This window comes from Crinia signifera, chromosome 3 (genome assembly GCF_055691185.1).
Source record: "Crinia signifera chromosome 3, ASM5569118v1, whole genome shotgun sequence".
NCBI lineage: Eukaryota > Metazoa > Chordata > Amphibia > Anura > Myobatrachidae > Crinia > Crinia signifera.
Genome location: NC_139219.1, coordinates 152,539,542 through 152,683,720, shown reverse-complemented (window position 1 = coordinate 152,683,720; position 144,179 = coordinate 152,539,542). Strand labels below are relative to the sequence as shown.

The 144,179-nt window shown below is 45.5% G+C and overlaps 1 protein-coding gene across 1 annotated transcript; it reads right to left on the bottom strand.

The window, feature by feature from the left end:
- Positions 1-84,843: 84,843 nt before the first annotated feature.
- Positions 84,844-133,211, bottom strand: MTCL3 (MTCL family member 3). The gene is made up of 8 exons (XM_083176771.1): positions 132,426-133,211; positions 131,893-132,117; positions 130,342-130,500; positions 121,404-121,475; positions 108,792-109,967; positions 102,026-102,303; positions 93,180-93,304; positions 84,844-85,005 (listed from the first exon to the last, which is right to left on the bottom strand). The coding sequence occupies exons 1-6, from the start codon at positions 133,194-133,196 to the stop codon at positions 102,193-102,195; spliced, it is 2,514 nt and encodes an 837-aa protein (XP_083032897.1). The 5' UTR covers positions 133,197-133,211; the 3' UTR covers positions 84,844-85,005; positions 93,180-93,304; positions 102,026-102,192.
- Positions 133,212-144,179: the final 10,968 nt, after the last annotated feature.

The following is a 144,179-nucleotide window of genomic DNA, read 5'->3' as shown; positions in this document are numbered from 1 at the left end:
TGTAATGGGTACTATGGTGTGCGGCATCATGTGTAATGGGTACTATGGTGTGTGGCATCATGTGTAATCGGTACTATGGTGTGCGGCATCATGTGTAATGGGTACTATGGTGCCATCAAGCAAGAACCCCCTAGCAATGCGCACGTAGGTAAGCAGCACTTATGTGGCAAATATGTAATGGGCATTACGGTTTGTTATATAGTATGTAATGGGCATCATGATGTGTGGCACAATGTGTAATGGGCATTATGGTGTGTGGCCTTATGTGTAATTGGCATGTGGCTTTATGTGTAATGGGTATTACGGAGTTTGCTAAAATGTGTAATGGGCATTACTGTGTATGGTCTAAAGTGTAATACCACACCCCTTTTTGTAATGCCACGCCTCCTTCCCATGAAGCCACGCCCCCATTTTGGCGCGCGGCTACGCCGCGCAAAGGTCTCCCTCCTATTATGTCTAGGTCTGGGACCACCCATTACCATAATTCTAGATTCGCCTATGGTCATGGAGTAGCACGCACGGCAGGCAAACTCTCCAGCTTCACTCTCCAATACTACTATCCTCCCTGCTGACCTACTTTGGCTGCTGTTGCCAGTTTGTGTATGATTGTGCACTACCTATGCAATATTGTGCAATGCAATATAAATGGTTATAAACGGAGGGACATTTTGCCATTACAGCATGCACTTTGTGGGATTGCCAGAGAATGAGGAGAATGTTTTCATCCCAAAGATTTATTGGATTAAGGACTAACTGACACTTACTGTACAACCATGATGCCTGCAAATTCTTTGGTCGAGAAGGCATGTATTCCTACCAGAGCATTAACACCTGAAAACCTTCCTTGTACCTTTATAGCTAAATTTCTACACTACCAAGAAATGCAGTTCTACGTACACATATATACATATACCCAGCAGCGGCTCTTACCTTTGCAGAGGAGCTGGGCTGCCGCTATGTGGGCCCCCCTCCGCTGCGGCCACGCTCGTGGTCCCCTCCAGTTGCCACCGCACCCGTGGTCCTCTCCAGCTGGCGCCACATATCCTAGCCACTGGTCCCGGGGCCGGCAAATGTGCAGTAGATTCTTCGGTACTGCACATGCACTGGCCTCCAGCCTCTATGGGCTGCTTTTGTAGTAGCCCCCAGAGGCATATTCAGGGTCCCGGGTTCATCACATGCACAGTATTGTCCTCATACTGTGCATGCCTGAACCCTTTTTTTTTGGCTGCCACTCAGCAGCCCATATAGAGGCATTCTAGAGGGAAGCAACACCTCCCAATGGGACTGCCATGGATGACTGCCAGTCACAGTGAAGCCAGAGCAGTCTCACAGACTGCATCTGGCTTCACTTAGGGGTAGATTTATGAAGCAGTGATAAGGGAGGAGAAGTAATAAAGTGCCTGGTACTTTATCACCGGCCAATCAGCTCCAGACTGTTACAGGCTGGGTTTAAATAGGAGCTGATTGGCCAGTGATAAATTACCAGGGACTGTATCACTTCTCCTCCCTTATCACTGCTTCATAAATCTACCCCTGTGTCAGAGAACAGTGGCAAGTTTTACCTGGGGGGGCTGCAGCCCTGCAGCCCATAGGTAAAAACCACCACTGCATATATCAGGGGCCCACTTGGATATAATGACAGGTACATTTTTCTATGTCCAGATTGCACCATTGATGTGCAGAAGGAGAGAACCAAGAGATGCTTACATGTAAATCTCCAATATGCTTTCCTCTTATTCTCATTTCCGATGGTAAACCAAATTCTTCCTGCCTCTGAAAGAAGCTTCTATGTCTAGAGGCTGGGGGGTGAAGGTAAGGTATGTTCTGGAGGTCGGGGTAGGACAAATTACAGGTGTTTCCTGGAGGCAGAGGGTGTTGGTTAGAGTGATCTTTCTGGAATAAATTGATCCCCAACCATTAATTCTCCAACTCTGAATCTGCCAGCCATTACAAAAACCTGGATTCCCCCCCCCCCCCCCCCGACACCACTTCTTCCACTGCTCTCCCTGCTGGAGGCCTCACAATCCCCCCCCCCCCCTCGCATGGCACTCAATGGGGTGGTGTTATTGTGGCTCTACTGTTCTCCAGTTACACCTATCAAAACCATACACCCAAAACAGTCCCTTACTTTTGCTATATTTGAGGTCCATGCAGGGCCGGCGCCACCACTAGGCAGCTTTAGGCATTTGCCTAGGGCGCCGGCCACTGGAGGGCGGTACTGAGCCGCCAGGTGCCATAGAAATCAGAAGCTGCCAAGGACCGGAACTCATCACAGCAGGGTGGGTGGGGGGGGAGCGGGCGCCGGGGGGGATCTGCCTGGGGCGCAGACGGGACTTGCACTGGCCCTGGGTCCATGCCATGCTCCTGTTCACCTTCAAGTAGCTGTTCTTTACTGTCCCCCCAGCATTCACATCAAACTCCTCGCTAACTTTGCTTACTGGCTCACACACTTCCTCACTTCAGACAAACCCTCTATTATCTTAGGTAATGTCAACATCCAACTTGATATCCCCACAGAATCCTCTGCCTCTAGAGTCCTTAACCTCACATCATCACTTTATCGTTCTCAGTGAACCTCCCCACCATCCAATGTAAATGGGAACTCACTTGATCAAGCGCCACTGTGCTATTTATGACTTCTCTAACTCCCCCTTTCCTCTCGCTGGCCATAACCTGCTTTCCTTTAACTTCTCCCTCTCTCCTTCTCTCTCCTTCTCCATCTCTACCTCCTAAGGCTTCAATCACTAAGCGTATCATTGAGGTAACTGACACAGCTTATCCCCTCTGCTTGACACACTTCTGTTTCCTCTTCTCTCTTTCTCTCTCTTCTCCTGAACAAGCCACTTCCCTATACAATACCAATTCTTCTAATCTTGACTCTGTAGCTATAGCAACCACCATTCATTCTCCCATATCATCACCTCAACCCTAGCACACAAAATTCACCAGATATTTTCAAAAATGTTCACGTGCATGTTCATGTACTCCATTTCAAATTTATGTTCTTATCATACAGTGCTACCCTTTCCATCTCCAAACAGTCATACTTGAAGAACCTTATCTCATACCCATCTTTTAACCCCTGGCCTTCTACCTTCATGCTGCCAAATCTATGGACCACTACACTCTGCTTATTCTTCTTGACCTCTCTGGTGCTCTTGACCATCCTCTCCTTCTCCATCCAATCCTTTGCTCCCTTAGTCTACATGGCACTATTCTCTTTTGACTATCTTCCTGCATCTCATTCTCAGTCTCCTCTCATTACTCTACCTCCCCTGCACTTCCACTTATAGTAGGTGCCCCCCAAGGCTCTGATCTTTGTCCTCTTTTCTCTCTCTATACATGCTCTTCCTCTAGGTGAACTCATTCAACTTCCAATATCACCTCTATACAGATGATACTTAAAACTACCTCTCCTCTCTTGATCTCTCTCCCCCTATGATCACTTGTATTTCCAACTGTCTCTCTGCTATTACTTCTTAGATGTCCCAATGCTTTCTTAAACGTAACATGTCTAAGACTAAGCTGATCATCTTCCCACCCTCCAGCACTACCTCACCTCCACAATTTCACAATCTATTGATGGAACAGCTATAACCACCAACTACGCTGCCTTGGCGTTATTCTTGATTCCGCCCTCTCCTTTAAACCACACATTCAACACCTCTCACACACCTGTCATTTTCACCTAAAAATTTTTTCCTGGAACAGACCCTATCTCACCCATGATGCTACCTTCATCCACTCACTAGTCATATCCAGAATGGACTACTGTAATCTCCTCCTTTCTGGCCTTCCTAACAAACACCTCTCTCCACCCCAATCTAACCTCAATGCTTCCTCTCCAATTGTACTTTTTCCACCTCCCCTCTCTTACAAGCCCTACACTGGCTCTCTTTTCCTTTCATAATATAATGCAAGCTCCTTACATTCATTTATATAGCCCTCGCCCATTCCACTCACTGTACATATCTGACATTATCTCTCTTTACAATCCTTTCTGCTGTCTTTGCTCCACAAATTCACGCCGCCTCTCCTGCCAACTGGATACTTCCTCCTTCTTGCCTCCAAGATTTTAGCCATTGTGCTCCTTATCTCTGAAATCTACATGGACAAGTGGAAAGAACACTCCAGGGACAAATTGAGTATGCGTGTGTCCTGTGGTTATTTATTTTTATTTATTTTCCAAGGGAATGCGGGTACCAGCAGGCCCTTCTGATGTGCTTCTCCAAGTACCAGCATTCAGGGGAATCTTGCTGTGATATGTAGTCCTCCTGCAAAAGGAAATATTATTCAAACTTAAACTGACTACTATCAGATTGGCATCCACAGCCCAGAGGTACTGGGGATAGCCCAGGGCATCAGCCTAGGCCTTGGGTGCCCGGGAGAGGGCTGGGGGGCTTTACTAAGGGAGGGGGTTAATTTCCCCAGGAATCCCCAGCCTAGGCTGGCTAAATAGGGGGGCTGAATGCTTGCGCTGGGAGACACTTAAGTATGTTTCTTTGGCTGTGGCATTACCCCACTGCTATGAAGCCGATGCTGGTTACAAATATATGGGGACCCCTACTAATTTTTTCCCCATATTTTTAGAAGTCAGAATGGTCTAAGAGCATGGCCTCATTCTTAAAGGGGATAGATACAGATGACTAGAGGTCAGGATGTTGTCAATTAGAGGAAATCCTGACAGGGGGTCACATAAGTATACTCCCCCCTAACCCTCCCTTCCCACAGCCTGACCCTATGCCTCATTACTAGTGCCAAACCCTATCCCCCACACTGCAGTCTATCCGTAACCCCCCTCCCCTTGTAGGAGCCTAAACCTGCCTAAACATAACCACCCCCCTTCCAGCAGCCTAAGACCCCCCCCCCCCCACTAGTGCCTAAACCTAGCCCCACATCCCCAGCTGTCCTGGACTGGGTGTTGAATGTTGAACTTGTAGTTCAATTTGTTGTACACTTACCTGAACCCAGGGGTTCACAACATCTTTGAACTAGACATTTTCACAACCATGCAAATTCGCAAGCTGAGCGATAATCAATAGACTGCCCATGCGCATTGTGTATTGATCATAGTAGACATGTGTAAGGCCTTCCTGTGATAAAATCCTGCTACTTTTTGATTGCTGTCTGTACACCGGTTGATTGACAGGAAGCCAACATTTGGAGGTGGTAACTGCACGTTTTCTGGGAGTTTCAGGGAAAATGCAGGTGTGCCCAAACATTTGAGGGGAAGTCGCATGACATCAGCTCTGGCCCCAATCCAACTGCTTCTATAACAGCTCATTCGGGGGTGAGCGGCTTGAGTATGGATTTGCAGCGAATCGCGGATCAAGCTAATTTTTGCAAGCAGTACAAAGCAATTCATAGCCTTGCATGGGGCTAAATTTCACTCTGTCTAGGTGGCGGATAACTGATTGCGGGACTCTGTACATTAGCAGCCCAGCCAGGGGCGTAACTATAGCACCGCAGCCCCCGCGACCGCGGGGGGGGGGCGCTGTGCATGTGCGGGCGCCGGGAGCTGCAGCGCTATAGTTACACCCCGCTGCCCCGCCGCCATCCCCCACAGTCTTACCTGTCAGTCTTCAGTACGCGCTGGTCCCGGCTTCCTTCTTCTGCTATGGGGACCACAACAAAATGTCCGCCCCCATGTAGCAGATAGTTCTCTGAAACTGTCTGCTGCATGGGGGCAGACATTTTGTGGTGGTCCTCATAGCAGAAGAAGGGAGCCGGGACCAGCGCGTACTGAGTGTAGCCAGGTAAGACTGGGGGGGATTGAATGGGCGGCGAAGCGGGGGTTGCTGCGGCGGGGCGGGCGAGGGTTGGTGCGGCGGGGCGGGCGGGGGTTGGTGCGGCGGGGTGCGTGGGTTGGTGGTGCGGCGGGGTGCGTGGGTGGGCGCCCTCCCTTTAACGGCGGGGTGGGCGCCCTCCCTTTAACGGCGGGGGGGGCGCCCAAAAGCTAGTTACGCCACTGAGCCCAGCGATCAGGTCTGAATAACCCTCAATGTCTGCTGCATCATTTTCTCCTGCAATAGACCCACAGATGCTGTTGAGTAAATGCAGTGCCCATGAGAGAAACATTATGGCATCTGTTCAGGTTTAAAAGAAATGCACACATTGAGCCTAATGCAGAAAGCCACCACCCAGACAGAAATAAAAGCTGGCCTATTGCAAATGCATTACAAATATGGATATTTTCACAGACGCATTTGCAAAATCCAAACATCTAATTTTTTTTTATCTGCGCGTGTAGGACTTCCACTAATCTGCTCAAGAATCAGGATGGAAGTGGTCATTGCTGACATCATAGACCCGGGGTAGCCAACTCCAGTCCTCGAGAGCTAGTGTTTTCTAGATCTCCTCACAAAGGGCCTTATTCTAGTTCACTCTTTCTGACAAAATCCTTCTTAGATGGACAAAATTATGCGCACTGCAGGGGGGCAGATGTAAAATGGGCAGAGAGAATTAGATTTGGGTGAGTTATTTTGTTTCTGTGCAGGGTAAATACGGACTGCTTTATTGTTACACTGCAATATAGATCTCACTTTCAAGTAAAACCCCACCCAAATCTAATTCTCTCTGCACATGTTACATCTGCCCCCCTGCAGTGCACATGGTTTTGTCCAGCTAAGAAGGATTTGAAGTGAAGTAATGAGTGCACCTGTGCAGCAGCTAGGTTGTCTGAAAAATGTGAACTGTTGGTAGCACTCGAGGACTGGAGTTGGCTACCACTGTCATAGACCAATCTGAAAAAACGCCTGGGCTGCCAACACTGAAAGATCCTGGCATGACATGGAATGCGAAGGGTTATGGTATAGGGCAGACATGTCCATCCAGCTGTTTTGATACTACACATCCCAACATGCCCTGCCATTCCCTAATAGAAAAAATGTGGCAAAGCATGATGGGACTTGTACTTTCACAACAGCTGGAAAGCCATAGTTTGGACATGCCTGGTATAGGGGGTCAACAATGTCTAGGTCAGTGGTTCTCAATCCTTAAGTACCCCTTACAGTTCATGTTTTCCAGGTCACTTAGCAGGTGCGCAGGTGTACTCATTACCCATGGCGTAATAAAAAGTCAGTTCAGACTTGTATTTCCGAAGGCGAGATAAATGATTCCATGGTCGGCAATCATCAAATTAATTATCTGCCCTTCAGCCACATGCAAGGGGATATGTTCTTGGACACATGACCTCGCATGTTACCGAAAGATCAATGCTTAGCGAGCAGGTCTGAATTAGGGCCTTTGCCCACTATTGGTGAAACAATATGGAAAAAGTTACTAAGATCCATGATTACAGACGATCCTGTGTGGGTTCAAGCGCTTGGATTGTGTGTCGATATAGATTATAGTGTTTTAAAAATATTTTAATATTTAGTCAAGCACCGCTGGTGTACACTCCCTCCTGAGAACTCAATCTTCAGCAACAGTGCACATACCATCCCCGCACCGGTACCACGTGTTGCCAGCCACCACTCGCAGAACGGAGCCACTTTTCCATGCAGAGCCGGCCCTAGCCTAAATGACACCCTAGGCAAGATTTTGGCTGGCGTCCCTTAGCACCGCCACTAGTTTCGCCTCTGACCCTGCTCCCCTTTCCCAGCACCATCAACCCTCATCATAGCAGTCATCATTTTGGTGCTCCTACCCGCAATATTTTAAATATAAACAGTGCACACATTCTGTGCACAGCCCAAACAGGGGTGTGTTCTTGCTGGGAAGGGGAATGGCCTCACTCACACACAGAATATAGGCATGCTGCATATCATTTGAATCAGCAGAAGCTGCTGATGCCCCTAGGCATTTCAAATGCCCTAGGCAATTGCCTAGTTGGCCTATGCCTAAGGCCGGCCCTGTTTCCATGCTCCAAACGGAGCTGAAAACATTATCCCCAATGGGAATATACCTTTTATTATTATTATTATTGCGGCATGTACCTTTCTTTATACATGTTTAATATATTTTAATATATAAAAAATAAAAATATTTTTAACACACTATAAAATATATAGACACATAATCCAAGCCCTTGAACCACACTATTTTAAGATGTTCGTAATCGAGCTGATAGGACGAACTGAGAATTCAGCTAATTTACTAAGCTGCCGTATTCTCAGGATTCATATTTTCTGATGCACACAACACACTCTGGCTCCTGATGAAGACGTGTGAACACGTTGAAACGCGTTGAGCAGTGGCATTCATCCACAAGACCAAGCACTGGCACTTTACCCACCAAGACCCCTTATTCCATTGTTTTGCACTCCAGTATTGGACCTCTTGCACCATTGGACCTCCTGCACCATCTGCACCGACTCCGGACCGGTATATTCCAGGATAAACCCTCAGCAGCTCCAACCAGTGTCATCAGGTCTGTCCTCTCAAAAGGACTGCCTGCAACACCTTTGCTCTGCTACACCTGGACAATGGGCAATTTTCTGGAACTCATCCCATTTTTCATTGTGCGGCCTACCCCCTAGTAGACCCATACCATCATCTGGTCCCACATTTGCGGTCTTTACCACAATATCCATTATCTGGACACAAAGGGCCACATCAAGGATCTAATTGGAATCTATGCAAAAATCCCTTTATAAGGAGAGCTATACCGTCACCTTGTCTACAATTGGTAACTATGATGTGCTGATATAGTGCTTATACAACATTTTGACATCTTGTGGATATAATATACCAGACAGAGTTTTTTCAAATCCATGAATTGATTTTTTCAAATCCATGAATTGCTTTTTAACTGTTATTTTTAATTTGTGAAAAATACGCATATATAATTAATTGTATAATAAATGTTATAATTTTTTAATAGTGGTAGTGTGCATTTTTTCAGTATAAACCCCAGCGCTGTACACTCGCCTATTCTGTTGCATATTTGTATTTGGGAGATTTACACACTTCCAGTACAGAAGCTTCTGGCCGCACCTGTGGTTCTTCCTTTTTTTTTTTCAGTGTACCTTTCTTTATACATGTTTAATATATTTTAATATATAAAAAATAAAAATATTTTGAACACACTATAAAATATATAGACACATAATCCAAGCCCTTGAAAGACACTATTTTAAGATGTCCGTAATTAGGCTGACAGTACGAACTGAGAATTCAGCTAATGTACTAAGCTGCCGTATTCTCAGGATTCATATTATCTGATGGTAAAGAGATTTGTGGACCATCGAATGATGCGATGAGTACACACAAAACTAAGACACTCTCAGGTGTCTTAGCTTTGCGTGTGTCCTGTACGAGGACGGGGTGGGCAGCTGACATCGGTGATGTCAGCTGCCCACCCCCGGCACCCGCATCATCAGAGCATTACAATAAGAACGCCAAGCATTTTCATGGGGACGCCTATAAAACGTTGGGTGTTCCCAGGGCCATGGGCGCATCCCCCAGCTCGCTGCCCCACACCCCCTGCCCACACTATGTTGTGTGCAAGCACCCGGCGAACACTCTATTCACAGTGCAGAAATGCGCATGCACAAAAGAAAAACATTGCGCTTCTATGCGATTTCGCATGGGAGCGTATAAATCAGAATCACCCCCCAAATTTGGCTGCTGAGTTTTCCCAGCAGCCGAATACAAATGAACATGAAATCTGTAGATTTGTGTAAAAGCATAAAATAAATAAATCTTTTTAAAAATCCCTAGGCTTTTTAAACAGGTGCTGGTTGCAGAAATTGCAGTAAAAAGACTGGGGTAGATTTATTAAGCTCGGTGAAGTGATAAACTGTCTGGTTTTTATCACCGGACAATCAGCTCCTACCTGTGAAGTTACAGGCTTGGTTTGAAAAATTACAGGAAGGAACCGATTGGCTGGTGATAAAAACCAGACACTTTGGGTGACATTCTATGGATTGAGATAGTCAGACTTTTGCGAGTTTTTTCGCAAAAACGTCCGAAATCGCATTTTTGCCATTTTCGCATATTTAATGAGCTGCGAAAATGTGAAAAAAGTGCGATTTTGGCCAACAAGTTGGACACACTGGAAATGCGATGGCTGCTTTTCGCAGCACATCGCATCCAGATGTTTTCACATGAAAAAGTATACAAATCGCATATTTAATGGTATGCGATTTGTATAAAGTGTGTCTATAATTCGCCCAAAAATCAGATCAGGTTCTGATGGGCGAATTAGCCAGAACCCTGCACAGATCGCAATGATCTGTGCAGGGTTCTGGTGTAAAAAAAAGTTTAAACAGTTGAAATAAAAAAAAAACCAGCGCGAGGTCCCCCGCCAGAGCATAACCAGCCCCGGGCTCATTGAGCTGGTGCTGGTGACATAACATCACGGTTCCCGACAAATAGGAGTCCCCTTGATTTAATGAAATCAGCACCAGGCTCAAGGTCCGGCGCTGGTTCCCAAAATACGGGGGACAAAATGACTAGGGGTCCCCCGTATTTTAAAAACCAGCACCAGACCCAACCAGCCAGCAGGGTAATGCCACAGCCGGGGGACACTTATTATGTAAGGTCCCGCGGCCAAAGCATTATCCCCGTGGCTGGTCAGCATGGGCAGGGGTCCTGGGGAAGTGGGGACCCCCCCAATGAAGGGGTCCCCCCCTCCAGGACTTACCAGCCCATGCTGAAAGCCCGGGGCTGTCCCCGATGCCCCTGGGTGGTGGGCATCGGGCTGATGGAAAGTGTAAAAAATAGAATCGAAACTATTGTTTTCTACTGTGGAACTATGAGTCCCAGCAAGCCTACCCCGCATGCTGGGACTTGGAGAACCACAAGTCCCAGCATGCGGGGCATTAAAGGGCCCGCTTGCACTTGTAGTTCTACAGTACAAAAAATAGTTAAATAAAACACACTGACACCCTGAAAAATAAAAGTTTAATACACACATAACACACACACTGATCCGGGGTCCGGGGCTCCTGGACAAAAGAGTCCGGTTCCGGGGCCTTGGTCCTGGTTCCGGGGCTGGTCCGGGGTCCTGGGCTCCAGGGCTGATGTCTCCGGGGTCCAGGATCCGAAGTAGTCCAAAAGGGGTTCCTAAGGAAGGAAATCCTACTCACCTGGTCCCCGGCGACGACCTCGGCATCCTCTCCGGCAGACGTGCTGCTCCCGGCTGGTACCCGCTCACGGACTGGAGAGGCGCAGAGATGTTCATCTTCCGCGCCTTTCCTCCGGATGTTTCTATTGGCCGCCTAGCGGCCAATCAGGAGCCGACTTTCTCGGCTCCTGCTTTGCCGCTAGGCGGCCAATAGAATCATTCGGAGGAAAGGCGCGGAAGATGAACATCTCTGCGCCTCTCCAGTCCGTGAGCGGGTACCAGCCGGGAGCAGCGCGTCTGCCGGAGAGGATGCCGGGAGCAGCGCGGCTCCTGCTTGGCCGCTAGGCGGCCAATAGAATCATTCGGAGGAAAGGCGCGGAAGATGAACATCTCTGCGCCTCTCCAGTCCGTGAGCGGGTACCAGCCGGGAGCAGCGCGTCTGCCGGAGAGGATGCCGAGGTCGTCGCCGGGGACCAGGTGAGTAGGATTTCCTTCCTTAGGAACCCTTTTTGGACTACTTCGGATCCTGGACCCCAGAGACATCAGCCCTGGAGCCCAGGACCCCGGACCAGCCCTGGAACCAGGACCAAGGCCCCGGAACCGGACTCTTCTGTCCAGGAACCCCGGACCCAGGATCCAGGGACCGACCTACGGGCTCAAGGTAGGTAAGTATCAGTGTGTGTGTTATGTGTGTATTAAACTTTTATTTTTCAGGGTGTCAGTGTGTTTTATTTAACTATTTTTTGTACTGTAGAACTACAAGTGCCAGCGGGCCCTTTAATGCCCCGCATGCTGGGACTTGTGGTTCTCCAAGTCCCAGCATGCGGGGTAGGCTTGCTGGGACTCATAGTTCTACAGTAGAAAACAATAGTTTTGATTCTATTTTTTACACTTTCCATCATCCCGATGCCCACCGCCCAGGGGTATCGGTGACAGCCCCGGACTTTCAGCATGGGCTGGTAAGTCCTGGAGGGGGGGGACCCCTTCATTGGGGGGTCCCCAGGACCCCTGCCCATGCTGACCAGCCACGGGGATAATGCTTTGGCCGCGGGACCTTATATAATAAGTGTCCCCCGGCTGTGGCATTACCCTGCTGGCTGGTTGGGTCTGGTGCTGGTTCTTAAAATACGGGGGACCCCTAGTCATTTTGTCCCCCGTATTTTGGGAACCAGCGCCTGACCTTGAGCCTGGTGCTGGTTTCATTAAATCAAGGGGACCCCTATTTGTCGGGGTCCCTGATTTTATGTCACCAGCACCGGCTCAATGAGCCCGGGGCTGGTTATGCTCTGGCGGGGGACCCCGCGCTGGTTTTTTTTTTATTTAAAATGCGATTTCCTGCAAACGTGCGATTTTCAGACATGAAAATCGCACATTTTCAGGACTAAAGAAATCAGTACTTATGTACTATCTGGGCGCCCGATTTTTTGATTGTATGCCTTAACTTAAGGCATACAATCAACGCGATGCGACGCGATAATCACATCGCATGCGACCAAATCGGATGCGATGCGATGCGATGGACCCGATTTTTCCATAGGATTCAATGTTAAAATGGTCTGAGTCCATTTTAACATAGAATTCAATGGGAAAAAGGGGTCCTGTTCCTTGCCCCACTATCCAAGTGGGCATGGAGTTAGATATAAACCTGTGGCGAGCGTAGCGAGCCACCGAGCCCAAAGCGTGGCGAGCGAAGCGAGCCCCGCAAGGGGACACAGATTTTTAAAAAAGTATTCTGTGTCCCCTCGCGGGGCTCGCTACGCTCGCCACGCTTCGGGCTCGGTGGCTCGCTACGCTCGCCACAGGTTTAGATCCAACTCCATGCCCACTTGGATAGTGGGGCAAGGAACAGGACCCCTTTTTCCCATTGAATTCTATGTTAAAATGGACTCAGACCATTTTAACATTGAATACTATGGAAAAATCGGGTCCATCGCATCGCATTCGATTTGGTCGCATGCGATGCGATGCGATGTGCCCGATCCGACCCGATTTCTAAATCGGGCGCCCAGATACTACATAAGTACCAAGAAATCGCACCAACTCGCACCTATTCGCACTATTTGGCCCGTTTTTCGCATCTCATTAAATATGCGAAAAACGGGCCAATCTTGCGATTTTCAAAAGTGCGAAGTGGTGCGATATGAAAACATGCGCATTTATCTCAATCCATAGAATGTCACCCGTCATCACTTCACCGAGCTTAATAAATCTACCCCTCTGTTCTCTCTGAATTTCTATAACCAGCACCCGTCTCTTGGCCTGGTCCTGGTTCCCAAAATACGGGATCTGCAGAGGCGGATTGGCCCACCGGGAAACCGGGCCGTTTCCCGGTGGGCCGGACCAGATTTCAAGCTGGCTGGGCCGCTTACCTTGGTTAGAAGCGGCCGCAGCCCAGCCTGGTCATAAACGGCTGCATTGCCCAAAACAAATATGGCTGCCGCATATATGCATATATTAAATGCACATATGTGGCGGCCATATTTCTTTTGGGCTATGCTGCGCTGTGTGAGAAGCCGAGGTAAGCGCGGCGAGTAGTGTCCGCACGCCCCGCCCCCCACCGGAGGGGGGCGGGTACAATTTACCTGGGCGCACAGCGCACACACAGCAGCAGGCGTGGTGTAGCGGTGGCGGCGGCCGGGCGCCGGGTATACGGAGGTGTGGGAGAGCTGAGCGGGTCAGCTGTCACTGTGTGGTGCAGTGACAGCTACAGCAGTCTTCCACCACTGCGGAGCTCAGCACAGACACACTCGTGAGATGTCATCATCTCATGAGTCTGTGTGTCTGCAGCAGAATGGGGCTGGGACTGGATGCTGCAGCCTGGCTAGCCAAGGTGCAGTGGAGGAGCTCGGGACAGGAGGCATAACAGTGTGAACACGCTGTTTAAGCTGAGTAAAAAAGTCTGCTCTTTAAGTAAATGTTTCTGCCCTGCCTGGCTTAATACACATACAGATATTATCATGTGGGGTGCACCCGGGCATGTGCCCCCCCCCGCCTGTTGTTTATTACTTTTTTTTTACTTTTTTTTTTTTTTTTGTGGCTGCCATGGACACTGTAAATAACATAAGGGCTGTGCTCTGCTGTGCTGGACAGCCTGTTAGCCCTCCCTTTATGGTCGGGATCTGTCAGGGTCTGCTCCCCTGCACATGTGATCTGTGCAATTCAGAGGAGCCACTGCGTGGACGTCACCCGTCCGCCTTTAAATTATGCCCCACACTGCCATCACTCACCAATGAACAGCACAGCCTGGAATCGGACTCCAGGAGTCACTGCCAGTAGGACACAGTCGTATGCCGGTCAGCTCTGTCATGACATCAGCGGAGCAGCTGAGGCGGCTGCTGCAGCGTGGGTGCCCATCGGAGGGGTCTGGATGCCGCCTTCCTGGTGGTTCTTCTACTGGACTGGTCTGATGAATCACCTATGGTGAGTTTAAGTTATAAATAGTAGCTTAGGCAGCTCAGCTGCACTTGACAGTGCTGCGGTGTGGAGAGAGGGGCATGAGCTGGCATGTTGGAGGGAGCCCCCTGGGCAACGAGCATGTAATCTCCCCTTAGTCAAGCATGTAAACCCTTCCCATCACCTGGCAACAAGCATGGAACCCCCCATGGCAACAAGCACTTAATCTTCCCATGGCCAAAAGCATGAAACCTCCTTTGCCAACAAGCACAAAACTCCTGGCATCAAGCTCGTAGCTTCTGGCAACTAGCATGTAGGTAAGCGGCACTTATGTGACATAACATGTAATAGGCCTTACGGTGTGTGACATAATATGTAATGGGCCTTGCGGTGTGTGACATAATATGTAATTGGCATTATGGCATGTGATATAATAATTAATGGGCGTTATGGTGTGGGGCATAATGTGTAATGGGCATTAACGTATGTGGCATAATGTGGCCATGCCGCTATTGTCATGTAGTCTTGTATAGTTTCATATGACCATGCCCCATCATGAAACATGTCCCACTTTTGGCACTTATGGTACCACTAAGAAAAAATTCTACTTGCACCACTGAGTACAACATTCCCTTTTGAGGCCACAACCATGTTTTATTAGGCCATACACCCTTTTCTAGAGACCTGCTCACACAACGGCACTCCCTTTTATTAATTATGGTGTTGTCCCCCCCCCTGTAATTTTTTCCTGGACCCGCCCCTGGATACTATCTATGATTGTATCTATGTTACCCCGTTGTCAGGACCAAACGACGGGGTAACACCCGAAACGGCGTTGACCGCCTCACAATAAATACTTCTTTCACCTAAGACCTGGAGTGACGCCTCACCTATTCTTCTGTTATATATGGTGGGCATCCCACCTTGGATGGCACCCAGGCAGTATCTTTTCTGAATGCAGGGAGTGCCGGACATCAGCGCTATATATATAAGACGCTCTCCATAGGAGTTAAAGGAAATGCACTGATCAGTTCACAGTTCTGGGCAATGGCGGCTTCATCGGTGGGTAAACTGATGTGGCTGTTTGGGAGCTGCCTCTGCTTCGGTGCATTTTTTTTATGTTGCTGGACCCTTTTGTAGTGTGGGTAATAACTTGGTAAAAAGTGGTGTCTTTATTGTGTGTGTGTGTGTGTGTGTGTGTGTAACATCATTTGTATAGTTTTTTTTCTTACATGTGTCAGTGAACCGTTGATGTCAGAGCATGCTGGCACTTTGACCAATAGTCTACCTGCAAAAATGTTTTTGTCCATTTAACTATTACATTTACCTCCACAACCAAAACCCTGGGATTGTGGAGAAGAGCTATGTGCTCTCAACCCAGGGCTGGTTGTCCTCAGGGAGGAGTGACCCTATTATTAAGCACATTAGTAAGGGCCGTATACACATAAGGCCACACAGTAATTACCCTCACACATTAAGCATCACACCTCACTACATTAGTAATGTCCTTATACACAAAGCAAAGTGATGTAATTAAACATAAATCCAAAATGTATTTCTATTTAACTGGATTAGTCCTGACTATTGACTTAACCCCCCCCCCCCACCCACCGGCTTTGTGGCATTTTGTGAATTTTGGATCATTTCATGTGTCCTAATGTGAATATTGGCTCATACTGTGTGGCATATGGTGTACAGGTTTTTTGATAGAACAAAGGGCCCTCTTGTTATGGTGCATAATGTTGTCAAGGGAGGTGGCCCATACTCAGTGTCCCATGGCGCACGGGGGGGGGACAGTTGGTAGACCCCCTGTTACCCCCCCCCCCCCTTGTCTCTATCTCCCCAGCCCAACAGGCTGCAGAATAGACTCTGTACGGATGCGCCTATTCTGCAGCCAGAGAGCCACTAGCCATGCCCCCACAGCGGCAAAAAATGGGAGTGGCCTTGTCAACATAGGCCACACCCCCATATTGATAGGCCACACACCCCAAAATGGGCGCGCAACTACACCCCCCCACCCCCCACCCCCTTTTGGAGCTGCTTCAAGATATTTCGCGGGCTGGTTTTAATTCCCAATCCGCCCCTGGGGATCTGTATGTTTCATGTTCAGATTTGGCTGATACAAATACAAATCACTTCACCATTGGAAAATACAAATCCTGAGAATACGGCAGCTTAGTAAAATTAGCCGTATTCTCAATTCATATTTTCACAACCACACCTCCTTTAAAAATATATATATTATTTATTTACTTTTCTATTTTTACACAGAGAAGCAGTGAAATCCGTGTTTTATCCATGTTTTATATGTAATGAAGGCAATATATGAAGGGTCATCATTTCAAATATTTATATAGGCACAGATTTTGTCTGAGTACTATAAAATCCTGTACTAATTTGCTATATCTATCTTTGACCACTAGAGGGAATCCCACCCTAGAAGTAGTAGAATACATTATTTGAAGGACAGGAAAAATTACATATCTGAAGGAATTGTAAATCATTGACAGTTTTATAGATAATGGAAATGCGCTTGTAATTAACAGCATCAACATTACTGGCTTAAGACTTACTAGAACCATTCCAGGAGGGAAAATAAAAAGCTCTCTATCTGTACTTCCCCTGATTGGCGTCACCTCTGTTGTGTCACATGCCAGAATAGAAGCAGCATTTGTAGTACTTATACACTAGGGCTGAAATCAGTACTCTGCATCCACCATTAACATGTGTTCATATTTCAATGAAAACATTTAAAGTTTGAAAACTGCAAAAACAAAAATAACACCTCTCTCTTTGCCTCATTAGCACATAAGGGGCCGATTCAGGATCGCTCGTAGTGGTCTTAATTAGGCCACAGTCCCGATGGTCGGGTTTTGCGCATGTGCAAACCCCAGCACTGAGCGGCTTCAGAGAGTTACATACTCGGTGGGCCGTTTACTGCGGGGAGGGAGGGTTGATGAGGGGTGGGCCACTGACATCACATGACCCAGTCATGCCGCCCCTTCTTCGTCAGTCTCCGACAGAAATAAAAGTCAATTTAGACTGAATTTTATTTACGAAAGGGAGAGAAATCATTCAATGGTCAGGAAACATCAAATGATTTCCCTTTCCTTTCGGCTACATGCAGGGGATGTGTTCACGTACATCCTCTTGCACGTTAATGAGGGGGTTTGGCCAGGCAACTGGTGGCGTTAAGCCTCTGCTAATCGGCAAACAACGGCTGCTCAGCGAACGGCACTGATTGAGCTCAAAGTAACATATAGCAAAGCGTACCTTAAATGTGCCAGTCACCCAGTTCTTCAAACCAGCAGAATTTCAGGATGCAGTACCACTCACCCAACCAGTCATGCCACACAAGCGACATCATCAACCTAGTCACATGACAGTTCTGAAGTGCACAGCAAATCCATCACTGTAGAGACACAGCAGGCTATATAAAAACAAACCTAAAAGAAGAAGTAAAGCACACAAAAAGAACAGATTCAGGGCGAAGGGTGCAAATTAGGGTTAATTTGGGTGCCATTTTCACGCTGAAAACGCTGAATGGCAACTCACACCCTTCAGGGTTAATAGGATTGACCCCACAGTATATAAACCATCAATAACTATAGATACATTGATTACTTATTATGTAATATCTACCAAGCAATGAACATTTTCATGAGGTAAGTTATTATTATTATTATTATTATTATTATTATTATTTTATTTTTTACATAAATTACATAAAGAATAAGCCATCAAAGAGGGTTTAAGTAAGAGAAGGAAAAGCAAGGGAAGAAAGCCCAGCTAAAGAGAGCTTACATTCTAAAGGGGAGGGGCAAACAAACAGGGGTGACTTTGAACAAGGAACAGAGAGTAAATTTGAGATTTGGCTGGGTTTGGTAAAGAAGATAGCTTGTTTAAAGTTTTGTTGGAAGGTGGAGAATCTAAGGGAGAGAGCAGAGGCGTAACTAGAACTTTGTGGGCACCATAGCAAAATTTATAATGGGGCCCCCCTAACTCTGATCTCTACCAGTGCACATCGCACCATGTGTGGCCACCATTAGTGTGAAAAGTAAAAATTTGCAACTCCAATAGATATTTTAAAAATAAACACATTCTAAAAAAAAAAAAAAGTGTGGCCTTGGTTCAAAGGGTAATGCCCCATACACATTATGTGACACACCGCGATGCCCATTACACATTATGTGACACACCCTGATGCCCATTACACATTATGCGACACACCGCAATGCCCATTACACATTATGCAACACACCGCGATGCCCATTACACATTATGCGACACACCGCAATGCCCATTACACATTATGCGACACACCGCGATGCCCATTACACATTATGCGACACACCGCAAAGCCCATTACACATTATGTGACACACCGCAATGCCCATTACACATTATGCGACACACCGCAAAGCCCATTACACATTATCGGACACACCGCAAAGCCCATTACACATTATCAGACACAACGCAAAGCCCATTACACATTATCGGACACACCGCAAAGCCCATTACACATTATCGGACACACCGCAAAGCCCATTACACATTATGCGACAATTACAAACTTACCAACATTCTTTCTTCTGTCCAATGCTGCTCCTCAGGCACTGCGGCTCCTCTCATGTGCCTGTGCACCTGACTGCTGGAGTGGGGGGCAGGCAGGCATGATGCTGCAGAGCCACCATCAGGAGGTGGACAAATAGGACTAGTGCCTCAGGTCCAAAGACAGGGGGCACGGCAGGAGATTGTGCACCCAAATATAAAGCTACTCAGCTGCAGGAGACCACTGCTACTGCAGCTCCTAGGACTGAGACACTCGAGCAGATCGGGGACTGGCAGCCACATTTGTAGAGACAGCGCAGCGGCATTTTGAAGGTGCCGCTCTCCTGAAGCAAATCACAACTCACAGGCCGGCAGCCAATAAGGAGCGACTGCCGATCTGCGAGCAGTGATTAGTTAACAGGCAGTCCTAGGGAGCGGAAGTAGCAGCGGCCTGGTGGTCTCATTCAGCTTAGGAGCTTCCAATCATTGTCCACGCCGGATTCCTGCTCCTGTCACTAGTGGGGAGCATGAGGAGGGTTGGATGGCAGCGGCGACCACAGTGGGTCTAGGCGGCGGGGAGGGTATTGGCGGCAGCTCCTCCCTCGCAGTCCCCCTTGCTTATGTGCCCTCCCGGAACAGCGCGATCCCGTCCGCCCGCCCAGCTCCTTACTCTCTCCATTCAGTTCAGCCTCATACAGGCCGCAGCGCCAGCGGCTCTCTTGAGAGGGTGCAGGGGAGTGCTAGCTGTCCATCGGGCCCCCCCAGCCGCCGGGCCCCATAGCAACTGCACCTCCTGCACCCTCCGCAGTTCCGCCACTGGGAGAGAGGTAGAGAATTACAGAGGTAGGGAACTGAACTTTTGGAGGTAGGAGTGGGAAGAAATAATCAGTTGGCAGGAGAGGCAGTGTGCATTAGCAGAGAGGTGAGTATCGGTGAGAGTATAAAGGCAGATAAGATCAGACATGACAGGGTATTGTCTAATCGCTGTGCCCAATTAATCCCCCCAAAAATGACATAACTCTCTTGTTGGATAAAATTGGCCACAGCAGCCATCTTTATTAAAACAATACAAGTTTAACAATAATCAAAAACATTTCCCACGGAAGGTGGTCCCCGAGGCCCTCAATAAATCTATCCACACCTCTAAGCACTTCCAGGAGTTGTTACCCCCAGCCGATAGCGATTGGCTCGAGGGCACCAATTGTCAACACCCAGTGCTCATTAATTAAACCTCACCCAGGGGAGTCCAGCCCCCTCATGGGGCCCTCCCCGCCGCATAATTAAGCCTCAATGCCACTAACCTCGAGGACCCCCCTCCGCACAGGCCACTGTGACAAAAGACAACCTAACAAATAAGTCTACCTAAAAACTATAAAATTAGGGAGGGTGGGTGGGAGCTGTTAAGAAAAATCTCCCAGTGACCCCTATTTCCTGTCCGCACCCTGCTTATATACCCTTACAACACCCCGTTAAGCCCCTCCCCCTTATGACCCTCTCCTTAGACACCCCTTCTATGACTGTCCAGCTAGTCAGCTCCCTACAAACCCTGTCAGGGGAGCCTACCCCCAGGCTTTGCCTCCAGTCCAGCTCCTACATGACAGGGTATTGTCTAATCGCTGTGCCCAATTAATCCCCCCAAAAATGACATAACTCTCTTGTTGGATAAAATTGGCCACAGCAGCCATCTTTATTAAAACAATACAAGTTTAACAATAATCAAAAACATTTCCCACGGAAGGTGGTCCCCGAGGCCCTCAATAAATCTATCCACACCTCTAAGCACTTCCAGGAGTTGTTACCCCCAGCCGATAGCGATTGGCTCGAGGGCACCAATTGTCAACACCCAGTGCTCATTAATTAAACCTCACCCAGGGGAGTCCAGCCCCCTCATGGGGCCCTCCCCGCCGCATAATTAAGCCTCAATGCCACTAACCTCGAGGACCCCCCTCCGCCACCAAGCACGGGGTTAAACCCTTGACCCCGAGCGACCCCCCCACATCCGGAACGCTGTTTCTATCCCCTCTTGTAGTCCCAAAGACCACACATCTATCCCTACAGCGTTCAAGTGCACACCGTCACCTCTCCAAAAAGCACCGGCACCAGACTCGAGTTCCCTGTGCCTCACCACTACCGCGCCGTTTCTAGCCATAAAACGCCCAATTGCCCTGTTAACTTTTATCCTTGCCTTATTGATCTTGTCAGCCGACCTTGCATCCCTCCAATAACGGCGCGGCACAATATCCGACCAAACCGTGATTACCTCCGGAAACATTGCCCATAAACGTAGGAGATCAAACTTGATATCCCGTATCAACTCCCTAAATGGTCTGCTCCCGAGGTCATTCCCTCCCACATGCAACACTAATATGTCGGGAGCCCTATCGAGCCGAACAAAACGGTGAAATTCCTGTAACACTCCACTCCATACCATACCGCGCTTCCCCAGCCAGCGAACCAATGCCTCTTCTCTATCCAAACCTAGCTGGCGGCCGTTTGGTCTGACATCAGCCTGCAAAGCTCCCCAAAAGACATATGAATGTCCTAAAATCCAAATCAGGCACGGGGACTGCCCTAAAATAGAAAGAACACAGTCAGCCTCAAAATTCCCCTAAACGAACATAGGAGCGAAAACGAGACGATTCCCACCGCCCAATACGCTTAATTAACTCATCTCCAAATCCCATCCTAGCAGCCTCAGTTGCGGCCCCAATGCGGAAAGAGTGACCCGCGTATTCCTCCCCCTTGAGGCCCAACGTCCGCAGGACTGCTCTAAACACACTTGTGAACTGGAACCGTGATAAAAAGTATCCATTCGCATGCATCAGCAACGGATCCCTTTCCCTGCCCACTCTGACCTCCTTAAATATCCTTAGCCGTGCTACCGGGCACATATCCGAGCCAGGTACGGAGAAGAGAACTACCTTCTTCCCCCTCCCTAATTGATCCGTCTTCGACCTCCTCACCACTAGCTCCACCCTATCTGAGTATAAATCCACATCCTCTCCTAACAAACCTCCCGGCCTGGAGACGCTTGGACTTACAAGCTCGCCAATCCGCAGTGCCCCGAAGAAGGCAAGCGAAAAAGCTACCCCGAACAACTTCTCCTCGAAATTGGAACTACAGACCTCCCCTAACTTTCTACCCATATTCTGCAACAGCTGGAAGGACACTGGCCTTCTCTGATCCTGTACTTCATGTCCTCTCTTCCAACCTTTCAAAGCTTGCGCAATCAGGAAATTCTTGGTGACGTCAGGCCTCCCACCTGCACGAAACCCAAAAGCCAAGCCCGCCATGCAGCGCGTGATTTTTGCCACTGACCAACCAATCTCCTTACAATGGCCTATATATAGCAAGACAGCCAACTCGTCATCATCCTCCTTCAAACCTACTACCTCACGCCATTCTAGCCAGCTCCGCCATTCCTGATTGTATGCCGACCATGTATTCGGGGCCAAGGATTCCCTGATGAGCTGATCGACTACCCGTCCAGCAGAGCCCAGAGCCGACTCGGGAACCCGGTCCCCTCCCTGTCCGCCTCTGGTGCCAACTCCCGGAAACGTTCCCACTGTGAACGAGATAAAGAATCCGCAATGCCGTTAGAGACACCGGGGACGTGCCTAGCCACAACCCACAAATTCAAAGCCAGACATTCCAATACCAACTGCTGCAAAATGATGACCACTGGCGGTGAAGATGCCGACAATTGGTTAATAGCCATGACAACCCCCAGATTATCGCAGTGAAAACAAATCTTCCTGTCGCGGAATAGCTCACCCCAAACAACCACTGCAACCAAAATAGGAAATAATTCCAACAATGCTAAGTTTTTTACCAAGCCTCTCTGCACCCAAGACTCCGGCCACCTGCCCACACACCAATGTCCCTGGCAATAAGCCCCAAAACCGCCACTCCCAGCCGCGTCTGTGAAAAGGTCTAGCTCTGTAGCCACGCACGTGTCTGACATCCACAACGCCCTGCCGTTGAAAGTTCCGAGAAAAGTTGCCCACACCCGCAAGTCCCCTTTCAACTCACTACCTAATCTGACAAAATGATGAGGAAGAACCACCCCTGCTGTCGCTGCTGCCAGCCTCCTGCTGAAAATGCGGCCCATTGGCATAATGCGACACGCAAAATTCAACTTACCCAGCAAAGACTGTAATTCCCGCAATCTAATTTTTTTTCAACTGCAACGCCCTCCCCACCTCGGCCTTCAAACCCAGCAATTTTTCCTCGGGCAAACGGCACTCCATATTCACAGTATCAATGACAATACCCAAAAAACTGATCACAGTCGCAGGGCCCTCCGTCTTACCTGGAGCAAGCGGGACTCCAAAATCTGCCGACACCCTTTCAACAGTCCTCAACAATAAGTCACATACACCGGTCCCCCCAGGACCAATACATAAGAAGTCATCTAGGTAATGAATAACTGAATTGCACAAAGAGACATCCTTAACCACCCACTCCAAAAAAGAACTAAAGGCCTCAAAATAAGCACACGACCAGGAGCAACCCATCGGTAAACATCGATCAACAAAAAACTCCCCATCCCAATAACAACCCAACAAACGCAAACTGGTTGGGTGAACTGGCAGCAATCGAAATGCCGATTCAATATCAGTCTTTGCCAACATGGCCCCATTCCCAAACCGCTTTACCCACTGAACAGCCGCGTCGAACGATGTATAAACCACCGAGCAGATGTCGGGGTCAATGCCATCATTGACCGACGCCCCTTTTGGAAAGGACAAATGGTGTATAAGCCGAAACTTGTTCGCCTCCTTTTTTGGCACCACCCCCAAAGGAGAGACTATCAAATCTGGCCATGGTGCCGCCCTAAAAGGTCCAGCCATACGACCCAGTTGCACCTCCTTAACCAGTTTTTCCTGCACCACTTCTGGATGCTCTCTAGCAGACTTCAAATTCCTCCTAAAACTCCCTGACACCTGCACGTCAGAAGGTATCTTAAAACCTTCCTTAAACCCCTCCTCCAACAAGGCGGCTGTCTGCTGATCAGGATACCTACGCAGATAGCCCAGCATCCTTTCCAGCCGAACTGGTGTCACCCCCTTTTGAACTACCGTCTCGTGACTTCCCTCTGAAGCATTTATTTGCACCGTGGTTCCCTCCACATGAGGAACATTCATGCTTGAATTTGCATTTTGCCCCAAACCGGCATGACCCGTCATTAAAGGCAAAGCAGAGTCCCTTCTGCATGGCCGTCCCGCTTGTGGCCTCCCTCGGCCCCCCCCCCGTCCCCACGAAAGGGCTGCCCACTTTTTATGGGGGCCGTCACCTTTAACCATAAAGCAATATCTTTATGGTCCCAACGAATGTTGGGGCGCACCGCCTTCCTCTGTCTAAATTGCTCGTCGTACCGGAGCCAAGCCAAACCCCCATACACCCGGTACGCCTCTCCTATCGCATCCATGTAACAAAATAAGCCTGAACAATTGTCAGGTGCCTTCTCCCCAATCACACTAGCTAAAATAGCAAATGCTTGCAACCAGTTCGTGAATGACCGCGGTATCAGCCGATACCGCCGCCATTCCTCCTCCTCCTTCTTCTCCTCCTTACGGGGCCTATCCAGATTAAAACGCTCTAAAGGGAGCAATGAAAATATATCCACGTATTCCCCTTTCCAAATCTTCTCCCTCACCTCCTGCTTCAGGTGGGCCCCCAATGGCCCCTCAAAACATACGTACACCTCCCCTTTTGCGGTGTCACTAAGCCTCCCACTCTCCTCCTGCGTCCCCACACCGCCCCCATCAGCCCCCGCACTACTGTTACTTTGCTCACCGCCGGATACCGGCACCCCGCTGCTCCCCGGCACCCCAATGCTAACCGGCACCCCACTGCTAACCGGCACCCCACTGCTAACCGGCACCCCACTGCTAACTGGCACACTATTACTGACTGGCACACTAATGGTAGCTGGTGTGCCCGAATTCTGCGGCGCCCATGCTGCCGCCGGGGACGGCCCCGCCCCCTGCCGCAAACCCACCAACCAATCTGCAAAACCACTCAATAATTCAGTAAAGCCCCTACTCATTTCCCCTTGGAGGGCTAACCCTCCCCCCCCCTGACTCTGTGCTAAAGCATTAACAGACATAGAGACAGACTCACCAGGCTGCCTGGGGGCTGTGAACCCAGCAGCCGCAGGTCCAGTATCCTGACGAGACCCAGCCAATGAAGAGGGACCAGGTATTTCTCCATCATCTGCAGACACTGCCATCTCTCTTCTCCTGTCATCCCGACCCTCAGGTATAGCACCAGCCGGCGTGACCTCGTTGGAGGCGGAGCCAGCTGTGCGTCTCTCGCTCCGTGTACCAGGCCTGCGGTCCTCAGCCTGTACTTCTGCCCCCCTGGCACGACTCACCCCGCGCTGGGCAGCAGCATGCCCCGCATGCCCCGCCGCTCCAGGTCCAGTACCACGCACCGCCGGATCTTCTTGCACGTGGGGGGGGGTCCCCCCCGCGCGGAGGGTTCCGCCTGCTGGTTGGATTCCTCCCAGACCTGGTCCTGCAGGCGGAAGGTGCCCGGCCCGCAGCCTGGCCTGGAGGGTCCCTGACGGGGCTCCTTGAACGGCGCTGAACCCTGGGGGACACAGATGGGCTGAAGCGCTCCGGAGGCCTGGACCTCCGAGGCCGTGCGCCCGCTGGAGCAGCCTCCTGCGTTGCTGCTCCCAGTCCCCCCAGCAGACCTGACATCTGCTGCTGCAGCCACTCAGCCCCTCTGGTGCCTGCTGCCTCCCTGAGGGCAGCCAGCGCCGCAGATACCTCAGCATCAGCGTTTGGGGAAGCCATGGGAGATGCAGTGCTGCTTAGCTGTTAAGAAAAATCTCCCAGTGACCCCTATTTCCTGTCTGCACCCTGCTTATATACCCTTACAACACCCCGTTAAGCCCCTCCCCCTTATGACCCTCTCCTTAGACACCCCTTCTATGACTGTCCAGCTAGTCAGCTCCCTACAAACCCTGTCAGGGGAGCCTACCCCCAGGCTTTGCCTCCAGTCCAGCTCCTACATGTAAGTGGGAGAGAAGTTGCAGCTTTGTAACTGAATGTGAGAAGCTTGAATTGGATTTTTAAAAGGGATGGGAAGCCAGTGAATGGATTGTAGAAGAGGGGAGGTGGATGTAGTGCATTTGGTGAGGAAGATGAGCCAGGTAGCAGTATTGAGGATATATTGGAGTGGAGAAATACATTTGTTAGGGATTCCACATAGGAGGAGAGTACAGTAGTCCAGTCTGGAGATGACCAGAGAGTGAATAAGGGACAGGTCTTGCTAGACTCCTGTGTGAGCTAATGAATCTTGGAAATTTTTTGAGATGAAAACAGCGGGTTTGTGAGAGGAGCTGAATGTGGTTTGAAGGAGAGGAAGGAGTCAAGGATAACACTAAGATAGAGCACTTGGGGCTAGAGCTGTGATGGCTAACCTTGGCACTCTAGCTGTTGTTGAACTACACATGCCATCATGCCCTGCTACAGTTTTAATATTTGGCCAAGCTAAAACTGATGCAGGGCATGCTGGGATGTGTAGTTCAACAACAGCTGGTTAGCCATCACTGGGCTAGAGGAAATAGTGCCATCAATAGATAATGAGATTGTAGAAGGTGAGATTATGCAGGATAGTTGAGAGACAATCAGCTCAGTCTTATGGTGCCCATACACTTATGCAATCGGATGCGAAGCGACATTCCAATGCGATGCACCATCTTAGTGCTGTGAAGGAGTGCTAGCAGGTAGTGAGGGTCAACGGTGGCAGCAAAAAAAAAAAAAAAAATCAGTTTAAAGCACTGGGTTAGATGGTCGTCCAGTGTTTTAAACAATTTTTTCCTCCTGTGATGGGTGCCCTGTCCCTAAATCCGACACCACCAAAAGCGATCCCTCTGCCCCCACCCACGCAGGGGCGGATTGGGAATTAAAACCAGCCCGGGATATATCTTGAAGCAGTCCTAATGGGGGGGTGTCTCTCCAAAATCCATATGCATACCTCCCAACATTGTCCATAGCGAAAGAGGAAACTAGCACGTCGGAGGCGAGCCCGAGATTTTGTTGGGTATGGCATAGCGATATGGGGGCATGGCCTATTTCAGCGAGGCCACACCCCATTTTCACTGCTGTAGGGGCATGGCTAGTGGCTCATGGCCTGTGGGGCTGGGGAGATAGAGACAGGAGGATGACAGGGGGACTCCCAGCTGCCCCCCTCCCCCCCTGCCGCGGGACAATGTCGGCACCGGGCAGGAAGCAGGAACATCCCAAAAAGACTGGGACATTCCCACGAAAAGCGCAACAGTTGGGAGGTATGCATATGCAGCAGGATTACCTACAGGAAAAGGCACCCAGACAAGCACATTACTAGAAGGGGAGTGCTGGACATAAAAAGGTTGTATATATATATATTTATATATACATGGTGAAGTTCACAGCATGTATCACACTTAATGCATTCCGGACTCCTTTGTCCTTTGTCAGAAGTGTGACGAAGGACAAAGGAGTCCGAAATGCATTAAGTGTGGTACATGCAGTGAACTTCTTGTGGCTGAGCGGCGACCCTCCATTAATTCCGGACGTATGAGGACTGGGGATACCGGTGTCTGGAACCTCTAACAGAACAGAGTCCTGGATTTCAGTGTATGGGTGTTTGCAGTTTTGCCATAAGGATATGTGATTATATTAACCATCATTGTGAGTCTCCTGTATATAATAAAAATTTTGTGTTAAACTTGAATACTGCACAATGAGCTGATTTTACTGATATACCCCGATTTCCAAAACCCGATTGAATTGGGACAAGAGAAGGTACTTGTTTCCCATCGTGGGCATCGCATGCCATTATAATGGCATGCGATGCGACCGATGCGATGTCCGCGATTTTACATAGAAATGCATGGTAAAATTTAAATCGCGTCGGTCGCATCGCATGCGGCCAAAAAATCGCATGCGATGCGACCGTCGCGATTACCGATTTTACATAGGGAACAATGTTAAATGGCCCAATTGACCCGATTTTACATAGGGAACAATGTTAAATGGCCCACAGACCCCAAATAGCCACCCTGAAGTGTGAAATGGCCCCCCAATTGTTAACACCACCCCACGATCAACGTCAACCCGAAGCGTGGCGAGCGCAGCGAGCCCGCGAGGGGCGGCGGTACGCGTCCTCCGACCTTTTCATACCCCCACTATCCACGTCGGTGTGGAGTTGAGAAAAGTGTGGCGAGAGGATGCGGAATACGAGCCCGAAGCGTGGCGAGCGGACGCGGAATACATGCTCCTGATTGGGCGCTAGGCCGCAAGGCGGCCAATAGCGGCATTCGGGAGGCGGAGCCGCACGATGTACACAAACACCGTGCGGCTCCTACTGTCCGGGCTGGTTTCGGGTGTCGTTTTTTTTTTTTGCCAAGACCCTTACCTGGACTACGTCGCGCTGGGACAGGTGAGTATGGTTTCCTTCCATAGGTTCCCACATGGATTTCGTCGGATCCGGACGCCATCGCCGACAGCGACGGCGACTTGAAGAAGGACGTCGACATGGATCCAGAAGACCGCCGACACAGGACCAGAAGACGACACAGGACCAGGGCTACCTACGGAAAGAAGATAGGTAAGTATTAGTATGTGTGGGCTTTGTATGTATTAAAGTTTTATTTTAAGTATGTGTCAGTGTGTTTTATTGTACTATTTTTAATACTGTGGCACTACAAGACCCAGCGGGCCCTTTAATGCCCCGCAGGCTGGGACTTGTGGTTCTCCAAGTCCCAGCTTGCGGGGGAGGCTTGCTGGGACTCATAGTGCCCCAGTATTAGACAATAGTTTAATCTTTTTATTACACTGCTATCAGTTAGATGCCCACCACCCAGGGGCATCGAGGACAGCACCAGGCTTCAGCCTGGTCAGGTAAGTCCTGGAGGGGGGGACCCCTTTATTGGGGGGGTCCCCACTCCCCCAGGGCCCCTGGCCAGGCTGACTGGTCGGTAGGGTTAATGCTTTGGCCGGGGGACTTGTATAAAAAGTCTCCCCCCGGCTGTGGCATTACCCTGCTGGCTGGTTGTGCCTGGGGCTGGTTCTTGAAATACGGGGGACCCCTAGTCATTTTGTCCCCCGTATTTTGGGAACCAGCCCCGGACCTGGAGCCTGGTTGTTAAAAATCGGGGAACCCCTATTTGTCGGGTTCCCTGATTTTTAATTACCGGCCCCGGCTCCTTCAGCCTGGTGCTGGTTATAGCTGTGGGGGGGACCCCACGCCGGTTTTTTTTTTTATATTTATTTTTTTTTTATTTTTTTTTACACTAAAGCCTGCACGGATCTGACTGATCCGTGCAGGCTTAAAGCAAATACGACAGGGAAAGCAAGGTGTATTTTCCTATCGTATTTGCGTGGGTGTTTTACACCACTTAGCAGCCGTATTATCAGTACGGCTGCTTAGTACATCAGGAACCACCATTCTTTTGAATGGTGATTTCTGTCGTATTCTATCGATGGTGTAGACATTCGTATTTGTAAATACAAATACGAATGTTCCATCTTTAGGAATACGAATTGTTGTATTTTTGGGATTGTAAATCCCGAAAATACAAATTCGTAAAAAAAAGGTGTATTTCTCCCTACGAATACACCTTTTTTCTACGAATCCATTTTGGTAAATGTCCCCCTTGGTGTTTATCATAAGCTGCTGTACCTTGTCTATCTGCGCTCTTTTGGTTAATAACCCTCTTTTTGGAATATATATTTATATATATCAAACCCCAATATTCCTCTATGCGCTATTAAATAATACAGAATTATAAAACAACTGTATATGGAAACTTTTTCATCAGATGATAGAAACAGTAATAGTAAGCCTCTCCAGAGCGCTTCTAACTCCCACAGGTATGGCCAGCAGAATGCATTTTGCTGGCCATACCTGTGGGAGTTAGAAGCGCTCTGGAGAGGCTCACTATTACTATTTCTATCATCTGATGAAAAAGTTTCCATCCTTTTATTGGTGACTTCACTAATTCTAAAAGGTTTGGTCAGATAAGCCATCCAGAAATACTTTTTATGGTTTATTATTAACCTTTTTTGAACACCTCATCAAGGGTTTATATAAAAGCATAAATTATTCTTGGAATAATAATATGGACCATACAGGACCTTTTTTATGATAATAGGAAACCCTATATCATTCACAAGATTGTACCGTTGTTCCCCTGATGAGGTCTTTTTAAAGACGAAACGCGCTGAGACGTTTGTCGTATTCACGTTTTGTGACTGCTCATTGAAGGATCAAATAAAACAATCATTGGATGAAATCTTCGTCATTTTATAACAATTGGATGATCTTATAAGGACTGTGTATATACTATTTGGCGCCTTACCACTATTGGGCAATATATTTATATATTGTGGTAACATTCTCTCATGCACCCTGTTTTAACCTAAATTGCATAGCTTATGTTAACCATTTCCCTAGATGATTAGTGACAGGTGTGTTGGTAACTGCTCACCTTTAAAAGCATAGTCTACTGTGAGCTTTAGACCAGATAGCATGCCTGGAATCAAGCATTAATGTGATAGCTATGTGTATTGTAGACCTTTTGAGCAATAGTGTTAGGACCTGCAGAAAAGTGGGGTCCTGTGAAGGGGGCTGCAGGCTTAAATGCATTGATCAATTCATGAACCAAATCCCCACTATTTATTAATATCAGTTAATTTAGTGAGTGCAGAGCCCCTACAATTTCTGTTTAAAGAATGTGGTCACAAGCCATAGGGCACCCCAAAACTAGGAAAGGTGAGTGCCGATGTTTAGTGTATATTGTGTGTATGTGTGTTTTTTTATTTATATATATATATATATATATATATATATATACATGATTAGAGTGATATATATATATATAGATATTTATATATATATATATATATATATATATATATATTCTGTTTTATTTAATCTTTCATATAGAAAGGGGGCACAGAAGAGGAGAAAATACCTTTATGGGGATATACACACCTTTTGTTAGCACATATACATTTGGTGTGTATATTTTTAGTATGAAGCAGAAATTTGGAAGTGAAGCTGCAGTGTTGTCTCCCGCCGAGGAGCTTTTATAAACACTGTGCTGCTCTCTGCTGTGTCTCCTTTATGTCATATCAGCATATCCTGTACTTGACGGTTTGTTATATTCCATATTTCCTTATTTAGTAAAAAACTAAAGTGAAGAAGCAAAGCACATCAATCATAATGTGACTGGTTTATTCAGTGCAGACTTCATAAAGGTAACAGCTGGAGCAGGATGTAAGTAGAATGCATATTGCCAATCTACTCATTCAATTGCAAAAAGAGAAAATAGAAATACATAGCTAATGCTGGTCCTGGTTCACAGTTGATCGCTGATCATTGATTTCCCAGATTGAGTGATTCTCAAATGACTGTGCATGGTACAGATAACAGCGCGCATGCATGCAGGGTAATTAGCAACAGAAATTGTGTATGGATCGTAAACACATTGGGGTATGGGTCATAGGGTCGACTGTATGAATTTCGACCAACAAAGGTCGAGAAGGCTTAGGTCAACACATGAAATAGGTCGACATAGCTAACGTCGACAGGGTCAGATGGTCGACACAAGTATTATATAGACAATAGCAAAGTTAAAAAAAAAAATGTTTACCTAATTTCAAGGTACGTCTACACGAACACCGCATCAATGTACCGCAGCGCTCGCCATGCTTTGGGCACAGTGCTGTGCTGCGCTTGGCACACTATTATATTCTCCCTCCACGCCCTAGTGGATGGTAGGGTATCAAATACCGGCTGTCAGCACAAGACGGCTAAAAAAACTTGAAAAACTCATGTCGACTTTTTGACTGACAACCTAATGCTTGTGTCGACCTTACGACCCAACACCAATTTCATGTGTCGACATAAACCCTGTCAACCTTTAGTGGTCGACCTAATGTACAGTATGACGACCTTCATAGTTTCTACCTAGCGACCCTATCCTACACATTGTGGCCGGAGGTTGACTGACTCAAAGTCTTCATTTTGGAGTGGACACCTGTTGATTTCAGGGAGTGTCTGAAAGAAAATGCAGGCACGCCCAGGCTTTTTAGGGGAGGGTCTGTTACGTCAGTGCCGGCATTGATCAGCCCGTCTCTGTTGCAGATGACCAGTAGGGTCAGACTTATATTTGCACAGGCTGGAAAAATCATTTGGTTCATGACTGGAGCATGGATTTGCAAGTCGATAGCGATCTGCAATACTTTGGCAATTCAATGGCAGATTTGCACAGGTCAGGTTTCTTTCTGTCTGGGCGGGAGCTAGCTACTCTTTCATCTGCAACTTTGCAAATCAGCGATCAGGTTTGAATCAGGCCCAATGATCTGAACTATTGACAGCTTAACCGATAACCTGTTTGCTCATCAATATTTTGGGTAAAGAATCCTCCACAATGGAATTTACCATTGCTTGCTTCTTCTAGCATCAGCCAGGGGCAGATTAACAATGGGGAAGATGGAGCTAGAGCTTTAAGCCTCCATTAAAAACGAACAATCCAAACAAGGTATTTTAACATCAAACATTATTTACCATGTCCAGAGCCCTTGACTAGTCAATAATAACTCATTTTAATCCACTCTAAACTGCACATTTCTCAGCATGCCATGCCAGTGAATTGAACTCACAATTCCAGGTACTTCAGTTAAGCTCTTAACACATCAGATATTCTAAGGTTATGCAGACCTACCTATGTACTGTAGTATGCAGTTGCAGGCTAATAGGGGGAGCAGCAGATACTGAACCATACTTGCCTACTTTTGAAAACTAGTTTCAGGGAGATTATAGTTAGTAGTAGAATTTAGCAAAGCGCCCCATTGAGGGGGCGTGTCATGCTCCACCCAAAGGGTGTGTCTAGTTCCATGTATGGAGAGATTGTGAAAAGAAATTGTGAACGTGGCACCAAGAAGCGTGGGTGTGTACTGCTACATCTGAGAGGAATCTTTTAATATGACTTAGATCCAAATGTAGATGAGCCTAAAGCAGTTAGTAAGAGCTATTATACTTGGTAAAGTGCTGGGAAATGGTGCTGATAATTCAATGTAAATGTATCTATCTCTCATTCCTTTTTCCCAAAAAAATGTAACAGTGTAATGTGGGCTAGGTGAAATGAAGGAGGTTGCTAGACTAATGAGGGAGAGAGGGAGATTGCTGTTATTTCAGGGAGTCTCCTGCAGAAAGCAGGAGGGTAGGCAACTATGTACTGAACCATGTTTTAAGTGTTTGGCTGAAGTACATGAGATTGTAAATACGTCCCTTGCATAGAGTTCTCAGCATTTTGTATTTCAAATCTAGGACATTTATATTACAGGGTTTTTGGAAATGACAGCAGAAAGAGTAACAATCATAAATGGATTGTGCCTGGGAGTTTAGCCCAACTGGCAATTGAAAGAAATGCCACATTTTCAGTCCAGCCCTGGGTCCAAGGCTAAGCTCTTATCCAAAGCTACTCTCAAAGAGTCGTCAACTGCTAATTTATAAATCATGGGCTACAAGAAAACAGACTTATTGAGTGGAAGACAATTAGGATGAAAACTTGTGAGAGGGGATTTCCCTCCTGTGCTGTCTCCGCAATGACCTCATCAGGATGGGGGTACTGGTGTGCCACTTTGCATGCACAACCTGGCACATGCTAATGTGTAGTGTCACTGCACTGCACACACATAGAGTATTTAGCTCCTTAGATGAGACACAGAGGCGTAACTCTGGGAGGCAATGGAGTCATCTGCCGCGGGCTCTTGCTCCCAAGGGGGCACCTCTCCTCCCCTCCAAGTTTTAATCAGTTAATTGAAAGCTGTCAATATCACTTCTGTGACTGACTCCCTGTTAGGATTGCCACCAATGTGGTACAGCTGGCACTGTTGCTCTTTCCCAGCAGTCCTTAAAGCCTCCTGCAAGCCAAGGCTTTGCCTATAACAGCCACTTTTCCCTAGCGAATTAGGTCTATCAGGTACTGGGGTGCTGCCAGGTATTAAGTTGGACAAGGCTGCTACAGGAGGCTGGGCAAAGCAAATACAGGACTAGAGTCAGACTGGGATACAAGAGGAAGGACCAGAAGCACCGGAAGTTGGCGGCATTTACCTGATCACTAGGCTGCGAATGTACACAATCTAGGGAACAGGTCTGAATCTCGCCCCAAAATTTTTGCACTTATCACAGCCTGTATTAGAACTCATGGCCTGTTCCACTAGAGGCAGATACCTTACTAATGGAGCTATTTGCAAAGGAAAGTGTGTGAATTCTAGCTATATGAAGTTACTACACTACATAGCTTGGCCTAATAACATTGGTCAAAATCTGCATACTTACAGTGCAAGAGTAATAGGTGTCTGTCTACGGTGAGAGAGGTCACAGGTTCTAATCCTAGGTATGACTGCTAAGAAATGCATTTGTATAAAATAACTGATAATGTAAATAAATATGATGCAACAATGTAAGATATTTAGGGGGCACCAATATTTATCTTGCCTCCTGGGCAACTGGGACCACTGGAGACACATATTACCTGTCAAATCCATCACAGTGACCACTGCTGTTACTTGGTATCACTGTGTGTAGTAGTAGTTTGATTATAAGGTGTCCACAGCGCCGTATATAGCAAACAAAAATCAAATTACAAGGTAACGTACAGGGTGTGTTGATAAAATGCAGCATAAATATGGGTATAGCTGGTAGAACTAAAATCAGCATCAGTTCTGAAGTAGGTGTCGAAATTGTCTAGGAGACTGAAGATGAAGTAGAGGAAGGGAAGAACAGGGCAGGAGCGCTGGTGAGGTAAAGAGGTAGGGTGAGTACGTGAGGAAGGAGGGCCCTACTCATAAGAGTTAACAGACTAAACGAGGTGGGTGGACTAACGAAAAACAATAGGATAAGTAGGAACGGATGGTAACGGATGGAGGTGTAGGGTAGGCAGGATAGGAGGAGCGAAAGAGGTTAGGAGGAGGAGAGATAGGCTAGTCGGAAGAAGTGGGTTTTGAGGGAGCACTTGAAGGAAGTAAGGGAATCAGAAAGCCTGATGGGTGGCGGGAGGTTGTTCCAGTGCAGAGGGGCAGTGCGAGAGATGTCTTGGACACGGGAGTGGGAGGAGGTGATTAGGTGAGAGGTCAGTGGCAGAGCGAAGAGAATGGGAGGAAGTGTGGATAGAGATCAGTAAAGAGAGGTAAGGAGCAGTGGAGGAGGAGAGAGCCTTGTAGGTATGGGGAGCCAGTGAAGAGATAGACAGAGGGGGGAGGCGGAGGTAGAGCGGCGGGAGAGGAAGATGAGCCTAGCAGCGGCATTAAGAATGGATTGGAGAGGGGCGAGGCGGGCGAGAGGTAGCCCGGAAAGAAGGATGTTGCAGTAGTCAAGACGGGAGATCACAAGAAAGTGAATGAGAATTTTGGTCACGTCAGTGGAGAGGAATGGTCTGATGCACGAGATGTTGCGAATGTGAAAGCGGCAAGACTGTGAGAGAGCATGAATGTGGGGGGTGAAAGAGAGAGAGGAGTCAATGATGACACCGAGGCAGCGCATTTGGTTGGTGGGTGTGATCTCGGTTTCAACAATGCTGATGGAGATAGTGGGAGAAGAGGGGATGTTCGGGGGATGGAAGATTAGAAGTTCGGTTTTAGCCATGTTTAGTTTCAGGAAGCGTTGGGTCATCCAGGCTGATATGGCCGTGAAGCATTCGGAGACCTTGGACAGGAGTGATGGGGATAGGTCTGGGGAGGAGAGATAGATTAGGGTGTCATCAGCATAAAGGTGGTAATGGAAGCCGTAGGAGCTGATGAGGGTACCCAGAGGTGGTGTAGAGGGAGAAGAGGGCCAAGGACTGACCCTTGGGAAACACCGACTGGCTGCGGGGTAGTAGGAGAGGAGGAGCTCGGAGTGGAGACGGGGAAGGAGCGATCGGAGAGGTATGAGGTAAGCCAGGAAAGGGTGGTCAACAGTGTCAAAGGCAGCCGACAGATCAAGCTGGATGAGGGTAGAGAAGAGGCCTTTGGATTTAGCCGATAGTAGATCGTTAGTGACTTTGGTCAGGGCAGTTTCAGTGGAATGTAAAGGGCGAAACCCTGTTTGTATGGGGTCTAGACTGGAGTTAGCAGTAAGGTGGCTTAGGAAACGATTATAGGCCAGACGTTCTAGGAGCTTGGAGGCAAAAGGGAGGAGGGAGATGGGTCTGTAGTTGGACTGAGAGTTGTGGTCCAGATTTGTTTTTTTGAGAATTGGGAAGACAAGAGAGTGTTTGAAGGAGGGGAAGATTCCAGAGGAAAGGGAAAGATTAAAGAGGTGAGCCAGGTGAGAGCAGATCGACGGACTGAGACGACGGATAATATTGGAGAGGATAGGATGGAGCGGGCAGGTGGAGGGAAAAGCGGATTGAAGGATAGAATGGACTTCAGCAGCAGTGGTGGGATAAATTGAGGACAGGGGTGGGAAGGAGGGGAGTGGAGGTGTTGGAGGGGAGGAGAGAGAGGGTGAGGTCATGGCAGCAGTGATGGCAGTCCTGAGAGAGGAGATTTTTGGTTGAAAAGTAGGTAGCAAAATCAGTGGCTACGATGGAGGACGGAAGAGCTGGAGGGGAGGGGGAGAGCAAGGAGTTGAAGGTGGTGAAGAGCCTGCGGGGTTGGATGATTGGGAAAGGATGAGGGACTTAAAGTGTGTTATTCAGAACAAAAAGTGAACTCTGAGTAGCAGCAACCTGAGACCAACAACTATATATCCAAGATACAGAAAAGTGTTATATGATGGCATCCTATGATATCAGTCAGTCTATCAGCATTGTGTCGGCTGTATGTGGTTTCGCATTGCCTGCTTTGAAAATGTGTATTTTATCCTGTACAAAGAAAGAGCTGTACATCTCGCAGTACGTCTGCCCCTATACATGCTTGATCATTATGAGGTTCATTGGATAACAATGTACAAGGTAACTATTTTTGAATTGTGCAATTTAATATATTTTAATATACAGTATTCTGTTCATGCTACAGTATAATAAATACAAAATCCTATGAACACAGCACAGTAAGGGAAAATAAATATTGTGTCCTGTGTCTGTGACTTAGATAAATCTGTTATGCTCTTCCGTTCTGGCGTAGGTCATTTCTGTGATTAGCCCTTCATAAGTATCTAGGGTGTTTGTGGTAGCTACATTTAGACATGACAAGGTCATCAACATGCCAAATAATTCCTCTTGTATGACCTAAAAATGTGATGTGCATAGAGGAGGTATCAGTGCTGTGGCTCCAATATAAAATGACAGCCCCATGGTAGAGGAATGCCTCAGGAAGCTGTCAGCCCTTTTGAACTTAGTCTTAACCACAGACAGATATTTGAGATGAGGCGCTCATGTCTTGTAGTATATATGCTATATTGGGGAACATGTAATAAAATACATAGACTGCTAATGGAAACACTGACAGAATATTCAATCTTCATCTTGTAGTCCTTCCCATTTAAATTGAGTATGGATTCATTACCAAAACACATTCTATCCATATTTGATCGACCAGGTTTGACAAGGTATACAAAACACAACAATTCTCTCATTTCGGCCAGATGCACTAAGCTTCAAAAGTGATAAAATGGAGAGTGATAAACAACCATCCAATCAGCTCCTACCTCCTATGTGACAGACTGTGTTTGAAAAAGGTCAGGCAGAAGCTGATTGGTTGGTTGTTTATTACTCTCCATTTTATCACTTTTGAAACTTGGTGCATCTGGCCCCTCATGTTTTTTTGTTTTTTTTAGAAATTGATGGAATAAAAAATATATATATTTGCTCTAATGCCACTCCTTTTACATAGGCGCATCCAGTACTATTTTTCTGGAAAAATAGGTCAATGAAATCCAGGTCCTACAAAAGGACCAATAACGTAGCCACTGACCACTCTCTTCCTATTCACAATGCTCACTGGCGTCTTTTCTCCCCGGCAATAGCATACCCATCCTATGTTTGCACTGTATTTACATTTCAAACATAAATATCACAGCACAACTTATTGGCCTCCTCACAGTGCTGAATGGCAGGTAAATATTTCGGAAAGGACTGCCTGAGAAATAAAGTGTGGGGAGAACATTGTCCATGCTATGGCCCTGCCCCCTATCTGGGGTTTGCACAGGTATAAGGGACAAGAGCACACACGCCAGGTGAGAGGATTTATTTTAAGTCCCCCCTCCCTTTAATCCTCCAATGCCCATAACACCCAAAGTTACCTGGCTGCATTCTTTCTGTATGCCAGGTCCCACGAGTCAAATGAGTCTGCAAATACTTGCCACCAGAGGCAGAACTCTGGGAGGCAATGGAGTCATCTGCCACCGAGCTCCTGCTCCCAAGGGAGCCCCTCTCCTCCCCTGCTTTTGAATCAGTTAATTGAAAGCTGCCTATATTGCTAGTGTGGCTGACTCCCCCTCCTAGCAAGACCACACTCTCTTTACTAAGCAAATAGTAATAATAGTAATTAGTGGGCACCCAACTAACATATAAGTACCCTATTTATTTTAAACATAATATATACATAACATCAGGGCCGGCACCACCACTAGGCAGCCTTAGGCATTTGCCTAGGGCGCGGGCCGCTGGAGGGCGGCAGTTTGGAGCTGGTCCCCCCCACCCCCATCACCCAGCAAGCAGTCCCATCCCCGGGGAGCGTTGTGGCGTGGCGACATGCATCACCCGGCAAGCTCCCCCCCCTGGAAAGTCACGGCACCGGACCCAGCAAGCCCCCCTCCCCTCCCTGGGGAGCATTGCGGCTGCTAGCGCCGCATTGCATGGCAAGCCCCTCCCCCCCAGAACGTCACGGCGCCGCTCGCCGCATCGCTGGACCCGGCAAGCCCCCCCCCTCCCTGGGGAGCAGTGTCCCGGCGGCCAGCATCGCACGGGTAAGTGATTGAGCACCGGGGCGCCCCCCCCCCCTCCCTGCCTGGGGCGCTCCGGTGCCTAGCACCGGCCCTGCATAACATACACACATGCATACATATAATTATATAAAGTGGCGTGCGTGGGGGACATACCAATGATTATCTTGCCTCCTTCTTTTTAAATTTATTCCCTTGATGTTTTTATCTTGTCCAAAATAATACAGATATTTAAAGAAACCTTGATGCGCTTTGATTTCCATCCTACCACGTGAGTACGGGTACGCCACCCCATTTATCAACCTAAAGATACCTTGATGCACTTGTATCCTTGCTGTCACAAGTGAGTTCGGTACGCCACCCCAGCTCAAAGTGACATTATAATATCATATTCCTCACCCCAGAGATACTTCACATTGTGGATTTCTTCCATTTTATATCTCATCCTTTCCATATGTCCTCTGAGAAATATTGGGAATCAGGAACATCCTAACCAAAGAACATGTACAGGAGAAAGCGACCATACAGGAGAAGAAGACAAAGGGAAGTACCATACTCCCCCTTCACTTTCTCCATTTCCCCCTTCTCCATTGCCCTAACTATAGGGAGCGCCCACGAGTGGATCTCTACACTCCATATACTATTATCTTGCCTCTGGCTGGGCAACTGGGACAAACTTTTGCCACTGCTTGCCACTATACAAGTGTATTCAACAGTGTTTGATACACTTGTAAAGTAGCAAATAGCTTGCAGACTGTCGCTTAGTCCCAGCGTTAGATCATGCAGAGAGGGAGAAACCTGTCTGTAACTTACTCACTGAAGACTGTGGGGGCCTGAGCTTAACTGCTGCAGCTGTCTGTTAATAAAGAATGAATATGCCAGAAACAACAGGGGGGAACACAGGCCTGCATCAACCTCCTTTACCCCCTCCTGAAATTGCCTACGTACCTTTGTATAAGATGAAGGGATATGATCAGACATGGATTTAATTCATTCATTTTCCATTGTCTTTTATTATTTACTTTTATTTTTTTTATTTTGCAAGATTGGGAGACTAAAGTTCCATACACACTGGGCGACTATGCCCAGCGTGTATGGACAGCGATGACCGCAGTCATCACTGGGGGGAAATCCGCTCAGTGCATACACACTGAGCGGCTTTCCCCATGCCTGGCGCTGTCTGCGAGGAGCTTTGCATAGCGTAGCGCTATGCAAGTCCATCCACAAAGCCGCTCATCTGCTGTTAATAGAAGCAGACAAAAGGCTTTCCCGGCGATAATGCGGGAGCTCGCATCACCACTCATCACTGGGCCATACACACAGGGTGGCTTTCCCCCTGCCTGGCGCTGTCAGTGGGTGGCTTTGCATAGCGTAGCGCTATGCAAGTCCGTCCACAAAGCCGGTCATCTGCTGGTAATACAAACAGACGAAAGGCTTTCACAGCGATGATGCAGGAGCTCGCATCACCACTCATCACCAGGCTGTACACACTGGGCGGCTTTGAGCTGAAAGCCACTCAAACTTGGTCTTTTGAGCGGCTTTCAGCTCAAAATCGGCCAGTGTATATGGGCCTTTAGTAATGAGTTCCTATTTCAAGGAATCTGCTGGATTTCAGCAAGGTTGCATGTATATCTTGCTGACATCCCGTCAGTGCTGTGAATGTGGAAATCATTTGCATAACCCCCTTGCTGAGAGTTTCCCTAAAAAAATTTCACACATTATTCTCACATGGTTCTGTAGGATATACTGTATTTGCAGTTTTTGTATAAAATATATATATGTAAAATAAAATACATGGTTTGTTTAATACTGAGGATTGATTTTTTTTTTTAAATGAAAAGACATGGGGCCTGATTCAGAGTTGATCACTAACTAGTAAATTCGTCAATTTTATGATTTTCAAAACACTGCGCATGCGTCCTGAACGAATCACGCATGTGCAAGGGGTATTAATGACAGAAAATGCATATGGATCATAATCATAATCTGACAGTGTGACTGGCAGGAAGCCAGCATTTGGGCGTGACAATGTGCCATTTTCAGGGTTTGGTGGAAAAAATTAAGTTGTGCCTGGGCATGTTTGAGGAGGACCTATGACATCAGCAATGGCCACTTCCACCAGGTCTCAGTAGTAGACTAGTGGAAGCCTCAGACCTTCTCATGTTTTCTAAAATGGAAAAATACTTTTCATGGTCAGTGAATTGCATATGGATTTGCGAGTGGATACCGATTAACGATCCAGTGTCAATTCGCTCACAATTCTGCAAGAAGCGGTTACTCTTCCTGTCTGTTCTTCCTCTCAGTCCACTACGAATTAGCAATCAAGTCTGAATTAAGCCCATATTCTGAAATTCTATAATATTTGTGGGACATCCCTTAAAAACACCTTGGAGATATGGGTACTTATGTAGTATCTGGGCGTCCGATTTAGAAATCGGATCGCATCGCATCGCATGCGACCAAATCGTATGCAATGCGATGGTCAAGATTTTTCCATAGGATTCAATGTTAAAATGGTCTGAGTCCATTTTAACATAGAATTCAATGGGAAAAAGGGGTCCTTTTCCTTTCCCCACTATCCAAGTGGGAATGGAGTTGGATATAAACCTGTGGCGAGCGTAGCGAGCCACCGTGCCCGAAGTGTGGCGAGCCCCGCGAGGGGACACAGAATACTTTTTAAGAAATATGCGTCCCCTCGCGGGGCTCGCTTCGCTCGCCACGCTTCAGGCTCGGAGGCTCGCTGCGCTCGCCACGCTATATAAAATCAACTCTATGCCCACTTGGATAGTGGGGAAATAAACAGGACCTTCTTAACATTGAATCCTATACAAAATCGCATCGAATCGCATCGCATCTGATTGTATGCCTTAAGGTAAGGCATACAATCACAAAATCGGACGCCCAGATACTACATAAGTACCGAGATATGTGTAAATATAAAATACCCTGTGAATGTAGAAATGGGTGACAATAGCAGTGATTTCCACTACAGTCAGCCTTTTTTCAATGTATCTATGGGAGCTTAAAATATCACATTTACTGAACGGAGATAAATACTGTATTTTGGGTTCTCTAGTTGGTAATAGATTTCCAGGGAAGAGAACTAGTGTAACAGGGTTGTTTTAAGAGTGGAGGGGGCCTGCAGTGCTGCCTCTTCCATTACAGCTGCCTATAGGCTCTAGAAACTGGGGGGAGGGAGCTTGAGTCTGACTATCACAAAATTAATGATGACTCAGGGAGGCATCCTTGTTGAACTTAATGCAAATGTATTTATTTATTAACAGACATATTACGCAGCGCTTTAAAGGCCACTCCTTATTGGCTGGTGGATGGGACTAACCCTCAGCATGTGGGAGGAGCCGCGAATGTAAACAATCATTTAGGCTTCACTTGCAGGGCTACTGCCAGGCACGGAAGGCATCCATCGATTCGGAGGCGTGTGGTGAGTATAATATTCCTCAACAGGTACTCGTTTGGATTCTACATGGAGAGGAGGACAAGCCTTCAAAGGAATCCATAGGTAATGCAGGGTTGCCTACCCTCCCGGAATGGCCCCTGCTCCACCCACAACCCCCCCCCCCCCCCCCCGATCGCGGCTGAAACTCCCCCGCGCACAATAACTCTCTAATGGACAAAACCATATGCACTGCAGATGGGGCTGATGTAACATGTGCAGAGAGAGTCAGACATGGGTGTGTTAATGTTTCTGTGCAGGGTAAATACTTGTTGCTTTATTTTTACACTGCAATATAGATATTGTTTGAAGTACACCCCCACCCAAATCTAACACTCTCTGCACATGTTACATCAGCCCCACCTGCAGCGCATATGGTTTTGTCCATTAGCGAGTGATTGTGCCTTTCCGAGGGAATCAGAATAACCCCCTTTATCTCATCACATCGCATTTTTCATGCCTCAGTTCACATTCCATTAAATTGTCGATATCTTCCAAAAATTCACGATTTGATAACATGCGATAAGGAACAATTTCCTATTGCCTTATTAAAAATTGCATCCTATATAATTAAATGTCACCCAGAGTGTCATGTCTGTCAAACTACGTTATCTACACCCTGACCTGTCCCTGTGGGTTATACTATGTCAGCATGAAAATATAATTCTTAAAAGAGTACTTGGCAAATCATCGCAGTTCGAGAATACTACTTCATTGTGATAAACCTGAAACAAAGCATTTCATTATACAAGGACATCCTATCTCGAGTTTGAGAAGTATGATTATTAATTATGTGCCACCTGGCTGCATTAATATAACCGTATTGCAGCCCCTGTATGATTTACAATACTGCAATATGTGCGCTTTATCACATGACTTTGCATTTCTATGGTAATGCTTACCTCTTCCGGTCTGGTGGTGTGGAGCTGGGTGTACATCCTGGTTCTGCATCTCACAGTTCCGGAGGCGGTTTCTCTGACACACTGGCACTCAGAGGGCAGAGGCACTCTGACTGCAGACACCTCCTGCGCGGTCCTCTGGTTCCCGAGATTCCTCTCCAGGCGACAAGCTGCACAAACATGTTTTTTCTACACCGAGTCCCCGCAGTAGCTCGCGCACACTGTTGCCCGGCCTGCAGAGATCTGAGGTGTACTGGAGCTGTGAGCTGTCACTCACAAGCTCCGCAAAGGTCTACGGGAGGCCCACAATACCACTCTCTCTGTAGCGGCCTCCTGCACTAGAAAAGTCCTCAGTGCAGGCCGGCGGCCAGGTTTTTGCAGACTCGCACAGAACAAATTCGGCCCATCTAGCCATCGCCCCTTCTGGCATTTGCCAGAAGTGCCAGATGGCCAGTCCTGCCCTGCTTGTGGTTAAGTGGTCTCTGTACTGCTGCGATGATGTCTATACAAAGATCTGGACTGGTTCAAAATGTCAACCTACAGTATATCTATGGCTATTTCTGAATAAATAGTATATCTACATTTTATTTGGTGTATGGTAAGTACCCTCTTATTTCTACTTTTCTTCTATTGTGTGTGTGCGAGGGTCCGTTTGGGTCCCTTGTTCCGGCCTGGCTCCTCCTCCTCCCCTGTCACGTCCCAAGGTCCCTTAGCCCACTTCAATTTACACCTAATTGTTACCTCATTCCTGCTGCTAACAAGCTCCAGAGACACTGGCCTGGGGCAAATGCACTGGCCCAGAATGCCTAGAATCAAGGGCCTCTGGGCAGCTGTGTAGATGGCCCTGCAGCGAGTAAATCAAAGATTTAGATCATCTAAAATAACTGAAAAATGTTTCTGATTAGGTTTGTTAGCATGAAATGGAAAACAAGTAGTAAATACAGTAAAAAGTCAAATATGTTACTGTGGAAAACCGTTAAATAGACCGCTACGCTATCAGTTATCAAGCTGTTATTTTCTCCCTGCCCATTTGAGAACATGTTTTTGCAGTATACAGTTACAGCAGGAACATATTCTGGAGTTTGCTTGAGTGTGTCTCATGTGTACATTTTACAGTCTAGACAAAAGACATGCACTGTAGTTATGCAGAAGCTGCCAAGAAGAATGATTTCCTAATGGAAAAGGAATGGACAAGATGACAAGTCCTAAACATAGGATATGCTTGTAAAACAACTACTTTAGTGCATTACAACAACCACTATACCTCATGACAACCTTGTGTCTATTTTTAATTGGAATAGTGCATTGAGTACATTCAAATGCGAATCTAGAATTATGGTAATGATTGATCCCAGATCCAAATACAGAAGTAGGGTGGACCTTTGCGTGATGAAAAGGGGGCATTGCCTCATGGGAAGGGGGGTGTGGCATCACAAAAGGGGTGTGGTTTACCACTTTAGACCACACACAGTAATGCCCATTAAACATTTTAGCAAACTCCGTAATACTCATTATACATAATGCCACATGCCTTAATGCCAATTACACATAAGGCCACACGCCATAATGCCCATTACATATTGTGCCACACATCATGATGCCCATTACATACTATATAATAAATTGTAATGCCCATTACATATTTGACACATAAGTGCCGCTTACCTACGTGCTCATTGCTAGGGGGTTGATACCAGGAGCTTCATGCTCGATGCCATGGGGCCTCATGCTCTTTGCCAAGGGGGAATAGATGCTTCTTGCCAAGAGGGAGTTAAATGCTCATTGCTAAGGGGAAGTGAAATCTCTCATTGCCAAGGGGGAGGGGAATTGTTTGTCGCCAAGGAGGGGAGGGAATTGCTTGTTGCCAAGGGGGGGAGGGAATTGCTCGTTGCTAAGGGGGGAGGAAAGAGCTTGTTGCCAAGGGAGGAGGGAATTGCTCATTGCCAAGGGGGGGAGGGAATTATTTGTTGCCAAGGGGGGAGGGAATTGCTCATTGCCAAAGGGGGAGGGGATTGCTCATTGCCAAGGGGGAGGGAGACAGCCGCTGGATGCACCTAATTTAAAGAAATGACAGCCCGGCTGTAGTCTAAGCAGGAGCATCAATATTTTCTGTTCTCCCACTGGACCGCAATCCAATATGTAACAACCCAATAAGGGTTAATGTTTATATATAAACTTAAATGTTATATGGTTGTGATACAGTAATTGTAGTGGATATCAAATGTAATATTAATAGTTAATAAATTTTTTAGTAAAAGTATTAATGGGTTAATACCCCTTTTTAAAGGAATATTGTGGACTGAACACTGTTTACCCCTTTCCTGAACTGACAATGAACTTGTCTGCATAGCTCATTAGCATACCTCCCAACTGTCACGATTACAGCGGGACAGTCCCGATTTTCGGGTCCTGTCCCGCTGTCCCACCCGCGGCAGGCATTGTCCCGCTGCGGGGGGTGGCAATTGGGAGACCCCCCAATCTAATAGAATAGACGCTGTGCGCATGAGCACAGCGTCTATTCTCGTATGAAAATGAGGTTGTGGCTAATTAGCATAAGCCACGCCTCCATTTGCATATGCCCCACCCCTTTTCGGGCGCTCGCACGGCGAGTGTCCCTATTTCCCCAACACAGAAGTTGGGAGGTATGCATTAGGGTGGACTATGCCATAGAACCTGCTTCAAAGGGGAGAACTGTGAGTTACATTCCAGAAAGGAAAATATACTCTGACAGTTGGCAGAGCCCCTGCTCATCAGGAACCCCCCACCCTGGCCTTCTGGCTAGGGTCCTTTATTATTTATTTCTCTTCCCCCTCTCACGTTTGTCACTTTTCACGTTCCTTGTTTTTTGTAGTTTTGTCACGTTTTTTTGGGTTGTGTGGTCGACCCTTTCGGGCCTTCCATTTCCCTAATGTGCCAAAGCTCTCGCCTTTTGGGGAGAGCTTCGGTCCCCCCGAGGATGACCCCGAGCCGCAAGGCGGAGGGAAGTCCACTGCGGGTCTCTCCAAACCATGGGGTGCGGAGGACCCACCGTCCTAACCCTTTCGGGGGTTGAGGAATGAGGGTCTCTCTAAGCTTCGGCGAAGAGGACCCACCGTTCCCTATTTTCCCCTCTTCGGCCTTATGGTTAAGAGGGGTTAGGGGAAAAACGGGGCCCTGTCTCCTAGGAGACGGACCCATTCGATCGCACGGCCTCCTTTGCACGTGTTTAGGCACAGCACTGGTGGTGGGGAGCACACCTCGGGCTCCTGAGTTTTTTCAAACTCATCAACATCTTTGTGCCCTCCCTCCATATTGCAAGATTGGGGACTGTACCATCAACATCACTGGACACTCTGAACATCCCCCACCACCAAGTGGGTGCCACCACTGTCCACCCATCTGGACGTTTGGGACTTCCTGGGTCTTATCCCCATGTGGTTTGGTTCGGTGAGATGACCATTTTACCATACATGTATATATATGTCTATTGTTTTTAGCCCGTATTTTCTGGCTTGCAGTTTTTAGAAATGTATTAAAAATTTGTGATAGATCTAACCAATCTCCCCATTTATTTTTTTGCATACCATTGCACCTAATCAGTCATCCAATTAGCGCTGCCCACCCCCTTCTTTTGTCTTTTTTGTTCTCCTCATAGCAGAAGAAGGGAGCCGGGACCAGCGCGTACTGAAGACAGATAAAGACTGTGGGGGATTGCGGCGGGTCGGCGGGGTGTAACTATAGCACTGCGACCCCTGCGCCTGCACATGCACAGCGCCCCCCCCCCCCCCCCCGCTGTGCATGTTGCGGGGGCTGTGGTGCTATAGTTACGCCACTGGCTCATATATCTCAGAGATACACTGCAACTATTATATTTGAACATCATTGAGGAGCTTAAATTTACTACAGTCTGCGAGAGAGATAGAAAGCAAAGGAGAGAGGCTTTATAATCATTGGCTAGCTCTTTACCAGTTTACAGACAAAGCTTTTAAAATATTAACCTCTTGTATACTACTCACTGGGAGGACACTCCCAAAGTTTTACATAGTGACGTAATTAGTACTGCAACTTCTTCATTAATTAATTACTCTGGAATCTACTGTATACGATGAAGTGGAATTATAGTGCATCCAGGGACACTGTAAAAGGCTTAATTCTAAAAGAAAGCAGACAGGAACTGCTTCTAAGACTTTTAAGGTAGCTGCAGCTAAAACCTAATAATCTGAACTTTAATGCATTAAAGTACCATTTACCAAAGTTGTGTTTATAGATAGAAGGTAATTACATTCTATTAATACTTTTCCCTCACTAACACTATCTCTCTCCTATTTTAATTACATTTCATTTTTCTCTCTCTTTATATATAGCTTCGGCTTCTTATCACTAATTATTAACACTTAGTATATCACTGGCATGCCGCACTGGGCTTCTCAGCTTATGATGGTTTTTGGGGTGCCGCACCCTGCACCTAGATATAGCGCTAGGGACCCCCAATATACAGAGAAGCCTTGACGCGGCTTGGGGGCATAGCATACACCTGCGCAGGTACATGTAACCAATATCTCTGAATTCTATTATCATGTAGTGTTCTAGATTGGTTACTAACATTACTCAGTGTGCTGAGGAAAAAATGTCTTGTTTTACTTACCCAGTATTTAACCCCTCCCTCATGCACCTGGGTAATGTTACTGAACTAATTGAGCATCTACCACTATCTGTATGTATGTTGTTAGAGGCAGAAGAGAGCCCATATTAGGAGGAGATGTGGGTCCTGATATGCCACATGGAGTAGTCTGGGGTTGCTCCAAGGTAGGTAGCTCTTAGTTTGGATATATCAAGTAAGGAGCCATTATCATGTGGCTCCTTGCTGGTTAATCGTAGACCCAATTGCGGGTTTTGGTTTTGGATCTGAAAAAATGCTAAAAATGGCTAAAATAACAGAATTTGGGCCTGTTTTTGCCCCTAAAGTATTATTGACCTCAATAACATTAGTTTCCACTCATTTCTAGTCAATTTTGATCACTTCTCAGCTCACAAAATTGTTTTAATTTACTGTAATTGGGCCAAAAGGTTATACCGAGGTAGCTGGATGACTAAGCTAAGCAACAGCAGTGGGCATCACATACATGTGGACCTTACACTTCCAACCTAGCACATCTTGGAAGCAGATGGCACTGTAGGGGCAGACAGGGAGCAGTTTAATAAACTACCCCCAAAAAAGAGAAATGCTCCAAAGAGCAAAAAATACAAAGAGGTGCAAGATGAAATTGTCCTTGCCGTCACACTGGACACTGGATACAGCCCGTCACCCTGGACACAGCACCTGGACAATGGACACAGCCCCTGGGCACAGCTTCTGTACACTGGACACATCCGTCACACTGGACACTGCCCCTGGACACAGGCCATCACACTGGACACTGGATACAGCCCATCACCCTGGACACAGCCCCTGGACAATGGACACAGCCTCTGGACACAGCTCCTGTACACTGAACACAGCCGTCACACTGGACACTGCCCATGACACAGGCCGTCACCCTGGATACAGCCCCTGGACAATGGACACAGCCCCTGTCACACTGGACACAGCCCCTGTCACACTGGCCAATGCACCCTGTACACAGCCCCTGTACACTGGACACAGCCCCTGTGCACAGCCCCTGTACACTGGACACAGCCCCTGTACACTGTACACAGCCCTTGTACACTGGACACAGCCCCTGTACACTGGACACAGCCCCTTTACACAACCCCTGTGCACAGCCCCTGTACACTGGACATAACCCCTGTACACAGCCCCTGTACACTGGACACAACCCCTGTACACTGGACGCAGCCCCTGTCACACTGAACACAGCCCCTGCAGCCCCTGTATACTGGACTTCTGTACAGTCAGCAGCCCCTGATCGAGTGAGTACTGCAGCACCAAACAAAAGCGCACAGCACAGAGCACAGATCCCAACCACCCTCTTCCCTCTCCTATAATGGAGTGAAGATGGCGGGCGCACGTGCGTCTTATAGAGAATCCAGATCCCGCGAGAATCCGACAGCCCGATGATGACGTTTACCTCGTTTTCGGTCTGGAATTCGGCTCGAATCCCGCCTCGGATCGTGCTGTTCGAGTGGGTTCGGATGTCAAAGATCCGGACCTGCTCATCTCTACATCATAATAATATACTTACCCGTGTGTTACCAATAGGAGCTCGCAGTCTGGCAGGCAATCAGGAGCCGTTACCAATACCACCAATGCCGCTCCTGATTGGCTGCCGGACTGCGAGCTCCTATTGGCTCACTGTCCAGCAGGAGAACTGAAAATATCTATGCTCCTGCTTAGACTACAGCCGGGCAGCGCACAGTTCTCTCTGCCCAGCTGTCATTTCTTTAAATAAGGTGTATCCAGCGACTGTCTCACTCCCCTTTGGCAATGAACAATTCCCTTAGCGTCAGGCTATAAAGACGGCCAGCGCACAGCTCTCTCCCTGCTGTAATTTCTTTATATTTTAGGCATCCGGCGGTCTAATGGGTGGTCCCTGGACCACCCCGTAGATTCGCCTAACATTACAAGTTATTCTAGTGTTGTAAGTTGGGATTAATATATACGTACAGAGCTTTGCCTGCTTTGGTATATCCCACATTATGGCCTTCTTGTAGACCACTGCAGCCACTGACAAATTATAGTGCTGGTGTTTAGGGTTATTTGTGTGTGTGTACCAATAGGAAATTGGGTATGGGTCATAGGGTCGACAGTACTAAGGTCGATTTGCATTGGGTCGAAATGAGCCAAGGTCGACACATGGGAAGGTCTTCATGGGCTTAGGTCAACATGTCATTAAGTCAACCTAAGCATTAGGTTGACATGGGCTAGGTCGACCATCAAAAGGTCGATATGGGGTTTTTCACCTTTTTACCCGAATGTCGGCACAGTCGACATGGACACTGTATCGCATAGCTTGCTGCGCTTGCCATGCTTTGGGCACACTATTTTATTCTCCCACCCTACCCTAGTGGATGGTAGAGCATGAAATACCGCCTGTGGTCACATGTCAGCTCAAAAAAACCCATGTCAACCTTTTGGCAGTCGACCTAGCCCATGTTGCTTAATGCTTGTGTCAACCTACAGTAAGCCCATGTCAACCTTCCCATGTGTTTACCTTGGCTTGCAAAGCTTACATCTTACGGTGCCTTATGGGAGTTGTAGTGTTCCTACCAATCTATGGCTGTGGCTTGTGAAATTCCATGTCCCAGCATGCTCTGGGACCTGGCAGCTTACATAAGCAGGCACATGCGGTATCAGAAATGACCAGGAACCACTAAGCATGGCTGCTGTTATTACTACACAGGAGAGGATCTGATGTGCATGGTCTGTTTGTGTAAGCTTTGTGCACAGGACCACTTTAGTAAATGTGACTACAACACACGTACGTCAGCTCTGTGTCCTCTTCTGCTACATCTGTCATCCTCTACTACACATTATCTTCATCTGCTACAGTATATACAGTATTTGCCTGCTCTGCAATATCTATCACCCTCTGGTACATATCTATCCTCCCTGCTACATACTGTATATTGTCCTCTTATAATTTTCGTTGTGCCTTTAAGTGGTTCTGGTTGATAGATCTAGAGGGGGAAATTGACTAAGAATACAAATACAAAAAAATCGTATTTGTATTCTTAATACGAATGAATACGACTGGTGTAGTCCTATTTTCATTCATATTCCGGAGGATAATTTACTAATCAGTCGTATTTGACTGATTCGTATTATCCGATGGCGTATTGATTCGTATTTTTTTCGATACAAATTCGTATTTTAAAATACAAATTGATTTTGGTTTTAGCCTGCAGGGATCAGCCAGTTCCGTGCAGGGTGCAGTGTAAAAAAAATGTAAAAATAAATGGTACTTGTGTAATTTTTACCACGCACAGTGAAACTTTGAAACTTGGCAGTCTGCCAGACTCTGTGTTTACTGTGCGCGTGCCGCTCTAGCTGTTCTCAGCGCAGCGCGTGGCTGCTTTCCTTATGTAAGCTATGTTATCAGCATAGCGCTGGGCAGCAGCAGTGCACCCAGTGCTGACAGGTCACTGTGGTACTTGTAGTTCCACAGTGAAATAGGCAGTCCTGCGCACTGCTGACAACCCGGCAATTTAGACTCCTCCGGCAATTTAGAAGTCTAGATTTAGACGTCTAAATTTAGACTCCCTGCAAACCGCTAAGATGGGGGCATCTAAATTTAGACGGTAAAGCCTCTAAATTTAGTAGGGTCTAGGGGTACACTATTAAACCTGTTCACAATGACACTAGTCGACGTAACAGCTGTCGACCTTGTTAATTCCACTATCCACGCCAACCTGAAGCGTGGCTAGCGGCGGCGGTACGCGTCCTACGACCTTTTCATACCCCCACTATCCACGTCGGCGTGGAGTTGATCTTATAAAGTGTGGCGAGCGCTGCGAGACACCGAGCCCGAAGCGTGGCGAGCCCCGCGAGGGGACGCAAATACCTGTGAAGCCTGTGAGGGGACGCGGATACCTTCACAGGTATCCGCGTCCCCTCGCGGGCTTCACAGGTATCCGCGTCCCCTCGCGGGCCTCACAGGTATCCGCCTCCCCCTCGCGGGGCTCGCTGCGCTCGCCACGCTTTATGCTCGGTGCGCTTGCCACGCTTTGGGCTCGGTGGCTCGCTGCACTCGCCACACTTTATAAAGTCAACTCCACGCCGACGTGGATAGTGGGGGTATGAAAAGGTCGCGGGCTCGCTGCTCTCGCCACGCTTCGGGTTGGCATGGATAATGGAATTAACAAGGTCGACAGCTGTTACGTCGACTAGTGGCATTGTGAACAAGTTTAATAGTGTACCCCTAGACCCTACTAAATTTAGAGGTTTTACCGTCTAAATTTAGATGCCACCATCTTAGCGGTTTGCAGGGAGTCTGGATTTAGACGTCTAAATCTAGACTTCTAAATTGCCGGAGGAGTCTAAATTGCCGGGTTGTCAGCGTTGCGCAGGACTGCAAGGAGTCTGGATTTAGACGTCTAAATCTAGACTTCTAAATTGCTGGAGGAGTCTAAATTGCCGGGTTGTCAGCGGTGCGCAGGACTGCAGGGAGTCTGGATTTAGACGTCTAAATCTAGACTTCTAAATTGCCGGAGGAGTCTAAATTGCCGGGTTGTCAGCGGTGCGCAGGACTGCCTATTTCACTGTGGAACTACAAGTACCACAGTGACCTGTCAGCGCTGGGTGCACTGCTGCTGCCCAGCGCTATGCTGATAACGTAGCTTACATAAGGAAAGCAGCCACGCGCTGTGCTGAGAACAGCTAGAGCGGCACGCGCACAGTAAACACAGAGTCTGGCAGACTGCCAAGTTTCAAAGTTTCACTGTGCGCGTGGTGGCGCCGTGAAACTACACAAGTACCAAATAAATAAATAATTTAAAAAAACAGAGCGGGATTCCCCCCCTTCCCCCACTGGCATAACCAGCCCCAGGCTCAAAGAGCAGGGACTGGTTTTAAAAAATCAGAAAACCATTTAAATAGGGCTCCGCTGATTTTTTAAAACCAGCCCCAGGGCCGGACATGGTTCCCGAAATATGGGGAACCCCTGCACTTTTTGTCCCCTGTATTTTTGGAACCAGGTCCAGCTCAATGAGCTGGTTATGCTCAGCAGGAGGGACTCCACACCATTTTCTTTATAACCTTTTTTTCCACAAAATCCCTCATGTCCTCAAATTCGCATAATTTCATGACTAAAAACGCACCATATCGCACTCTTTTGCCACATATTCACATCTCATTAATTATGCAAATTAGCGGAAATATGCAATTTAAAAAAGTGCGATGTGGACACCCCTGAGCTAGATTGTCAATAGGTTTACTCCAAAAGATCGACATGCAATAGGTCACCAGGGTTAAAAGGTCAACATGAAAAAAGGCTGACAAGAAACAGAATGACAGGGTCAAGATGTTAACATTAAAACGGTAGACACATGACAAGGTCGACATGAGTTTTTCATGATATTATTACATTAACCGGCTTGTTCTTAATTCCCCATCCATGTTGGTATAGAGGGAGAATATAATAGCTCGAAGCATGGTGAGCTAAGTGAGCCATAAGGGGGTCCACACTACACTAATTGGGTGTCAATGTCAACAGTTGTCGACATAGACACCAACAAAAATTTGAAACTCTCATGTCGACCTTTCATATTATTGGAATGGTACGTGATTGTACAGGAGGTACCAATGCAGAATTCAACGTAAGTTGGATGCAATTGCACTCGCATTGCATGCAGAGAATTAAGGGCCTAATTTAAAGATCAGAGCATACAACCCGATGGGGCAGTGGCTGAGTGTTTTATGGGAGCTGTCTGGACAATGCAGACATGTCCGGACTGCTTGGGGAGGCGGCAGCTGCGTGATAGCACACAACGCCACTGCAAACCAAAACAATTAGGCTGAGCAGTCAACAGGGGCAGCCAGTAATGTGCGAGCACTTCACTGTGTAGCGAAGCGCGAGGGGATTACTTTTATGAACCATATGCATTTTCTTTGGTTAATTTCCCTCGTGCATGCGCATACCTCCCAACTTCCGTCCGGAGGAAATAGGGACACCCCGAAAAGGGGGCTGGGCGTATGCAAATGAGGGCGCGGCTTATGCTAATTAGCCGCGACCTCATTTTCATACGAGAATAGACGCTGTGCGCATGCGCACAGCGTCTATTCTACTAGATTGGGGGGTCTCCCAACTGTCACCCCCCCCCCCGCAGCGGGACAATGCCTGCCGCGGGTGGGACAGCGGGACAGGACCCGAAAATCGGGACTGTCCCGACGGAATCGTGACAGTTGGGAGGTATGCATGCGCGATGCATCCGGAACATTCGATAATAGTGTGATTTGCAAATTCTCTAACTACCTGTCGAGGTCAATTCTGAAACATGCCCCATGGTTTCTAAGCATAAAAAATTGTATAAATACTCCCACAAATGCCAGAAACACGTGGGTGTAGTGTGAGGAGTTTGCAAATTTAACAATACCAAAATCCATCTATATCACCCTAACTCACCCCTTTATTGTCCGACCTGGCTGGTCGGAACAAAAACCTGGTAAAATGACTGTTGACCTTTTGTTTGGAAATGCTGGAAAATGGTCATTCAGAAATTACCAGATTTTTGTTCCAACCAGCCAGATCTGACAATAAATCTGTAGGTGTATGGTCACCTTAAGATGTAAGTAGTCTTGTGTATCTTTGCAGACTTGCCAGTATGGGCGGTATTCAATGAGCCTGATTCGCCAGGTTTTTATGGCGAATTTGTGCTGTTTGGCGAATTTCTGACAAAAACGGTGAATCACCCTATTCAATGACCACATGGAGAATACATTTGAAGGTTTTTTTTCGCCATGATTCACCGAGTAGCAATCGCTATCTTTTTATGGTGAAGTGGAATGTGAACTTTTAAAATAAAGTGTTTTTTTACATTTGGTGTCAAAAAATCAGGAATTTTATTCTGAGGAGGGGCATGCTATTTTTATTCATGTGCTGTAAGCACATGAATATATATTTAATTTTAAAAATAATATTATTTTTTTTTTTTTTTTTTACACAGCAGCCAGTAGGGGGCGCCGGAGCCGAGCCGCTCATTACATATTCATATATTCACTGCACGATCATTACGATCGTGTGTAGTGAATATACGCCCCCCTGCTGGCACCCCCGGGGGGGGCAGCCTGTGCTGCCTGGCACCCGGGGAGCCCACCTAACCCCCCACAAAGGTCTGGGCTAGGCAGAGAGACTACCATCTCTCTGCCTGGCACCGTCCTCAGGCTCCCTGCGGCAATCGCCGCAGGAGCTCATATTCGCCAGTCAGGGGCTCGCTGCCCCTGACTCGTTGAATACCGGAGCCCGCCGGCTCCGGAACGTGGCGAATGTGCAGCGAATCCAAAAAAGGATTCGCTGCACCTCGCAGGTATTCACATTGAATACCGCCCTTAGTCTAATTTTTCCGTTTTTATTTTTCTTTGTTCTGTGTAGTTTTTGTAGGAAGAGGAGGGTGCCTGCTGGCCAGGAGATGCAGGTGTCTGCTCTGCAGCTCAATGTTAGCTCTACAGAGGTGAGGAGGAGAATGTTGCGCATATCACTGAGGTGATGAAGCACCCCCATTTGGTTTTTAGCCCTAAGGCTGCAAGTGTTTCTGCGTAAGTGGGTAATGCTCTGAATAACGAGGGGCTATTCACAGGACAATACTCCCAACTGAAGTGCAGGGTCATGAGCAAACTGGTGGAAATCCTCCCTCTAATAAGAGCAACCTGGAATGGGTGTGGTATAGCACACCGACAGTCGGGATCCTGACAGTCATTAGCCTGACGTCGGGATCCCGACTGCCCGGACTTCGCTGTGCTCGCCAAGCTGCGAGCTCACTTCGCTTGCCACCTATTCTATTCTCCCTTTATGGGGGTCGTGGACCCCCACGAGGGACAATAGCCAGTGGCCGTTGAGACTCTGAGTGTCAGGGTTTTAACAGTCGGAATTCCGACGTTGGTGTAATGACTGACGAATCCTGACTGTCTGTCAGACATCGGGCACCCACCTAGAATATGGGGAGCTCATACATCCAGTGGGTAATGCAGAGGAGTTACAGATGCCCCCCTTTGTCAGTAATGCCCCTTTCCCACTGCAGCCTTAAAACGGTATTTTGCCGATTTTTGAGGGCAAAATACCGTTTAAGGCTGCAGTGGGAAAGCGCCAGCGTTGAAATACCGTTTAAAGTTAAACGGTATTTCAACCCGTTTTCAGAGCAGGGTTTTGCACGGTAATCTACCGTTTAAGATGCAATGGGAATGCATCTTTAAACGGTAGAGATGATTGCTGATTTTTTTCAGCAATCATCTCCGTGTGTGTACGCTGCCGGGCTGAAAGATTAACCACTTTCAGCCCGCAGCGGGTCCACAGCGTGCAGCGCTGGGCAAGATGTGCCCAGGTGCTGCGGGAGGAGGGGGGTCCCTGCTGCTGCTGAGGGGAGAGGGGGTACCTGTCAGCCTGACACGGCGCTGCCGCTGCTGTATCTCCCCCCCGGCGGCCGCTGCCGCTGCTGTATCTCCCCCCCCGGCGGCCGCTGCCGCTGCTGTATCTCCCCCCCGGCGGCCGCTGCCGCTGTTGTATCTCCCCCCCGGCGGCCGGTCCTTGCGGCGGATGTACAGTCAGTGTCGGCGGTCCCTCTGGCGCAGGGGAAATAGTACTTATTTCCCCTGCGCCAGAGGGACCGCCGACACTGACTGTACATACGCCGCAAGGACCGGCCGCCGGGGGGGAGATACAGCAGCGGCAGCGCCATGTCAGGCTGACAGGTACCCCCTCTCCCCTCAGCAGCAGCAGGGACCCCCCTCCACCCGCAGCACATGGGGACAGCTTCCCCCCTCTACCCCCACAGCACCCGGGGACAGCATCCCCCCTCTACCCCCTCCAAGCTGCCTGTCTATCCTTGTTGATAGATATATATCTATCTATATATATATATAGATCTATATAGATATATATATATCTATATATATATAGATCTATATCTATATATATATATATATATATATATATAGACATAGATCTATAGATCTATATATATATATAGATCTATATATATATATATATATAGATCTATATATATATATATATAGATATATATATAGATATATATATCTATATATATATATATCTATATATATATATCTATATATATATATAGATATATATATATATATAGATCTATATATATATATATATATTTATATCAACAAGGAAAGACAGGCCTGACCCATTGTCACAGGCACTAAACATTTTGAAGAGCTAAAACGTTTTACCTGCAATGGGAATGGTACTTAAATGGCATTTGAAACTGTAATCTGCTGCAGTGGGAATGCTAAATACCATTTAAGATTACCTGTAAACTAAAACGGGTCTGCAGTGGGAAAGCAGCATAACCATGTTAAGTTTTGTTTATATTTATGCCTGTTTTGTCAGACCAATAATCCATTGTTCTTTAGGTACTGGCATAAGATTGTTTTTTTTTTTTTAATTATTATTATTATTATTATTATTATTATTGCTTACATGTGGAAAAACTTCTAATGGGACCTTGTTATTTTACAATAATATGAGGAAATATTTATGTAATCTTATATGTATGCTTCTTTCTTCTGTTATTGTTTATTTTTAGATACCAGAGTAGTGTTTGCATCTACCATCAATTACATTGGTTTAATAATATGAATGTGTTATTTAAAAGATTGTCCTTATACAAACGTTATGTCCCTTTTGCATAAATATCATAATCATATTTTGCTGATTGATAAATGTAAGCAGGGCTGTGAAATATAGTGTAATGCAGCTGCTATGGGAATAAACATTAGGGTGGTCTGTAAAGTGGGCCAAAAAGAAAAAAAAAAAACGCAGACCACCACTGCAAAGCACTCTGGGAGCAGACCATAATAGTTTTGACTTGTAATACACATCCTGTCACCATATAGTGTCATATACTGTAGTAAGTACGCTCAACACATAGCCGTATCATCTTAAAGGTATTTGGTCATTAGGTGGACATGGCTTAGTTTGACTTATGAAATAGGATGACATGGCTAATGTCAGCAGGGTTGGAAGGTCAGCACAAGCATTAAGTCCACAACGGTAAGGGCTGTTTCACACAGTACGGTTCCTGCCGCACGGTGAAATCCCGTACGGCCAGGGAGCCGTGCCGCACTCAGCAGTTGTGAATGGACACTATTGTGTCCATTCACACGGGACGGCCACGGCCCGGCCGCACGGCTGCAGCCGGATCCCCCCACTGGAAGGGACGGCTGCCGGGCTGTGGCCATCCCTGCCATTATAAAATTCTGAGTGCGGCGCGGCTCCCTGACCGTACGGGATTTCACCGTGCGGCAGGAACCGTACTGTGTGAAACAGCCCTATGGTTGACAGTCAAAAGTAACACAAGTTTATCACATGTTTTTGGGAGCCGACATTTGCCGATAGGTGGTTCATGTCCTACTATCCACTAGGGCGTGGAGGGAGAACAGCATAGTTTTCTGAGCGCAGTGAGGCACTGTGCCTAAAGAATGATGAGTGCAGCAGTACACTTTGACAGTAGCTATGTCGACATTCGGGACAAATATTTTAAAAAAAAACTCATGTCGACCTAATATTTGTGTCGACATTCCAAACCTGTGGACCTTAGCCATGTTTACCTATTTCATGTGTCAATTTTCAGTGGTCAACCTAATGACCCATACCCATCTTAAATGCAGTAGTAGGGTATCTGTAGCCCTCTACTGGCAGCTCTAATCTTGCTGTGAACAAAGAAATGCAATAACCCAAGATTCACCACAAGGAGGTGGTTGTAGCGCGAGTCCCCCCGCCGCCCACCTTGTCATGTTATACCATGCTCAGCTGATCACTGTTCTAGCAACTTGTAATCTTTTTAGACTATCTTTGGCATTACTGGACGACTGGAGAGTAGAAAAAATAAGACCATTGCGGGTCACCTCATCACAGCACTTTTCCTAAATCTGATTATGAATCAGAATGTGTTTCAACGTTGACAGAGGTGTCCACCCTGCCCCTGAACCCTCCTTATCGCCAGCTATTGCAGCTTACAGGTATAGGACTTATCAATGCCACTATTTGCCATACAACTCTTCAAACTTCTTTGTTCTTTTAGAAACATACATTATTGGAAGTGACCTTCTTTTCCTTCACACACTTACAGTACATTCTCCTTTACAAGGACAACTGCAAAGCTCAAACAGTAGTCTTGCCTCAGTTTTGTTCAAACCTGTTGAGCAATGCTCAATGTTTATCGTAGTATGTCTGAATGCATTTGTCTATGGTTTGCAGGGTCATATTGGGTAATTATGCTTTAGTCCATAGAGCTATAATTTTTTTAGCAACAGCCCTAGCAACCTCTGCAGTTTATGGTTTACGAGGTGTAACAGAATGTCATGCCAAGCGGAAAAGAATTGAAGAACTATTTTTTCGTAAATCGAAAGAAAAGTCCCATCAAACTGCTGAGGGGTCCCAAAATATAGGAAAGGCATGAGGTGGGAGAGGAGTTGTTTTCTTTCCAGTGGAATCAGCCAGAGCCTTATCTGAATCCATCCCGATAATGAAAATGATTCAATGTTGTTCTGATGGTTGACTCTTTCTTTAATTCCTCATAGTTGAACTGGCCCTGGCTCCTTCCTGGTTGCTGTGCGATCTGTGCTGTCTCTGGGAATCAGTCAGCCTCAGTGATACATAATCTCTGTAGGCTGTTGCTAGGCAACAACATTGCTAACTCATGTTGGCTCACTGATACAGTGATAACCAAACAGTGCACAGCCAGCACCTCTCCCCTGCACTGTACAGCCACAACATGGAAGCAGCAGGAAATTGACAAGTATTTGATCCCATGAGTGATTTGGGGATTGGTGGACGCAGGCTGGATAACAACACAGAAAACCACAATATGGGGCAGATGTAGTGCGCCACTATACTTCCTGCCATACCTTCCAACTGTACCGATTTAACAGGTACAGTACCGTTTTAAAACGGTCTGTACCGGCTAAATCAAAGTGTACCGAATGTACCGTTTTATTTGGCAGCTCCCCCATGTGACAGCTGAAGCAGCATGGAGATAAACAGCCGAGCGGAGGTGTCACTAAAGGCGGCACCGAGAGAAGAGGGTCTGACTAGCTAGAGGGGCTGTCTGCAGTGCAGAGCTAGGCTTTCAAACTGACAGCACTGCAGCCAATGGTAGCCACCTTCAACGCACCACGGCCAATCACAGCCCAGGGGGCTGGGAGAGAATTTGAATTGTGCGTCAATGGAAGTGCGCGGTGGTACAGGCTCAGGTAATGGGACCGGGGGGAACTGGCGGCATAGGCACCTGGGGTCCATAGAGCCATGTGGGGGTGTAGTAGATGGAGCAGTGCGCCCAGTACACATTCGGAAAGGGAATGTGACCACGCCCCCTTTGCACATGACCACGCCCCCTTTTCGAATGTGTACAAGTTTCTGCCCTTCAAATGTTGGAGGGTATGCTTTCTGCAGGAAGGGACACCAACAAGATGTACGAACATATTTTTAGCCGAGCAGGGAAGTGTAAACTCCCCCCTCTGGCAAGGTCCCCTTCTGGAGAGAGAGTCAGTTCAGACTGAACCACTGTCTCTGCCTGCCCAGCCCACTTGGCATGCACGAAATCTCGCTATCAGGGTGATATCTCGAGCACAGCCCAGAGCCAGCAGCAGGGCTACCGTTGTCCCTGCTGTGGGGATCGGACAATGCTAGCCCTGAGCTGGCGAAGCGCCCGGGGTGGATTAACATCTAGAAGGCTGTTAACTCATCACCCCGGCTGCTAATTGCTGGGGGGATTGAAGGGGACAGCCGCGCTGAGCGTTACTCGGCGGGCTGTTCCTCGCACACGTTAGGTGTGCTGTTCATACATTTGAAAAAAAAAAAACCTCCAGTTAACTAGCGTTTAGTGCAGCATATGCACTTTACCTAGTTGATACATCTGCCCCAATGTAAGGTGTTCTTATGCACATTTGTATCTATGCTTTGTTCTCCCCCGATTCCAATCTGTGAAATTCTACATCTCTTGTCTTGTCCAACAGATATTTCTATATTTCTTGAGCTGTTTTGTTAGTGTTTACTCATTAGCCATTCTGCCTTTGGCTTGTCACTTTAGCTTGCTGTAGTCCATTTCCTGTAACTGTGTTAGTACGAACTTAAACCAAGAAGCTTATATTTAGAGTGTAGACGCTGTGTCCAACCAAATGATTCAGAGAAAATGGTTTAACATAAGAATATAAATTCAGTTTTAGCCCAAGAGGCTTCCCAAACAGATGGGCATTCTTATTAAGTATAAGTGTACGGGACATTCCACTGGTGTCCTTAGATGTCAAAACGTTAGAACTTATAAACAATTGAGAGTATGTGGCTGCTGGGTATATACACAGCCCGCATTGCAATTATAGGTCCGGTAGGATGCACCGTCAGATTATCCGCTACAGTGTGGACATGTGGAATCACACACCTAATAAAACTCTCTATAGGCTTCACAAAGGACCATCCAACCTCCAAGAGTCTCATATCCTCTTAAATCCTCATTACTATAACAATTTATTAAGAGTGAATCAGTGTTCTAATTTAAATAGAATTTAGAAACCACTTTAGGTTGGAAAATGTATGCAAAAGTAAATAGTACTTTTATGTAACAATACTATTAAAAGCTGTAAAACAAATGACTTCAAGCAGATATTTGGCACCATCAAATTATGAAATGTCACCCAACAGGGGCAAGTGAACTCACTACACCGCCTTCCTGACAGAAATACTGTACACACACACATATAGGGGGGTACTGCAAGGGGCTGGAGTGAAAGGATGAAGGTAGAGCTGAGGGGGGAGAGGTTAGGAACCTGTGACGGCGGAGGTGCGACTAGTGCAGGGCTGGTCCCAAAAGGGGGGCCTTTCATTCCCACAATAGCCACACACTAGGCAGGCAGTGAAGGGTTGTGGAGTAGGAGGAGGTAAAGCAGCCGGAAATGTGATTAACTCCATCCTGACACTGCCATGGTAAGCCTAGATGACTCGTGCTCCCAAATATTTCTGACACCTGAGTATTCAAGAAATCTCTCATCAGTTTGTCCACAGTACTATACAAAAGCATGAATAGGTTGTTATATTTATATGACCACATCCTAAATTAATTGTACAAGCATCCAATGAAATTTGATAAGTGCTTGAAAAAAAGGGACAATTCCATTTGTCTGCAGACACAGATGTTTTTTATTGTTTCAGAGAACACTTTATTTATACAGCCATATAAAACTCAATGCAGATCACAGAGAATTAAAGGCACCAAAGCTTGGGGACGTTACAATTCGACCACCCCTATTTTACATAAAAGTAATAAATATAATAAATGGATAACATGATATAGTAAGAACATCAAATACTCTGGAGCAAAACTTAAGTAGGGAGACATTATGTGGCAAACTGACTTGACAAATCATCAACCACCCTCTAAAGAAAATGTAGGACTCCCGCTTGTAAAAGAGTGCTGGCATAAAGTGCAGACAGAATGTCACTAAATTGGGGACTTATTGGCCATGGGAAATGCAAAGAGCACCAGGTAGAAGCTCCCATACAATGGAAAGCATCGTTCCTCACTCTTACACAAGTAGTGGCTGGAGAGCACAGCATGGCTTCTTCCTATTTCTAAATAGACAATGTGCCACACTTTCTAATTCACACTCACTGTACAAACTATGAATTCTTCCACGCGCATGAGATGCCACTCTTGACTTTGTGCCTATTCAGCACCTCTACTTAAGCGACAGCGCATACAGCATCACACGGATATCAGAGTATGACACCAGGGCATGACGTTTAATAAAAATCATATATGTAATTTCATTTACCAATAATCTCATTTTATAATGGCTTTTGTCAGGAGTTTCTTTTCAACAATAGATTCAATAAAAATGTAAGTATTTAAAAAAAAATTTTTAATAAAAAAAACAAAAAAGACAGTGGGGCAGTTGTTTAAACCCTGGAGAAGTTATAAAGTGGCCGGTGATAATGCACCGGGCAGTCAGCCCCTAACTGTCATTTTTCAAATCCAGTCTGTAACTTGAAAGTTAGGGGCTGATTGACTGGTGCTTTATCACCTTCCACTTTATCACTTCCCCTGGCTTAATACATATGCCCAGTAAATTCCTGGTGCCAGACAAACTAATGCTGCATTTATCCATAAAGAAAATTTTATTAAACAGATATCTATTACTCCAAGAGAGAACCAGCAAGATACTGCTTTATTAAAAGCAGAAATACTATTTATGATTAGTAACCGGACATGGTGAAAACATATTTGTAGGATCCCTGGCACCAATGCTATCATATTTCTTGAAGCTACTGATGCAATATTGGTGTATACAAGCTGATGCCAAATTATAAGCTAAGTTTATACTTGTCCTAATATATCAGTCAACACAGTTTACCTATTGGCTGAAAGATGATGAGAAACATGCTAACAGGGTATTGATGGTCACAAGTGCTAGTTCTTCCTTCCACCTATCATGTATACTTACAAACACTTTGAGAGAATACTGACACCACACATTCTGCATTCATGGCATCCTCAGATCTTCAATTTCACTAGAACTCTGGATCCACATAATAGAACTAGGACTACTGACACTACAGTTTGGCAAATAACATGTAATGGTCCTATGAAATGAGATAAATAGATTTTTGGAATGGCTCTGTACATAAAAAGCCATATTTTTAAAGAGTAAATGATCAGAAATAGCTGCGCTGGTAAAGAACATTGATTTATATATATTTCGCTAAATCCTTGCACATTCACCAGCCTGCTATATAAATACCAGCCTACTAATGACCCTTCCCCTTATTTCATAAAGGATCCAGGCTGATTATACAATACTATCTACTGAAAAAGTTTGAGGGCCTACTGAGAAACTCCCTTACATCCAAAATGGAAGTGAATTAGCCCATATAGCAAGTACATGTATGTCAACTGACATACATGCCTGTTGTTAACCAGATCTAACATACATGTTGATGAAACAATTACGTCAGTTATACAATAAAAAATCATATTTGCAGGCTAACAGATAAAATTAGAAGTATATACTTGTTGAATATTCTCTACAAATAAAGACTGCAAAAGATGAAATAATATGTGTACGTCCTGTAGTTTATATGTAAACATTGCCCCTGCTATGTCTACACACAGGACACTGCATACTTCGATACATGCATTATGATCATGTTACATGCATATGACATTTACACCTGCTTCAATGCTGGAAATACATAACAAAATGGAATTGTACATATATCTACCAAATATTACTAAATGAACAATAACCATAAAAATGCATAAAAACTATATAATATAAAAAGTACAGAAATATGTTTCTGCCAGTCACAAAACACTGAAGTCTAATTTGATAATGTTAGCAATGCGCTGTATAGATTATCACGCTGTATAGATTATCACGGTTTCCATGAGCACAAGTGTTAAAGGAACTCACACTGCTTTAACGCAACACCAACCTACAGTACTTTTCCTATAGATGAAATAGGTTGTGGGAAATTTGGGTTGCTTGGCAAGCCTCCCCGTTAATGCAGATAGACAATAAATAAATGCGTACATAAATGTTGATACGACTTTGCTGTTGGTACTGTTTCTAGGTTAGAATACATTTATTATTCTAATGATGTATGTTACTGTTCCTTTAACACAGGTGCCCGGAACTAAGTATTTATAATGTGGTATACTATACAGCATTTTACCTGGAAAAAAGTATTATTCGATGGTACAATTAGCTGCCATTAAGATACTGTACAACACTCAGTATCTGTCTAGTCTGCTGATTACATAATATGCATCATGAAGAGACATTTTGTATTGGTTATTTTAGGTTACATATTAGTTTACTGACTTATCTCAGCTGTATCACTTTGGAAATCACAACATAATTATAAATGTGGACAGTCATCCAGGCTTGAAAAACACATGACATCAGAGATTAGTGTGTTGCTCTCCTAACAGCTGCAGACATCGAAGGAGATCTCGCTGAAGCCCATCTAGAAGGCGGGCGTCGATTTGCAGGTCGCGCAGGACGCGAAAATCCTTTCCCACTTGATGATGTTGTCAATGATATCTAGGACAGAAAACAAACTGCTTACTAAGTGCGGGTGTTCAGTAAGATCAAGCTGGAATGAGCAGTAAGCTTAAAGAATCATTTCATTTGACATAATAACTTCATAGTAATAGGGTCTGCAACTGGGCGTTGTAGCCTGGATTGGCTCCAACTTCTAGACTGTAGCCTGCTAATATATATTCTCTATTATTATTAGCTATAAACATGTATATCTAAAGCACCAGCATATTCTGTCATGCTGTAACATAGGAAACAAAATGCGAATAAAATAATACCAGGTATTAACAGATAGATAAAGAGGTAAAATACGTGAGGATAAGTGCACACTCATGTGTCTTTAGTCAGCTTGTGTTTTTGCCTGTTGCTTGAGTATGCATCGTGGTCACAAATACCCACAAACCACCGCGACTAGTAGCAGTGTGAGTATACACCATGAATCCATATCGAAGCAGGTGCATATGCATGTGCCTGCACATAGTCGTAGACACACTATTTGTGGCAATTGAGTCGCCTGTGCCGCAATTATTTTACAAATGAGCCATTATATGTGGCCTTCAGAAAATGCAGACAGAATTGTTTTCTTGGGGTCACAGAGTTGGCGAGTGTAGAAAGAGGACATATAGCATATAAAAGTCATGTGGGAACTCTGTACATGGGAGGGAACTGGGCTGAATATCTCATATGGAGGTTATGTTGGTGCTTCTGGAACTTGATAAACTTGATGGAAGATATAAGTGCCCGCAAGCTATACCATTATGTGTGTACAGCCAACCAATGCATCTTCACAAAGTTATCCCGTTGGCCACAATCCAGGTTGTTGAAATCTGTAACTGGCCTAACAGTGATGCTCCACCTGCCCGGAGCTGGCCTGATCTTAATTTTTGGAGGTATCCCTTGATGGGATACTTTTTTTAAAGGGCCAGTGTGTGCCAAATGGGTGTGGTTTCACAAGAAAGGTGTGTGGCCTCACAACAATACCCCCAAGAGTACATGAAGATAGTGGGAGACAGTATGATAGTAGGTAACTGGGGAGGCAGGGGTGACAGGGAAAAAGAGTAACTAGTAAGGTAGAGGTGACAGAAAGATAGTGAGTGTACCTGCAAGATGGTGTCTGCAGAGTGCGACCCTGTCTCAGTTTTTTCTCTCTGCAGGCAGAGTCACAGGGATGTGAGCACATCTGAGACAGCAGTGGTCAGCAGCAGTCAGCTAATACTCAGAATGGAGAAGGCAATGTGGTGCACTACGTGTTATGTATCCGGCATAACTATTGGGCTGGCCCTTAAGTAGATCTTCAATGTTGCTTGAAGCTATTTAGCCCTTGTGTTCACTCCGAAACCATCAAGGTGAGAACCACAAAGATCCCTACTGACCTCTAATAGGGTCCCTATGTTCACCCTATTAGAGGTCAGTAGGGATCTTTGTGGTTCTCACCTTGATGGTTTCGGAGTGAACACAAGGGCTAAATAGCTTCAAGCAACATTGAAGATCTACTTAAGGAAATTTAAATTAGAGTGGGGATAGCGCTGAAGTGTATTTTCATTTTTTTGGTGTATTGGAGTAGTGGGTGTGTAGTGACCCACAGAATTTACACTTAGCGGCAATCCCGGGCGCAGACATTCTCCTGTCAAATTCTTTTTCTTGCATTGGGCTGGCCCTGTACCTGCTCAGCAGGCTAGGTATTTCACAAGCACACTAGCAGTTTTGACGCCAGAGATGTCGGTGCTCAACTGCTGCCATCATCACCAACTAGTCTTGGACGGAAGGGGACTTTTCTTCCTTCTCACCAGACCGTTCACCTGCCTGCTCGCTCACCAACCCAGTGCTGCACCCTGCTACTCACTACTCCTCAAACTCTGGACACTGAGGCAGGAAGAGGGAAAACTGAGATTCACAACTACTGACTCACAGGAGGGGCTAGTGTATTTTTATATTTACTGTGGGGGTCCTATGGCAATGAATGGGAGGCAGGTGCATGCCAGCTCCTTTTCAAGTGTATGGCATAGCAGAAGCATGCATACGCACGCGCTCCACTATGGAATGATGTCCTTACTGCAATGCATATGCACGTAGCAAAGATGTATATGGACACATCTGTATATACTTACAAGTGGGATAAGTACTCGGAGCGCCTGTCATGCTTTTATATGCATATTATATATATTCTATCGCCAGCCCCCGCCAGCTGTTGGAAGGGGGCGCACGCACACGAGACACACAAGCGCCTGGTTCCGACGGAGCTCACCACTGCCGTTCACCGCCTCTCCGGTCCCCATCGCCTCCCCGAACCCCCCCCCCCCCCCAACCCTGCCCGTCTCCCTGAAGCAGAGATGGGAAGGGTCCCGCTGCCACTGACTGGGACGCGCGTGCCTGTGAGACGCTCGCACATCCCTGTCTAATGGAGTCCCTCTCCGCCAGCGCGGACGTTCTGGGCAGCAATGAAAGAGGTGGGTGATAAGCTCACCGAGGGCTATCCAATAAGCCCGGATAAACCAGCACATGCCATGGCTTATCAAGGATTTTGTTTTGCCTGCCTCAGGCAAGCAAAGCAAAGTCACCAAAAGCAGTCCCAGGGTTGCAGCTGCCAAAAACATAGAGGTTTTTGGCAGATGCAACCCTGTGTTTTTTTTTAGAGATCACTTTTACATTTTAGAAAACATCCAGGAAAAATAGCAAAAAACTATAGTTTTATCGGCATCATTGGACATCCCTCATAAAATTTGATAAGGAAGGCAAGATGGTTAAAGAGAGGAAAGGAAATCTGACAAATCTGTGGTCTCCTGCCAAAGCTTCTAGGCAAAGAAACATTAATAGGTTTTCCCATTCTGTGGTAGAGATTCTCTAAGAATTTCCGCCCCCCTTCGCCGCCCATCGCATTTATAATTATCGCATATGTTCTAACATATGCGATAATTATAGCAAAGGACAGCTCTTGCGTTAAGAGCTGTCCTTTGCGGTGAGAGTCGCCGGGTCCCAGCAGGTCCCGGCGGCTCCCCCTTCACTCACACACCCGGCGCTGCTGCTGCTGCGCCAGGCTCTCCTCCTCCCTGCACCCGGAAGAGGATCAGTGCAGGGAGGAGTCACAGGTCCGGGCAGCACAGCGCTGTGCTGCCCGGACACAGGTGAGGGGGGAGATGCGGGGCGGCGGGAGTCCATGCGGTCAATGCAGGGGCGGCGTTGGGATGCGGTAGAAGCCCATTGGCTTCTATGGGGCATCGGCAGATTTTTCTGGCGATGCCCCCCGCCGCGGTAACCCGGCGGGGGATGCTTACAGCATCCCAAAATGCGGTAAAATCTCCGATAACTGGGTTTTTAACGCATTTTTAGTTTAGAGAATCTCCCCCTGTTTATGTAGGACACAACTATCATATTATCCAGAGAAGAACTAGTGCATTCTGTTGTCGGGATTCAAACTTAAGCTGGGTACACACACAAAGTGCATCCAGGGAGCATACAGATATCCATCATTTTCTGCCTAGCCAAGGACATATAGCAGAGAACTTACTGCAACTGCAATTTAAATTGAGTTTTCTGAGACTCATATTCGTGACATCAGTTTATCACCTAATAATGCACTTAAAGTTTAATCAATATCCCGAATGGAACGCAGACCCGGAAGTCATGTGTGTTCCACATAACAAACTGACAACCCAACCACGCTGGGTATGTCATCCATGGGAGACTGCGCCCCACTATGACAATTATTACCTCTTACTTAGGTAAGACTTATCACATATCATTTCCCTTATCCCTTTTACTATCACTTTAATTTCACACCAATATGATGTCATGGGGTGGTTCTGCTGGGCTGGCCTGGGGGGTCCCGTGCCCTAGACCTGTCTCAGAGTAGTGTTAGGGACTTGTCCTATTGAGGTAACCTGGACGTGGTGGACAAGCCGATAATAATGGCCATCATTATGCTAATAACCTCAGAAATGCAATATAGCAAAGATATTAAAAGTAATTGTAGCAGTCAGCTGTATTGTTATTTAATACAGTATATTGGCTTGCATTTTTGGTCTGTGTCTGACCTCATCAGTCATGTTGGGCTGGATGGTGCACAGCTGCCCTAATCACCTGAGGCCTTGATAAGGCATCCTGACCTGTGCAACCCTGCCAGTCATAGGGCAGTATTCAATGCCTCACATTCGCCGTATTTTACAGCGAATCTGGCAATTCGCCGGGGTAACAGCGAATTTTCTGTCAGAAAAAAAACAATTCGCCCTATTCAATGGAGCCAATTCGCTGCAAATGAACAGCGAATGTCTGGCGATTCGCCGTATACGATTCGCCGCAATTCACCGGTGGTTTTCAATGGGGTTTTTAGTGGAATTCGCCAAGAGTGTATTCAATGCTCAAATGGAGAACTGCTTTCTCCATTGATTTTTGCCATGATTATCCGTTTTACATTCGTCATCTTTTTTAGGTGAACTGGAATGTGATCTTTTAAAATAAAGCTTTTTTTTTTGGTGTCAAAAAATCAGATTTTTTTTTCTGTGAAGGGGTATGCTATTTTTATTCATGTGCACATGAATATATATAAAAAAAATGTTAACAATTTTTTTTTTTACACATTCGCCAGCAGGGGGCCGGAAGCCGCTCATTAATATTCATATATTCACTGCACTCTGGTCCCGATCATTACATATGCAGGATCAGGACCAGTGCAGCGGCTCCTATCCCAGCCCTCTGCCAGCTCTGGGGGGCTCTCCCTGTGTCCCCGACAGCCCTCCTTCACCCTCAGTGTCCGGCGCACGCAGGGAGGCTTCTATCTCCCTGCCTGCAGCCGTCCCCCAGCTCACCGTGGCATTCGCCGGTGGGGGGTTAAAATTCACCGCCAAGGGGCAGAGAGCCCCTGAGGTGTTGAATAGAGCGGACGGGCAGCTGCCGGGCGAATCTACCTGAAGGGAGAATTGCAGTGAAAGCGCAGCAAATCCTACACAGGATTTGCTGCCAGCCGCGACCCCGGCCATTTAATACTGAGCCTTTAGCTCAGAGCTCCTTGTCCTACTTGTCAGCTTGGTGGTGTTCCTGGTTCCCAAAGCATCCTAACCCTGCATTTGCTAAAGTTGGTGGTGAGTTTCTGGTCTCCAGAGTCTGCCTGTCAGTGTGGCCATTCCTTGCCTGGTCTCTTCTGGTCCCTGTTCCCTGTCCCCCCGCAGAAGCTCCTGTGTCAGCTGGTTCCTGCAGTTACACTGCAGTTAGGAGGACGTCATCTGTGGTTCCCGTCATCTCCCAGATAAGTCAGGGGTTACCCTGCAGTTCCTTATTTCTGCCAGTCTTGTTATTATTACACCCCGTGCATTGTTGCGCCCGTATTGTTTATTATTCCATTCCTGCGCATTGTTGCGTTCATATTTTTGTATATCACACCTACACATTGTTGCATTGTATACCCCTAAGGGTCATATCTGTTTAGTGGTGTCCACCGGTATACATAGTCATCCCTGGTGGATAACCTCCCTTCTGGGCCACTCCAGGTGGATTCCGGCCCGTCCTTTCCTTGTTTAGTTAGTTTTCCTTTTGTACCCAGTCTGCCTTAGGGAATACGTTGTCCCTCGTAAGACCTGACTGCAACGGAGTCTGGGCGGACCTAATTCGCCCTTACAGCCGGGGCGGTTACAGGAGAAGACTAGCACCGCACGTATTTGCTAACATCAGACCGGGGCAACACAGTTTAGAGGACAGGTCCGGTTCTGCCTCAGCTGGACCTTGTATTACTTTCAGCACTGATACTTTACCCATACCTATTTGCCTATTACAATTTGGGTTGTCATTTTTTAATGCAACCAAAGGAACTATACAGGTTTTGCATGTATAGCACTGACAATTTTTATTGCTTGTGTTTTTAATTAAAAGAATAGAAGATACTGTAAATGTACTATAGAATATTTAGGCTTTATAATAAAAGATAAAGATCAGTGAAATGTAATTGTGGGAAATGATTTCTTCTACTACTGACATAAAAGCTTGGGCCCAGTATAGAAAGGAGGAAAGGTAACTTGTTAAACAGAACAATAAGCACAAGCATGATAATTGCATTTTTACCTCAGGTAGCTTGAGGCCCATTGCTTCCTGCTTTGATTGCCAATGAATGTCACGCTGTAAAACCTTTGCCGTTTGTTCGAGATGAAGCATTTCTAAACACTGAGTCAAAGATTCAGAACTATTATCAGCCAGCAGGAAGTCTGACTGTGTCCATTTACTTAGTGACTGCTTAGAATTACAAAAAGGAGCAGCAGCTTTGGTCTCGTAGCTTTTCAATAGCTTTTCAACAACTCCATAGTTGGACCTAGAGTCCGCTGACCGCGGCCGTCCTGACAAGTTGATTTGCTTCCAGTTATGTTCTTGTAGTCGGTTCTTGTAACTTTTTGCAGTGTGAGGTGCAGTTGTGTGATGTTGTTGAGATGTAGCTTTCACAGTCTTGGAGTTATGAATACTGCCGTTTGCACAAGTTGGCTCGATGATCTTATTTACACTTAGTGTTTTTTTAGTAGCATTCCCGATACCTGGACACTCACACGAGAGACTTGAAAGTTTTTCTTCTTCCTCAATTACATCTAGTACCACGTCCATTGACGCTTCATGAAAAACGGCATTTCCTTTTCCAGTCTTAAATACAATTCTATTAAACTCATCAATCTTTGCTGCCAATTTGCCATTCTCTATATTATTATTACTCTCGTTATACCCAGGGCCTGTGGTGGGATGGTCTAACATTATCATGTCAGGGTATAGGCTGTTAGAGTGGAAAGAGACGTTTTGCTTATTCAGCTCAGGAGTTAGGTCCTTCCCATCTGTAAAGCTGTTGAATAAAGTCTCTCTGAAGTTAATGTCTTCAAGTCCTCCAATGTCACATAGCCACTGCAGAGTACAAAGCCCATCACTGTTATTCAGTCCAAAGTCAGCAGCCTCTTCGTTGCTAGAAAGTTGGTTGTCTTTCATAGATGAAGTTGTATCCATGCCTGGAAACCTAGAGTTTGGTAAATGCCATGAGAAACTCAAGGTTGGACATGCGGGGTCCTGAGCCTGGGAAGATAGGGTATCTTTCTCAGAATGCTGAGACTTTGCAGAGGTGAACACAGCGGCTTGTATAGTTTTACTGCTACTCACGCTGTCCTTCTGACTGGCTGTAGACACTTTAGAACAAGATGTATGATTCCTCTCAGTTTTTAGATAAAAATGTCTCTTGTATTCACTGGTGGCAACTTTCTTGGTCAAAATTCTGTGGAACAAAAAGAAAAACTATTATAATGTTTGAAATCATGAGGTAAATGTCAACTTGTACAAACTAAATTAAATAACAAGATGTTTCTCTCCTTACATTCACATTTCCAGTCGTTCTTACCCCCCCGTACCAATTTGGTGTTAGTCTCCTAACCCTCTATTGCTATCGGATTACAGCCATCGCCAAGCAGCACCAAGAAAAATACAGTACATATACTGTCAGACCCAACCCATTCTAAGGGCCAAATTCAAGTTGCCACCAGTAGCTGTCGGCAGATTGCTCTGCACACATATGAAATCTTTTTGCTGATTTCTGTCACACTCAATATGAAAACAGCTCTGAGACACATTCCACAAAGATGCCAAAAGCAGCTCATGGATAACTGAATCTAACACTTGGTGGATTTGTCAGGGCCGCACCTAGGGGGGAGCTAAGGAGGCATGTGACCCAGTGCCGGATTAGCGGGGATGTGCTGGTTTCTTGCAGCACTTGGACAGCCACATAAGGAAGAGGAGTGGCATTTTATTTTAATCTTTTACTTCTCAGACTCAGAGCAGTGAAAAGTAAACTGCAATCCCCATGAGGCATTGCACCCTTTCAATAAAGGCCAGAGTAGAAAGAGTAGAAATAGGCACATCATGGGATTTGTAGTTTAATCTTTTACTGCTCAAACTCTGAACTACAAATCCCATGAGGCATTGCACCTTTTCAAAGATGGCTGGCTAGTGAGCTCTGTGTTCAAGGAATGGTGGCCACTGCCAAGATCTGAGACCACTCTGCTGCCAGAAGACTGAAGGCCACTCTATTACCTAGGACTGAAGACAGCTGTACTGGGTGGGTGACACCTCTGTGCCTATAACTATCAGTCCAGTCTGATCCCAGGGGCACTGTTTTTACTGATCACACACTGGGGACACTATAAAGGCTACTGCTGTGTGGTCTAATGATAATAAGAGGTACTTCTGTGTAGTGTAATTTGAATAAGGGGTACTTCGGTGTGGTACAATGTGAATAAAGGGTACATTTGTGTGGTGTGACGCGAGTGAAGAGTGGTACCCCTTTACATATTTTAAAAAAGTCATTTTGGCGCCGTTTTTTTAATAAACTTAACTTCTTGTTGAAATGGCAGCCACCTTCAATCAGAAACCATATTTACTGTCAAATTTCTGAGTTTGATTCCCGCTTGCAGATACATGAAAATTAGCATTATCCCTATGGATTCTCATATTAGCATAAACTGCTACACTGCCCGCAACTACACTAATCATTTACCCTGTGCGGAAGCCTAGACTGTTCAAAAAAAATTTAGGCTTTCAGACTTTGGAACACAAAAAATATAAAAAAAGTAAGAAATCATATGAAAAGGCTTTATTACATTTGTATCAATATGGGAAATGCAAGGGCATGAATGGCTACATGAATGTATAAATGCATCTGACACAAACAGTACTTGTGTCCTGACAACTTAGGGGAGATGGGGGTACAACATATAACATGCATTCTTATTCAATGTTCATTTAATGTTTTAAGTGAACCACTACAAATGTATTAAGGCACAAGACATTAAAAGTATGCAATTTACTGTATATGGTTTTTAAAGCTGATTAAATTGTGCAGTTTGTTATTTTCAATGCTTATTGGGTGTAATTCAGATGTGGTTGAAGCAAGCATCACTGTTGTTTCCTTGGAAATAGCAGCAATGCACAGATATGGTAATGCAGGAGGAAGCAACTGATATACTGTAATTAGATGCCTCCTGCATGCACTAATGACCCGTACTGCATCCTAGGACTCTGCATCGGGTCACCTGCAACACCATAAGCCAGCTACATAACCCATGGGATCACACAAGCCGTCTGCCACAGCTTGCAGGTCTCCTCTCCATCTCCACTGTCAATCAATTGATGACTGCAGCTCTAGGGCATCCACAGCACAGGGCCTATACTGAACATGCACAGTACGGTTACGCACATGAGCAAAGTACTGAACACCTATACTTTGAGTCATGCTGTCCACTTGTGTCGGAATCTGAATTGGGCCCATTTTTCCCATCTCAGACAATCTGATGTGTGTTAGTACAGTTGTCAACTCCAAGACGTGTGTAGCAAGTATTTAGCTAAAAAGTTTAATCAGGAATACGACTTTGACATTTTTGGAAACAAATTACAAGCAACCATTTGCTCCCAAAAGCGGAAAAATGGACAAAAGCACTCGCCTGCATAAATTGATTTAATTAATTTGTCTAAATTACTATTTTTGTCTGTTTTCCATGGTTAGAAGCAAATGGTCTATTGTCATTTGCTCCCCAAAATTTCCAGATTTTCATTCCAACCTGCCAGATTGGAAAGATAATCATCTAGTGTGTATGGGCCTAAGTCAAGAGTAAAAATCAAAAGTGCTACCATTACTTCCATTCATACATAAATTGAAACAAAACATTAAACATTTTATATTCCCATCTAAAAGGTAACCATAGAAACCATTAAAAAAATATACAAATAAATCAGTGTGTACAGTATGTTGTAGTCTTATAAGTCCAAGTTGGAGGAAAATACAGAAATATGTCTACTTCCCAGAACAAATACATTACTGTTCAGAGACTAAAATAATTTTTAGATACAAAGAACTTTTTCTTCCAGTATTTTGCATCTAGGCCAATATCTTGCCTGTTCAATCAAGTAAAACTTAAGGATGAAAATTGATTTGGCAACATCATATTTAGCCTCTTGGGAAAATGTAATTTAGATACGCTTCCAAAAATATTTTGAAATGTGTTTTCTGAACATCTTGGAAATAACATGTTTCAATAGTAATAGTTTCATCTGTTTGGTTCATAGGGCCAACAGTTATTAGGGTGACAGTGTCTAGGTCAACCCCAAAATGTCTACATGCACACAGTCGACATATTAAACATGTAAGAAGAGGAGACTGCATCCTTTAAAATACAGTTTTGCTGCTGCCACTTCTGAATAAAAATAAAATAGAAAGATATATGGGGTATTTTCAATGCGGAGACACCCTTTCTTTCTACAAATCTTTCTACAAATCGGTTGTTTTTTCTTTGGCAAGGAAAAGCCATCCTTGCTGTCCAACCCCCCTTTTCTGTATTTAATGTTCTGGCAAAATCCTCGCCATTAGAGGGTGTTGATGGTTTCTTTAAACGGCGAGGTTCCCCACAAATGCATCAAGTCTGCTGCATTTTGTGGGGGAGCCCTGCTGTGTTGATGGCCGCACTCGCTGTTTCCACCTCACTGAAAAGAATCATCGAGGTGGAAACGGCGAGTGAAGGGGGGGCAGTTGAATATTGACGCCAAACTATCAGCACTGTTCTCCATCATAGCTCATCATCAGAGCATTAAATATACCCCATGGAATCAATAACGCCAACACTTGTTTATTTGCTTTTACAGGTTGAGTATCCCTTATCCAAATATCAGTTATCCAAATTATTCTGAAAATCAGTTTCCAAAATGTATTTTTTTGTTTGCTAAAAACCTACTGGGGACATCTGTAACTGGCACTACTGGGGACATGATATGTATCTGGCACTACCGAGGACATTATATGTAACTGGCACTACTGGGTACATGATATGTAACTGGCACTACTGGGGACATGATATGTAACTGGCACTAAATATGTGCAAGAAAATGATTGCTTAGCATTCAAATTCAGTTTCTGAGATTGTACACAAACTTTATGCCGTTTTAAAACCTTGCTTCATGCGCAAATAAAATATATTTGTATGTATTTCATGTGTTTGTACAACATAAATGCTAGATACCTCTTTGAAATATAAAAATATTCCGAAATACTGAATAATCCGTTATCCAAAATTCTTCTGGTCCCGAGCATTTTGAATAAGGGATACTCAACCTTTATTGACATTAAAAACTCTAGTGATAGTACCATTTTTTAATGCCAGATTGTCACATTCTATTCAAAGAGGGAGGTTTGTCTTTATTCGGGTTTATATATATATATATATATATATATATATTTATTTTATCTTTTAAAAACCTAAACATATTTAACATAATTATGGAATGGAAACATGCTAGCTTATAGCGACATCAAGTAGAAGGACCCTGAATTCTTTCTGTCAGAGAAATCTGGCATCTGTCTTTTAAATGGAGAAGTAACTATGACAACAGAAATGTAAGTTTGACATACAGATGGAGCATGTCTTATCTTTGGCCGGCGCTCGCCAGACCCCTTTAACTGGTGAGCGCCGGCGACAGAGACTGGGACGCAGGTGCGTCGCACACGCACGCGCGTCCCAGTCTCTCGATGGTGGTGATGCGGGTCCCTCCCCATCTCCGCTTCAGGGAGACGGGCAGGGTTAGGGGGGACTGCGGAGCGGCGAGGGGCACCGGGGGAGGTGGCAGGGGAGGCGGCGAGGACCCGCGAGCGCGCCCCTGGCGGTAGAAACACTAGCCCTGCAAAGTTAAGGCCGGCTCCATCTGTATTTCACCTCCTGAACTGGTTAAAGTTACATTCTACACAGTAGTAACACTGCAGAGTTACAGTGCACATAAGTGATGAAAATAAAAGCAATATATTGTGTAACAGACACTTCATCATTTATTATTATTGTTTATTTATATAGCGCCACAAGGGTTGCATTGCGCCAAACAATACATAAATGAGCAAATGTCAGTCATCTGTAGTTCATTTTGATAGACTGCCCTGATAAAGTACCATCATTTAAATAATATTAATATAAGAGCGTTAAACTACTAAATAATCATGTCGGTTGGACTCGTGTTCCCTTTAATTTGTGTCAACAAAAAAGTGGAAACTTAATGTGTGAACAAAAATCTAGTTTTGCACAACTTGCAGACAATTGTGGTTATGCTAATTGTATTATGCCTCTGTCTGTATCTCACTAAAATAAAGATCCATTCACACACACTACATAGAATATACAGCAACTGACCATGTATACCTAGCTATGCAGAATACATACTGTAAGTAAAGTAATGGCCCCCATACATCAGCAATCACAATGAATGGATTTCCAGATCCAGGGATTTTTTGGCCAGATAAATGGATTTTACAATCTATCTGACTTTGCCCACACATTACAGATTTATTTTAGTTATCGGCAGATTTTTCCATCTAAAGATTGCATCTTCATATCTGGAAATTGCCCAATCGATTGCTGTTCATAATGTAAATAGATGAAGAAGACGAATTGGGAATGCCCACACATATAAAAAAAAAGATCTGCAGATAATACCAGATTATTAAACATGTTTAAAAACCTGATTAAGCAATCGATTGGCGATTTTGATTGGAATTGCAAAAAGGAGGAGCCCACACATCTCAAATTAATTGTGGCAATCCTCTCTATATCTGAAAATTGTCACAATTAATTGCTGATGTATGGGGCCCTTTAAGCAAAGATTAAAACACTGGACCTAGCATTGAGCAGTGTTTCAGCAGCCACTTCACACCTCAGGATGAAATTGTACGTCAGCCGGATCTGGTGCAGAAATTTGCCCTTTGCAGAACCTTTGAAATGATATCTGCCTGCTGACTAACCTTTCTTTGCCCGTATGGCTGAGAACCACTTCTTCACTCCAAAGCAAGGTATTACATTACAGGGATCTCCCTACTGACATCCGCATTACACTTTCATGTTTGACTGACCTAATCACTGCATGCCCCTCATTCTGCCCTGCAAGTGGCAAAAACATACAGCATCTACTGTAACAAAACAATAAAACATCCCAAATCAGCTAGCAATATTACTGCTTCTATATGTTGCTGGGAGGATCTGAAAATTTATATTCAGGGACACAAAGCTAAAGGACTGCCTACATACTTGTTCCAGTACTTCACTATACTGTACTGTACGTACCCATCGCCACTGACTGAACAGTGTGTCCTCAGTATATTTAGAGATGAGCAAAGCAATTTGCCCTCTGGAAATATCAGAAATCTACATTGACCATGCTCAAGGTTTTTAACTGGATAAGTGAATTATTAATAACTGAAGTAATACATGTTGTTTGTAATAATACATTAAATAACATGTAATATTTATATTAATTGGCCTACATAATATGATTCCTGATATAACCAGAAAAGAAAATCAATACAATAAATACAAGGTTGGTATTATTATCCCGGCTCAGAGGATCCTGATCGTCAGGAAGCCAAAAGTGGTATCCCAATGGTCAAAATCCACGTGGATTTTGGTATTATAATCTTAATCCTAACCTTACAGTAACTCACCCCTTCCGCTGTCTAACCCTAACCCACCCCTGCAGCCTAACCCTCCTCCTAGTGTCTAACCCTAGTTATAACCCTTACACCCCAGCAGATCATACCTAATTACCGGGTTCATGCTGGTTTGTTGCCGGTTCAACCTGGTAATAGGTGCAATCTGAAAGGGCTTACTGGGTTTAGTAACCCGGCATTACGAACCGGAACAAAAGCAGGGTTCTTACCGGTTCGTAGCTGGCTTGCTGTGCAGTGTGAACAGCTTAACCGGGTCAAGGTTCCCGTTAACACTGATAAAGGAGGTAGTGCTTGGAGCAGTGTCAGGGCTACCCCGATGATGCTCCGCCCTGCCAGATCGCTGAAGGGGTCTGAAGAGAGCAAAATGCAGGGTCGCTCTAGGACTGAACCATTTCAAAGTCCTGATGCGATGTGAAAGTGGGATAACACACCGCTCCCTCTGCCTAACACACCCCTCCCTCTGCCTAACCCAGCCCTTTCACTGCCTAACCCTAACCCTCCCCATAGTGCATAATCCTAACTTTTGTGTTTACCATCAGGATTCAAACCATTGAGATGCAGCTGTCAGCATTCTGACCATCAGGATCCAGAGCACCAGAATATTAATTACATCCCACTGACAGATTATGCCATAAAATATAGAATACGTGATTCATGGTTCCTTTGCCTCCATCACTGCATTTCAACCATAAATCACTTATTCATCATTATCTGCTGTAAAGGTAAATTGGGCACGATTGTGTCAGTACAATACATACTTTTTGGAGCTGGATCTTGTTCGAATTTCTTCCTGGTACGTACATAGTTCTTCACTGACTCTGGCAATCTCTTTTAATGCCTGAAGTGAATGACAGATTTAAACTGCAGATTTAGTTACAGTACACAGTACGACCATACCCAACTTGTCAATCAAACCATTACTCACATCATTCAAGGTGTCGTTTTCAGTTTTGGACATTCTTTGGCCAAGCCACTTTTCGGATTCAATATTGCGAACATCATGCTTTTGTTGGGACAATTTTAGCTCAGCTGTTTTCTCCTTATTTAAATGAAGACAATCATTCGGCAATATTCTGTTCCTTTTGTCCATCTTAGTGTTGACCGTATGATTTTGGTGACTTTGTCTTTCTATAGTTGGCATTTCCATAGCTTCAGGCTGTGATACAGGCAATGCAAATTGTACTTTCTCCTCAGTGCTATCCCCATCTCCCTTCAGCGTTTTCTCCCTTCTCAGTTTCACTTCCTGATACAGCTGCTCAAAAATAAAAATGATAATATTAGGGATTATTATGTGAACCTAAAGACCCAACGATTTATAAACCTTATCAGATAGTAAGAATGCAATCATTTACAATAATCTAAGGGTCTAATTCAGACCTGATCGCAAAGCACAATGTTTCTCAGATGGGCAAAACGATGCCCCAGCAATGAGCGCTTATCTCTGATGCGCGCTCCCGCATCATCGCTGGCCCACACGCTTATCTGTTGGTAATACCAGCAGATGAGCGACAGAGTGGACGGCTTTCCATAGCGTCCTGCTATGGAAAGTTGTCCACCCCTGCACTGTATGCACTGAGCGTTTCTTAGCCCAGTGACTTTCCCCATCATCGGTTAGCACACACGCTGGGCAAAATCACCCAGTGTGTATGGACCTTTACAATTGGGAGAGTTATTCTGTTTCTGTGCAGGGTATCAAATCTAACTCTCTCTGCACATGTTACATTTGCCCCACCTGCAGGGCACATGGTTTTGTCCATTAGAGAAAAAGTATGCTTTGCGATCAAGTCTGAATTATGCCCTAAATCTGTTTTCTCCTGACTTTGACTATTTGATCTACAGTATTATATTATATAGATACACTTATTTTAAACAAAAGTATGTGACATGAATAAAGCAAATTAGACACACGGGACCCCCCCCCCCCCCCCCCCCCCCCAAAGTATGATGTTGATAGAATTAAATATACTGTACAGTGTTTTTTTTTAAATTGAGTTTATTAAAGAATATTACAAAATAAGCAGACTGTTTACTAAAACAATCATCTCTCACATTGGTCTGATATAGCAACACATTCCTCTGGCACATGTAGCTCTGTCACAGTTCTCATTGGTAAACCCCCATGCCCCACCTCCCTCCCCACTCTAGCTCCTTGTAAAATATATTACATACAACTTCAATAATGTTTAGCTGCATAAATATAACAGCAAGATATAAATATACCTCTTCTATCTTTTTCTGCATGGTTTTCCATTGGCATTCCCACTCTTTTCTTTCACTGTCAAATCTTTCCAATAATTCCATCTTTTCCACTTTCCAATTGCGTTCATTATTCTCTAACTGTCTCTTGACTTCCATGGCTGCTGTGTGAGTGTCCTCAAGCAGGCGCCTCTGTTCTATCTTCTCCTTCCTTGTGTCTTTTGGGATGTCTGGAATACTTTTATTAGCACATGTCTTGGCTGAATTAGCTTCTAGCTATAAAAAGTTGTATGAGACAAAATGATCAAAACCTCATTATAACCTTTAGTTCAGAATGTATGGGATCTGGTATTAACCCCTTCCCGACATTTGACGTACATTTACGTCATGGTCGGGAAGTACTTCCCGACACATGGCATAAATGTACGTCATGACTTCTAACTGTCACTGCGTCTAGAGACGCAGTGACAGTTAGGTGATGTCTGCTGTCCCTGACAGCAGACATCCCCCCTCGCCGCCCAGGGGGGGCAGGGGTGCCCCCCCCGGTCGGCGATCGCTGTGATTGGCTGTTCAAATCTGAACAGCCATTCACAGCGTTTCCTGTGTTACCGGCGGCTAAGCCGCTCGGTAACACAGGGATCGGTGGTGATCGGTGCTGTCAGGTACAGCACCGATCACCACCGATGTGCAGCCCACCCCTCGCACCCGCCGGGCACTCACCCGGCAGCAGCAGCGGCTCCCACGGCTCCCCCGGAGCGTCTGGAGCGCACGCAGCGCTGCCCTCCTCCCCCCTCCCCCCCGCAGCAGCAGCAGCAGCATCAAGCTGCTGAAAAAGTTCTAAAATAAAATATATGCACTGAAAATATATGTATATATATATATATATATATATATATACACACACATATATATATATATATATATATGTGTGTGTATATATATGTATATATATAAATATATATATATATATATATATACATATATACACACATATATATATATATATGTGTGTGTGTGTGTGTGTGTATATACCCCACCGATCGCCAGCCCCCCCCCCCCCCTCCCACCCGGCAGCCCCCCTCCCTCCCACCCACCCGGCTGCCGCAGCGCCAGCACCCCTCCCACCCCCCCGCCAGCCGCAGCGCCAGCCCCCCTCCCAAAGCTGGTGACTAAAATGGGGTCACTTGTGGGGGGGTTCCACTGTATTGGTGCTTCGGGGGTCTTGCTAATGCGACATAGCACCCACCATTCATTCCGCCACCAAAAATCACTCCTTCCCTTCTGAGTCCTGCCATGCACCCAACTGGTATTTTTTGGTCACACGTGAGGCATTGCCGTACTCGGGAGAAATTGGGGCACAGATTTTGGGGTGCTTTGTCTCCTTCATTCCTTGTGAAAATAAAAAATTTTGAGCCAGAACTGCATTTTTGTGTACAAAATTACATTTTTTTACACAAAAATGCAGATCTGGCTCAAAATTTTTCATTTTCACAAGGAATGAAGGAGACAAAGCACCCCAAAATCTGTGCCCCAATTTCTCCCGAGTACGGCAATGCCTCATGTGTGACCAAAAAATACCAGTTGGGTGCATGGCAGGACTCAGAAGGGAAGGAGTGATTTTTGGATTTTGCAGCACAGATTCTGGTTGAATGACCCCCGAAACACCCATACAGTGGAACCCCCCCACAAGTGACCCCATTTTGCAAACTACACCCTTCAGGGAATTCATCAAGGGGTATAGTGTACATTTCAAACCCCCCGGGGTTTCACCAATTTTGATACAACTGAGCTGTGAAAATGAAAAATTAATTTTTTTCATTTTCACTGCCCAGTTGTACCACAATTGGTGAAACCCCTGGGGGTTTGAAATGTACACTATACCCCTAGATGAATTCCCTGAAGGGTGTAGTTTGCAAAATGGGGTCACTTGTGGGGGGGTACCTAACTTTTAGCATCTTATGGTGCCTAGAAACCTACATGGTGCCTAAAAAATAATCTCATAAAAAGGAGGCTCCAAAATCAAGTAGGTGCTCCTTCTATTATGAAGCCTGTGGTTTGGTCACCGTGCACACTAGGGCCACATATAGGATATTTATGAAAACCAAAGAATTGGGGGAATCAATTTTTAGTCACATTTCTCTAGTAAAATGTACTGTGTTCCTTAGAAAAATGTATTAAATTTGCAAATCTGCAAAAAAAATGAAATTTTGAAATTTCACCTACACTTTGTTTTAATTCCTGTGAAACACCTAAAGGGTTAACAAACTTCCAAAATGCTGTTTTGAATACTGTGAGGGGTGCAGTTTTTGAAATGGCATCATTTATGGGGGTGTCTCACATACAAGTCCCTCAAAGTCACATCAGAACTGAACTGGTCCCTAAAAAAATCAGTGTTTGAAATTTTCTTGAAAATTTGAGAATTTGCTATTCATATTTGAAGCCTCCTAGTGTCCAAAATAATGAAAAGGAAGTTGAAATAATGATGGAAACATAAAGTAGACATATGGTCTATGTTAGTTATTAACTATTTTGAGTGGTATGATTATTTGTCTCACAAGCAGAAAATTTAACATTTTGCAAATCGCTAAATTTTCCATTTTTTCACGACATTTTGGTATTTTTCACAAAAAAACACAGACTGTATCGACCCAAATTTACCACTAATTTGAAGTACAATGTGTCACGAAAAAACAATCTCAAAATCACTGGGATAAGTAAAAGCAAAAAAAAGTTATCCCCACTTAAGTGAGACATGTCAGATTTGAAAAAAATGGCTCTGTCAGGAACGCAAAAACTAGCTCTGTCAGGAAGGGGTTAATCAAAATAAAGATAAGAAAAAACAACCAATAGAGAATAAACCTTAATATTCATAGAAAACGTGTACTGTATATATACTTTTTACCCAGATTTCATAGAAGGGTACAAACAAACCAGATTAGAATGACAACTGTTTATAAATGTCAATTAATTGATTTGTTTACACTGTCCATAAAAACACAATATATTGTTAATATGGTATGTTAGTATGTGTTGTTCCTGACAACACAATTATCATGCATACCTTCCCCATTAGTAAGGCTGTCTAGGTCAGCGGTTCTCGAAATTCTCTGTATGGGGTCGCGACTCTATGTTGCTGACCATCAGGCGGATGACTTTTCTAATCTCAGTCATTCAAGGAGTATGAAAAATCTTTTGAGTTGTCTGTTACAGGTTGAGTATCCCCTATCCGAAATGCTCGGGACCACGAGCATTCCGGATAGGGGAATTTTTCGTTTTTTGGAATATTTTTTTTTAAGCATACTTACCTGTCCCCTGATGGTGTCCGGTGGTCCCTCGGCGTCCACGCAGTCCACGGACGTTACCGGTGCGTGCGCACACTCGCGTAATGCAATTCTGGGACCGCTGGAGACCCAGAGAAGATGCCGGAGGCCTGATGTGGACGCCCGGGGACTTCGTAAGTATGAAAAGAGGGTTAGGGGGGGTTAAAAAAAAAAAATCGAATTATTCCAAAAACCACGGTTTTTGGAATAATTCGGATAAGGGATGTGCGGATACAGGATACTCAACCTGTATTTTAGACTCCTCCTATGATTTTATGCCTCCACAATGCTGCCATGCATGGGCTGTCTGCTGACTACACATGTGTAACTTGCTGGGGTCCCGTAATTATTTTCATTGTGTAATGGGGTCCCAGAGCAAAATAGTTTGAGGGCCCCTGGTCTAGGTGAATCACTATCATAATGACATAATGGGGGAAATTTACTAAGATGGGAGTTCTATTTCACATCGCATGATGCTATGGTCAACCAATCAGAATCTACTTCTTATTTATTTAGCTCCTTCTAGAAGATAATAGACTGTACCTGATTGGTCTCCCATAGCAACATCCCATGTGAAATAGAACTCCCATCCCCCAATTTGTGCTATCCGTACCTGCTCTCTCCAATGCAGGTATACCAGATTATATTATAGTGCATAGTGATACTTTCCCTGACCTAAACAGTTATTTGTCCTGTACCAGGGCCCCATTTACGTGTCCTACATGCCTGGATATTGTAGTGATTACTTTAGCTCATTCAATCATAGGCTGATAATTGGATTGGCTAAATGCCAAATACAAATACTGCGGCTCTAGGGAAACTTCTGGGAAAGTCATTGGACTATACTAAATAAATTAAGGCCATACTCATGAACATGAGGGATGTTTAGCATGCATCCTTTAGTGTTTAGTGTGCAGCTCTATAGTTCATACATTTTTCATTATTGACATCACTGCATTTCAAATACCTTGGGCATGTGTTGTTGTAGTTCAATCCGGTCAGTCCCCCACCCACATCGATCGCTTAGGAACTGCAGCAGAAAGTCAGTCCATTTTTTTTCTTCTCTTCTCTGCTCTCTCTGAATCACTTCCAAAACAGCCTTCAGCTCGAGCAAAATCCCTCTGTTTTCACCTGCCTGTAACATGCAAGATATTTATGTGATGGAATATCACCATACACACAAAGCACACAGCATTCCTAAGATGAAATAAATCTGTTACTACTTTTGGAGAAGCCAAGTCCCTAGCCGTCAAATGGAAAAGGTCCAGCACGAGACAGCCCATACGGAAAAAGCAGGACACTTTCATACGGAAAAAAGCAGGACACTTTACATAAGAGCATAACAGAATTGTAGTTTCTTCTCACAAAAGTGTCAGTGCTGGCCTGTATATTTGTGTATACTTTATATGTGAGTAAGTAGACGTTTCCGCTGATAAGGGAAACAGATCTCCTCAGATTTCTTCTGTGGTTCATTTATGCAAGACTACAATAATATTAACAATGTATCCTTTAATGTACATTGGAGAAGAACGAGGTACATGTATGCACACATACAGTATATAATTTAAGAAAACTACTAATTTGTACTTATGAGGGTCGTAAGGAAACAAAAACATTACAACAGTACAAGGCATTACTGTCCTCTCCTTGACAATGAGCCCTGCCCTTACAGTAAGTATAGTTACGGTATAGATGATGGACAATGTCTAAGTTGAAATAAATGGTTTACAGGACTAGGTTACACATAACAATGGTTGACATACCCTAGGTCGACATGGACATGATCAAGGATTAATGTCGACATTCCTTTTTTTAGGTTTTTGGTGTCTGCAGATGGAGCAGTTTTTCTTTGCATGTCGACATGGACACCGTGTAAGTGTACCGCTGCATTTGGCACACTATTACATTTACACTCTATGCCCTCTTGGATAGTAAAGTATGAGAAACCACTTTTTTGGATAAATAAAACATGAAAAACTCATACTGAGCTTATTGATGTCGAACAGGTCCATGTCTCCTTTAAGCTTGTGTAGACCTTCTGTCAAGGTCAACCTAGTATATGTCAACCATTCTTGGTCGACCTAGTGACTGTCCATCTAGACATTGTCGACCCAGGGACCGCATACCCTTAAGTATATGTATAATTTTAGACAGAGCATATTCTGTGAGCATTGGAGATTCCTATTGTGTAAGGTTTGATCTGAGTTAAGAATGACCATCTGCCAGTGATTTATCTGCCGGACTTTGATAACTAAAACTATTTCCTGAGCCAATGAAACCAACTACGTTGTACTCCTCACATTATTCTCTTTTTCTTGACAATGAAAATGTATGATTTAGCATTTAGGGGCAGATGTATTAAGGCTGGTGAAGAGATAAAATGGACTTCTAACTCCTAACTGTCATTTTTCAAACATAACTGATTAGCTGGTGCGTTATCACCTTCTGCTTTATCTCTGCTTTATCTCTTCGCCCGGTTCATACATCTGCCCCTTACTTACTTTGGTTCACTGCCCATGTTATAAAATGTTTTTCCCTGTTTAAAGTGTAGAATTTATTACAAAATTAAATTTTTATTGAAATGGGATAAGGCAATACAATACACAACATCTTGAGCAGAGCATGTAATACAAATTAAAACAATATGAATAATCCAGAATAAAATAATAATAATAATAAAGTATGGGGTTGAAGGAACTGTCCACATTTTTAAGAAAGCATCAGAAGCATATTCTATAAACCTCCCTATATCCTAGTGTACAGTGAGCCTGTCCTGTCTTCATATATTAATCCCTGCAGTACAAGTCAGTTTTATCAGTGTGCAAAATTGCACCTCATAAGGTGTGTACACACTAGGTGATAAAATGAACAATATCGGTCATTTAGGTCTATCTGAGTGATATCGCACATTATATCGGCCGGTGTGTACGCCCAACGCCCAACAACAAACAATGTGCGCTCTCACGGGTCGATAATGACCTGCACATGTCAGACAAGGGAGAACTTTGTTAAGAGAGCCAGAATGCAGCATGGCCACTGTCCCCCACCCCCATTGCTCCCCCCAGCTAGCATCGGAAAGTGTTTATGCACTTGTTGATGCCAGTGCACCACACCAAAGTGTGTATGGGTCAATTTTACAATTAACTAGTAGTTACTCCCATAGAACGTTCATTTATTGTATCAAACATTACTGTTTGTGAACACTGCAGCCAACATTGAAATTTGAATACTTAGGGCAGTATTCAATGCTGCTGATTCACTAGCTACTGGCTAAATGGCAGCCCTCCCCCCCCCACACACATTCCGGCGCAGGCAGGGAGACTTCCATCTCCCTGCCTGCCGCCGTCCCCTGGCTCCCTGCGGCATTTGCCACAATGGTTAAAATTCGCTGTCAGGGGCAGCGAGCCCATGCAGCTCCAGCCCTCCGGAACGCGGCGAATGTGCAGCAAATCCTAAACAGGATTCGCTGCACATGCCGAAAATCGGCATTGAATACTGCCCTTGGAAGTGGTTCAATAAGAAACTCCTGTTTACATTATAAAGTTAATCAAGTATCTTGTGAATTAAGACCCACATTCTATAAACAACTGCCATTTTATATGAACTAAACTAAATTTTAGAACCAGCAATATGTTAAGACACAGAGAACAAGCTCCCTTAAAAAAAATATATATATATTGTTTCTAGATTGGACCGACGCAGCTTTTCTAAATTTATCTAATGGGGCCAATACACAGGGCAATTTTCGGGGCAACGTTTCGGGGCTGGCACGCCCCTTTGTCAAGGTGTGGGTGGTACTCACCCACACCTTGACAAAGGGGCGTGCTAGCCCCGAAACGTTGGTTTTCGGGTTTGTGACTAATTACACGTTTTTGCAACTGCATGCTTTGTTCCAGTCTTATCTATTGAATCAGAAGGCACCGAGGTGGCTGTCTATTGAGAGGGAGTGCCGGGCCACAACAGTCCACTATGTATGGCAGAGTCAGCATCCCCGCACATGAAAGTAATGTGAAGGATCCAGACCAGGTTTGTTGGCAGTTGTAGAAGCCCAGGTGTAATCAGTAGCACCTGGGATGTCCTGATTTAAGGCTTCCCATGGCATTGTTTGCTGGCTCTTGATGGTGGACTATCAGCCCGAGTGATAGGCCGGGGTGTGGATTAGATTAAGGACCATTGGAGCCTGTTAGGAATCTGATATGCCTGTATGCTACTGCCTATGATGCAAACTGCATATGAATGTCACCTGCTAAGCTGTACCTGCTGATGAGAATAAACTACCAAATCATCATCTGAGACTCTTGTTTGTGATCCTTATCACTATATATATATATATATATATATATATAAATAAAAGATATTATACGATAGATAGGCGACACTCATGGGTTTAACTGAATTCAGACCTCCAAAGGTAACAGGTAAATCAACGTTTTGGTTTATTGTAAAACCTCTGTCAGGATAAATATCCTCTTTATCCTGACAAATACAATTACAATAAATTGAAACGTTGATTTACCTGTTACCTCTGGAGAACTGACTCATTTAAGCCCGTGAGTGCTGCCTATCTATTGTTTCCTGTATCTTTGCCACGGGAAGGCACCCGGCAACACTGACTAGACACTGAACATTTGGAGTGCCGAGACCATATCTACAAACATATAATTTTAAAAAAAAAGCAGCTAGGTGGGTTCAATATATAACATAAAGGTATCCTCACACCTTCACCAGATATGTGCCAAAGAACTTATTCAGAAGTACTGCATTTGTAGGGCATTCATGATTATACTACTTAAGATACAGCATATCTCACTGTATGGGTGAGATTTAGTAGGATGAGAGATTCGGAAAGTGAGAGATTTGGTAAGAAATCTCCTGTTTTTTTAAAGTGGCAATCATTTACACTTCTAAATCAAACTGGTTTGCTGTGTAAATGATTGCCTCTTTAAAAAAAATTGAAATGTCTTACCAAATCTCTCACTTTCTGAATCTCTCATCCTATTAAATCTCACCCGCAGTCTTATAAGGCTCATTCATATATACTCAAAATAGAAGGGATAAGCAAATATAGTGATTCAAAATGTGAAAATTTCATAAGACAAAAACATAGAACATATAAACTTCACACAGATCACAGTATTTCCAAGTAGCCAAATGTTGAATATTACCGAATGGATATAATTTTTTTTAAACAGTTGAAAGTGCACTTGAATTTTTGTAAGTCTTGGGTACTCCCACTGATGCAGACTCAGATGTTAACTGTCGGGTCTTGCATTAAAGATGCCACCTGGTAATCCTAACTGGAGTCTTTCTCAAGTCCAAATAATGTGTCAAACATCTTGGACCTTGCCAGGAATACCAGGTTGCATCACTGAGATGAGACCAGTGGGAGAAATAGTGATTTTCTGCCTAAAAAACAGTTCATATCCATGAGATAATTGTCAATATTTGGCTATATGGAAATACCTGTGGGTATACTGTATATGAATGAGCCTAATAAGTATTCTGTGAGATATGACATCTGCTGTATCGGAAGTGGTATATTCATAAAAACCTACATATGCAGTAGTGCTGGATAAGTTATTTTCAACCTAATCTTTTTTTAATTGAATTCTGGTGCAAAAACCATAGCATAAACAACATTAAATACAACTCGTATAATAATAAATGCAATGCTAGCCTCTCAGTTTCAATTTCATGTATTCAAGAAATGTCAATTTAAATAATTGGTGTCCAAAAAGGGGAAATAGAGATGACACATGTAAACTTCCCTCATCAGCATGAAGTAACTGAAGCAGTCAATGGGGGAAATTTACTAAGATGTGTATTCTACTTCACATATGATGTTGCTACGGGCAACAATCAGATCCTGTCTATCTTTTAGAGGGTGCTAAATAAATAAGACGTAGATTCTGATTGGTTGCCCGTAGCAACACCACATGTGAAGTAGAATACACATCTTAGTAAATTTCCCCCAATATATTACATTTAAAAGATGCATTTGTACAAGCTTACAAAATTGATGCAATTGCTTATCAAGAATTATTTGCATAAAAATATTGCCTCAGATCGAATAGAGTAGCTTTACATATAATTGAAAAAAAAATAATAATTGTATTAACTTTTATAACACCTGTGATGCTTGTATTGAATGGCATATGAGTTTATATACTGTATGTCTGTTATCAGTAGAGTGCCTAGGACGCAGGTCACTGATATCTCAAAAGCCAAAACAGTGGGGGAAATGTAATAGGATGAGAGATTCAGAAAGTGAGAGATTTGGTAAGAAATCTCCAGGTTTTTTAAAGCAGCAATCATTTACACTGCAAAATCAAACTGGAGATTTCTTACCAAGGCCCTTATTCTGGTTGGTGCGGCCAGAGCCGCACACGGGGCTCCGGCCGCACAAACCAATCCCCGCCCACCCTACGGATCGCCACGGCCGTCCGTACACGGACGGCTGGCGATCCGCATTAAAATGGTGGAGGCTACGCCTCCACCATGGTGGGAGCTGCCCCCTGCATTCGATGGTCGTCGACCATCGAAGGCAGGTCCGCACGCCGCGGCAGCTCCCGCAAGCTAAGACCACACGGACAATCGTCCGTGTGGTAGCTTGTATGGGGGCTGAAAGCTGACATCCGGCGACGTCAGCTTTCCGCCCCCATGAGTGGCGTCATGCCCTCATTACCATGCATACGCCCCGCGTTTGCATGGGAACGCCCATGAAACGCGGGGCGTACACATAGGGAAATGAGGGCATGATGCCTCTCACGCCCCTATCCGCCCCCTTTGCGGCGGACGAAATCCGTCTGCGGGGAAGGGGGCTGCACATGCGCAGATTCACCTCTGCGCATGTGCAGACCAAAAACATCGGCGGTACGGCCGCACGCGGGCCGTACCGTTCCGATCTGAATAAGGGCCCAAATCTCTCACTTTCTGAATCTCACATCCTATTAAATTTCACCCAAAGTGCCCAACAATAAAAACAATGCTCAAAGAAAAAACTGCGGTACTGCTTTTGACCAGCAGGTGTGCAACCTACTGTACATAAATATATTGCAGAATATATCTGTACAGTCATATTCTTTGCTCATTGTAGCTTATACACAATTTTCGATGTGGATTCAGATTTGCCATAATTGTTTATATTCTATATTAGTGCTATATAATGGTGGAATAAAATATTATACAACTGCAATAGCTCCTATATCCCTCACATATTTGGTAACGCCTACCCTTTTTGGTATATATGTGCATACATTGTGCGAAAAAATAAACCTAAATTCAACTCTACAAACTCTCCGGGCTTGACACAGAAGTGGACACGGTGTCTTTTTATTCATCCACAACTGCATATTCATGCTAATGCTACAGCCACCGTTCTTCCTACTGAGAGCCACAGCAGCTGTGGCACTTCTCTGCTGCTGTGCGTATTAAGAGATACCATCAGAGATGGATCCCATGAAGGGGCAGAATCTGCATCTAAATATGGCTACCTGTGTCGGTGGGACTGCATATTCATCCACAGCTACTGATCGCAATACACCTGTGACTACCTGACTACCCCCATGTTGCCTCCCTTAAACACCCACTGAAATCCATGGCTCTTGTGCTCAAATTCCTTTGCATTTCCCAGCGCATGTGCAGTACATCCATCATTGGCCAATGGCATGAATATTGGCATTGTGTGCACCTCTGAATCAGACATCCAGGGGTTTATTTACTAAGATGTGAGTTTTATATAAGATGGGATGTTGCTATTGGCAACCAATCTGATTTCATCAATATCTTCTAGAAGGTGCTAAATAAATAAGTCGATTATGATTGGTTGATATAGGCAAGATCACATCTTATATAGAACTCCCATCTTAGTAAATAAACCCCCCTATGTCCATACCAATTCTGCAGCCGTTTTGCAAAAGAGCACTAGCAATATGAAGGACAATACAATGAATTCCAAAATAATACAACCTCTATTTAACATAGTGACTCTACATCAATGTATCTAGAATGAACAAGACCTTCTTAAATTAGATATAGACAACATAAGCACTACAGTGATATACAGTATGTGTGCGTTTTATCACCAATCTAGGCAGAAAGGAAAATGACTTCTTTATAATACTGGACATAACTGTTGCACTCTAATAATATGCAATATTGTGAAAGGAACCACATTTACTTTTAACTCTGTAATTTCCTTCAAGAGTCCTTCCTTCTCCTTCAGCCATACTTTCCTTTCCTTCTTGTGTTGTCTCCTGAGTTCATCACATTTCTGCTTTAACCAAACTTGTTCTTGAAAGCTCAGTATAGAGTATTGATAAGAATTGCCTTTCAGCAGAGCCCCGGCAGGGTGACTGACACTGTTCTTTAAAGGGCTGTCAATTCTGGCTGTATTTTTTACCTTACTGCGGCTCGCAGAGAAATCACACGTACCATACCTGCATTGGTATTGCTGCCAATTACATAACCTTGGTGTGTTCTCATTTCCATCCCACATAGCTTGATCAGACACAGCACATGGGATATCTACCCACTCCCTCCCCCTTGTTGCATTGCTTCTCTTTTTAGGTGTAAACAACCATTATTAGCTGTAGCCATGAGTTCCTTCTGTACCACGGGTCTTTGGCATCTGTATCGTGTTGATGCATCTGCATTTTTCCATGTGACTTCAGGAAGGTCACCAGGAGACTGTCTTCATACTTCTACTAATAAACGTCCTTAGTTCAGTCACAATCTTTGTCAGGGAGCCAAAGCTTACTCTGAATCTCTGTCCCTCTACACTATGGATACCTACTGCCTGCAAGCTGGGGAAAGAGCATAAAACCTTATGAGCTCCACGCGGCATCTAAATCTAAACCTCCTCTGACGTCAAAACATGGCTGTTATTTTTAACGAGTAGACTTTATGGCATGGCATTCTGAGTAAATATATATACATGTACATGGGGGATCATAAACAAAAAATGCTACCGGGGAAAAAATCTATTGCTTTTTCTAAATAAAGAACACGCCAACTAAGTTCATCCATGGTCTCATTTCTCTTAACAGCTGTTAAAGAAAACGTATATATAAAAGGAATGCCACGATTACCACCCAGTAACATATCAGTAACAGTAGCACTTGTCAATATTGTTTTGTCAATAAATCACTGTCCTAAACAGCAGATGAACAGCTGAGGTGTCTGCAGATCCCATCCCGTCTTTTATGGCTCATGTACAGTGTAGTTAGACAAACCACTAAAGCATTTTGGCTGTGTTTAATTGTCCCTGAATTCTAGGCAGTGTATTCAAAAACATCTGCAAGAACTTACCTTCTATGGATTAATGACAATCCCCTGAATATGCCGGATTCTCAGAGCAGTACAATGTGCAGCTGGATACAGACGGACTCTAGCAGTACGGATTGCTGTACAGAATCTCTATTAAGCTCTTCCAACTACAAAGAGAGACGGAGCAGAGCAGTCACTTCATCTGTGATGTGCAGAGAAAACCGTTTGCAAGAAAAAAAAAAAGATCAACCCAGCAACATTCAAATGTTTAAAACTAGTCCAGATAAAAATGACCCAGGCAGATGAGTCCCAAGTGACGTAAGCTTGGGAGTGGATAGCTTTACAGCTTCACATCCAGCCCCCATTCTGTAACTTTAGATCTGCTGGTATTCTGTATAAACAACTTCAAGTCCAAGTCATTTTTAGCCTTTATAGTGTAGTTTCGAAATTCACGGGAACAAAAATGTACCCACGTGAATTGACATCAAACTTTAATAGCTGCCAATTTTAGTTCCCCGTTACATAAGCCTAATTTTGTGTTTTAATGAGTCAATAAAGTAATGCTGCTGTAGGAGCCAGAAGTAGGAATGTACTACAAGTGGTTTAACTGTTATGGAAATGAAGCCCAATTATCTTACCAAGTGCAGATCAGATAGTTCATCAGCAAAGTTTAACTTTACACAATATATTTCATGTGAATCCACATAAGGTGCCTGGTTTCCAGATTTGGATAAAGGAGCTGATGCAGAGTCCTATACAGTACAACTCAGGTGCATCTCAGTTTGTAGCTGAAGTGATTTACTGGGTGGTAATGGGGCATTTGCAAAAGGGGCGTTGAGAGCCACATTGTGCCCTGTAATGAATGGTGATTTGGAGTAAAAAAGGGGCGGGAAATAATAAAAAGGTAAAAAGTAATAACTGTAGGACCACTTCGCGCTGCACAGGAGGCACCTTTATAATCCAAGTGCACCTGCTTCCTACCTTACTTGTGGACAGTGGGTCCGACTCCTTGGCTGTCACCAACTTCCAAGGGGATACGGTCATTAGGACTACAAGCATTGGGTCGACACCACTAGGTCTACATGCATTAAGGTCGACAGGGCATTATGTCGACACAAGCATTAGGTCGACATGAGGAAGGTCGACAGTCAAAATGTTGACATGGGTTTATTCACTTTTTCATGTGCCGACAGGCGGTATTTCATGCCCTACCATCCACTAGGACATGGTGGGAGAATAAAATTGTATGCCCAGCGGACCGAGGCACCTTGGGATGTGGTGCTACACTGCACGTCCGTGTCGAAATTCAGGACAAAAAAAAGGTGAAAAACCCCATATCGCCCTTTTGACTGTCGATCTTCCCCATGTCAACCTAATGCTTGTGTCGACCCAACGATCTGTCAACCGAACCCATGTCGACATTCATTCATGCCAACCTTAATGCATGTTGACCTAGTAGTGTCGACCTAATGCTTGTTGACCTACTTGCTGTCTACCCAATGATCCATACCCCTTCCAAGTGATATTTGGGAAGAAGGCACATGTGAATTAGAAATCGTCCACACTGATTTGCAGAATAAAAGGTTAAAAAATAAATGTTCCCCTTTGTAAGGTGCAGGCATATAACTTTTTTATTCATGTTTTGTTTTGGTGGAGGTAGTCCTGCACTTGGCAAACAGGTGGCAATGCAAATGGTTTTGCATGTAGGGATAGGTATGCAGCCAATGGTCGACAGTCATTAGGTCAACCACTAATGGTTGACAGTGACTAGGTGAAAACCTTGAATTGGTCGACATACCCAGAGTCAATATTGTAAAAAGGTAGACAGAAGCTTATGGTTGACACATGCTTAGTCAACATGAATAAGGTCGACCTGAGTTTTATGAGGGTTTTTTTTCCCCTGTGAATGCTCTCTTCTAAATCTGTCTACATTTTCAAAATCTGCCCTCATGTAGAAAACCTGGTCTCACAAAGTTGTGGTTTTACTCCTGAACATAATCATCAGGCAGGTAAATTCCTGGCATTATCCCTCTGCCCAACTTTCTTATTGCCAGATTTAGGAAAGGGGTGTTACCTCATGTCTGAGAGACCATGCCCCCTAAAGTATGACACATGGCCACGCCCCTTATTTTTGTAATGCTATGAGTGATCCCAGCACTCTGACAGCTGCTGGCCATTCTCCCAGACTCTGCACTAATACCATATTGCATGCATGCCAATGGCGTATATACACCGCTGCTTCTCTTGTAGCTAGAGCAGTGACACTGTCTCCCAACCTGCAGTGGGGCTGTCTGTCTGTCCTGCTGAAATAAGGACAGTTGGATGTATGCATGTTGATAAATTAAGAAACATGCTCAAATTATCATTTGTATTGTCTATGCTCTTACCTTAATATACCTTAATATACAGCATGAAAACATTGCTTAGATTTTATTTTATTTAAAGTAGTGTTCTTCTTTCTAGTTCTGTATATTGTCTATTAATGGTGTGGCTTGCATACAGCCGTTTAAAATGTTTTTTTTTTTTTTTTTAAATATGTCCATTGGTAAATCTCCTTGTCAAACAGCAGTGTTTTCTATTTGTGATTAAGGATCTGCTACATATTCTTGACATTTATTGCCAGGCTACAAATTGTTCTCAAACATTTTTGAATCAGCATCCTAAACGATCAGAACTTTATTCATGGAACCCCTAAGCCAAAGGTTTATTTATTTACCAATTTAGAGAAAACTATTAAATACTGTTTATATGTCATCCAATGTTGTTATGTTATAAGAGACAGGATTTTCTTCTGACTGTCCACATATTTTCTGCCTGGCAGCCACAAGGACCAACCTTGTATATAACATTGACCATAAATAATTTGAATTGATCCCCACCAACCCAGAGCCCCATACAAGTCGGGTGCCGGATGACTGCCCGACAGTCTGGATTCCGACGGGCAGTTGAATCTTTAGCAAAGTGCCCGCATAGCAACGGTAACCCCCTGGCTAAGCTGCAAAGCCTGGCACAGGGTCGCCATCTTTTGACTCGCAGAGGCTGCATGTTATGTCATACAGCAACCCCCCCTCCAATGGTCCAGAGGATTCAGTCCCCCGTATTTTGAAACCAGCACCGGGCTCCAACAGCCCGCGGTGTCATGCCACAGCCGGGGGACACTTTTTATACAAGGTCCCCCGGCCAAAACATGAGCACCGTGGCTGGTCAGCCTTGGACGGGGTACCTGGAGGAGTGGGGACCCCCCCAATAAAGGGGTCCCCCCCCCCAGGCTTCACCCGTCCAGGGCTGAAGCCCGGGGCTGTCACCGGCGTCCGTGGCCAGTGGACGCCGGCCTGATAGGGTTAAATCCATCATACATATCATTACATTGCTTTTTACCGGCGAACTACAAGTGCCAGCAGACCTCCCCCGCATGCTGGGACTTGGAGAACCACAAGTCCCAGCATGCAGGGCATTAATGGGCCCGCTGGGACTTGTAGTCCACCTGTAAAAAGAATGTTTATAAAAAACACACACACAGAGAAGTACAAGTTTATTACACACACACACCTCAATTTTACACCAGCATACTTACCATTCCTGGATCCAGCGCTGGTCTGGCTGCTTTACAGCCGGCTCCCCCCGCACTGACAGGCAGCGGGGAGAACCGCTTTCTCCGTTGCCTGTCACCGGCTTTCTCCGTAGCTTCTGTAGCTCTGTCCCAGTGCTACAGAGGCTGAGAGCGTGATTGGCTGAGCTACAGTATGCGTCTCCATGGAGACGCATAGCTCAGCCAATCAGGACTGAGCTATGCGTCTCCATGGAGACGCATACTGTAGCTCAGCCAATCACGCTCTCAGCCTCTGTAGCACTGGGACAGAGCTACAGAAGCTACGGAGAAAGCCGGTGACAGGCAACGGAGAAAGCCGGTTCTCCCCGCTGCCTGTCAGTGCGGGGGGAGCCGGCTGTAAAGCAGCCAGACCAGCGCTGGATCCAGGAATGGTAAGTATGCTGGTGTAAAATTGAGGTGTGTGTGTGTAATAAACTTGTACTTCTCTGTGTGTGTGTTTTTTATAAACATTCTTTTTACAGGTGGACTACAAGTCCCAGCGGGCCCATTAATGCCCTGCATGCTGGGACTTGTGGTTCTCCAAGTCCCAGCATGCGGGGGAGGTCTGCTGGCACTTGTAGTTCGCCGGTAAAAAGCAATGTAATGATATGTATGATGGATTTAACCCTATCAGGCCGGCGTCCACTGGCCACGGACGCCGGTGACAGCCCCGGGCTTCAGCCCTGGACGGGTGAAGCCTGGGGGGGGGGACCCCTTTATTGGGGGGGTCCCCACTCCTCCAGGTACCCCGTCCAAGGCTGACCAGCCACGGTGCTCATGTTTTGGCCGGGGGACCTTGTATAAAAAGTGTCCCCCGGCTGTGGCATGACACCGCGGGCTGTTGGAGCCCGGTGCTGGTTTCAAAATACGGGGGACCCCCAGATTTTTTGTCCCCCGTATTTTTGGAACCAGGACCGGTCCAAGAGTCCGGGGCTGGTTTCAGAAATACGGGGGACCCCTATGCTTTTTGTTCCCCCGTATTTTTGGAACCAGGTCCGGCTCAATGAGCCCGGGGCTGGTTATGCTTAGGAGGGGGGACCCCACGCCGTTTTTTTTTTTATAAAAACACTTTTACACATTTTTATTAACAGAACCATGCACAGATCTCAATGATCTGTGCATGGTTCTGTCAAATTCGCCTGTCAGAACCTGGTCTATTTTTTTTGCGATTTTTGGTAACATTGACCAAAAATCGCACCCTATTACATTTGCGAGTTGTATACTTTATAATGGGAAAACATCTGGATGCGAATTGAAATGTGACTAAAAATCGCACTTCTAAAAGTGCGATTTCGCGGTAAAAAGTGCGATTTTTTACCGCGATTTTCAACCTATTAAATGTGCGATTTTCGGAAAATGTGCGATTTCGGCCGTTTTTGACCAAAAATCGCACATGTCTAAAAAATCGCACTCTATTACATTTCGCCCAGGGGATTTTCAGTCTCTTGCTAAGTGATCTGACTAGATATATACATACAGCATGCTTGAATGATCTACACAGGTGATAGCGTCATACGGGATCGCGCATTGTCATCGCTATAGGGCATACACACTGAGCGATTTGTGCTTAATTTCTAAGTGTCTTAGCCAAATTGCTTAGAAATTAAGCAGAAATCTCCCTGTGTGTATGGCCTATCCATGTGCATTAATTGTATTTAAGGTAGTACAGGCTGTAAATACTAACAGGAGACAACCAAGACACTTGTGGGTGATGGATGGTGAGAGATGGTGGGTAGCCTACAGTTGGTCATTCAGCTATGGAGGTGTTGCTGCCTTTCTTATCAGTTAGAAAGAGAAAGTGGACTCAATGCACAATTATAATACATATCTATTTATATGGTTGCACCTGTCACCCTCCCCACATCCCAATGATGGCCCCTCAATTACATCTTTTTCTGAGCTGATTATGTTGAATCAGTATTAAATAAATCACAAAGCATCCCGTGAACAGCTTTAAAAATAGCTGTTGGTTTTGCAGCTTTATACTCGAGTAAGATTTCCAGTTCAAGTTATGTCCTCATAGATCTTTGTCGCAGTCCTGTCAAACAACCCATTTGTGTGTGTGTGTGTGTGTGTGTGTGTGTGTGTGGGGTTCTGTCACAACACAATGCGCACATTAGACTGTGCTGGCTTAATTTGATATATGACACACGGATATCTGTATATAAGTGAAGTTGGCCATACAACAGAACGACCTTCTCACAGTCATGATTGTGTCCAGATTTCCCTTCAACTCCACGGCAGTCCCAGACTCATGAATTAGTGGTTTTTGGACACACAATGTACACACAATACACCGTACCATCCGGCTGCATCGGTCGTATGAGACATTGAAAGACCAATTGCATGTGCTTTAAAGCAATCTGTTCCCAATCATGACTGATCAGACGTGCAGTACGTCTGATTAGAGGACCAACGATTTGACCAGAGGGACCGTGCATTGAATGATTGTGTACACACGATGTTCTGGTGTATGGGGGCCTTGAGTCTCTGAATCTGTATACAAAATGCTACAATGTAGAAGATGTAGTTATTTTCCAGTACAAGTTCTGTTTAATCACATAATATACAAGTGTTATATATTAAATTAAACAGCATGGTCTCCTCATACATACTAGTCACTGCATTGTGACTCAGGTGCAGTTTTCACCCAAAAACAACATTAGCAGAGTTGTACAGGACATAACGGCTCACTTGCACCAGGCATCTCGCGCTGCATGGCATATTAAGGCAAGGTGTTTAAGGACACATCTGTACATTATTTCTGACAGTGTAGGCCTCATAGTCATCAGAAGGTCACCTCAGAGGAAGCTGCATAGGGCAGAGTGCTTTATCAAAAAAATGTTAAAACACAAATACCATAGATATTGAAAAGACCCTTGTGAAATGTGAATATTTTTTTTACATGTTCCCATACTTTACTAACATTCTATCTTAATTAGTGGTAATGAGAGAGGAAATATTGTTCACTGTATGGTGACTTTGGCAAATAGAAATGTAAACACTTGTGCCTCTTGTACACATCCTACTTTCACCTGACTTCTCCCCCTTACCCACTTACTCCCCATATCCTTCAACTTTCCTCTATAAACTCTTATGAGCGGGTCCTTCTCTTTCCTGTCTTGTGTCTTAAGCCCCATACACATTAGATAACTAGAGGCACCACCAATATACAGCAGGGTTCGCAAAAACACGCTATACCGTGTATTTTACTCTAAATTAATAGCGTAATAACACAAAGTTAAGGTTGACATCCAAACTGTAAAAACGTAAAACATGTTAATATACCAGATTTGACATTCTGAATTTCAACTTTTTATACCACAGTCCTTTGCATATAATTACTATTTAAGATTCTTATATAACGCTGCGTATTTCATTGCAATTTACATTGGAAACAACATTGATAGTACCACACTGGGTAGTAACAGACAGACATACTGTAGATGTAGAAAGGTCCTGCTTGCAAGCTTACAATCTATATGGAAATTGGGATTAATACACAAGGATAGGTGCAATCTATTGCATAAAGGTTTTAGGTTGGCTGTTTGATAAGGTCACATAGCAATGTTAAGGCCCATACACACTGGGCGACTTTGAGCTGAAAGTCGCTCACAACAGCCTGTTTGAACGGCTTTCAGCTCAAGGACGCCCAGGGTGTATGGCCCGGCGATGAGCGCTGATGCACGCTCCTGCAACATTCCCGGGAAAGCCGTTCATCTGCTGGTTATACCACCAGAAGAGCGGCTTTCAGGACGGCTTTGCATAGCGCTCCGCTACGCAACGCCGTCCTCCCCCCTCCATCGGCGCCGGGCAGGGGGAAAGCTGCTCAGTGTGTATGCACTGAGCGGTTTCCCCACATTGATGAACGCGATCATCGCTGTCCATACACGCTGGGCATAGTCGCCATGGACCTTTAGGCAGGGGGTCAGAAGAATGTGCACTTGAAGAACGAGAAAAGATACAGTATGATGATATATGTAAATAATGACATATTATTGAGTATGTACCTTTATCATAAATACAGGTTGAGTATCCCTTATCCAAAATGCTCGGGACCAGCAGAATTTTGGATAACGGATTATTCCGTATTTCGGAATATTTTAATATTTCAATCATGTATTTTGAAGTATCTTGCATTTATGCTGTATAAACACAGCAACCATATGAAATGCACACAAATATTTTATTTGTTCAAAAAACAAGGTTTCAAAACATGAAACAAAATTTGTGTATTATCTCAGGCACTGAATTTGAATGCAAAGCAATCATTTTCTTGCACATACAGATGGAGCATGTCTTATCTATGGCCGGTGCTCGCCAGACCCCTTGCGCTGGTGAGCGCCGGTGACAGAGACTGGGACGCGCGTGCATCTCACACGCAGTCCCAGTCTCTCGACCGTGGCGATGCGGGTCCCTGCCTGTCTCCGCTTCAGGGAGACGGGCAGGGTAAGGGGGGACGGCAGGTGGCAAGGGGCACCGGGGGAGGCAGCGGGGACCTGGGACAAGGTCCGTTGCCACGGGGCAACTGAGCGTCTCGTGCGCGCCCCTGGCGGGAGCCGGACGCTGGCAGAATGGCTATATATATATCTGTATATAGTGCCAGTTACATATCATGTCCTCAGTAGTGCTGTTACAGTTGCCCCCAGTAAATTTTAACAAAAAATTTTTTCCCCCACTTTCTGGAATGTATGGTTTTTGGAATAATTCGGATAACGGATACTCAGATACGGGATACTCAACCTGTACAAATTTTAACCATTCTGATCTAATGTCCATTTCCAGTGTGGTAATAGGGAACCGCCACAGTCTGAACTCCTTAGTAAAACTTCTTGTGCAGAGTAGTAGTGTGACATGGCAGGAACTACAGAAATTACTGAGATTACACAATCATTTTCAACAAGCTGGACCTCTCAGAGGAAAGTTATTTGCTTTAAAATGTTCTTTTTTTAAAATGTGCCAAGATGTCATTTAGGTAGCCATGCAAAACTGTTTCACTACCAAAGCAAATAGCAATATTCCCATCTTAATTCCATTTTGCATGGATTTACTGAGGAATTTCCTCTAAGTCTTGCTTCATGACTCAAATTCAGGGTGTGTCAGTGAATAAAAGTTATATGATTAAAAAAGCATAACAGATGTTGTGGCACAGAGTTGCGCACTTTGCATGCCCTCTAACAAGTTTTCAAAAAGGAAGAAAAAAATACACATATATATATATATATATATATATATATATATATATAAAATAAAATGTTGTTTCTTTAACAGTAACAGATATGGATGGCAAATTACTTACGTGTAGAAGCTGTGGCAGAATGTAGCATTGCATTATATAAATAGTCTTCAGTGTTTTCTGTAGCTGGAGCAGAAACTATATTTCTTTTACTTCTTATCTTGGTGAGTGGACAAAACAAACAGAACTGAAAATAAACAACTACACAAAACTGAAAACGGTGGAAAGGGTTACAGGACAAAAAAGAGGGTGAAAAGGAAGACAAGCTTAAATATAGTTGTGTAGGAAAGAGAAGAAAATAATACTAGGATGAGGATAAGTAAAATAATAGGCTGGAACATCTGGGAAGGTAAATACAGAAACAGAAAGATTTATTCACTCACAGTGCTGCCAGCAATACACATGAACAAATAACAGTACCGCATCAAAAGTGAACTTCTCAACCCAGATACTGCAAGCAAGAACATACAATCATGTACTGTATTTAATACTATGGTGCACATGATGGATTATAATTCTTTTGTGTTTTGTTTCTGAGGGGCAGATTTATTAAACTCAGTGAAATGATAAAGTGTTTGGTTTTAATCACTGGCCAATCAGATCCTAACTGTGAAATTACAGGCTTGGTTTGAAAAATGACAGGTAGGAGATGACTGGCCGGTGATAAAAACCAGACACTTCATCACTTCACCAAGCTTGATAAATCTGCCCCTCTGTTAGAAATATAAAACAGGCCACAGAAAAATTCAAACATCCTAAAATTGTTTACATCAATATCCCAAATACAAAAACATTATCATGACATACACTATCACAGAACTGTCCTTTGACATAATAAAATGCTGAATTAACTTTAGACCTAGACTATGATCCCAGATAAAAAGGGTTTAACAACATTTAGTTCAGCTTAAAATAATAAAAGTGTCAACTAGTAAGGGTATGGGTCATTGGGTCGACCAAACTAAGGTTGACGAGCAGTAGGTCGACCACTGAAGGTCAACACAGAAAAAAGGTTGACATGGCTTTAGGTTGGCTGGGTCATTAGCTTGACACAAGCATAAGGTCAACTTTGGAAAGGTCGACAGTCAAAAGGTCGACATGGGTGTTCAAGTTTTTTGGCAAGAATGTTGAAACAGTTTCCCCATGTTAGGGCATGAAATACCCCCTGTCGGCATGTCAGTTAAAAAAAAAACGTGAAAAACTCATGTCGACCTTCCCAATGTCGACCTAATGACCATGTTAACCTAAAACATGTTGAGCTAAGGCCTGTCGACCTTCAGTGGTCAACCTAATGTTGTCGACCTTTCGACCTAGTGACTGTATATGCTATCAGGGGATAAAGCATAATAAAAAAGACTGGAGGTTATATACATTCATTTCTATTAAAAAGTGTATAAGAGTATTAAGTAAATAACCCAGAAAGAATTACATTAGTGGACACAGAAGAAGACTACCTCCCTTCCCTGCCCACAAACCTTTAAGATAATGTGAAACTTGCCCAGGCCACTGGTTGATAAGCTGGTTCTTGCCTGCTGCCACGTACAAGCAAGGACCATCTTAGCAAGTACAGTGCTCCTGACTCCAAGTGCCTGCCAATACTCTGAAGGTTGCACCTAAATATTTTTAGTTGGACCCCTTCAAGTAAAACATGCATTATCTATGTGTTATTATGCACATCTAGATTTTCAGGTAAGTGTTATGTGCACCAAATTAATATTTTTTCTAAAAATGCTTATAGAGTTATTTATAATATTGCCAGCTTTTTGTTGGGTTTAACACAATACGCTTCCAAAATAGTGGTTTTTCTAAATTGCGTAGTAAAATTAATTACAATCTATTACTGTACTTTAAAAAGGAAATTCTACCTAAAAAAATATCTATATGGTTATAACCAAAAATGTTAATTTACCTATGTCTCATTTAATCATTATAAAGATTTAATTTCTATCTCAATTAAAACTATATATTTACAAGGCACATAGTTACACCTAATATATATATTTTTTATTTTAAAGATTGCTGTTTTTACTCTTGCTTATACAGTAATGCTGTCTATGCAGTGCTTCCAAATCTGTTCTCAAGTGCCCCAACAGTTCATGTTTTCAGGTCACCTGGCAGGTGCACAGTTTTACTTATTATTCACTAACACATTTTGAAAGAGATTGGGACCGTTGGTCTAAAGGGTTCAATTTAAAAAGCTTCTAAAAATGAAAAGAGGTGATGTTGCCCGTAGCAACCAATCAGATTATGTCTATCATTTCTTAGTAGAAAATGATTGAGAGTATCTGATTGATTGTTATAGGCAACATCACCTCTTTTCATTTTTAGAAACTTTAGTAAATTTATTCCAAAAAAACGCTGTACACACGGGGCGACCCGGCTTTTTCAGCTGAGCGAGGTTGCATCACGAACGATCAGCACATAGTGGGACACCTTCTCAGCACACACTGCAATGCTGTGTGCTGAGCATTCATGCTGAGCGGGGCTTTGCCTAATTTTATAATAAGCAAGGCCCTGCAACCTGGTAAAAGTCAGTGCAAGCACTGCCTTTCCCTGCGGGCGATACCGACGCATGGGGCCAAGCATCGGCATCACAGCAGGGCATACACACGGAGCGTCTGGTGCTCCTTTTCTAAGTGATCTTGTCAGATCACTTAGAAAAGGGGCTGAAATCGCCCTGTGTGTGCACCTATAGACTACATTTTCAAAGCAAGAATTCAAACGATCCGTGTGTATGCCCTACAATGATGCCAATACGGGTCTCCAGCGTTGGTATCGCCCGCAAGGAAAACCAGTGCTTGCACTGGCTTTCCCTAGGTCACGGGACTTGGCCTAATATAAAAATAGGCAACGCACCGCTCAGCACAAAGCATCGCAGTGTGCTTATTGGGTGGCCCACTATGTGCTCAACGTTCATGCTGCAGCACGTCACTCAGCACAAAAAGCCGGGTTGCCCCGTGTGTACAGCGCTTTACAGAGATGACTTTTGCATTGGTAAATTATAGACAACATATACAGTATATATTCACCTAAACAAGCAATGGCTCATCATCAGGACTGAAAGATAAATGTGCATGTAACACATTTTAAAGGTAAACTTATGTTAAAATGGACCTGTGACATAGGAGACATCCATAATGTGGGCTGGACCAATGTTTATGAGAGTGCAACCTATCATGAATATACATGACAACACAGTATTATTAGTCAGCCAATGACTACGCAGCAGCACACTGGTGGAGCACACAATATAAATGCCTCCACTGTATGTACTGTAGGTGACTGGCCTTTCTTGTTACACTTTGTGATGCTTATTTTATTAAGTATACTTAGCTTTATTATTTTAGATTTTTCTCCAGCATTGCATATTAGTTTATTCCTAGTGCCAGTGATATTAGTATTACTCCATAAAGTCCAGGAATGTAATGACAGAATTTTATTCTCCAATCGCCAGTGCACAAACTGCCAGACACAGTATGCAAAACATCTGCCAGATTACATAAAGCCCTATCCAAATTGTACAGAACCTAGCCTTGACACTAAACCTCCCAGCCACACTGCAGGCTTCCAGCATTCAGACTGCGCAGAGTCCTATCTATATTTCACAGTTCATCCTGCATAGTCCTACTGCACACAATCATATTGTACAGACTGCTAAGCCACATTGCACAAATCACCTTCACCTTCAGACACATCCTACGGGTCACTTCCAATTATACTGCACCATCCACACTATACACATAAGTCGAACATAGGTTCGCACGGACCAGAATCTTCAAAAGGGCATCGATGGTGGGAGTATACACATGCGCAGGGTCATTTCTGCGCATGTGCATACGCTGGGTGCGTGCATCCACGGCAAACAGATTGTTCGCCGGGCGCAAGCACCCAAGTGTGCGGGCGGGGGGTGGAGAGGGGTGGCGGGGTGGACCATTTGCATATGGGAACGTCCAGCATTTCATGGGCGTTCCCATATAACCCCCCCTATAATGTCAGGAATTACAGCATGTCATCATCACCTATATGTAGATGTATAGTACATAATTCTAGATGTGTACAGCTCTGCATAGATATGCACATATTCTGTATGCTGCTTTTTGTGCATGTTTCCTTTGAGTCTTTTGTGCCCATTTTCACTCTGCATCAGGTAAAGAGAAGCTAATCATACTTGACAAGTAAACCTTCCTCTAATCTGTGCATGTATGGTGAGTGTCTCCTCTCAGCCGAATATAGTCTCGGACCCATACTCCTGTTCGCCCACTCTCAGTTAACTTAGCAGGAGGTACCCTGGACAGTTGGCAGAATGACTGCACTAAACTCAGACTATCAGTGGGATCATGATGATCAGAATCCCAACGTATCCCGGAGGTAGGTACAGGGGGTTAGTGTTAGGTACTAGAGAGTAAAGGAGATTAAAGTTAGGCTGTGGGGAGGGGACAGTTAGAGTTGCTGATAGGGTGAAAATAAATCAAGGATCTGCCAGTATTCTGGCCATTGGGATTCTGCTGTCGGCAGTGGCGTAACTACAGAGGGTACAGGGACACAACTGCAATGGGGCTCTGGGCCTTGGGGCTACCCCCTGCACAATCTTGATTTGGTTTTCCTTTTTTTAAATAGTACAGCGCAGGCCGCAGGCAGTGGCTGCGCCAGTGTCTTGTGTCCCCATTCAGTGGAGGTGGGAGCAAGAGACCAGGCGCCGTTCAAGACAAACAACTGTGCACTGGAGACCCGGAGTGATATAATACTCAGTGCCTCTGCTGCCCTGAAGAACCTGGTGCAGCCTCTGCCCTGGAGACCCCAGCGCCACCACTGCCCTTGAGAACCCAACGCCATCGCTGCCCGGAGAACCCGGTGCTGCCGCTACCCAGGATACCCGGAACAACTGCCCTGGTGCCCCCACCACCACCGCTGCCCAGGAGACCCACCTCTTTCGGTGAATAGGAGACCAGGCAGTGACTGCTAATGCCATATTTACCCAGGCTGCTTATACTGGGGGTGGAGGAGGGGGATTATGCAGGAAAAAGTGATCCCTTTTAAACTCCTGCTTTCCACCCCACCCCCCCTCTCCCCTAACTAACCCCCTACTTGCCTCCCCTCCTTCTCTCTCTATCCCTCTCTCACCCTGCCTCTCACTCCAACTCTGCCTCACCACTCTTTCCTCATTTCTATCCACCCTGTTTCTCATCCCCCTACTCATCTTTCAGATTTTCTTCTCTCTACGTCTTTTTATCTCACCCCTGTCTCCCTTTCTCTCCCGTCTCATTTATCTTTTTCTCTTGCCCCTTCATCTTTTTCTCCCCTCCACCCTCTCTGTCTCCTCCTCACACTCTCTCACTCACTGGCTCTCCTTCACACCCTGTCTCTCCCCCACATCCTTTCTTCCTCCGTCTCCATCGCACCCTCTCTCATTCCCTGTCTCTCCCTCGCACCCTCTTTATCTCCGTCTCTTCCTCACATGCCCTGTCTCTCCCTCACACCCTCTCTCACTCCGTCTCTTCATCACACCCTCTCTCACTCCCTGTCTCTTCCTCACAACCTCTCTCACTCCCTGCTTCTCCCTCACACCATCTTTTACTCCCTGTTTCTACCTCCCACCCTCTCACTCACTGTCTCTCCCTCCCACCCTCATTTACATACAGCCATAACATAAATATATGCATACATACACACAGTTACACACATATACATACGTACAATCAAACACATACTGTACAAACCAGGGCTGTGGAGTCGGTGCAAATTTCGAGTACCTGGGGTCGGAGTCGGCAAACAATGCACCGACTCCAACTCCGACTCCGAAAATTATAATTAATGACTTCTCTACTGTAAGAATAAAGACCAATGCATGCAGTGCCTCACGTAACCGCAAAACGAAAACGTTAAGTGAGCATGAAAAAGCATGCTTTTCATGTGCTTCATTATATGGCACGCGACGCACAATTCGGAGCACCAATACTTATTAATGTTTTCTCCCTTGTAGTTTACAACTTATTTCAAACGTTCAATAAGGTTTTCAATACCTTGAAAAATTAATTCAACCAAGCCCTCCCACCATACGCACAACATCTTTTTACGCGGATGAAGATCTTGTTTCATGCGCGGGGTCGTTTGTTTACCTTGGCTAAGCCATTCCTTACGCTGGTTCATATTGATGTACAGGCACCATTTTTCGTCGCCAGTAACGATTCGGTAAAGAAATCGTTCCTTGTGTCCGTGAATTGAACGGTGACGAGCAAGCAAACCAGCGGACAAACATTGTGTTTGTCCTTTGCTTAAACTGTTCAATACAGTAGACTGTTGGCTTCCCAGCCTCTAGTTTCTGTAATAATATGTATGTTGCCTTTCTTTCCTTCAAGGAATGTATCAAATACATTCGCATATTAATACAGAGGAGTCGGAGTCAGGGTCAGACCATTTATCTACCGACTCCACAGCCCTGGTACAAACAGCAAAATATATACAGATACGCAATTATACACATATTTGCATACTGTAACAAACTTGCACTGTACTTTTGCACTGCAAAAGTGGGAAGGCCGTGATTGAGGGGGGTTTGGAAGTGAGACATTTACCACCTGTCCTTTCCAATCTGGCTCTGAATATGCTACTTTTCCAGTAATCTACCAGATAACTGCAATGCTATTTTTACATTATTTGTACATTTGAAATAATATATATTTTTAAGACTTTTAAATAGCTAAAGGAGTACCAGATGAAATTCTGAATAGATAACCTGGAAAAGGTCTAGTTTTCTATAACTGACATGATGTGCTAAATAAATAATTCCATGTAGAGTACACAGCAATGCTATGTCATTAACATTACCTACCTGACTGACAGAAAGAGGGTCATCAACACCCCTATCTTCAGAAGACTTTGGGACCTCTAGCCGATCGATGAAAGTTTGAAGTTCTTTCCTGAAAGCCTTCATCTGTGCATTTATCCGGTACAGTAGCTCATGTTCCCGTATTCTACTTCCCTCATCTTCCTCATCCATTAGTCCAAACAGATCTCCATTGGCCACATAAATTCTAGCTTCAGTGATGATAGTGCTTGTATCTGATATAAGGCGGTCAATTGTCTTCCCTAGTCGTTCAGCTTCAGAGCGAATATCCTTCATTTGCTGCCGCTCAGCAAAGGTCTTCTGCCAGACATTAGTTGAAGGATAGAAAGATCTAGTAGGAGTAAGGCTGTGAATATTGCGCACCTCTTCTGAGTCACTCTCACCACCAATGGGGCCTTCTCGTTTTCTGTGCGGTGGACGAGAATCATCATCACTTTCCTTTTTTCCTGCATCACTATCTGCATCGCTGTCTCTAGGACTTCCACGGATACCTAGGTGTGAGGCAAGGTCATAACGCTGCATGTTAGACATAAGAACTCTGTTCTCATACTGGAGCTGCATGACTTTCCCACTCAACTCATTGATCTGCAAACGTGCAGTTTTAAGTTCCTCCTGCAGTGCTTCAGTCTTGACATTGTCAATATGTCTAGAGGTCTCGTGGGTCCCAGACTTAAACTTGTACTTATTCATTTCTGCAGTGATGCGTTTGTTCTGTTCTTCTAAATCAGTAAGGTTCCGCCGCAAAAGTTCGGCTTCATCTTCAACTAACTGCAAATGCTGCCTTAATTCTGAGACAGACTCACTTTGCTCCCTCATTAATGAATTTGATTCTCCAGAGTAATCATCTCCTCTTAGGTCATCAAGTTCTGCTTTCAAACCTCTATTTTCTACTTCCAGCTCCACAATCTTCCTACCGAGTATGTTAGCTTCTTCTTCAACCAAACGAAGTCGGAGTTTCAGCTCTGCTTCTCTTGTTGTAGGTGGACCACTAGCCTCTCCTTTTGGTAACGGACTGTCAAGGTCACCATAAAATGACCTATACTTCTGAAGTTCATGCTCAAGCCTGTCTTTATCTTTATCAATCTTAGCCATTTTCTTTCTCATCAATGTTGCTTCTTCCTTCACAAATTGTAATTGACACTTTAAATCTTCATTATCCTCCTGATCAAAAGAAAGAATACAAGTAAACATAATGTGAGCAGATATACATACTGTAGACATAAATTATTGTATTTCCAAAACAGCAATTTATAGCTAATTAAAAGATTAAAAGATTTATTCAGCCATGGAAGAAATGCCAATATAAATTTTTGGGCTGGCATTTTCAAGTTTCAAATGGAGCCCTTTTGCATGAAAGCTTCCACAGGAGCCACAGGAGGGGGACACTGTAACTAACTCCAAGTGGACGAGAAAAATGAGGTACTTGCTGGATAAGATGAAATGGAAGAAGGATTTTTTATTACAGTTTTTTTTTCTTCCAGGAAAAAAAAGGGGGGGGGGGGGGGGTGGCTGGCTGGCTATAAAGATCAAGATAGCATTATGGATTTGATTGCATTTTAGATAATACAAATATAGCACAAGACCTTTAATTGACCACACAGAATAGGTAGATACTTTAGGAAGTGCTTTACACTTCAATAAATATTTTATATATGTACAGTATACAGTATTTTCTTCTAATGCAGTGGGATGTGTACTGAGTTTAACTCAGAGTTTATCTTGTTCTGTGTATATATCTATAGGTATCTATATATCTATCCATCTATCTATTCATATATACTGTATATATAAACTTCTATCTACATAAGTATAATTGAATGATGTTTGTGTGTTTGTGAACGGATGTTCCTTGATAACTCTCCAACGCTTTAACTAATCGTCTTCAAACTTTTCACACTATGTTATCATCTTAAGGGATGACTTTGCACACTACCTTATTATATTAAGGGATGACTTTGCACACTACCTTATCATATTAAGGGATGACTTTGCACACTACTTTATCATCTTAAGGGACAATCTAAGTTTGAAGATGGGTTTAATCAGACAACTCCTTAAGGGTGCTGTCATAAGGGTCCATGCTATTTCTGTTGTGTTCATGCATTGTGATATGTCGTTGTAAAGCTTATGACTCTGAATCCAACCAGGGCCAGTGAATGCGCCAACAAAGGGATGTGGCCAATGGAGGGGCGTGGCCAGGCCTCTGCTGCTGCCTTTCACCTCCGCTCAGCACAGGGCACTGAGCAGTGTGTGCTGAGTGAGGGAGAGAGGCTGTGCTGCTGCAGCAGCCTCTGCTCTCTACTCCCACTACCCGGTCTCTGCAACAGGGGAAGTGGGCGTGGGACCCGGGCCCCTCCATCAGACCCGAAACTGGCTCCCCCCCCCTCTCGACGCCTCTGAATACAAAGCAATGAACAGACTACCTTAAGTGGACCCTTAACCCCTTGAGTGGTGGATTTTCCTGGGGCAGGACAAAGCTACCAGGGTAGCTTTGTCCCGCCCTAGAAATACTCAACACAGAAGGGGTAGCTGCTGCCTTCTGCAGAAGCACCTGCTCCCCTGGGGCTGTTGCCGGCTTCGGCTGTTTGCGGCCACTTGAAGAAGTTTGGGGGCCATTTGGGGAGGCTCGGGAGTGCATGAATGGCGGAGCGTGGCCAATCCTCCCCAATCGGCAATGGGGAGGACTGGCAATGGTAGGCGGAGGATCAGCGACAGGGGGGATGGTGGTGCGCCAGTGGGTCACCACTGGAGACACCACTTATGCACTCTTTCTTTAGCAAGCCATGCCCAGAAATTTCTCAGGAGAGCCTGCTCCTGCAGCACAGCCCGAGAAATTTCCGGCCATATCACCGAAGGGGTTAAAAGCCTATAAGGCTCTATTAAATGAAAAACATTTTCACTTTACAAAACTTTTGAGAATTGCATAAGCATAAACTTCGCCCATCCATCGGACGAGCCTTAAGACAAGTATATAATATAAACACACACAACGTATGCACTCTCAGCCATTCTACAGGGACTGCTGTGAATTGGCAGGGCCCCAACTAAGCTGGGTGTTATGGTCAGGCTCGCGCGATTCAGCCATATGTAGACCAGCAGAAAGAGGAGCAAAGTGAGAAATGGTTACCAGCATTTTGGAAATGTATCTAAAGAATTAAAACACTCAAACACAACCCTGAGAAAACTGCCCATCTTGCCTGTTCAGGTAGCAAATTTCAATCAGCGAGATTGAACTTTGATGTCAAAGTAATAGACACTAATATTTATTAACAGTTTCTTATACACTTAATGGCCAAATTATTATGACCACTTTACACTAGATCGGCCATAACTTCACGTTGTTGCTGCTAGAGGGCGAGATAGCTATAAAAAGGAATGCAGGACAAGTGAAGCATCGATTGCACGGTGTTGCTTCCAAAGAAATGGGCAAAAAAACGTGATTTAACTGAGTTTGAACGCGGGATGATTGTAGGTGCTTGAACCGTCGGAACCAGTATCAACAAATCGGCTGTACTTGTGAAGTGTTCGAGAGCAGCAGTTATTAATGTTTACAGAAAGTGGACTACAAAGCAGAAAACCAGGTTTCAACCTCAGGCTTGTGGTCGTCACAGACTACTGAATGCTTAAACTGAAAGGAGACTTGCCAGAGTTGTCCAGTCTAACAGAAGAGCAACAGTACATCAATTTGCGGGGAATATTAATCAAGGAGCAACTGTGAAGGTCTCTGAACGAACTGTTCACTGCACATTACACCGTATAGGCTATCAAAGTCGACCTGTTTGAAAGCCTCTACTGTCTGCCTTGAACAAGCGCAGACATCTCCAGTTCGCACAGGAGCACAATGTTTGGACAGTAGGGGGGAAATTTACCAAAATGGATTCGTAAAAAATAGGTGTATTCGTAGGCAGAAATACACCTATTTTTTACACATTTGTATTTTTGGGATTTACAATCCCGAAAATACAACAATTCGTATTCCTAATGATGGGACATGCGTATTTGTATTTACAAATACGAATGTCTACACCATCGATAGAATACGACAGAAATCACCATTCAAAAGAATGGTGGTTCCTGATTTACTAAGCAGCCGTATTGATAATACGGCTGCTACTTGGTGTAAAACAGGCACCAAAATATGACAGGAAAATACACCCTGATGTTCCTGTTGTATTTGGCTTTAGCCTGCACGGATCAGTCAGATCCGTGCAGGCTTTAGTGTAAAAAAAATAGAAAAATTAAATAAATTTAAAAAAAAAACAGCGTGGGGGTCCCCCCCACAGCTGTAACCAGCACCAGGCTGAAGGAGCCGGGGCCGGTAATTAAAAATCAGGGAACCCGACAAATAGGGGTTCCCTGATTTTTAACAACCAGCCCCAGGCTCCAGGTCTGGTTCCCAAAATACGGGGGACAAAATGACTAGGGGTCCCCCGTATTTTAAGAACCAGCCCCAGGCCAAACCAGCCAGCAGGGTAATGTCACAGGCGGGGGACACTTATGATATAAGGTCCCGCGGCCAAAACATTAACCTCCTGACCGGTCAGCCTGGCCAGGGGCCCTGGGGGAGTGGGGACCCCCCCAATGAAGACGTCCCCCCCCCCCTCCAGGACTTACCTGACCAGGCTGAAGCCTGGTGCTGTCCCCGGTGACCCTGGGCTGTGGTCACCGGGCTGATCTTGGTGTAAAAAAAAGAATAAACTGTTGTCTAATACTGGGGAACTATGAGTCCCAGCAAGCCTCCCCCGCAAGCTGGGACTTGGAGAACCACAAGTCCCAGCCTGCGGGGCATTAAAGGGCCCGCTGGGTCTTGTAGTTCCACAGTATTAAAATTAGTAAAATAAAACACACTGACACACACTTAAAATAAAACTTTAATACATCCAAAGCCCTTACATACTAATACTTACCTATCTTCATCCCGTAGGTAGCCCTGGTCCTGATCTTCTGGTCCTGTGTCATCTTCTGGCTCCATGTCAACCGTCACTGTCGCCGTTGCCGTCCGGGTCCGACGAAATCCATGGTGGAAGCTGTGGAAGGAAACCATACTCAACTGTCCCAAGGCGACGTAGTCCAGGGGGTCTTTGCAAAAAAAACAAACCGAGAAGCCGAACCAGACGAACAGCTGAGCAGCACGGTACTCTGTGTACATCGTGCGGCTCCGCCCCCGAATGCTGCTATTGGCCGCCTTGCGGCCTAGCGGCTCCTGATTGGCCGCTAGGCGGCCAATAGCGGCATTCGGGAGGCGGAGCCGCACGATGTACACAGAGTACCGTGCGGCTCAGCTGTTCGTCAGGTTCGGCTTCTCGGTTTGTTTTTTGCAAAGACCCCCTGGACTACGTCACCCTGGGACAGGTGAGTATGGTTTCCTTCCACAGCTTCCACCATGGATTTCGTCGGACCCGGACGGCAACGGCGACAGCGACGGTCGACATGGAGCCAGAAGATGACACAGGACCAGAAGACCAGGACATCAGGACCAGGGCTACCTACAGGATGAAGATAGGTAAGTATTAGTATGTAAGGGCTTTGGATGTATAAAAGTTTTATTTTAAGTGTGTGCCAGTGTGTTTTACTATTTTCAATACTGTGGAACTACAAGACCCAGCGGGCCCTTTAATGCCCCGCAGGCTGGGACTTGTGGTTCTCCAAGTCCCAGCTTGCGGGGGAGGCTTGCTGGGACTCATAGTTCACCAGTATTAGACAATAGTTTATTCTTTTTTTTACACCAAGATCAGCCCGGTGACCACAGCCCAGGGTCACCGGGGACAGCACCAGGCTTCAGCCTGGTCAGGTAAGTCCTGGTTCCGGGGCTGGTCCGGGGTTCCTGGGCTGAAGAATCCGGGGTCCAGGATCCGAAGTAGTCCACAGGGGTACCTGAGGAAGGAAATCCTACTCACCTGGTCCCCGGCGACGACACCGGCATCCTCTCTGGCAGACGCGCTGCTCCCGGCTGGTACCCGCTCTCGGACTGAAGAGGCGCAGAGATGTTTCATCTTCCGCGCCTCTTCTCAGAATGATTCCATTGGCCGCCTAGCGGCCAATCAGAAGCCGATAAAAAAAGTCGGCTCCTGATTGGCCGCTAGGTGGCCAATAGAATCATCCGGAGGAGAGGCGCGGAAGATGAAAATCTCTGCGCCTCTTCAGTCCGAGAGCGGGTACCAGCCGGGAGCAGCGCGTCTGCCGGAGAGGATGCCGATGTCGTCGCCGGGGACCAGGTGAGTAGGATTTCCTTCCTCAGGTACCCCTGTGGACTACTTCGGATCCTGGACCCCGGATTCTTCAGCCCAGGAACAGCCCCGGAACCAGGACCAAGGCCCCGGAACCAGACTCTTCTGCCCTGGAGCCCGGATCCAGGGACCGACCTACGGGCTCAAGGTAGGTAAGTATCAGTGTGTGTGTTATGTGTGTATCAAACTTTTATTTTTCAGGGTGTCAGTGTGTTTTATTTCACTATTTTTTGTACTGTAGAACTACAAGTGCCAGCGGGCCCTTTAATGCCCCGCATGCTGGGACTTGTGGTTCTCCAAGTCCCAGCATGCGGGGTAGGCTTGCTGGGACTCATAGTTCTACAGTAGAAAACAATAGTTTATATTCTTTTTTTTACACTTTACATCAGCCCGATGCCCACCGCCCAGGGGCATCGGGGACAGCCCCGGACTTTTAGCATGGGCTGGTAAGTCCTGGAGGGGGGGGACCCCTTCTTTGGGGGGGTCCCCACTTCCCCAGGACCCCTGCCCATGCTGACCAGCCAGGGGGTTAATGCTTTGGCCGCGGGACCTTATATAATAAGTGTCCCCCGGCTGTGGCATTACCCTGCTGGCTGGTTGGGTCTGGTGCTGGTTCTTAAAATACGGGGGACCCCTAGTCATTTTGTCCCCCGTATTTTGGGAACCAGCGCCGGACCTTGAGCCTGGTGCTGGTTTCATTAAATCAAGGGGACCCCTATTTGTCGGGGACCCTGATTTTATGTCACCAGTACCGGCTCAATGAGCCCGGGGCTGTTTATGCTCGGGCGGGGGACCCTGCGCTCGTTTTTTTTTTTATTTTAACTGTTTAATTTTTTTTTTACACCAGAACCCTGCACAGAACATTGCGATCTGTGCAGGGTTCTGGCTAATTCGCCCATCAGAACCTGGTCTGATTTTTGGGCGAATTATAGACACACTTTATACAAATCGCATACCATTAAATATGCGATTTGTATACTTTTTCATGTGAAAACATCTGGATGTGATGTGCTGCGAAAAGCAGCCATCGCATTTCCAGTGTGTCCAACTTGTTGGCAAAAATCGCACTTTTTTCACATTTTCGCAGCTCATTAAATATGCGAAAATGGAAAAAAATGCGATTTCAGCCGTTTTTGCGAAAAAAATCGCAAAAGTCTATAAATCTCATCCCATAGAATGTCACCCTTAGTGTGGTGCAGTGGCGTAAGTATGGCCATGGGTTCAAATACAGGTTGTGATACTTGCAAAAATGATGTTAGGAAGGGGAGTCAGCCACAGAAGCGATATTGAGGCTTTCAATTAACTGATTCAAACACAGGGGAGGAAATGTGCCCCCTTGAGAGCAGGAGCCCGGTGGCAAATGACTCCATTGCCTCCCAGATTTACACCTCCGGCTTGGTGTGTAAACTGCAGATATGGATCTAGAACTACAGTAGCAATGATATTCATTGAATGCATAAAGGTGTTCTGTTACATACTTAAGATTATACTTTACATTTCATTTTATACACCCAAAAATATCATTGTTATTATTTTACTTTTCCTGAAAAAAAGCACAGTACTTATACTCTGATTGCTAGGTACTAGGATTGTTATCTGCAAAAATACATACAGCAAGCCATATAAAAGGTCCATAAAATAAAATGTAATAAGACCTATTGGGAGTAAGGAGGAAAGATGAACAAGCAGGTATTGTGTGACATGGAACAAACAATGTTGCAATGCAAGGGTGCAAATATATTTATTATTTTGCATGCAGGGTATTTTTGCATTCAGCTCTGGAAGGGTAGGTAATGGTCCAGCACCATGCATGCTTCTTACTGAAGTGGACAGGATGAGGACAAAGCAGGCAAAACCTGCAACAGCAGGAAGGGGACAGGACTAAAATATGGGAAAGATGTCACTTAGATCCACCCCTACCTATGGATCTGCAAATCGCTGGTGTTTCCCCATCAAAGGGGTGGGGCCTGATGACATGACAATCTGGCCCTGCCCACCTAGTAACCTGCTGCATCTTTGCTCCGAGCTTCTCCGGGCATGAAGAGAAAAAAGTCGATAACTATGATCTGAATAGAGTAGCTATTAAAGGTTATACTATAGGTTTCTGAATTAATGTTTTGGACACAGATGGAAGGTTTAGTGAGACAATAAATACTCACATAATATAACTTCAACCAATAAATATTATACATACAGATAGCACTTTTCTATATGGAGAACAGCTGAAAGTATTTTGCAAGTTATATTTCTGCATAACTTAGTACAGTAGAAAACCTCCCTTGCAACATTAATGCTGAGGAATACGTATGCTGTTTACATAAAATACATTAACAACACATGTTAAGTAGGCCTGTCAAAGAAAAGAGGTGGAAAGTTAATGGAGCCTTGTTTAATGATTGGAACAATTCATACCTCCCAACAGTCCCGATTTTATCGGGACAGTCCCGATTGTCAGGGCCTGTCCCGCTGTCCCACCCGCGGGCGGCAGTGTCCCGCGGTGTGGGGGGGCTGTTGGGAGTCCCCCCTGTCAGCTGCTAAGCAGCGGTAAATAAACGCTGTGCGCATGCCTCTGGGTCATGCCCCCATAGCGGCAAAATGGGGGCGTGGCCTCGCGGAAGAGCCGCGGGCATATGCCACGCCCCTGAAAATTTCAACGCGCCTCCGGGGCGCAGCAGCAGCGTCCCGACTGCTTGGATGAAAAAGTTGGGAGGTATGCAATTTGTTGTACATAACTATGGTTCCATGTTGTTTACCCACTTAAACACTAAGGGAATGATTCTGGTTGGTTTGTAAAAGCAAACTCCTTATTTAATGGACAAAACCATGTGCACTGTAGGTGGGGCAGATGAAACGTGCAGAGAGAGGTACATTTGGGTGGGGTGTGTTCTAACTAAAATTGCAGTGTAAAAATAAAGCAGCCAGTATTTACCCTGTACAGAAATAAAATAACTCACCAAAATGTAACTCTCTCCGCACATGTTACATTGGCCCACCTGCAGTGCACATGGTTTTGTCCATTAAAGAAGGAGTTTGCTTTTGCAAACCAAGAGGGAATCACCCCCTAAGGCCAGTTGGGGTAAAAATTGGAGTGGAGAAGCAAAGCATAATGGGCCTTATTCTGATCGGTGCGGCCCGATCAGAATATGCGGCCGCAACCGTGCAGGCGAATCCCCGCCTTCCATACGGATCGCCACCTGCCGTCCATACGCGGATATGTGGCGATCCGCATGAAATTGGACGGGGATACGCCTCCTCCGTCTTGGGAGCTGCCCCTGCATTCGATGGTCGCCGAACATCGAATGCAGGGCCGCACGCTCCACCAGGTCCCGCAACACAAGACCACACGGACACTTGTCCGTGTGAAATCATGTATGGGGGCGGGCAGCTGACATCCGGCGATGTCAGCTGCCCGCCCCGTACCCACGCGTCACGGCCTCATTACCATGCATACGCCCCGCGTTTGCATGGGAACGCCCATGAAACGCGGGGCGTATGCATAGGGTAATGAGGCTAAGTAGCCCCTCACGCCTCTCTACGCCCCCTGTGCGGCGTATAAAGAATCCGTGCGGCGAAATCGCCTGCACATGCGCAGAGTGACCTCTGCACATGCGCAGACGATCAACATCGGCGGTCCGTCCGCATGCGGGAATATCCGCACCGATCAGAATAAGGCCCAATGTTATAATCACATCTGAGTGGCCACATCTTACCTTCCTTCCTAGTGAAGTGTGACAGATAAGAAGATAAACTGGAGAATCAACAGAGAACATCCCTGCCCTGCAGAAATGTGCCCAGTTCCCCCATCAGAGCCTCTACACAAGAGCACCCTAATTTTAAAGAGGGGTGCTCCATCTTTAAAACAATATGCCCATTTAGTAGCTGTTTTCTGGTATTCATTAGACAATGACATCTTATTCTTAGAAAGAGTTAACAAGCCCGAAGATGGGGATTCTAATGTTTACAGCTCCTACATCCTGGCATCAACAACACAGGGTCCCCTCATTTATTGTAGTACAGATCTGACCTTATTCATGCTTGCAGCCATGCCAAACAGACCCACATGTTAAGTCTAATGCCGGGCAGCGTCTGATCACCTGCTCAGACGCTGTCTGGCTTCTTCCATCCCCAGCTGTGCGGCTCTGCACTGCGTAATGTGGTCAGAGGTCAAGCTGTGCAGGCTGCACCGCCTGCCCCAGCTGCCACTCCTTTCTTCTGCACAGCCCGGCTCCCAGCAGCACCACATGCCAACTCGGCTGCACCACCAGGCTTACGGCTGCACTGCCCACCCGGCTCCAGCCCGCACTCACCCATGTAAGTAAGTATGCAAGGTGGCTGTCCGTATTTTTTTATTAGGAAGCCAATGTCCTGAGGTATTGGCTTCCCTAGTCATAATTGAATTCACCTAGGATACACGAGGAGACTGTGCTGAGTAATTTGATACATATATGACATACATCTGTGTGCAACTGAGTCTCTGAATATGTACACAGTGCTATAATGTAGCAGCCGCAGCTTTTTTCCAATACAGGTTCTGTTCTGCTTCATATACAAACACAGTCACACACATTATACAAGTGTCATATATCAAATTAATAAGCCAATCAATACCAGCCGCGTAGCTGAGCTCCACAGTTCCATGCACACCGACTGTTGCCAGAATATCTTAAACCATGAAAAGTATTGTATTGTTTTTTAACCTGAAGTAGTTGGGAAACCTATGACGAATATATCCTGGGTAATTATATAATTTCCTGAGGAGTTTATTAATAGTGTCCATCTCTGAATCTCCCTCGTAGTCTTCATTAAATTACCAATAAATAGCAATATTTAATGGATATCTTACATCTTTATATTTAGAACCTTTAAGTTACAGGTAATAATGTTTATTACATATCTGTTAATTACCAACATGAAATCTTCAAACAAGGCAATTGTCCACAGTCTCCAGGCACAATAGCTGGAAAATTCAATGACTGGATGATAAGAAATCTATGGGTGCTATCCTATTAGCCTGTTGTACTTTTGGCTGATAACAGCGGGTGGACGTGGACTGATGATCATTATTGTGGTATCCAATTAACCACCATTTTTAATTGGGCGAAAATGGACCCTCAATCAAGTGAAAATACATGAGATCAGGAATATTCCCCAATCGCATGTCCCATGACTGCTTATTAGGGACTAGGCCTAGCGTGCTTCAGGCATGCAGACCTAGTACCCGATAACAGCCAGTATCTGGTTGGGATGTCCATCGTTACCATTGCCATTGATGGTTGCCATCGATGGCAATTCTGCAACTGGCCATCAATAGTGCTTAACTATGCAATGGATGACCATTGATACTTTTACAAATCATGGTCATCCACAGGCCAATCAAAACACGTGTAGGGGCTTCGCGGGTATCGGGGGCGGAGCTATGCTCCGTGTCCCGGCACTTTGAAAAAAAAAAAAACATTGTTTTGCTATTCCATCGATGGAGGGAAACCATCTGGTTCTCGACTAAAATACGCGGATCGGCGAGTAATTCGCCGATCCACGTTTTCCCGACCATGATGATTTTTGCGACAATTTGAAAATGGAAAAATAGCAGATTTTCCAGACTGTGGGAAAAATCGGAATGGATTGAATTACCCCCTATGTGTTATTCATAAGAAGTCACAGAGAGGAAGATTTGGGCCCTTATTCTGATCGGTGCGGCCCGATCAGAATATGCGGCCGCAACCGTGCAGGCGAATCCCCGCCTTCCATACGGATTGCCACCTGCCGTCCGTATGCGGATATGTGGCGATCCGCATGAAATTGGACGGGGATACGCCTCCTCCGTCTTGGGAGCAGCCCCTGCATTCGATGGTCGCCGAACATCGAATGCAGGGCCGCACGCTCCACCAGGTCCCGCAACACAAGACCACACGGACACTTGTCCGTGTGAAATCATGTATGGGGGCGAGCAGCTGACATCCGGCGATGTCAGATGCCCGCCCCGTACCCACGCGTCACGGCCTCATTACCATGCATACGCCCCGCGTTTGCATGGGAACGCCCATGAAACGCGGGGCGTATGCATAGGGTAATGAGGCTAAGTAGCCCCTCACGCCCCTCTACGCCCCCTGTGCGGCGTATAAAGAATCCGTGCGGCGAAATCGCCTGCACATGCGCAGAGTGACCTCTGCACATGCGCAGACGATCAACATCGGCGGTCCGTCCGCATGCGGGAATTTCCGCACCGATCAGAATAAGGGCCTTAGTGAAAATAATTTTTCTCACCTCTGCACTTTTATTTTTTAATTCACTTATCAATTCAAATAATGAATATAATACTATCACTAAAATAAACTGAATTCATGAAGTAAGGAGTTAATATGCGACATACCTCTGTTGGTGTCTGTTGAGTCTTTTTTTCTGATTTTAGTGCATCTTTGCTTCCTCTTCTCTTCAATGACAACTAATAAAAAAATAAAAACAGTAACAGGACATCATTAAGGCAGTTAAATTACTTATCTATACTTCTGGGGAGAATACAAACCCATTATCAGTGGCAGTAGACAAGGTAAAATGAGCTAGGGAAAATCAACATTGTATATGAAAGAAGGGCTTATGGGGCCTACACACAGAGCAATTTGGAGGCATTTTCTATGCGATATCTCTAGATATCGCCGTGTAATGCACGGCCCGCATGTCGCTATCACACCGGCAATTAATATCTAGCATGCTGGATATTAATTGCCGCTGCGTTGGCACTGACAGATCGGCCACTGCGTGCTGAGCTATCTTGCTGAGCATACTCAGCTATCTAGCACTGCTCAGAACATCTCCAGGTGTGTAAGTGGCTGAGTCTATCATCAGAAAAGAGATCTAACAAATCCCATGGGGGAGGATGTAAGTCTTGGAGAGAGATAAAGTAGTGATGGATAAACTACCAGACAATCTGTTCCTACCTGCCATGTTACCGGCTGTGTTTAATAAAATGATGTTTAGAGCTAATTCACGTTATCATTCTCCACAACTAAGTGCAACTGCCCCATTATGCTGTATAAAGGTCGACATACAATAGGTCGACCACTAAAGGTCACCAGGGCTTAAGTCAATACATGAAATAGGTGGACATGGCTAAAATCGACAGGGTTGGAAGGCTGACAAAAGCATCAGGTCGACAGTCAAAAGGTCAACGTGATTTTTCACTTTTTTTTGCTGACTTGTACCAACAGGCCCTACCAACCACTTGGACGTGGATGGAGAATGTGATAGTGTTCCGAGTGCAGCGAGGCACCGGTACACTGCCACAGTGTCCATGTCGACTTACAATGAAATACGACCTTCCCATTGTTGACCTAATGCTTGTGTCGAACTTCCAATTCTGTCGACCTATTTCATGTGTCGACATCAGCACTGTCAACCTTTAGTGGTCGACCTTCATACAGTGGACCCTATGACCCATACCCATATATGAAAGGTTAACTTATCCTCGCCACTTTGAGGCAAAGTACTGCCAGTGACCACTAGAGGCCACTCGACGGGCCAAATTACTCCTTTGTGTGCTAAAAGATGTCATATCAGAAAGTGAAAGCAGGGACACCAAATTGATTCAAACTTGCTGGATATAGAGAGAGGAAGCTGGGAAGACAGAGATTGGAGGTAGGAGCAGATAGGGACTAGGGGTGAGTTGGAGAGTTTGTGGGCTAAAAAACTATCACAGCTCAAAGTGAAAGTACATTGCAGAAGCCATTATTTTAACGGGTTTTTAACTAGAGTTATAAATGGTGTGTGTGTGTGTGTGTGTGTGTGTGTGTGTATGTATATATATATAAAAAAATGAAATTAAAAAAAAAAAAAAAAAAAAAAAATTTAAAATTTTTTTTTTCATTATAAAATAAATACAAAATAAATAAGATAAAAACAAATAAATAAGATAAAAACAAAAAAACAAAAACGTAAATAACCATAAAAATTTGTTTCATAAAAAATCCCATATAGTGTTAAAAATTAGTTTGATGTAGAATTATATCTATTGGCTCAAAAGCATGTCATAAATAAACACATAATAAATGCTTCCATCTGCCCTCAGGTCTAGCTTTGCCCAATAGACTCAGCGAGCTTTAAAACAGCATATTTTTTTTCATTCACTTATCCAAATATATTCACTTGCTATGACACCCATAAAAACCAGATGGCGCTAAAGATATATGCGTTCCATCTGCACTTGTTTGCGGTCCAAATGGCGGCCATCTTGCCCCACGATCGTGATTATTCATTGATCCGTTTAAACCCACAATAATATGCGTGAACAGGCTCAGTTTGCGCCTGTTAGCTGCCCGCTGTATTTAACAACCATTACTTTGTTGACTGGGAGCCGCAGCACAGTACCGATATCTCCGGTTACTGTGCGGCTCACCGATGCGTTCCACCGGCGTCACTTCCGGGGTACGCACTTCCGGTTTTTCCGGAAGTACGTGGACGCATCGCGCTGATTCTGTGAATTGGCGCCAAAACCATCCCATTTACCCCAATTAGTCAGGTATAAAAGCTAGTCCTGGACAGCACTTGAATGTAGCTGTTTCCAGGTCCTCCAGGGCTGAGGCATAGGATACTTCATACGCTGATGTACCATCTAAAAGTATGTTACTTTCTTTTTTCTTATGTTATGCACTCTGGATGTTGTTTGCTATGTTTGTACCTTAGCACCATACCTGAGTGATATTTATACTATATATACATTGTGTTATAGGTTCCTTGAGGAAGGTCCGTTTGTGGACCGAAACGTCGGGGCATTGATGGAACTGTACACATTGGATTAAATTTTCTATTGTTGACTTTACAAACCCCAGTGACTTTATTTTGATTATTTTAAGGAGAGTGTTCACTTCCCCCCCTCCAACAAGGGAGGGATCTCTCGATATGTTTGGGGCACATGGCGAACCATGTTAACCCCTTGTGAACACCCCAGAAACTACTACTTTACACAGTGAGAGTGCGGTCTCTTTCGATTCTACATTTGGGATGCGATTGATTATGCTCTAATCATCACCTCTCTTGACCTGTCACCCACCAAGCACCAGACCTAACACCGGGATCTGGTTACATCCACAATCTAGTGTCTGTCCTATACAAGGTGTCCAGACATTAAGTCCACTGATTTACGGCAACATTCTATACCCACCACAACCTTTTGCTATATAATGGCTGCTGGAGGATTGGGTTTTCTGGACGACAATCTTCTGAACCTGGCCGAGACTGGGATAGTCTCACTTACAGATGACGACGCGGACAAAGTCCTTTTCGATCAAATAGATTTCGACATCCTTCCCACCGAGTCACCAATAGATCTTTATGAACGCCTTTTGAAACTTCGGAAGAGAGAGACCGACCTTTCACTCCATGGCCACTTCCTCTCCGAGTACCACAGAAAAAAATATATACCAAGAGGATTCCGGGTACCCAACATCCCCACATTAGGGCGCAACAACCCAACCTTTTGCAGCAGATGGTGCGGGGTACTAAACAAATGTTCCCTTGACCTAATGCTTCTTGTGGTCGAGGAAGTAGGCACAGAATTAAAAAAGGTGAAGAAAACAATTGAAGACTTCGGTGTGGAACACCTAGCTACCATCAAAAGTGACAAATCCTGTAATCTCATTGATAAATTGAGAATACAGGTTGACAACTATAAAAGGGAACTAGTATCCTTTAAAAGGAATAAGCTGGCAGTAGTGACTGCCGACTACCAAAACCACACGGTGTATAGGTGGTTATCTGGCGATACTAACACCAGACGCCCACAACGACCATACCGCGGCAGAAGACAGCCTAGGAACCCTTATAACCTTCAGACTGGTTCGTCGACGTCTGCATCTGACACTGACCAGTCCAGTGCCGCACAAGATTTTTTAGGCGCAGGTTCCGGCCTGAGCACCCAGCCGGTAAAAACCAAACGAGGAAGAGGCACAGGCCTCATCCAAGAAGTAATCGATTTGGGCAAACGCAATCGAAAACAAGTCCAGAATTAGTTTTCAACTTATCCAACAAGACACTAACAACAGAAATGATTTCACTGCTTAGTAAAGGTTTATCTTTTGTCCCTACCCAACCATATGATGCCTTCTCAGCCTCCGTCGACCTTTATAAATTCAGCCGCAAACTCAGATTGCATGAGCAATTTAAGGATTCAGCACCCAGTGAACAATCCACAATTTTTCGCCCTCCATCTATCTATGATCCAGCTTCCACCAATGCAAGCATAAAAACATTCTCCCGCATGATAGAACATGAGATTGCGAGTATACCGAGTAAACCTCGCTTTGACAATTTAACATCTGGTGAAAGGAAGGCACTCACTGAGTTGAAGCAAGATGCCAGCATAGTGGTCCGCCAAGCGGACAAAGGGGGAGCTGTGGTCATCCAAAATTGGAAAGAGTACGACACTAAAATTAAACATCAACTATCTGATGAAGGCACTTATAAACTGCTCAGCAACAATCCCATTCCTGAATACAAACGGCAGGTTGACTCTGTTTTAAAACAAGGACTCGAGTCTAAATGGCTCACCAAAGAACAATTTAATTTTCTTACAGTTCAACACCCGGTTTGTCCTATCATATACACGCTTCCCAAAATACATAAATCTTGTTCAAATCCCCCAGGTAGACCTATAATTTCAGCCCGGCTTTCACTGTTACAACCATTGGCGATTTTTCTTGATCATCAACTTCAGCCTTTAATTACTTCCAGCAGCACCTACATCCGTGATACATCTGATTTCATTGAGAAAATATCCCAAGTGCATATCACCAATACTGTAAAACTGGCCACAATGGACGTATGCTCTTTATATACGGTCATCCCCCACAACGAGGGTCTGTCGGTACTACGGGAAATGCTTGACACAAGAGCACAATTAGAACCACCAACTGAATTTTTGATCCAGCTGGCCCGTCTCATCCTCACGTGTAATCATTTCATGTACAACAACAATTATTATGTGCAAATTTCCGGGACCGCTATGGGCTCTAATTTGGCTCCATCTTACGCTGGACTGTATATGTACAAGTACGAGCGGCTACATATTCTTCCACGATACTCCGAATTAATTACGTTTTACAAACGGTATATAGACGATGTGTTTCTGTGTTGGGATGGCTCTATTGAAAACTTCAACAAAATGGTCTCTGATCTGAATGGCCTGGGATGTCCCATTAAGTTTACTCATGTTATCGATACCCACACCATTAATTTCCTCGATATTAATGTGTCAATATCCAACAACCACATTGAAATTTGCCTGTTTCGTAAACAAACTGACCGGAACACATTATTGGTCACAACAAGTCAACACCCTCCAGCTCTAAAGGAGAACTTACCCATATCGCAGTATATGCGAGTGATCAGAAATAACTCTAATCAGGTGACTATGGAGCGTCAGATTGAAGAAATGACCGTACGATTCACAGAAAGGGGATACTCGACCACGACCCTGCACAGATGTCTGCGTAAGGCTAGGAAAAACATCCTTAAAAGTCACTCCATGACCAACCAAACTACCAAATCCAAAATTGGCAATAGGATGATCTACGTTAACACCTATAACCATGCATCTGATTCCATCCATGACAGTATAAAAAAACATTGGCCTATAATATCGACTGATCCCATGCTAAAACTACAACAACAAAAAGCACCCATGTTGGCATACAAAAAAGGCCCTAACCTGAAGCAGCTATTAATGCGGCCTACCCTTAGCCCTAATGCTGAAATAAAGACCACCTGGCTCCACACTAAAAGACCGGGGTGCTTTAAATGTGCTGGTTGCACCACTTGCAATGGTATGATACAAGGTCCAACATTTCCACACCCACATTCTGGTAAAGCAATCAAAATTCGCTATCGCTTACATTGCCAAATGGAATACGTCATTTATCTCCTCAACTGCCCCTGTGGGCTTGCCTATGTGGGGATGACGACTCGGAAATTCCGAGAAAGGATGGCAAACCATCGCAATTCCATTCGAGCTGCAATAGAATCTGGAAAAGCCGAGCTACCAATTCCCCGGCATTTCTTAGCGGCTGGACATCAGATAGCCTCTCTACGGTGTCGATTAATTGATTGGATACCCCCTCCACCCAGAGGTGGTGACAGAGGACTACTCCTTCGCAAGGCAGAATGTAGATGGATCCATTCATTGGGAACTCTATCTTCAAGGGGGCTTAATGAGAACAACCCCCTGGCCATCTTCCTCAAAGCAACCTGATCAAAAAACTTTTTTTTGATTTATCCCTCTATGTCTTTTTGAATAGTTTTTCTGGTCTGTTTATGTATTGTGTTCCAGTTTTCCCTTTCCTATGACCAAATATGTTTTTGCTTTTATAAGAAAACCTGTGCCTAGAGTAGTTGCACTCCCATTATACCTGCAGTCAGTGCGTTAGTTTCACCGGTTAGGTGTCATTCTGTACCACCTGTTTTTTTATTGAAGTGGACTAATCTATGGATACTTTGTTGATGGAAGCATTGTCCCACATGCACCATCTTTTTCAGATGGTTCCACATGTTATACCAATTAGAAATATCACGAATCTTTAAACATTATATTTTTTTTTAATTAAAAAAAAAAAAAAATTTAAAATTTTTTTTTTTTCATTATAAAATAAATAAAAAATAAATAAGATAAAAACAAATAAATAAGATAAAAAAAAAAAAACGTAAATAACCATAAAAATTTGTTTCATAAAAAATCCCATATAGTGTTAAAAATTAGTTTGATGTAGAATTATATCTATTGGCTCAAAAGCATGTCATAAATAAACACATAATAAATGCTTCCATCTGCCCTCAGGTCTAGCTTTGCCCAATAGACTCAGCGAGCTTTAAAACAGCATATTTTTTTTCATTCACTTATCCAAATATATTCACTTGCTATGACACCCATAAAAACCAGATGGCGCTAAAGATATATGCGTTCCATCTGCACTTGTTTGCGGTCCAAATGGCGGCCATCTTGCCCCACGATCGTGATTATTCATTGATCCGTTTAAACCCACAATAATTTGCGTGAACAGGCTCAGTTTGCGCCTGTTAGCTGCCCGCTGTATTTAACAACCATTACTTTGTTGACTGGGAGCCGCAGCACAGTACCGATATCTCCGGTTACTGTGCGGCTCACCGATGCGTTCCACCGGCGTCACTTCCGGGGTACGCACTTCCGGTTTTTCCGGAAGTACGTGGACGCATCGCGCTGATTCTGTGAATTGGCGCCAAAACCATCCCATTTACCCCAATTAGTCAGGTATAAAAGCTAGTCCTGGACAGCACTTGAATGTAGCTGTTTCCAGGTCCTCCAGGGCTGAGGCATAGGATACTTCATACGCTGATGTACCATCTAAAAGTATGTTACTTTCTTTTTTCTTATGTTATGCACTCTGGATGTTGTTTGCTATGTTTGTACCTTAGCACCATACCTGAGTGATATTTATACTATATATACATTGTGTTATAGGCTCCTTGAGGAAGGTCCGTTTGTGGACCGAAACGTCGGGGCATTGATGGAACTGTACACATTGGATTAAATTTTCTATTGTTGACTTTACAAACCCCAGTGACTTTATTTTGACTATTTTAAGGAGAGTGTTCACTTCCCCCCCTCCAACAAGGGAGGGATCTCTCGATATGTTTGGGGCACATGGCGAACCATGTTAACCCCTTGTGAACACCCCAGAAACTACTACTTTACACAGTGAGAGTGCGGTCTCTTTCGATTCTATATATATATATATATATATATATATATATATTTAGGGCTGGATCACGGCAGCACTCGTCTCAAGCAATAAAGAATGACCAGGAGACTGGATGAGTTCCCCAACGTTTCGAGGTGTTGTGCCTCTTTATCAAGGTGCAGAAAGTCTTTCTGCACCTTGATAAAGAGGCACAACGCCTCGAAACGTTGGGGAACTCATCCAGTCTCCTGGTCATTCTTTATAGCTTGAGACGAGTGCCGCCGTGATCCAGCCCTAAATACCCTGAGCTCCTCTCGGGTTCTCCATACACGGGGGGCACCGCATCATCTGTATTATACAGCCAGCAAACCTGTTGTAGTACCGCCACACCATACTTTTATATATATATATATATATAGAGAAAGAGAGAGAGAGAGAGATTGGGAACTCCTTAAGCATAAATACATGCAAGCTGTAATTAATTAAGGAATGGTCTAAAAGAGATTGTAGGTGGGACTTGTCCTCTATAGCATATATTCCACTTGTCTCTTACTCCATTTGTCTTCCACCTAAATTATGCTTTTTTATATTGTTTTATTTTTGGACATACTTTCCCTTTTAGAAAACTTGGTACAATACTTGTTTCCTAGCACGGCGCCAACGATAGTCAGTCATATGGCATCTTATGTATTGTATCGCATCGCATGCCATATACCCGCATGCGATGCGATTTTAAATTGTATAAGCACCATAATGGGTTTTTTCAATGTTAAATGGCCCCCCTATACGATTTTTTATTGTATAACCCCCTCAATGGGTGCTTACAATGTTAAATGCACCCCCACGCCACCCCCACTATCAACGTGACTCGAAGCGTGGCAAGCGCAGCGAGCCCCCCACTATCCACGTCGGCATGGAGTTGATTTTATATAGTGTGATTTTACATGTATTCCGCGGCCCCTCGCCACGCTTCGGTCTCGGTGGCTCGCCACACTATCTAAAGTCAACTCCACGCCGACGTGGATGGTGGGGGAATAAAAAGGTCGGAGGACGTGTACCGCTGCGCTCACCAAGCTTCGGGTTGGCATTGATAGTGGGGGTGGCGTGGGGGTGCTTTTAACATTGTAAGCACCCATTACGGTGCTTATACAATTTTAAATCATATAACATTGTATATGGCATACAATGCGATGGTATACAATTTAAAATTGTATAACATCGGCTGCCATCGCATAACATCGCATCGTATACCATTGTATGGCTTATGGTATTCGATGCGATGGGCGCCGTGCTAGGAATCAAGTACCGAAAACTTTTAAAGTGCACATATTTGTGATACTACAATTCTACAAATCCCAAAGTCAAATCATTACAGAAAAACAAGCATAGAGGGGCATAAATAAGAAATAAATTGTCACTAAACAGTATATGAACAGCAGCAGCCATGCGGAAAATGGTCCTGCACTTCTCATGACTGTGCAAAACTGATCCATTAGCTGTTCCTGTATGTTGATGGAATATACAGTATAGTAAGAAGTGAAAGCGATGTAGCAGGAATCATGTTCCCTACTGTGTTTGTCCTGAGAGAATGTGCTGCACCATACTGACCTCTTTGAGCTTATCCAGCTCATTCTGCAGAGCCTGCTTGGTTATGTCAACTTCAATGAGCTGCTGACGTAGCTTTTCATTCTCTTCCTCTGTTTTGGTCCGTTTTTCCTCCACATTTTCCAGCTCATGATGCAGTCTCACTGATACATCTTTCGCAACCTAAAGCAACACAGGTATATGTGCAGTGATTATGCAAAAAATATATTCTGTATAATAAGAGCTTGGCTATTTTCTTCATCTATGTTCTCTATATACTAAATAGAAAATATACAGTGGAGTGGTGTCTATACAGATGACAGTCTACCTACAGTAGTCGTAGCATTAATTTCATATTTCTCAGTCTAGCCTTAGAAGTCAGTAGGCTGGGTGGTAATATGGTTGTCCATGTTATCTGACCTAATGCTGATATTGGCATGCATTTGTAGAATAAATCTACTGTACTAGTCTATTACTAAGTAGCAATACAGTATGTCAAATATTGTATATGAATATAAACAATATTACAATACATGACAACTGCATAACAGTAATCATAAAACAAGAAGCATTTAGTACTATATTTTATGAAACAAAGGTATAATATTAAAAATGTATAATGTATTTTGAAAATGGAGCCAGTCATATTTATATTACATTTGATAATCATAACATCATTAGCTAATGGATGAACATTATTGGGTTTAAGCAGATTTCATATGGTAATACTCTAAAACAGTGGTTCTCAAACTCGGTTTTCAGGTCACCCAGTTCATGTTTTCTAGGTCACCAGGCAGGTGCACAGGTGCACTCATTACAGACTGACATATTTTAAAAAATCCACAAGTGGAGCTAATTATTTCACTGATTCTGTGAGACCGGAACACCATGTGGGGTGAGAACCTGTGCACTAAAAAGTTTGAAAATGGGGGTATGGGTGAAAACCGGACCAGGATAAAACCCCCGGACCGCCGGACCGGACATCAAACTCTGCATTTTGGAGCTTGTAGAATCCGGTCCGGGGGGTGTCCTGTCCGGGGGTGTCCTGTCCGGGGGGGCTGCCTGTCACACCTGTCACACCTGTCACCAGGTAGAGGAGGAGGGGTAGAATAAAGCCTCCCTGTATGGTCCGGGCATGTAGCAAAAACCGAACGGTCCGGATCACACGGGGAGACTGTAATCTCCCCTTCCCCATGTCCCTGGTGATAGCTATCACAGGGACCCCCCCGGACAAGACACCCCCCGAACAGGACACCCCCCGGACCGGACCCTATAAGCTCCGGACTGCAGATTTTGATGTCCTGTCCGGCGGTCCGGAGTTTAGTCCGGGTCCGGTTTTTACATAGTCCCTGAAAATGGTTCTAAACCAAATGTAAAAGATTGCTGCATTACTATAATTGAATCCATTAAGACAATTGTCATATTTCTCTATTATATCCTTTGATCGTGTGTATTGTGTACAAGCTGCAGGCTGGCAACAGCAACTGGCAGCCTCCTGCAGACTGGTTGCATGCCCCTGGTAACCCTGATAACGTGCCATGTGTGTGCCATCTGCAATATAATGGTTGGTGTCACCTTTAGGTCTTGCTCCAGGCTGCGCAGAAGCTCGCCATCTATCTCCCCGGTCTGTGCATAGCGGATGCGCTTGCGCTCTGCCTTCCGGAGGCGGTACTGCAGGATCCGGCAGTTCTTGTTGGCCCTCTCCAGCTCGTGGCGCATCTCCTGCAGCTGGCAGGCGTCCTCCTCAAAGAAGGTGTCCCGCATCTCGTCCATCTCCGACCGCATCTCCTCTATCTCATGCTGCTCCCGGCAATGCGACAGCACAGGGGAAGGAGACATGATGATGTTAGAAGCACAATGCAGACACTCCCTGACAGAGGCTATATAGTGCGCTGCTAGCAGGGGGTACATGGTGATAATGGCCTCCCCACAGAGGGCCGGCTGGGGGAATGTGTATATATACGGCATGTAGGGGATGAGTGCAGCCAGCAGGGCGGTGATGCAGCAGCAGCAGCGGGCAGGAGCCGCCGGCCATCACTGTCTCCTGGCTGACACATGACATCACCGCCTGGCGCAGACAATAGCGGCAGCGCCCCCTCCCTCCTCACCTTCAGACTCTCGTTCTCATCCCGCAGCGTCTCCAGCTCCTCCTGCAGCATCGGGCCACTGGCGCCCCCGGTCTCCTCCTCGCCGAGCTGCACCTGCGCTCCCCCCCGGAGCTGCGTGTCTGCTGTGTCTGCCTCTGCCCCGCCGCCGCCTTTAGGGGTACCGCTAGCGCCGGCCGCGGCCAGGCCTTTCTTCAGGTGGAACTGCATAAGCTCCGTCTGCAGGCAGCCCTCCTTCCAGTAGCCGCCACCTCCGTGCTTCTTCGGGCTCTTCCCCACCGCCGCGGCGGCTTGTGACTGCGCCCCATCCCCGCCCCTGGCTGCGGTTTTTCCTTTACCCTTTACGCTCTTTGGGGATCCGTCCCCTGATTGCTCAGGGGTACCCGCCCGTGCCTGCTCCGTTTTTGCCGGGGACAGGTCGGGGGGGTCCCTGCTGCGGTGACCCTCCAGCTCGCCCGGTGACGTCTCCCGGCCGCCGGCCTCCGCCCTGGATGCTGCGATTTCAGCACCACGGCTGCTCGGGACAGCTCCTTGCTGCTGAGGCTGCTGCGAGCCTGCCGTACCGCCGCCGAGCTGGGGAGATGGCCGCCACCTGGCTCCTACCGCCCGCCCCTCCCTGCCCCCCACTCCGGTCACCGATCGGGCTGCGGTGTCCCCTGCTCTGGCTGGTGACGATGCTCTGCCAGGGCTGCTGCTGCTGCTGCCCTCCGGATGCAGGCGAGGCTCAGCTGGAGCAGGAACAGTCGCAGCAGCGCCCCCAGCTGGCCGCCTCATGGTGGTTCTGGGTCTGAGCTTGGTTAACAGAGAGGATGTAAAAATCCATCACAAAAGGTCGTTCTCCACCCAGCGCCTCATAGACAGGGGGAGGGGAGGGGACACTCTTCCGGGGAACTGCGGGGTGCCCGCTACTGCTGCTGGAGGGAATCACGTATATACGACACGGTGACAATGGCTCTAATATGATGGATCATCAAACCAGTTTGATGCCAACTTTTTAACACAGACGGATCATTGACTGCGAATGGCGTGTGATCTATACATATTACACGCTGGTCTTAGTACGGTGTGCATGCCACTGTCAATAAACTAAATTCCCTATGTGATTGTAGCAATGTGTTTGACATAAAATGCAGTAGAATAATTAGCAGCTCACATTATAGTTGAAATCAAACCATTTGTAGTACAGTTCTTCCCTTTTACATTAAATAATTGGGAAACGAATATAGGTGTTGCAGAAATATAGCATTTGCTATATTTCAAAGAACAAAGAAATTTACCAGGTGGGTGGGCAATTAAACCAGCGTGCAGCTATAATCCAATTCACAGAGTAGAAACACCTTCAACTACCCCAAATACGATACAAGTGGAAAAGAAGTGAATAGGAAATAATAGCGCTCAGTGGTAACTATGTATCAAGGTGTTTTAGAATTAAAAAAATATATACAAAACCAGATACAGCTTGTAAGGATTCACAGGTATATTGCATATAGCAGTGGTTCCCAAACTGTGTGCCGTGGCTCCCTGGGGTGCCTCGGGACACATGCAGGGGTGCCCTGGGTTGGTAGTCCAGGACCAACTAAAATTATTAATGGTTAATTATTTATAAGCAAAACCAGTGCTGGTGGCTGCCAATCATAAAATGTGTACAATCAGAAGCAATCCCTGCCCTTTTCCACATAACTGACCCTAAGAATAGCATATAAATCCAATCTAATTAAAATAAATTTGGCCTAGGGGTGCCGCGAAAAAAATTCTTATACTCTAGGGTGCCGTGATTAAAAAAAGATTGGGAACCCCTGGCATATAGTAAATAATCCAGATTATCCAATCTTTTTCCAATGCTCCCCTATAAACAGACAGGGGAGACATAGAAAGCAACATAGTGCAGGTCAATAAAATCAAACAGGTTTTTAATATGTCAAATGCACTTACAATATAGTGACTTTATAAAAAAGCATTAATAATGTGGTCCCAGGCAAAACAGCATGCGAATGATGTTTTAAAGATCCTTCCTCAGTCTGGGTCCCTTGGTCCGGAAACAAAGGGCTCAGTCCAGGATTCACCATCGCCGCACATCTGTCCCAACGGGTCCACACGTCAAGCTAGTAGTAAAATTACGCTTAAACGCATTTTCGGAAATAATCTTTCATCAGAAGCGTGAGATAATTCCACATGAGTGCTTCATCTCTGTGGCAGAGCTCAGTGATCTCCGATTGTGAACTCACTGCTTCCAAATTCTTGCAACTGCATAAGGCTCAAACACAGCACTAGGGATGGATGTTGTGGGTTACCCATTGATAACCACCATCAATGATACCAATGATAGGCAAGCTAGGTAATATTATCACCCGAATGTATCAGGAAGGACCGTATCCCTCCTGTGATCCCTTCTGCCCAGCTCGCGGCCGCTTCCCTCTTTTTACTATGGGGGATGCAAAGCTGCCCAATGGCGGTGACCCATTGTAGCCTATGGGATACAGACCACACTGTCGGAGGGGGTCAGTGATATCCGCACATGCTCAGACCCCTCGGCACCCGGCTGAGCGTGTCACACGGACGGGCTCCTTTCCAAACCCCTGGTCCCTGCATGTGCAAGATCATACATCCCGGCAATAGGATTGCATTTTACAATGCGATCCTGGGTGGAGTATTCTGCCCAGGCGATCCTTAATAAATGGCCCCCATGGTGTGAAACATCTACAAGGGAACCAACTCTACAAATCAGTAGGCTATGGCCAAATGAGAGCCCTGGGGAGGGGGGTGCAGATAAGCTCTGTGTTGCTTGTGCATCATCGATGATTGGAAACCATCTAGTTCTCGATTGATGGCAACAGTATTCAACATTGTTTAAAGACCATCAATGATTAGAAATGGTCAATGGCCATCCATACACAGCACTGATCCCCTGTGACTTCTCTGGGCCCATTGGATACTTTACTTCTTACATCACAAGAACACCATTACTGTTAATTGTACAGTTTTTCTACACACTCTTAGACATATATGAAACTGTATAAAAGGATATCGAATACCTGTCAATACTGTACTGTACCTATTACATTATATACTGCTTGTTTCTGTTACAACACTTGCCCCTTGTACTCTTATGACCAATGCATTCAACTTAAAACTTTAATTGAACATCTTGGGTGGGGTGCACTAAACGAAAATGCGGTAAAACACTGGTTTTTAAGGTTTTTACCTCATTTCCCAATGCACTAATCCCCGCATGTCAGGGTGTCGGTGCAGAGAGTAACACCAGCAAATGCTGGCATTACCCTATAAAAGCCTATGGGCTTCACTCTGCAGTGCAGATTGAGGGATCCATCATGAATCACTCCCAGCATGCCCAGCAGCCTTTGTTATCACTCTGCGCATCCCGGCAATACAACCTGGATAAAAAGAAGGGTTCTACCTGGGTCGGACTGGGGTTGCTATGCAGTGTGAATGGGTAACCTGGGTCAAGCGACCCAGGTCCTGTTCACTTCTATGGAGGAGGCAGCAGCATCACCTCAGTGCTGCCTCCTCTACCGTCCTGGCATTACGCTTCACCGATTCGCCCCTCCCCCACCCCTCCCAGATGATGTAAGCTGGATCTCTGACAGCCATATTTAGTGCAAATGCTGGGACACTTCTGGGACGGACCCGTGTCCTAATTACGGGTGCAACCCAGCATTTGCAATCTGGAATGCAGCAAAAAGGTGGAACTGCTTTGGTACAAAAAACAAAAACAAATACTGAAGACTTCTTTACAGCAACAAAAGAAGAGAGAAAGACAGACAGGCATCCATTCACCTCCTCCCTGGTTTTGCTACTGTCTGCATGGATTCAGTATGAAATCCCGGCGGTCGGGATCCCGGCATTCAAAATCCCGTCGCCGGAATCCCGACCGCCGAAATCCCAACCAGGGGGGGACATGGATGGCCCCCCCTTGCGGCTCGCTGCGGTCGCCACGCAGCGGGCCCAGTGCCTCGCTACGCTCGGGACGCTAATTTATTCTCCCTCCAGGGGTGTCGTGGACACCCACGGAGGGAGAAATTGTCAGGATTTCGGCGGTCGGGATTCCGGCGTCGGGATTCTGAACGCCGAAATCCCGACCGCATGGAATTTAACTGCATCCCGTCTGCACAGTACAGCAGACAGCAACAGAGGCTGTGTGCGCCACCCCACCCAACCTCCATAGTGACTGCAGGACGCTGTGGTCCGGAGGTTGGGCTCCCCAATTGCTGTAAACGGGAACCGGGTCAGATGACCCTGCATATCCGTTTACACTGCCCCTCACCCGGGTCTTCCCGTGTTCCACCCTGGTCAGGACCAGAATAGGATTCGCAGAGAAATGGACCCATGTTTTTTTTCAGCTACACCTTTTACACCAACGCTGACCTGGGTCCACGAGGCAAAAGTCCGGGTGTAAAAGGGCCAAAGTTGTATGCAGAAAAAGCATTACAACAAAAGTTAGTCAGCTTTGAACAGGAGCTGACCGTCAAAAGATATAATATAAAAATAGAAGCGCTGAACATGCACAAACGGATTGATATTTAGAAATTAAATGTATAGTATAAAATATGGTTAATATATCACTGTTAAAACCAAACAACATATGAACATGTTCAGTATATTCTCACTATACTGTATATATTAATATAAACCAAAAGCAGGAAGAATAAGAAAATATAACATTAGTACAACTTTCCTCTTCGGATGTTCACTGGGAGTATCTCGTGTGTCCATTGCCACAAATGGGGCGTGTGAGCATCTCACACGTACGTGCACCTTATTCATGCCAAGGAGTGCCGAGGGCCACTCTGATGAGAGCATGTCCATCTGTAATAGCCATCTGTAATGTGACCCGAAACATTAGCAGCCTGTGATGTTTAAACCAATCATACTTTAGCAATGTGTCTTCAAATTTTTTATGGGTGTATTGCAGGGTGGTGATCCGATTTGTGGGAAAGCCTTACACAGTGCTGGGCAGCCCCTGACAGCCTACCCAAGCTGAGTCAGCCCATTAGGGGTAATATTAATTAACTGTTTGTATTTTGTGTGATAATAAGCAGCTTATTTACTAAACTGAAATGTTCTCAGGATTTATATTTTCAAATGGTGATTCGTGTTTGGCTGCTGAGTTTACTGGTAGCCAAACACTGCCGAACATAAAGCTTGTACGGTCCAGTCAGACTCATGCAATGCTTCTATGTGTAAGAATAAAAGAAAGTGTTACATTTAAAAATAGAGTGGACCCCCCTAACATAACCAGACAGTGCTGGGACACATAGCTTTATTAATTTTAATCCTATCAAGGCCTACTTGGACCAGAGCGTACTGATCTACACTGGATTCACCTGTATTGTTTTTACAGAGGTATCCTATGGATTCGGACACGTGATCCAAAGTGCAACGTATAAATATGTGAATGTGTGAAAGTATGCATGAGTGATTAATACACATTTACTTCCATGGGGTGTGCCTTTATTTTCATCTCTGTTTTACTGTGGAACTACAAGTACCAGTGGGCCTTTTAATGCCCTGCATGTTGGTACCTGTGGGTTTCCAAGTACCTGCATACAGGGAAGGCTTGCTGAGACTTACAGTTCCACTGTAAAACACAATATTTATTCAAATTTTACACCAAATTCTATCAACTTGGCATCCACCTCCCAGCTTCAGCCCTGGCCCTTGAGTACCCTTGTGGTGGGGACCATTTTATTAAGGGACCGAGGCCAGGGCAACCTAGTTGGGGGGTAATGCCACGGCTGCAGGGACTACTATAGCGTACAATGGGCATGTCACGATCCAGGTATTAAAGCAAACCATCTTACCGGCTAAGTGCCTGCGCAGGCTCAGCTTGCGTTACAAGTCCCGATACAGCCGGCATCCTGAGCGCAGTGCGCCTCCGTGTCAGTCATCCGGCAGTCCTCTCAGCGCTGCTGAGTCTGCGGCTGCGCGGTGCACCACTCTCCTCACCCGCAGTAACAGTATCCTTTACTCTGCAAGTTCCGTGACCGACGCCATTGCTCCCGGCCACAAGCATGGTGTTTACAAACACACTTTCCCGCCTTAGCCAGACATGGTGGCTGCCATGATGTTGTCAGTCACATGTCTGGTTCCTCCAATCCGGCAATGAGTTGATCTCCTAGGTTACCTGCCCGGCCAATCCAGGCCAAGCCATGGGTATAAGTATCCTGGGAGCTCTCATCTCATTGCTAGTGCTTCATTTGTCATCCTGCTATGCAAGTGTTTGTCTGCTGGTATTCTCTCCCTGCTGCAGTGTTCCATCCAGGTGCTCCAGGCTGCTGTGTCCATCCAGGTCTCCCATCGCCTGTGTTCCATCCAGGCTCACCATCGCCTGTGATATTGGAGTCACCATCGCCTGTGATACCAGGGTCACCATCGCCTGTGTCCAAGCCAGGTCTACTATCCTGTGCCATCCAGGTCTCCCTGTGACATCACCTGTGATTCCACCTGCCGCAGATCCACTTACCAGCCTCAGCCTAGCTCCGATGTTCTACCATCGATCCTGACCGATACTCCGGTTATCCTCCGCTGTCTCCATCCGTTCCATCCGGATTCCACAGCCTTCATCACCTCCGCATCCCTGGTCCGATACTCCGGATACCATACTCCATCCGATGTTCCACCATCGAATCCATATCGGTGCAAGTAGTTCTGTTTCACCTTATCAGTGGCTGTCATTTATCGTTCCATTGGTTCACAAACTGCTTGTACCATCTTCCTTCAAAAAAACCTGTTGTATTTTACCTGCTGCCTGATTCTTACTCTGTGTGCACTGTCGTGCTCATATGCACAAGGGTCTTCTACAGCCTGCCCGGTTCCAGTACCGATCTAGACCCCCACCAGAGGTCTTTGTCTCACCGACTCAGACCCCTGGTGTGACAGTAAGCACTAGCCAGATGGATCCAGACTCAGGCCAAGCGATGCCACCCAGCCCTGTACAACATCTGGCTGCCCGCTTGGACCAGCAAGAAGCGGCACAGGGTCAAGTGATCCATTGCCTACAAGACTTGTCATCTCGACTGGATAAGATACAGACCACTCTCAGTGGCCCAGAGCCCGTCAGTGAGCTGCAGGTTCCAGTCCATCCTCCTGTATTTGCTGCCACACCTCGTCTGCATCTATCTGTCCCCACCAAGTTTGATGGGAACCCCAAGTTCTGCAGGGGCTTTCTAAATCAGTGTGAGATCCACTTCGAGTTGCAACCGAACAACTTTCCCACAGAGAGAGTCAAAGTCGCCTACATCATCTCCCTCCTGTCTGGAGCAGCGCTAGATTGGGCTTCACCATTGTGGGAAACATCTGATGCCCTCCTGTCATCTTATAAGAACTTTGTTGACGCATTCTGGCGTATCTTCGATGAGCCTGGGCGTGCAACTTCAGCCTCCACTGAACTTCTCCGCCTCAAACAAGGGTCACGATCCGTTGGACATTATCTGGTCCAGTTCCAGATCCTTGCCTCTGAACTCTACTGGTGCGATGGGGCTTTGTATGCAGCATTCTGGCAAGGTTTGTCTGACAGAATAAAAGATGAACTTGCTACCAGAGACTTACCGTCCAAACTAGATGATCTAGTTTCCTTGTTTGTTAAAGTGGACCTACGCTTCCGTGAAAGGGCTATTGAACGCAGTAAAATTCCTCCTGCTAAAATGCAAGCTTCTCCAATTCCTCCACCTGCTACTCCAGTTTTACACCCCAAGGAAGAGCCTATGGAGATCAATCGCTTCCGTCTATCCCCAGGAGAGCGACGACGTCGTCGACTGGCACAACTGTGTCTCTACTGTGCCGCTCCGTCGCATCAGATATCTGCATGCCCAAAGCGTCAGGAAAACTCCTCCTCCTAGCCCATCAAGGAGAGGGTAGGCTAGGAGTAATAAAGTCCTCTCCATCAGCAACCGATTGTATTCTACCAGTGTCGTTACAAGTTGGTCAGCATTTCAAGACAGTCTCTGCACTCCTTGATTCCGGGGCCGCTGCGAACTTTGTGACTGCTGAACTGGTCCAGAAGTGGGGGTTGCCCACAGAACGTCTTTCTACGGCTGTCTTCCTTACTGCAGTGGATGGCAGTAGGATTCCTGATGCGACAGTCTACTACAGAACTTTACCTCTTTCAGTTAAAGTGTGAGTTCTGCACAAATAACTTTTGTCTTTTCTTGTCCTACCCAGAGCTACTCATCCGCTGGTTCTGGGCCTGCCCTGGCTACGTCTTCACAATCCCCGAATCGACTGGAAGACTTCTCAAATTCTTTCCTGGGATACTTCCTGCTCTGGTACCTGTCTCCAAAAGGTACTTCCAGCTCGCAATTCTTCAACAGAGTCTTCAGATCTTCCACCTCTTCCGTATAGAGACTTTTCAGATGTATTCAGCAAATCTGGTGCCGATATTCTGCCTCCTCACAGACCGTGGGACTGTCCAATCGAGCTCATTCCCGGTAAGGAGCCACCTAGTGGTAGGACATATCCATTATCTCTTCCAGAGACCCAAGCCATGGCTGATTACGTCAAAGAAAATCTTGCAAAGGGATTCATTTGCCCTTCAACTTCCCCTGCTGGTGCAGGATTCTTTTTCGTTAAAAAGAAAGATGGAGGTCTGCGCCCTTGCATCGATTATCGTGATCTCAACGAAATCACTGTGAAAAACAGGTATCCTCTTCCCCTCATTACAGAATTATTTGATCACGTCAGTGGTGCGACCATTTTTACCAAGCTCGACTTGAGAGGTGCATACAACCTTATTCGCATACAAGAGGGCGACGAGTGGAAGACGACATTTAACACCAGAGACGGCCACTATGAGTACCTCGTCATGCCCTTCGGGCTCAACAACGCCCCAGCCGTATTCCAGCACTATGTCAACGAGATCTTTCAGGACATTCTTTATCGACATGCGGTCGTGTATCTTGATGACATTTTAATAAATGCCAACAATCTCAAGGAACATCGTTATTGGGTAAAAGAGGTCCTGTCCCGGCTGCGAGCTAATAATCTTTATTGTAAACTGGAGAAATGTGTCTTCGAGGTGAAGTCTATACCCTTTTTGGGGTACATTGTCTCCGGTTCTGGTCTTCAAATGGATCCAGGAAAATTGCAGGCTATCCAAGATTAGCCAATTCCTTCTTCTCTGAAAGGTATTCAACACTTTCTAGGATTCGCCAATTACTACAGAAAGTGAATTCGTAATTTCTCTTCTATTGTGGCACCCATCACCGCTCTGACACGGAAAGGTGCCAATCCAGCAAAATGGCCGGCAGAAGCCATCCAAGCCTTTCATCTGCTGAAACAGAAGTTTACTTCAGCTCCTGTGTTGAAACAACCTGACACCACCTTGCCATTTATCCTGGAGGTTGATGCCTCTTCCGTGGGTGTTGGGGCTGTACTCTCCCAGAAAGCACCAGATGGACGTCTCCACCCCTGTGGATACTTCTCACGTAAGTTTATGCCTGCAGAGTGTAATTATGCCATTGATGACCAAGAACTTCTCGCTATTAAATTGGCATTAGAAGAATGGAGATATCTTTTAGAAGGTGCTGTTCATGAAGTCACAATAATCACAGATCATAAGAATCTTCTGTACCTTATGTCTGCTCAATGTTTGAATCCTCATCAAGCCAGATGGGCGCTTTTCTTTTCCAGATTCCGTTTCAAGCTGTCATTCTGTCCTGGGACACAAAATCGGAATGCTGTTGCCCTTTCTCGGTCATGGGAGCAAGATGGTGAGTCGAAGTCCACGAATCAACATTTTGTTAGGAGCTGCACGGGCAGCACTTGCGCTCGCCCGGCAGTCTCCACTAATCTTTTCCCGGCGGTTGCCGGGTTACCACGACGTCGCGTCATCACCCGGAGACTTCCGGCGGACGGTGACGGGCGTCAGGCAGCCTGGGTGCAACCCCTTCCTCCCCTGCCGCAGCGGTTGCCTAGGCGACGGGGGATGTCTGGCGGCCGCAGGGAGGAAGGGGTGCACGTGACGCCGCACGCAGCGTCAGGACAGCGCATTGGCGCGCTATTTAAACTACCTGGCCGGCTCACTCAGACGCCGGCTATAGTTCTTGATGTAGCGTCTTGAGTGTTCCCGGTTCCAGGCTCCTGCTCAGTGTTTGTTCCTGTCCCCAGTGGCCTTGTCCTAGCTGCCTCCAGGATTCCTGTCATCTCCTGGTTGCAGATCCCTCTGTGTTCAGATAAGTTGGGAGTGTCCCACTCTCTGGTTCCTTGCTTATCCATTTTTGCATTGTGTCAGCCTTCTGTGTATTGTTACACCCATCAGCATTTCATTATTGCATCAGCATTTTGTGTATTGTTACACCCGTCAGCATTTTCATTATTGTGTCAGCGTTCTGTGTATTGTTACATCTGTCAGCATTTCCTATTGGGTCCAGCTTGTGTATTGTTACACCTGTCAGTATTATTTATTGTATCAGCTATTGTGTATTGTTACACCCGCTGGCAACAGCATTTGCCTAGGGGGTTCCTGCTTAGAGTGTTATCCACTGACACCCTCCTCCGTAGGGCAGGGTAGTTCTCGCCTTTTTGTGGTTCAGTTAGCTTTCCCCTTGTTTACCTCTGGCCTTGGCGGCTGCGTTGTCACTAGTAAGACCAGGTGGCATCGGGGTGGGAGCCTGACTAACGGGCTCCCACGAACGCGGCTATTATTGGTGAAGGTTAGCTTAGCACGCGTCCGCCAACTCCACTAGGTAACAACGGAGTTAGGGTTGGCTAGATCTCCCGTGTCCCTAACATTATAGCCGGCCCATACTTCACACTCCACCCCCTGGCTGTAGTTCTGCTGTCATGGATCCGGCCCAGCAGGCTGCTAGTCACGCTTTGGCGGGACAGATGCATACCCTGACACAAGAGCTCCAGAAATTGACCCTCCGGGTTAACTCACAAGAGGAACGGGTACAAGGGGTCTTATCCTCATCAAGAAGCCCTGAACCCAAGTTGAGTCTCCCGGACCGGTTTTCCGGGGAGCGTTCCCAGTTTTTTAACTTTAGGGAGTCATGTAAGCTTTACTTCAAACTCCGCCCGGCATCCTCCGGCTTGGAATCCCTTCTACAGGGGGACCCACAGACTTGGGCTTTCGGCCTTCCCGCAGGGTCCGAGGCCCTCACCTCTGTAAATGCTTTCTTTTCTGCCATGGGGTTGCTGTACGATGACCCGGACCGTGCTGCCTCAGCCGAAGCCAACCTGAGGTTACTACGGCAGGGTCAGGGTAATGCAGAGGCTTATTGTACTCAGTTTAGGAGGTGGGCCATTGATTCAGGTTGGAATGACCCAGCACTCCGCAGCCAGTTTAGAATTGGTCTGTCGGAAACATTAAAAGATGCCTTGGTTCACTACCCTACCCCGACCTCCCTTGATGAATTTATGGAATTAGCCATCAAGGTAGATCGGAGGTTCCGGGAACGCCAGAGGGAGAGGGAGTCCGGGATATTTCCCTCGTCTCCACTGGGGGAAACCTCGGAGGTTACTTGTGACGAACCCATGCAGATTGGGGCCACGCGTTTGTCGGCCATAGACCTAGCCCCCGATGCCAGATTGCCGAAAGGACATTTATATGCCCTCTCAGCACCTGAATCCCAGGCCATGGATTCTTACATAAAAGAGAGTCTTGAAAAAGGATTCATTCGTCCTTCTAAGTCTCCCGTAGGCGCAGGGTTTTTTTTTGTAGAAAAAAAGGACGGATCTTTACGTCCCTGTATTGATTATCGGGCCTTGAACAAAATTACCGTAAAAAATTCCTACCCGTTA

What these genes read in the sequence shown, in the direction of transcription:
- MTCL3 (XM_083176771.1), bottom strand. Translation starts at nt 133,196, where the DNA reads ATGAGGCGGCCAGCTGGGGGCGCTGCTGCGACTGTTCCTGCTCCAGCT. An exon ending in ATGAGAACGAGAGTCTGAAG is followed by an intron (nt 132,118 to 132,425) that starts GTGAGGAGGGAG and finishes TGCCGGGAGCAG; the next exon opens with CATGAGATAGAGGAGATGCG. An exon ending in AGCTGGATAAGCTCAAAGAG is followed by an intron (nt 121,476 to 130,341) that starts GTCAGTATGGTG and finishes TTTTTTTATTAG; the next exon opens with TTGTCATTGAAGAGAAGAGG.